The sequence below is a fragment of the Phyllopteryx taeniolatus genome, chromosome 8 (assembly GCF_024500385.1).
Source record: "Phyllopteryx taeniolatus isolate TA_2022b chromosome 8, UOR_Ptae_1.2, whole genome shotgun sequence".
Taxonomy (NCBI): Eukaryota; Metazoa; Chordata; class Actinopteri; order Syngnathiformes; family Syngnathidae; genus Phyllopteryx; species Phyllopteryx taeniolatus.
Window position 1 is genome coordinate 10,479,188 of NC_084509.1, and position 144,179 is coordinate 10,623,366.

The 144,179-nt window shown below is 41.9% G+C and overlaps 3 protein-coding genes across 6 annotated transcripts; 2 read left to right on the top strand and 1 right to left on the bottom strand.

Moving 5' to 3' along the window:
* The first annotated feature begins 21,192 nt into the window (after window positions 1–21,192).
* Window positions 21,193–49,153, top strand: LOC133482505 (probable G-protein coupled receptor 149). The gene is made up of 5 exons (XM_061782696.1): window positions 21,193–22,273; window positions 26,848–27,029; window positions 29,371–29,810; window positions 41,570–41,713; window positions 43,526–49,153. The coding sequence occupies exons 1-5, from the start codon at window positions 21,342–21,344 to the stop codon at window positions 44,024–44,026; spliced, it is 2,199 nt and encodes a 732-aa protein (XP_061638680.1). The 5' UTR covers window positions 21,193–21,341; the 3' UTR covers window positions 44,027–49,153.
* A 1,874-nt stretch (window positions 49,154–51,027) lies between these two features.
* Window positions 51,028–96,829, top strand: dhx36 (DEAH (Asp-Glu-Ala-His) box polypeptide 36). Of its 3 annotated transcripts, none has more exons than XM_061783292.1 (27): window positions 51,028–51,545; window positions 51,708–51,868; window positions 52,630–52,713; window positions 54,351–54,579; window positions 54,656–54,694; window positions 54,772–54,942; window positions 55,020–55,099; window positions 58,384–58,458; window positions 59,163–59,329; window positions 59,428–59,509; window positions 59,588–59,728; window positions 60,604–60,709; window positions 61,199–61,286; window positions 62,951–63,006; window positions 63,120–63,184; window positions 63,528–63,671; window positions 63,970–64,087; window positions 66,186–66,284; window positions 66,989–67,162; window positions 67,261–67,347; window positions 67,433–67,516; window positions 67,982–68,081; window positions 68,164–68,254; window positions 70,650–70,770; window positions 72,881–73,033; window positions 73,954–74,231; window positions 96,692–96,829. In XM_061783292.1, the coding sequence occupies exons 1-26, from the start codon at window positions 51,315–51,317 to the stop codon at window positions 74,197–74,199; spliced, it is 3,192 nt and encodes a 1,063-aa protein (XP_061639276.1). In that variant the 5' UTR covers window positions 51,028–51,314; the 3' UTR covers window positions 74,200–74,231; window positions 96,692–96,829. The 3 variants fall into 3 exon arrangements, with proteins under 3 accessions (XP_061639276.1, XP_061639275.1, XP_061639274.1); XM_061783291.1 differs by lacking the exon at window positions 96,692–96,829 and adding an exon at window positions 76,333–77,338; XM_061783290.1 differs by lacking the exon at window positions 96,692–96,829 and having other exon boundaries at window positions 73,954–74,487.
* LOC133482776 (rho guanine nucleotide exchange factor 26-like) lies at window positions 74,782–113,058 on the bottom strand. 2 transcript variants are annotated; one of them, XM_061783293.1, is made up of 15 exons: window positions 112,854–113,057; window positions 110,877–112,260; window positions 110,495–110,546; window positions 110,243–110,385; window positions 107,582–107,638; window positions 106,701–106,861; window positions 99,342–99,494; window positions 99,076–99,205; window positions 98,622–98,696; window positions 96,949–97,038; window positions 96,701–96,855; window positions 89,437–89,646; window positions 78,081–78,151; window positions 77,855–77,959; window positions 74,782–76,448 (listed from the first exon to the last, which is right to left on the bottom strand). In XM_061783293.1, the coding sequence occupies exons 2-15, from the start codon at window positions 112,170–112,172 to the stop codon at window positions 76,306–76,308; spliced, it is 2,841 nt and encodes a 946-aa protein (XP_061639277.1). In that variant the 5' UTR covers window positions 112,173–112,260; window positions 112,854–113,057; the 3' UTR covers window positions 74,782–76,305. The 2 variants fall into 2 exon arrangements, with proteins under 2 accessions (XP_061639277.1, XP_061639278.1); XM_061783294.1 differs by lacking the exon at window positions 107,582–107,638 and having other exon boundaries at window positions 112,854–113,058.
* Window positions 113,059–144,179: the final 31,121 nt, after the last annotated feature.

Sequence of the window (144,179 nt, forward strand, 5' to 3'; positions counted from 1 at the left end):
ATGTAAAGTCATGATCATTCGTCCCAAAAATAAAAAGCCCTACATCTGTGCAGGGTACGAGTGTGGCTATCGTGGAAAGATTAAACTTACTTTGGCAGTGACATTCATTCTTCTGGTGATTGTGCTCATGAGACAGTAACGTCTGGTGTGACATTTAAAAAAACTTCTCAAAACAGCGACAAATGTTTTAGAAGGGGACAAGTGAGTGTCAGGTGTTTGAACTTCACACCCCAATTCTGGCTTCCTGCTATTTCCCCGTCTCGCCTGTTAGGTCTTTGCTACAACCTTTGAAGTCAGAAACTGGCCTCGTTGCCTTCATCCCCAATTCCATGTCGGTGCCTTCCAAACAGAAAAGTGACACAGGACAACTCGGTCTTGTGGCAGTGTGACAGGGTATACATCATCGGGTACAGTGTGATGACTGTGTCAAACAGGCGGCTTCTCGTGAAGACACAAATTTGGCGGCGGGGAGGTGAAGGCGTCAACCCGTGTGTCAGCCTGGCCAGTCACAGGCAGACGATCCACTGTTGTTCAGGCTTTTGAGTGATGCGAGACATCCAAGGAAAAGGGTTCAAGTCTTTAGAGTTTTGGTGCTCCTGCTGTTGCATTATGCATGCAATTGCTCATTTACCAGTTACCAAGTGTGGACTCCTTTAACGGGTGAGCTGGAACCTATGCCAGATGACTTTGGGCAAGAGGCGAGGTGCACCCTGGACTAGCTGCAGGGAATATACTGTATGGAGAAACCACCATTCACACTTACATTTCTTCAATAAGCCTAACATGCATTTTTGCGGGAATGTGGGGAAACACGGAAAAACGTGGAAAAATTACTTCTAAATGTATTTCCGCATCCTGTTGACTCATTTTGTAAATCATCCAAATCATGACCTTGTTACATTCTGGAGACAAGAGGGCACATGCTTGATCAGCAGTTCATTTTATCGCCAACAGGTAATGTCGATGTCGTTGTCTACAACAACCGCTGTGACTGGTTCACCATTAAAGGTGTCGACAGTTGTGTGTCAAGCAGGTCAATGTGATTACTACAAGGTTAGCTCAGTGTGATGATGTTGCCAAGGCTAATAAAAATGTCACTATTCCAGTTCATGCAGAGTGCAACTAATGACTTGCTATTGTACCAAATGCCAAGGCTAACTTCACGCTGGTATTTATGAGAGCTTCTCCCAGTGCATGCCAAGGTCACAAAAGCGTCTTTGTCACATGATCCTTGGCGGTTCAACAGTACACAGTGTCAACACTCAAGAATTCCTACACATTCTGCTCTGATAAGAGACCACCAGATGTCCTGGCAGACTTGCGGGATGTGTAATAACTTTCATAGTATTGGTCTGTATTGTGCACCTCAACTCTCTTCTGCTTCTCCTCCCAAAAGACATCATCAATCCCTGCAGGGTCTCACTGTATGTTTGCAAGTCTTTGATCCACTACCAATTCCAATGGAACTGCCTGACTATCTCTCTCTCACACAAAAATGTTTGATTTTCAACACGCTATTATGTATTCTGTGAATACCCCTCGGGATCAATAATGCATCCAACTATCTAGCTACCGTAATGGAACAAATAATGTCCGGGGGTGTATATTTACTCAACTGCAGATAGGTCCCCTTTTAGCGAGTAAACCTTTATTATTGGTAAAGCATATTGCAATTTATGTCAAGTGAATCAGGAGTTTAACAAATGTTATCCACATGCAGCGATCCGGCAAGAACCGAGGCAGAATGGGTGAAAATAATAAATCACGTGGCTCACCAGTGCATGAACATGGCCGTGCATATTGTCTACTGGAGCATTAATCATCTTCACATAATAATGTTAATTTTAATTAATAATATTTTTAATTCTGTGCCAGGAACTCAGTGTGACTCCACACTTTAATTTATTTGAAAGTTTATGTAAAGTTCGGGCTTGGGAGCAGGGCAAAAAACAAACAAAACAAACAAACAAAAACCATTCATCAAGTAATAGACAGAGATAGGGGCTTTCACTAAGTTCAGTACTCTTCAGTAAGTCCTGTAATTGTTGTTGTGTGATTCAGTTCAGTTCAGTTCAGTTTATTTTTGAAAGGGGACAATGCAATTTCATAAAACACATGAAGTACACATGGTTAAAAAAGCCAGAATTAGCCAGAAGGCTAGTTTTCATCTGTAGTCCCCTGGCCATGATGTAAAAAAGCAGTAAAAAAATGAGTGATGAGCGCGCCGCACGACTTTTTTTTTTTTTTTTTTTTTTTTTTAGCATTTCCTGCCGACACACTGGTTACACAGAAGAAAAGCGGACGTGGCTGAGGACAGGGGAAGGGTGCGTCAGGGCGGACGCTAAAGCCATGCCCCCAGTAGGGATATAGCACCGGGGTGTTTTTATTGTTTTTTTACCGCTTGACTGACAGGGAGCATTTCCGGAGTGTGCATTGTGCAAAACAACATCGGTTTGGCTAAGGACCCCCGAAAATGTCACCTACGATGAGACACGCTTACGAAGCACAGTTTAAACTGCAAGCTATCAGTTACGCGGAGGAACATGGGAATTGAGCAGCCGCGAGAGAATTCAAGATCAACGAATTCATGGTTCGCAAGTAGAGGAAGCAGGAAAAGGAGCTTCGCCAAGTCAAGAAGAAGAAGCCGAGTTTCCACGGGGAAAAAAAGAAAAACAAAACGCGGAAACAAGGCGAGGTGGCTCGAGTTGGAAGATCAACTCGAGCAATGGATTAATGAGCAAAGAACAGCCGGGAGAAGCGTCTCTACAGTCACCATTCGACTGAGTGCAATAACTCGGAGCTGGACATCGGTGTAAACAGGGCGTTCAAAATGAAGTTCACAAGTTACGCCACAATTTGTGAATGGATTGTGGATGCTTGGGCTAACGTGTCTGCTTGGTAAAAGCCGGCATCATTTCTGAGGAGCCGCACGGCAACGAGACTGACTCCGACGAGTACGAGAGGGAACCTAGCGTGTTTGATTGAGAACTTGCCCAGCTGTTCATTTCGGATACAGAACATGAGGAGTTTGATGGATTTGTGGTTGAGGATTGATCAAAAAATAACGTGAGTACATTGTTAAATACTTCAATAAAGTACAACCGAACTCCGTATTGCTCCCACTGCCTTTTTAAAAACATTGTTTTAGCGTGCATGCATGCTACCGTATGTTTTAAGCTAGCGTATGTTTTAGCATGCCTGCGCCCAATAATGTATGTGTTAAATACAGAAATAGACCCCGTAACGGAGACTGCGCCTTTTAATACGGTGTGCCCTGTGGTCGTGAAAATATGGAACTTATTTTCGTGTTACACCCATTGGAAATTGTTAACAATTACAATTAACACGCCATGTGTGGCAATTAAGCGATGAGTCAGTTTGAGTATTTTTGCGAATTAAGGCGCTCATTGTCACTTAGCTTTAGCAACATTAGCACAATAGTGAAACAACAACAAAACAAGATTATAACACACTGTTGCATGGTTGCATACTCTTGACTTCACTAACGTACAAAAATTTTGATTCCAATTGATTAACTTTAACATGCCAAGATGAGTTCGTATTCAATCGATATAAGACCAAATATTATTGATTTGTAGCCTGTTCATAAGGCCACAAAACTCTCAATACACTAAACATGTTTCAATAATTAACCAATTACAAACATTTTTTAAATACAATGTTTGTTCTCCTTTGCCCATTTCTCCATGGCAGTGGACCATTTCTAGCATTGTGCAGAGATTGATGACAGCCACTTTGTCATTGTACCGTTTCTTTGCCATTGCATCTATAGTTTGTTTATTTATTCTCTGTCAACATTTTAGCACTAACTTAGAACATCTAACTAGATTGTAAAATTTACAAAACAGCTGATATTAACGTATTACAGTAATACAGGGAAAACAAACTTGAAGCGGTGTCCTTTTAAAATTCAAGCTTTGGTAACTTTAAGATCTCAACCTCCAAAATGGTGGGCAAGCAAATACTGATCACAATTGGAAACTATCTACAGAATAATAATAAATATGTTGAATTAATACCTTTACAGCGGCACGGTTGCCGACTGGTTAGCACATCTGTCTCACAGTTATGAGGAGCCGAGTTGAAATCTTGCCTCGCCTGTGTGGTGTTCGCATGTTCTCCCCGTGCCTGCCTGGGTTTTATCCTGGTACTCCAGTTTCCTCCTACATCCCAAAAACATGCATGGAAGGTTAGGTGTGAATGTGAGTGCGAATGGTTGATTGCCCTGCGATTGGCTGGGCACCAGTTTAGGTTGTACCCCGCCTCTCGCCCAAAGATAGCTGGGATGGACTCCAGCACGCCAGAACGGTGGGTGACTGGTGAGTACATCACAGTTCTGGGGACTGGGGTTCAATCCTCGGCCCCGCCTGTGTGGAGTTTGCATGTTGTACCCGTGCCTGGGTGGGTTTTCTCCAGGCACTCCAGTTTCCTCCCACATCCCAAAAACATCCGTGGTAGGTTCATTGAAGACTCTAAAATTGCCCGTAGGTGTGAATGTGAGTGCGAATGGTTGTTTGTTTGTATGTGCCCTGCGATTGGCTGGCGACCGGTTCAGGGTGTACTCCGCCTCCCGCCCGAAGATAGCTGGGATAGGCTCCAGCAGCCCGCGACCCTAGTGAGGATAAGCGGTAAAGAAAATAGATGGATGGATGGGGTCCAGCACGTCCACAACCCTAGTGAGTGGATGAATGAACAATACTTTTACGACAGCAGATGTTGGACTTTTCCTTGCTTTGGAATAACAATCCAGCTTCCAACAACACTCCAAAAATGTATATGGTTAAATTGTCCAGAGGTTTGAATAATATAAAGAAGTGAATATGGTTGAATTTTGCTAATTCATGTCATTGCAACTTTTTGCGAACAGGATTTGGTGGTTGAACTCGAAGAATGTGAAAGCGGAAAAATGGGATTTCTGTCATGGTCTAGTTGCTATTAACATTAAGGTAATTGTCCACATTGTTCTTTATTTCTCACTGAATAATGACAAAATTCAGACATGCGGGAGATGGATATCTAGGCACACAATTCGGCCTCGCTTTCAACATTACACAGAATGGGAGTGTGTGATGTTGAGTAGTAGAAGCTCAGCGACATTTACTCTTTGCTTTATAACCCCCAGTGGCGAAGCATCCTTGCTATTTATAGTGAAGTTCAAAAGGAGGAAATAGTCTTTTCTTTTTAAAGGCAGCCAAACTGCTCGTTTCCGTTTCAGCTGGATAGGGACGAATCAAAATACACGAGATGAGGTTTTAAGAGGAGATGCTGCACGTCAGATGCTGCAGTTGGCAGTGTGTGTGTGTGTGTGTGTGTGTGTGTGTGTGCGCGCACACATGCGTGTGTGCGTGTGTTTGTGGGTAAGGGATCCAAGCTGGTGCACAGATTGCTGCCAAGAAACTGATCAGTCTGACATGTATTTTGAAGATGCAAAAAAACAAGTCTGCAAAATGCATATGTCACATGACACAATATTGCCTGTCTTCTAACAAACGTGACAATTTACGCCCACTAAATGGAGCCACCATTAAAAGGACCAATTTCTATAAATCTCAACATGCTTAATCCATCAGAGGCACATTTAAATGAGCCCAGTAGGAGTGCTAATGCGGCCTTAATGAAAACCTTCAGCCTGCTCATTAAAGTACACACATATACACGCATGGAGAAGGAACTATACATACAATTCATGCACACGCAAATGTGTTTGTTACATGACCTGTGTTATGCTCTCCTTTCATCACCTCCACTTTAGCACATCTTGTCACAGGCTAGCAAGTAGCCAAATGCAGTTGCCATGGCAACATGTTAAAAAGCATCCATGGCTGCGAGCAACTTTAATGTGGATAGGGTTCAGAATCAGGGTCATTTGTTGTGCTATTTTTGGAACAGACTCTCTACCTGTTTGCATTTCATAGACTGGGTGTTAGAATAAAAAAGAAATAAAAGCTAAGTTGTAACTAGTGCATTAACTTACACATTCACTGTCCACTTCATAGGGTACATCTGCACAACTTAATGGCATTTAGTGTATCTTTAATATAAATACAATTAGAATGCAGATTTTCTTTTGCAATGTTTTTAGAGTAAAATGTCACATGGTCAAAATTTTTTAATCCTGTTGTGACCTAACAATATATTTATGATTGTGATTGTCATTTGCAGTGATGTAGAACTGCACTGAACTGTTTCTAATATATGACTTTCTCACATCACTTAAATATGTTACCAAAATATCAGAAAAAAGGGATGGGACAAAGTATCAGTATTACCAAGTCTTGAGGATAAGCGGAACGGAAGATGAATGAATGATATAATTAGCTCACGGTACAGTATAGATACAGAAACTTGAGATTGTCTGTCATCAGGCTGTCAGTATCTGACAACTACGAAACAAAGTAAATACAGTAGTGTCTTGACTTTTTTGAGTTTAAGCAATTCTGTGACCACGCTTGTAACTTCCCTTCCCTACGGACTCTGAGGCGAAGAAGAGATCCTGCCACAAGTGGAGGAGTCCAAGTATCTCTGGGTCTGAAAGGTTAAGCTCTCAATTTACCAGTCGATTCCTACCCTCACCTATGGTCACGAGCTGTGGGTCATGGCCAAAAGAACAAGATGGTGGATACAAGCGGCCGAAATGAGTTTCCTCCGCAGGGCTCTCCCTTAGAAATAAGTGAGAAGCTTGGTCATTCGGGAGGCGCTCATAGTGGAGCCGCTGCTCCTCCAAGTACAAGAGGAGCCAGATGAGGTGGCTCGGGCATCTGCTTAGTATGCCCCCCGGACACCTCCCTGGCCGGGAGGTGGCCCCGTGGACAACCCAGGACACGCTGGAGAGACTACGTCTCCCGGCTGGCCTGGGAACGCCTCGGAATCCTAGAGGAAGAGATGAACAAAGTGGAGAGGGAAGTCTGGGCTTTCCTGCTGCTGCCCCTGTGACCTGACCTTGCTTAAGCGGAAGAAGATGGATGGATGGATGGATGGATGGATGGATCCCTGAAAAAGATGTTGCTTAGATGGCTGCATATTTTACTCCATTAACTGTATATACCTTATATATGGTGCCTCCTTAGACGTGCAAGTTACCCATTGGCAATAACACACCCCCATACCATCACAGATGCTGGCTTTTGACCTCTGTGCTGATTCCAATCCGGATTTTCCTTTTCCTCTTTGGCCCAGAGGACACAACGTTAATGATTTCCAAAAACAATTTGAAATGACTCGTCATACTACAGCAAACTTTTCTCAGATAAGCTGAGGCCACGAGAAGCCGGTGGCGTTTCTGGGTGTTGTTGATGTATGGCCTTCAATTTGCATGGTTCAGTTTTAACTTGCATTTGTAGATTTAGCGATGAACTGTGTTAACTGACAATGTTTTTCTGAGGTGTTCCTGAGTCCACGTGGCAATATCCTTTACACAATGAGGATTCTAATGCAGTGCCACCTCGGGGATCAATGGTCACCGGCAGTCAATGTCTGGTTCAGCCTTGCTGCTTACATGCAGAATTTTTTCCTGATTCTCTGAATCTTTTGATGATATTAGGGACAGTAGATGATGGAATCCCTCAATTGTTTGCAATTGTCCATTGATAAACATTGTTCTTAAACTGTTGGACTATTTGCTCACGTAGTTGTTCACAAAGCAGTGAACTGAGCCTTTCAGGAATGCTCAATTTATACCCAATCATGACACTGACCTGTTTCCATTAACATGTTCACCTGCGGAATTTTCCAAACAGTTGTTTTTTTGGTTGTTTTTTTTAAGCATTCTTCAACTTTCGCAGTCTTTTGTCGCCTCTGTCCGAGCTTTTTGGAACATGTTGCAGGAGGGGCGGAGGGGCAGGGCGCACGGACCGGGAAACAGCACAGACTTGCTGAAACCCGGTCCGACACCCACACCCTCCCGACCCCATACCAGTCCCCCAGGAACCCTTTGTTATGTATATGTGTCCAGATGTGATTAGTATATTATATTATATATTGTATTACGTATATACAGTATGTTGTCTTTGTAGTGTACTCAAATGTATTTAGGTTTAAATGGTTTTGCAAATCCTTGTATTCTGTTTTTATTTATGCGTTACACAACATCCCAACTTCATTGTAATTGGAGTTTGTAAAAAAAAAATTTAAAAAAAATGAAAATGACTTTACAGGCACTTTAAGAAAAAAAGCAAAAGCAACTACACTTAATTGACTTTTAATGAAGAATAAACCATTTGTTATTGTTCCCATGCTACACGATAGACAGATGCTGCTTGTTTTTCTTCCCACACTGAGCGTTTGTCATAATTTTCCCGCATAAATATATACTACCAGACTTCATAGTTTTATGTTGACGAGCCTTCTGGTTGGCGGCCTCCTTTCTTCCCCTGCGTAATTCATTCCATTATGGCGGGCGAGCCGAAGGAATTCATCGTGATGATTAGTGTGACGCAGGTTGTGGGGATGGAGGGTCACAGTTCACAGATGGAGGTGAACCCCTTCTCTGAAAAACCTGATCTAATTTGCCACATTTCTTCACATCTTCTTGATTGTTCCTCACACAGAAGTGCAGCTGTGACTCAGCTGGAGGGCTTCATCTCGTCCGTCCTTACCGAACAGTTTCTGGCAAATAAATACCAGTCGTTGAAAGCAGAAACTTGGATTGTTCGATTAACATAAGCTAAAATTGTGTGGAGGCAACCTTGAAGTTCACTTGCAATATTCTCACAGTGCAACAGAACCATCTGGTGGTCACTAAGGATTTGTTTTAAAGCTTGTTCAACTTTCACATAAATTATATTGGAGCTATAGACCACAGTAAAATCGACATTTATCACCGACACTATCAAATAATAATAATAATAAGTAACCATAATGCTCAGTTTATACACTCCTTGATACTTTCATATTGAAAGGGGGGTTTATTACTATTATTTACTATTATTTTTCGAAAGTTGTAAATAGGCAGGAAATAGTCCAAATTTCACACGATATACACTAAAACTGTTGAATATTCCCTAATTTAATGATTCCAAAAGAAATTATTTAGTTTTGCTTTGTTTACATAGTAAAATGATATTTTTGTAAGGAAAAGCTGAGGGCCAGCTATATTTTGAATCACAGGTATTTATTGTGTCTACACATTTGTATGACTTTTAGCTTGGCTAGAATAGGTGACACGTTTCACCATATTTTTGGGTACCCTGAACATTTGTTCTTAAGTTCTTTCAGCTAAAATCTGAATTTATACATGGGCTAATGGGAAGAAAATAGTTAAAATTTAGACTGTCGCTTTTTGATATTGCCTTCTTTGCTACTTGTATAAAAAAAAAAAAAAAAAAAAAAAAAAAAGCACGTGGTTTGAGTTTTTGTGTTTATGCGATAAAATGATATTTTCGTAACTCATGTCATGTTGGCATCTTGGCGGGGTAGTGGTTAGTATTGTCTGCCAGTGCCTTACAGTTGAGGGGTTCTGTGTTCAAATCTCAGTGTAAAAGAGTTTGCATGTTCTCCTTGAACTTACAATGCATGGGTTTTCTCCAGGTACGCCTGCTTCCTCCCACATTCCAAAAGCATGTTATGTTAAATGAATGCTAAATTGTCCATAGGTGTGAGTGTAAATTAATGGTTGTTTGTCTACCTTAATTAGGAAAAGCGGGACAGAAAATTAATGGATGGATGGTTGGTTGTATACAGGTACAGTATAGTATGTGCCTTCTGAGTGTCTGGCAAACAGCCCAGGGTGTACCAAAGCCCCAATTCAAGTGGGATAGGCTTCAGCTCACCTGCAACCCTACTGAGCACTATAGAAAATAGATGAAATGTCAGGTCGGTATATATCTTTATTTCATACTTTCTGCAGCAAATGGTTGATTAGTGTGCTATATCTTTGTTACACCATTGAGTACACTTAGAAGCTCAAAGAGTAAGTGTGAGAGCAGCTCTTTGTGCCTGCTGCAGTGCACCTATGGGAGCACCGAAGATGAATTCACAGCACTGACTGTTCTTCAATGTTTTTTTTTGTTTTTTTGTTTTTTTTTAAATACAGTCTGTGTATTTGATGTGTGTGTTGAAGGAATCCTAATTAATAATTGATGCAACTAACCGTAATGAGTGAATTGTTTCAAGTGTGGCTGCTGTGCGTTTTGTCATGATTGGCCTTAGGCCAGTGAATGTACCACCACGCAGAAGGTAGTTTGAAACAGTTTGCACAGGTTTCATTCAACCACAAACTCTTAACATGAATCTAGCAGACAACAAACAATGACAAATACTGTCGTTGCGGAAAAACTAACTCTAAACTAAAAAACAAAATTGCACCTGACTGCAGGAGTAATCTAAAGTTAAACGGAAAACAATGGCGGCAAAAGCGCCAATGTGAGAGTACAGAATCCGAGACTAATAAAAAATCCGACCAACTGGTGGAGGGAGCCACAGCTGGAGGAAGGTACTAACCAGCGGAAAAACAAAAATCTATCCAGGAATGTCGTTTGATGTGCGTCTCGCATCTGAGAGGCACAAAAATGAGCAGGGACACACTGAGGAAGCTCAATCTGTGTCTGACGACGCAATGCTATGGATTAATATTCCGGCATGGTGTGTCACGTACGTGGTTAGGGCGAAGGCGAGGAACGCAAGGCAAGAACACGGTGGAGCCAATTGCAGGGAAGCAGTGAGGCAAGGCAGGAGTGTGGGAATCTCAAAATAATAATATTTAATCTTCTAAAAAGGAAAACAAGGATATTGGATATTATTATTTTGAGATTCGCCCACTCCTGCCTTGCCTCCCTGCTTCCCTGCAATTGGGTCCACCATGTTCTTGCCTTGCGTTCCTCGCCTTCGCCCTAACCACGTACGTGACAGAATGAACCGACCAGAACAGGACCCAGCGGGAAGAACATGGCGTCACCCTGGACACCACCAAACTGCCTCCCACCGTCCTCAGCCTGCCATCCATACCTACCCTCCTCCAGTAAGCCCTATCGTTCAGTCTTTTCTGTTCTTTTCATCGGGTCCCCCCACTTGTCCTAGTTATTCACCATGCCCTACTATTTTACATCCACATGTTTCTTTAGATTCTGATTTTTTTGATTGTGAAGATGGCCCCGATTTAGTTAACCTCCTGTCTGATTCTGAATCTGAGACAGATTTAGATTTTTCTGGTTCCTTCCCTAGTTTATCCCGTCCTCGTCAGTTTTTGTAACGTCTCCCCGTTTCCAACCCCAGTGAGTCCAAATCCTTTCCCTCGGACCTTTTCTTGGGTACCCGTTTGGCCATCTACCCGGGACCGCCGCGTGGTGGCCAGCGGAGGCGCCCAAGTAAAGGTCAAATTTTGCCCCCTCGTTGTTTTTCCCCTGTTCACAAGTCACTTAATTTTTCACCTGTTCCCACACGTTGTTCCACGGCTCCAATTAAGTCACGTCAAGTCAAACCTGCCCCCAAGCCACCATGTTCAGTACCAGCCATTTTTCCTAATTCACCTTCCCGAGACCTTGTGCACTCTTCCACTCCCGTACCCTCTACTCCCAAACCTCAAAGAAAGCGACTGCAGGCCCCGTTCCTGCTCCTCGGCAGCTGCGGCAGGCTCCCGTTCCTGCTCCTCGGCAGCTGCGCCAGGCTCCCGTTCCTGCTCCTCGCCAGCTGCGCCAGGCTCCCGTTCCGGCTCCTCGGCAGCTGCGCCAGGCTCCCGCTCCAGCGGCGCTCGTCCAGCGGCCGCCACCCATCCTTGCTCCGGCGGCGCTCGTCCAGCGCCCGCCACCCGTCCTTGCTCCGGCGGGGCTCGTCCAGCGGCCGCCACCTGACCCCGCTCCGGCGGCGTTCGTCCAGCGGCCGCCACCCGACCCTATTGCCTGGCCCCTGCATTACCATTGGGTTCGGCACCGTGGCCGTCCACCTGAATGGCCCTGTAAAGACCCTGATGCTTGGCGTTTCACACACACCTGCTCCTGTGAGCATCTTCACCACCTGTGCCTCGTTCAACCTAATTACCCCTTGTATTTAACCTCGTGTCTCATTCCCTCTCGTTGCCAGTTCGTTGTACCTTGTCGTCGCGTTCCAGCATTCCTTGTTTCCACGTCACAGATTCACAGTAAGACTTGACCCTGTTCCGATTATCGACCTTGCCTCATGTTTTTGGATACTGTTGCCTTTCTTGGATTGCCTGCCTGTGTACCGACCTATGCCCGTCTATTAAACCTCTCTTTTTGGAAGCTGTCTATTTGTTTTGGAGTCGTACATTTTTGGGTCCTATCCTCTGTTCCGTTCATGACATGGTGCTGGAAATCTGGCATATGATTTATTTTTTTTGACAACACAGAGCTCTAGAGTGTGACTAATTTGTTCGCAAATGTGCTGTAATTTCTGAATAGTGTGGCAGAAAAAAAGAGAGGGACCTCCTGTACGTGCAGCCAATTGATGAAAAAAAAAAATCCGCGACTTGAAAGCAGGCACAAGAAACCCATTTGGTCTCTAAACCAATCAGAGATAGTGAAGGGCAGGGCGGGACCCACAGGACCCTCCCTCCAATTGGCTGTGTGCGTGCCTGTGCGTGTGTGTGTGTGCGTGTGTGTGTGTGCGTGTGCGTGTGCGCGCGGGTGTGTGTGTGCATGTATGCGTGCATGCTTTTAAATGCGGGCACTAGCGTTCTCAAAGTTAAGTTTTCTGACAGCGAGCCGGTAGCTGCACAGTTACAGAAAGTTGAGTAGCATAAATGAAATGAGTTCCCAAGCCTAACGCCACCGCGAAGATGTGAGAACATTTTGGATTCAAGCCAAATGAACGCAGGCATCCAGCTAACAACAACGAGCTGCTATGTCGAATTTGTGTAAAGTCGCAACAAAGACAGCACAACTTAAAACCTCAAAGTTACAAAATCCATTTTAAACACAATCACCCAATTTCTTCAGCTGGGAATAAAATACACAGTGGAACAGCTTCCATTTCCCGTCAGCTTGCAAGTATGTAACCCTTTCCCAACAATGCAAATACAAACGTGACAGCGTATATGGCGTATGTATGCTCACATTATATACAGTATAGCTTTACTCAATATTGTAAGAGATTTAGCCAAGCAGCAATTAAAGAGAGCCTGCAGACCTTTGAAAAGCAGTACAAATCTTGAATCAGAACAGGTTGCTTTGATCTATTTGTGCGGTTATTAATGTTGCTATACTTTGCACTTTTTCTTAATCAACGGGAAACTTGATTGGCAGTATATTGCATGTTAAGGCATTAATATGTGTAATCTGTTCATCTGTGCCCAAGGTTTATTTACAATTTTTGGGAACAGAGCCTCAATGTTTTATTTATATTTTTTATTTATCTAAGATGTTTTGTTTATTGTTCTTCATTACAATGCGAATGTTCAATATATTTTTCTAGTTAATTGTTCTTATAAAAAGGATGTACTTGCATTATTATGCTGTAATATCACTATACCAGTGGCATAGAAAACATCAACAATACTATCGTTTGTTTAGACTTGGTAGCTAAGAGACTTGACTTGACTTGGACTTGAACTACATGACTTGACAATTCATCTTGTTTAGAGTTGGAAATCTGCATTTCAATTGAGACAGTTTTTTTTTTCAATAAAGAAATGTATTTTTTTGGGGGGGGGGGGGTGTTTAGAGCACAGACCACATATAGACAAACAACCATTAGCACGAACATTCACACTTAAGGACACTTCATCTGCAGTGAAAGCACGAACCTAGCATGGATTCTTCGTAATGTGGGAGGAAACCTGAGAACTCGGGTAGCACTTGTAAGCTCTGAACTGAGATTCAAACCCAGAAGCTCTTGGCTGTGAAGCAGATGTGCTAATCACTACCACACCGTAAATAAAAAAAATCTTTTTTTTACTTGCTATCCTCTCCTTGGGTTCAGTTTCACTTTTAAGCCAGTGTTATTTTTGTAAGATTTATGGGCTGTGTCGAGACAGGATGTCGGTAGCTGTGAGATCAATAGTCTTCATTCATTAGTTTTAAGTTTTTTATTGGATTTGACTTCAGTTAATGTTTATTAAAGTAGACAGTGCAGTGAAAGGAGATACTCCCAAGTAATGAAGATGTCAGATTTGAGCCTTTGATCTGATTTTATGTGGCATTTAAAAAAGCGCCTGCAATGTGAAAGGTAAGAAAATAGTTTGGCATAAATTGAACAATTCTAGAGGCTATTTAAGAACATCTAGAGATTGAAATCTGGATGTAGTTCAAGCTGCAAAGTGACAATTGCATTTTATTGATTTAACTTTATTTAAGGGATTCATTTCACTGCATTTGCAGATTAGACTGTATTTGCATCACATTTGGAAGGGAAATGAAATCATTAGCAATTAGGTAATGTGTCTGTTTTGCATCTTGTCCAATAGAATATTAATTTATTTGTTTTAAGGTGTGATTATTTCCTCTGATATTAGTTTATTTTATTTATTTATTGAAGTGGAAGGCGTAGTGTAACTAGGAAAAGGTAGATTGCATTCACATAATTTATTGATATAGAGTTTAATGCATTGAATCTGCAAGAGCAAGATGGACTGTATTGAATTGTACAGTATTTACTTACATATTAATTTTTAATTTTTGTTCATTGACTGTAATGCACTGTCTGTGAGTGTAAGATATATTTATGTATTAAATTTTATTTATTTATTTATATTACATTTAGTGCATTGTAACTGAGAAAGTTAGGTATATTTTTGTACTGTATTTCAATTTATTAATTTAAACACCCATATTCTTGTTTTCCTTTTGGTTTGTCCTGTTAGGGGTCACCACAGCGTGTTATCCTTTTCCCTGTAGGCCTATCTCCTGCATCCTCCTCTCAAACACCAACTGCCCTCATGTCTTCCCTCACGACATCCATCAACCTTCTCGTTAGTCTTCCTCGAGCTCTCTTGCCTGGCAACTCCATCCTCATCATCCCTCTCCCAATATACTCACTCTCTCTCCTCTGGATGTGTCCAAACCATCAAAGTCTGCTCTCTCTAACTTTGTCTCCAAAACATCGAACCTTGGCCGTCCCTCTGGTGAGCTCACTTCTAATCCTATCCAACCTGGTCACCCCGAGGGAGGACCTCAACATCTTCATTTCCGCCACCTCCAGCTCTGCTTCCTGTTGTCTCTTCAGTGCCACTGTCTCTAATCCGTACATCATGGCTGGCCTCACCACAGTCTTATAAACTTTGCCCTTCAGCCTTGCAGAGACTCTTCTGTCACACAACACACCTGATACCTTCCTCCACCCGTTCCAACCTGCTTGGACCCGTTTCTTTACTTCCTTACCACACTCACCATTGCTATGGACTGTTGACTCCAAGTATTTAAAGTCCTCTACCCTATTTCTTCTCCCTATAGCCTCACTCTTCCCCCGCCACCCCTCTCGTTCATGCACATATATTCTGTCTTTCGGGTAATGTTCATTCCTCGTCTTTCCAGTGCATGCCTCCACCTTTGTAACTGTTCTCCCAGTGCTCCCTGCTTTCACTGCAGATCACAATGTCATCAGCAAACATCATGGTCCATGGGGATTCCAGTCTAATCTCATCTGTCAGCCTATCCATCACCACTGCAAACAGGAAGGGCCTTAGGACTGATCCCTGATGCAGTCCCACCTCCACCTTAAACTCCTCTGTTACACCGACAGCACACCTCACCACTGTTCTGCTGCCCTCGTACATGTCCTGTATTATTCTAACATACTTCTCTGCCACTGCAGACTTCCGCATACAGTACCACAGTTCCTCTCTGGGTACTCTGCCATAGGCTTTCTCTAGATCGACAAAGACACAATGTAGCTCTTTCTGACCTTCTCTGTACTTTTCCATGAACACCGTCAAGGCAAATAATGCATCAGTGATACTCTTTCTCAGCATTAAACCTTTCTGTTGCTTGCAAATACTCACTTCTGTCCTGAGTCTAGCCTCCACTACCCTTTCCCATAACGTCATTGTGTGGCTCATCAACCTTATTCCTCTATAGTTCCCACACCTCTGCACGTCAACCTTGGTCTTAAAAAAAAAAATGGGCACCAGAACACTTTTCCTCCATTCCTCAGGCATCTTCTCACCCAATAGAATTCTGTTGAACAAGCTGGTCAAAAACTCCACAGCCACCTCTCCTAGATGCTTCCATACCTCCACAGGTATGTCATCAGGACCAACTGTATTTCTATGTTTCATCCTCTTCACTGCCTTTCTAACTCCCCCCTTACTAATCATTGCTACTTCCTGGCCCACCACACTTGCCTCTTCTGCTCTCCCTTCTCTCTCATTTTCCTCATTCTTCAACTCCTCAAACTAGTCTTTCCATCTATCCAGCATACTACTGGCACCAGTCAACACATTTCCATCTCTATCCTTAATCACCCTAACCTGCTGCGCATCTTTTCCATCTCTATCTCTCTGTCTGGCCAACCTGTATAGATCCTTTTCTCCTTCTTTAGTGTCCAACCTGGCATACATGTCATCATATGCCTCTTGTTTGGCCTTTGCCACCTCTACCTTTGCCCTACGTCCCATCTCAATGTATTCCTTTCTCCTCTCCTCAGTCGTCTCAGTGTCCCACGTCTTCTTAGCTAACCTCTTTCCTTGTATGATTTCCCGTACTCTGAGGTTCCACCACCAAGTCTCCTTCTCCCCTTTTACCAGAAGATACACCAAGTACTCTCGTGCCTGTCTCTCTGATCACCTTGGCTGTAGTGGTACAGTCTCCTGGAAGCTCCTCCTGCCCACCGAGAGCTTGTCTCACCTCTTCTCGAAAAGCCGCACAACACTCTTTCTTTCTCAGCTTCCACCACATGGTTCTCTGCTCTGCCTTCGTCTTCTTAATCTTCCTCCCCACCACCAGAGTCATTTTACATAACACCATCCTATGCTGTCTAGCCACACTCTCCCCCTAGCACTACCTTACAGTCAGTAACCTCCTTCAGATTACATTCTGCAAATTATGTATTCCACCTGTGTGCTTCTACCTCAGCTCTTGTAGGTCACCCTAGGTTCTGGCCTCTTCTGGAAGAAAGTGTTCACGACAGCCATTTCCATCCTTGTTGCAAAGTCTACCACCATCTGCCCCTCCAAGTTCCTTTCCTGGATGCTGTACTTACCCATCACTTCTTCGTCATTATTATTTTTTATTGAATCATGGCATGGTGGACGACTGGTTAGCACATCTACCTCACAGTTCTGGGGACCAGGGTTCAAATCCCGGCCCCGCCTGTGGGGAGTTTGCATGTTCTATCCGTGCCTGTGTGGGTTTTCTCCGGGCACTCTGGTTTCCTCCCACATCCCAAAAATATGCACGGTAGGTTGATTGAAGACTCTAAATTGCCCATAGGTGTGAATGTGATTGCAAATGGTTGTTTGTTTATATGTGCCCTGCAATTGGCTGGTGAAAAGTTCAGGGTGTACCACGTCTCTCGCCCGAAGATAGCTGGGATAGGCTCCAGCATGCCCGCGACCCTTGTGAGGATAAACGGTACAGAGAATGGATGGATGGATGACTCATGGCCTGACAGAGTAAGATTCTTGTTTTTAATGTATTTAATTCCATTTATAATCTTATTACTTCACTAAGTTTAACGTATTGCGCCTGCAAGAACTTGGACCTCAATTGCAAAATGTTTGCATGGTACAATACCTGTATAATGTTGCTATATATTCCCTTGTATACATTTTCTTATTAAAAATCATACACTGTGAAACTGGTTGCACATCATCCTGCATACTCTTACCTTTAAAAAAAAGTATATATTTAACTATTTTTCATTCTTCAATCAGTCTCTCAATCTGCCATATTATGTCATTCAACTTCATTGATAATTATGGGATGACTTTTTAAAAAGCTTTATGTCATGAGCCATCCGGCAGTTCTACTGCTGAAGCCTGGGTGGCGCCTTGCGCTCTCTCGCTCTCTCCCCTCCCCTCTCTCTCTTTGCAGCACCTTCCTCAGCAGCACCTGTTACCAATCAGCCCTTGTTAGTACTTGCTTTTAAACCTGCCTGAACCCAGAAAACCTTGCCAGAGTATTGAAGCCTCTATAGTGGTACCACGGCTCCTCAGTCTCCACGTAAGCCTACTCAATTCTTCGTGTCCTTTCTGACCTTCGTGTCTCTCCTTGTCCTCATGTTCCCTCTTTGTTCCTTGCACCCACGCTGCCAAGCCAGCCGCCTGACCCCGTCACCGCCTGCCACGCATTCCCTGCCTCCACAACCCGCCAAGCGCACCTCAAGGACCATCTACATTTCCCGCCTGCTCTTGGGTCCAGTCTCCATCAGTTTGTGACACTCTAGTTACATAGCAACTAATTGCATATTCTTTACACACAAAGTAGGTCACCTTGCTGAGCCCAGCCAGCTGGTAAGTGTGTTTGCGTGTGTACACCCATGAGAGTTGCATTTTGTCCTCTAATGTTCCGCGCTGCGTCCCCGTGGCACCGGAGAGAGCGGAGTCATTAGGCGGCCTCTAAGTCCACCGGAGAGAGCGGAGTCATTAGGCGGCCTCTAAGTCACTCAGCCCAAACACAAACTCAATTAGCCGACCACAAGTCAGAGATGTTTACGCTCATGCTTACATCCCCATTCGCGATGTTTTCCGCACTGTAGCGGCCACTATACAATGACAACGTTCAGTAGGCGAGAGAGAGGAGTGGTGGCCTTTATAAATGTGGCCTGTCAGTGTGTGGATGTGCAAAACAAGTAGGCTATGATAAACAAGTGGAAAATGTACTTCATATCAGAGAAGGTGAACACCCATGAACCTTGTGAACAAACATGGTGGTCCTTCATGGCTGAAAATCCTTGAAAAGCTTGTGGAATGACAAGGCAAGGACACACCAGGGTGGGATTGGCACACGCACAGACACATGCACTTAGCCTAGTCACAGTGTAAACACCTGCTCTCAAAGTTGAAAAATCTAATTTCAAAACCATTTTTCCAAGACGAAAGCGGATTAATTTGTTGAAGGATCAAACTGTCGTCATCATTAATCCTTGATTATCTGGACTGACTGTGCTTTATGTGCATTTTTTAACTGTCAAGTATAAACAATAGATAATAAAACTACAATAACATAAAACTACTCTCCATTTGAAAAAGCCTGCCAGACAACATAATGGAGGGTAATTACAAAACAGCTGTTGGTCAGCTTTTCTGGTCATTTCCATGCCACTATGCTTTTGTAAACATGCTAATTAGGTTCGCTTACCGATATGTCACCATAAGTTCCATTTCTGGTTGTATGGTTAGCAACAGACTTTACCTTTTTCCTCACTGCGACGACTGGTTAGCACATCTGCCTCACAGTTCTGAGGACCGGGGTTCAAATTCTGGCCCCGCCTGTGTGGAGTTTGCATGTTCTACCCATGTCTGCGTGGGTTTTCTCCGGGTACTCCGGTTTCCTCCCACATCCCAAAAACATGCATGCTAGGTTAATTGAAGACTCTAAATTCCTCGTAGGTGTGAATGTGAGTGTGAATGGTTGTTTGTTTATATGTGCCCTGTGATTGGCTGGCGACCAGTTCAGGGTGTACCCCGCCTCTCGCCCGAGGATAGCTGGGATAGACTACAGCATGCCCGCGACCCTAGTGATGATCATCGGTACAGAAAAAGGATGGATGGATGGAATTCTACTTATTCAGTCCAGTTAAAAAAAACAATTGTTCCAATCTTGCATGTGTGTGTGTGTGTGTGTGTGTGTGTCTGCGTGTATGTATGTTGGTGTGGGGTCAGGGGAGGGGGTGGGGCTCTCACACAGAGTGCCATTCAAGCTAGGACTGCCACTGGTTGAACTCTAAATTGTGCAACATTTGGAGTGTTTGAGTTTGGAGATCTAGTTTATTGAAGTGTGACATTGAGATACGAAAGTCATAAACCACGTCTAAACTAAAAGCACAAATGCATAGAATCGATGCATTTTTAGGGCCCTCACACCAGGATGGTGTGAAGCCCATCGGCGTGTTAATTATAATTCATCTAATGAATGAAGCGCCTTTTTGGGGGCACTTCGTCGTGCCCCCGGGGAAGTTAAAAAAAGAAAAAAGTTGCCCCTGATACTAATTTGCCCAATCGAGACAAAACCGGGTGTACCTCAAAAAATGTCTTAAATGTCCCATATTTTGTTTATTTAGACCTCCATAGAGTGACTCTCTAACATGGACTTAGTATAAAAGTGTCAATTTCATTTTTAAAAAAAAAACACCTCGGTTTTGTCATACGAGTTTCCAGAAAAGGCCCCTCTGACAGCTACTGTACTTCCGTTTGACCCAGTTTTGTATTTGCTTGTCCATATTTGGCTCAAACCGCCCCCTTTGCTCTGATTGGTTGTCTCAGAGTAGAAGACCCACTTGTGTTTGTTATGTTGACAGTGCTGGCTTGGAACTCGGAAGTAGGCGGAGATCTTCGCTAGTGACGAAGATAAGCTCGAGAAATTTGAATGACCTGATTTAAGGCCTCTCGGCAGAAAAACGGAGAGGGAGAACTCCCCAGTCAAGTGTGGGTGAGGGAGGGAACTGTTCCAGCACAAAAGGCATACAGATCCACCATTCTGCATGGCCATGCAGCTGAACAGAAAAAAAAAAAAAAATGGGGGTATCACTCAATGGTAATTAAATTTGGCTTCATCAACCACAAAGACTTCATACGTAAAACAACATGCAAGACACACTACGGTGTGCAAATTCTGCAGTTTTCATCGCACTGAAACAGAGGGGACAACGTCAAACTTAGGCTGGCATGTCGAAAGAAAACAAACACAGGCAAGTCTATACTGTAATTAACACCAGGCAAATGTAATTTTGTCTTTGATTTTATTATAGTGTTCTTAAATGCAACCAAGCTCTTTAAATCTTCATTTTTAAATACATACAAGGATATTTTAGCAAGAATGTAGTTGTAGTTACTAAATGCAATTTATTAGCCTATCCCACATAATTGGGTTTTGCTTATAAATGGACTGTTCAGAGTATCATTTTGCAAAACAGAATAGTCTTTTTGCTATTTGGTATTCAGGTGGAACACGTGTAATAAATGATTTTTGAGGAGCCTTGTTTTTTGCACCTCCCACAGCCAACGTGCATGCGTGGAAGCACTTTCACTCATTGACCTGTAGTAGTTTGTATGTTGAGCCCATCGTGACAGGGAAGAGGCGGTGGGTGCACCCCCCCCTCCCCCCCCCCCCACCCCCACCACCTACTGTGGCGCGCGTCAAGCGGCCAACTCCGCTCCACACATCTCCCCGAAAAATTGAACAATCGTCACGATACCCGTCTACTGTGCTTTTGGTGCAAACTTTCGCCTCACGCGTCTCGTTTGTTAGTAGGCAGACAACTTGATCGTCGGGAAAATGTCCGCGCCGCACCTGCACTCCCCGCCGCCCAACCACAGGCACCTCTCGGCGACCACAAGCGGCCGGACGGACCCCTCGGAGGTGGCGGCGGAGGGGCGCATCCGCCTGCTGCTCTTCGCCTTGTGCGTAACCATCGCCGCCGCCACCTTCTTCGGCGGCGTGTACTCGCTCCTGTCGCTGCTCCGGATGAGGAGGAAGACGTCCCTGAGTCTCATCGTGGCGTCCATGTCCGTGGACGACCTGCTCAGCGTGGTGCCGCTGTCCCTCTTCATCCTCCTGCAGTGGGAGCGGGACGGAGGCTCGGCCAGCTTGTGCACCCTCGCCGGCCTCCTCTACGTCTTCCAGGGAGTTTCGAGCAACATGAAGGCCTGCCTGATCGCTGGCTACACTTTTTACGTGACCAAGAGGTTCGGGGTGTTGCGCTCGGTCCGGCGGCCCCTCCCGGTGTTGTGGGCCATCGCCGGCGTGTGGGCGCTCAGCATGGCCGTCAGCGTGCTGCCTTTGTGCGGCTGGGGCAGCTTCGCGCGAGCTCCCCTGGGCTGCTTCCCGGAGAGTGACAGCTTCTACACGTTGCTGCTCTTCCTTTTGTATTCGCTGTGCTTCTGCGGCTTGCTCTCCTTCTTCCTGCCGCTCACCTACCGGCTGCTGTGCTCCGGGGAGCCGCAGAGGAGCGTGCAGTGCGCGGGATCCCCGGGCGACGTCCGCTCGCACTCCCGGGACAGCTCGGACAGAAGTTTCGGCGCCTACAACGAGCTGAGCCCGAGTTCGTGCGGGACGACGCGCGACCTGAAGGAGGCGGGCGCGGGGTTCCCGAGGTCCGACCGCGGCCATAGGTCGCCAACTGTGGTGGACACTCCCGTGGTGTTTGCGCAGAAGCGCTTCTCCATGATCCTGGCGGTTGTCAGGGTTACTTTGTGGATGCCAATGATGATGAGTAACAACACACAACGCACCACAACGCTTAAACGTGTGTTTCAGTATGTGGAATGTACAAGTATGTATAGTTCCTTTGGAAAAGTGCTTGTTTTAAATTGAGCCAGCACGGTGGACGAGTGGGAATCTCTGCTCAGGCCTTCCTGTGTGGAGTTCTGGGGCAGAGATTTGACTTTCCAAAAAAGCTTCCGTTTTGGCAACAGCCTCCCTCCACAGGAAATCTGGCTTGTAAATATGCATTTTGCCACATTCCAGTCTCTGTTATTTTCCAATTTCAGTGATCATCGTCGGTTTTTCTTTTTTTTATGCAAGGCTACCAACAATTTTTTCGGAAATAACTTGCAAAAGAGCTATTGAATTGTACTGTACCTTTACAGACCCTGAGCCTTAAATTCACTAAATCAAGATCCGGAGACACAATTATTGAGACGTTTCTGGAAGGTGCACGGTGACCGACTGGTTAGCACATCTACCTCACAGTTCTGAGCACCTGGGTTCAAATCTGTCGAGTTTGCATGTTCTCCCCGTGCCTCTTGGGTTTTCTCCGGAAAAATCTGCAACTTCCCGCAAGGTGTTTTCTCAAGTTAGAAGTGGGGTGACATATCCACATTTGGGCAGTCACAATTTAAGAGCTGCATGATAAAGCTGTTGTTTTTTGGAGTCTATAAAATAAACACTTGTGCGTCTGTCCCCCCCCCCCCCCCCCCCCCGCCCCCATGAGTAATTTTGATTGGCTCGTGAAGGCTACATGGTGGTCATGTGACTGCCTTGTGTCGTCTGATTGGTGAATTGGAGTCAAATCACATTAGTGATCCCGTTTGATGGAGTTTCTTGTAAGGGAATCAGGTCAAATTAAATATAAAGATTTTCCTAAAGTACTTGCATTGCTTTGTAATAAAACAAAGGGGAAAACAGCAAGGTATTGTTATTTATATTATTTCAGCTGTTATTTTACTGCTTCTGCCAGTTTTCTCCACGAAAAGAGATGTTTGATTGCTGTTACAATTATGAGGGGAGTCCATGGAAACATTTCTCCACTTTAAGGACAAAGGACTGGCTGGACAAAGTTTGAGAATCCCTGTTCTAAACAGTCAAATCGTAATGGCTAGAAACGGAGCACTGTGAGGTTTCCATGAGGAAAAGCTTTTAGGAATAGTGTTAATAAAACATAGAGAGCTAAATAAGTGAACAAACCTGCTCTTTTTCACACATCATGAGGCTTGGAAATAGCGTCCAGTAGTTGACGTCGTTCGTTCTCCTCTTCTGTCCAACAAAGTTTCTCCCTGTACTCTGCTATTGTTCTTTCAAAAGCTACAAACATTTCTTCGACAGCCGCACTTGGTTGTGCGTTCAGCAACACTCTCTGCATTTCTACTGTACACAATTTAATAATAATAATAATAAGATGGACATCATCATTTTAAGTCTCAGTCAAATCTTAGTTGGTAAATGGGCTTTCATTGTATTGCACTATTTGACTTTCAAGGTACTCAACACATTTTAACACTGTCTCCTCATTCTCATCCTGATGGCTCAGTATCAGGAGCAACTTGGGGTTCAGTATCTTGCTCAAGGACACGTCGACATGGTCACAAGGGCTGAGGGTCAAACCAGCAACTTTTGGGTTGGGAGATGACCATTGACCCACCTGAGCCATGATGCGCCACACGATAATCACGTTCACAACACTTTACACGCACACTTGATTTGTGCCGAGTGATGTGTTGATCACAAATGCGTCTCTATGTTAGTGGCTAAAGAGCTAAGGCAGACGTGCCCAAAGTCCGGCCCCCGGGCCAAATCCGGCCCGTGTTCATATTTCCACTGGCCCGAAGCCTCTGTCATAAAACCAATAATATGTGGCCCGGCAGTCCAAAATACACGCGCAATTTTATATTTCACCACAGGATGGCAGTAAACTTGTGGCTGAACTCTCGCGGGGCCGTTTTGCGCATGATCTGTTTTTTGCCCATTTCTAAAATGGCAACTGGAAGTAAGAAAAGGAAAGTTGATAGCGAGGGCCGACGTTTCCAGGACAAATGGAAGTCTGAATATTTTTTCACTAAGTTTAGAAACAACTGCGTCTGCCTAATTTGCCAAGAGACTGTGGCTGTGTTCAAGGAGTTCAATATAAAGAGGCACTACCAGACGGAACATGCTAATTACGACAAGCTAACTGGGAACGAACGCAGTGAAAAATTGAAGCAACTGGAAGCTGGTTTAACGGCACAGCAACACTTTTTCACAAGAGCCAGTGAGTCGAATGAAAATACAACAAAGGCAAACTATGAGGTGGCAACGCTGATTGCCAAGCACTGCAAACCTTTTACTGAGGGTGAATTTATTAAAGACTGTGTGATGAAAATGGTGGAGAACATTTGTCCTGAGAAAAAGCAACAGTTCCCTAATGTTTTCCTGGCTCGTAGCACTGTGTCACGAAGGATCGAATAAGTTTCTTCTGATATTAAGAGACAGTTGGACGCAAAAGGAGTGGAGTTTGAATTTTTTTCGTTAGCCTGTGACGAAAGCACGGATGCATCCGACAGCGCTCAGTTGGACAGTGAAATGAACGTGCGTGAAGAGCTACTTGACCTCCAGAGCCTTAAGGACCAAACAAGAGGGAAAGATTTATTTGCTTCTGTTTGTTCCGCCGTACATGACATAAAATTAAAGTGGAATAAAATCACGGGGATTATTACGGATGGCGCACCTGCCATGGTTGGCGAGCACAGCGGATTATCAACCCTGGTGTGTAACAAAGTAAGCGAAGAAGGAGGTAAAGCTATAAAACTCCATTGTATTATTCACCAACAAGTTCTATGTGCCAACCCTTTTCCGTGGATCTCAGTGACGTTCCAGCCCACCTGCAGTTGGAGCTCATTGAGTTGCAGTGTGACACAGAGTGTCGCAGCCGGTACCAACAACTCCCTCTTGTCAACTTTTACCAGCAGCTGGATAAAGACAGGTTCCAAGAGATTCGTACCTTTGCTAAGAAAATGTTGAGCTTGTTTGGGTCGACATACTTGTGTGAGAAGACATTCTCAGTCATGAACATGAATAAGAACCGCGTGAGGACAAGACTTAAGTGACTCCCACCTGCGTGACATCTTGCGCATTAAAACCACCGCTTTTGAGCCAGACCTGCCCCATTTACTGCAGTCGAGATCTCAGTATCACCCTTCACATTAATGCAAACATGTTGTTTGTTGATTCTGATGAATCAAGTTTGAGTTTGAGTCAAATTTAATAAAAATACTTTATTTTGCATTTCATTAATTTTTATTTTAACCTTCATTTATCCAGGTCAGGCAGTTATAAGATCTACCTAGCAGCAGACAGCATAGTAAAACAAAGTAAAATAAAAATACAAAAAAGCATTCCACTCGTCGGTAGCATGTAAAATTAATGCTGGCCCGCATGACAATTTTTTTACGGCAATGTGGCCCCTGAGCCAAAAAGTTTGGGCACCCCTGGTCTAAATGATTGTGTCTCCGGATCTTGATTCATTGAATTTAAAGTTCAGAATCAGACTCATCTTTATTTGCCAAGTATGTCCAAAAAAACACACAAGGAATTTGTCTCTGGTAGTTGGAGCCGCTCTAGTGCGACAACAGACAGTCAATTGATAGAGAACACTTTTGTGACATCAAGACATTGACCAAAAAACAAAAACAAAAAAAAAAGTCACTGAGCAATAGAGGGTTGCTAGTTGTCTGGTAATGCCGGTACATTTTTTTTTTTTTTTGACAATTGTGCAAAAGATGACAATTGTGCAGGGTCCGTAAAGGTACAGCACAATTCAATAGGTCTTTTGAAAGTTATTTACGAAAAAATTGTTGGTGCCCTTGCATAAAAAAAAAAAAAAGAAAAAATGATGATGATCACTGAAATTGGACGAAAACAGAGACTGGAATCTGCCAAAAATGTATATTTACAAGCCACAGTTCCTGTGGAGGAAGGCTGATAGGACAGATGAGCCAAAACTGAAGCTTTTTTGGAAAGTCATATCAGCTCTAAGTTTACAGAGCTGCTTTGCTACATCCGCCACAGGTTATCTTGAATCTGTGTTGGGCACAACGAAATGTCAAAACCATTGAAGTAAGGCAGCTTGGTCTCAGTCGTAGGTCAAGGGTCCTTCGACAGGATAACGACCCAAAACACACAGCTGCGTAAAAACACTCAAGAATGGCTAAGAACAAAAAAGAACCCTGATCTTAATCCTATTAAACATCTGTGGAAGAAGCTGAAACATTTGATGTCACTGTCTTATAGTTTGCCCTCCTCGTGTAATTGAATATAGTAACTAATATAATAATAACAGCTCAGTATGATGCATGTACGAGTTATTTTTGTGGATGTTTTTGAACGTATTTTAAGTTCACAAAGATCTTTTCAATATCATCACAATATAATGACATCAAAACCCAAAATACTGTAGTCTAAAAAGCAGCCCTGACAAAGAACGTGAGTTATTCCCTCCACGTTCCTCTACATCTTCATTTCTCATGCAAGTTGTATCGGCGTCGCCTTGGCTTCAATCACATTCATTTCCTCCTCACTTTCATTCACAGACTCTGATGATGGTGCGCCATGCCGCAAATGCACGCAACTCGTCCCTCGAGACGCTCGGCTTCTTCCTCACGTTGCTCGCGCCTGCGGTCACGCCGCTCTTCGTGCTGTCCAAGCGCTGGATCCACATGCCGTGCGGCTGCTTCATTAACTGCAACCGTGAGCCTACACCAGACTCCTCAGGTAGCCGGGAATTAAATACAGCACTGATAAATGACCAGAGGAGGGTAGAGTAGCCAAATATTGTACTCAATAAGAGTACTGTTACTTTAAAATAATATGACTCAAGTAAAAGTAAAAAGTAGTCATCCAAATATTTACTTGAGTAAGAGTAAGAAAATACTCAATGAAAAAAAATACTCAAGTAAAGAGTAACGTGTGAGTAACTTCATTTATTTTATTTTTTTTTTTAATCAGAGCATGAACATCAAATAAAATTAAAAAATAATAATATATGGGAGTGGACACACACCTGTCACCATTTCAATTTTTAACTGCCCAAAAACCAACAACACATGCATTGGGCCCTACAGAAACATTATTTGCTTTATTCATGTAAATGACTTGATGAAGAAGCTGTTTGCTGAACAGACTTAGTGATTGTGTGTGCGAGCGTGCATGCGACACCATAGGGATAGTGCTAATTTTGCCATCTCCACTGCCAAAACAATAATAGAACCATCTGCAACTTACCGCAAGGAGTTTTCTCAATTTAGAAGTGGGGTGAAATATCCAAGTTTGGGCAGTCACAATTTAAGAGCTGCATGATAAAGCTGTTGTTTTTTGGAGTCTGTAAAATAAACACACTCGCACGGCTGTTTTATTTCCCCCAAAATGAGTCATTTTGATTGGCTCGCGAAGGCTACGTGGTGGTCATGTGACTGCCTTGTGTCTTATTTGTGAAAAATTAGTCATTTTGATCGGCTCACGAAGGCTACGTGCGCGGTCATGTGACTGCCTTGTGTCGTCTGATTGGTGAATCGGAGTCAAATGACATTAGTGATCCAGTTTGATTGGCGCAACGGGCACCCTATGCGAAAGTCGTAGATGGAGTCTAAAAAATAGATGCACACATGCAAGAATGAATAAATAAAAGTAAAAGTAAAAAGTACGGTGCATTTAAAGTACTCTGACAAGTACACTTTATGGAAAATGTTACTTGAGTAAATGTAGCGTGTTACTACCCACCTCTGTAAATGACCCAAATAAAACAAGTATCAATATTAGGGATGTACAGATGCCACTGTTCTCAGACCGCAAACGAGTTAAAGTCCAGTACTTAGATTTGAGTACACTCCATTTTGTGTTTGAAAATGTGTGGTATCAGGTCTCATCATATTCAAGCGTTTTCACAAGTACAAATGCAGATGTACACTATACATTGGTGCATCCGTAATATATACTTAAGTAACGTCCATCCATCCATCCATTTTCTGAACCGCTTCTCCTCACTAGGGTCTCGGGAGTGCTGGAGCCTATCCCAGCTATCTTCGGGCATGAGGCGAGGAACACCCAGACCTGGTTGCCAGCCAATCGCAGGGCACACATAAACAAATAACCATTCGCACTCACATTCACACCTACGGGCAATTTAGAGTCTTCAATTAACCTACCACGCATGTTTTTGGGATGTGGGAGGAAACCAGAGTGCCCGGAGAAAACCCACGCAGGCATGGGGGAACATGTGGGCCCCGCCCACACAGGCGGGGCCGGGGATTGAACCCCGGTCCTCAGAACTGTGAGGCAGACGCTTTAACCAGTCGACCACCGTGCCGCCACTTAAGTAAAGTGTTTCATGAAATAGTGGATTCTGACATCATGCCACAAGTTGAACAAATGAGTGTCACACATCAGAGAGAGACTACCTTTTAGTCCATAAATAAAAAATACAAGCGGTAGCACTAGCTAGCTGATACCACCATATGTCAGGCATTGAACACAATCCCCGGTGTCCGCAGAGCAGATGTGGAATCCCTCAAGTTCATGTTGGAGTTTTTCACTGTTGTACATAACAGTGGAGCAAAAGCTGCTAAATATTTCAATGTTGACTCAAAAAAAAAGGAAAAAGTATTCACTTTTCAAATATAATTCCCACGTTTACTCATATGTGGGAAGTACCGTATTTCCTAAAATAGTGGCCTTTGCTCTAATTGACATCATGCCCCAAATAGTTAAACAAATAAGCAACACAAGTCAAAAGTGATACTTCCCTTTTTCCCCCTCAGTACATAAATCAGGTGGTGCGCCTGGGTAGCTGTAATTACATTTACTAAGACTGATATCATCATGTGTTTTGTTTTTTACCGCAACCCAACATCTCTGCAGAGTAGACGTGGCGTCTGTAAAGCTAAAGTTTACAGTACATTTGAGATTTGTAGATTTGTTAGGATAAGCCACATATTCTGTAATTTTACTATTATCACTGAATTGATACAATTGTTGTTTAAAATACATATACGAACATAGTAGCACTAGACTAGACTTCTGTGTGGACAGAAATGATTGTCAAATCTTCTATTCACAGCAATGAAAAGAAGATTTGAGTTCAACCTTTCCCTCCATAAAGGTTGTGGAGTGTTCAAGCTTTCCCATGGTCCCATGTCTCACGGCAACACGTCTGCTGAGAAGCGAGCCTACCATAGCCTCTTCAACAGTGACTTCCCGAACAACCGTCTGGATGCGCTTGAGAGTGGTGGGCTCTGTGGCTTGTTAGAAGATGTTGGCAGTTGCGGAAAGGCGCTGGCTGACTGTCCTCCTCTGCCCCGCGAGAACCATGGAGGTGAGGAGGGCTTCCACGACGTTCCCTCCACGCCACTTAATCACCAGGAGAAGGAGCAACATCTCACAGACACCTCGTCTGTGTTCGAGGGCTCAGAGAGAAGGCTATCGCATGAAGAGTGCCGGAAAATTGAGCTGACAGATTGGGAGTGGTGCAGGAGCAAATCAGAGAGAACACCCAGACAGGTACGACAGTGCCCACACGCTCTGTTTGTAATTATGACACTGAACCACTTCATGAAGCAATTTGTAGCTGTCGTTTTGCAGTTTATGGCTGGTGTGTATTGATTTTTCCCCAACACTCACTCACACATTGCCTTTGTATCTTAGTCAAACAATTAATACATTAGCATGCTGTATATCCTGACCATAAAGATAACTGACTAGCAGGGATTAGCGACTCAGAAGTGTAAAATGGTTGATTTTTACTCTCCCCACATTTCGTCCGAAGGGAAATTATTTCTGTGCACATTTGCTCGGTTGTGGTAAGCTACAGGCAGAAATACCGTACTGGCTTTCATGAGCACAAATGGACATATTTGTAGTGGAACTCCTGTATTTCATTATTGGTATATTCCAAATGAGTCACTACTTAACATAGTGAATTAATTTGTTCCAGGCACAAATGATCACATGATAAAACCTTTATACATTTTCCAGACAATGTTTTTAAAATAATGGCTAACTCGAGGTGAATCAAAATATCGATATTGTGATGTATTTATCTTTTTGTTCATCTGATACAGGATCGATACTCTGGCATCAAACATCAATATTTTCTGAATGTGCTTCTACAACCAATCCTGCCAAGTTCTGCCAACACTGCATAGCTTAACAAAAATGTTTTATTAGAGGCCTCTTCTATGGATACTGAGTCAATTTTTCATGTTTTTTTTAATGATAAAACTTTTTAAAGACAAATCAAAATTTGTAGTCAGATATTTCATTTATTAAATTTTTTTTTTGTATTATAATTCTGCATAAGACTTCTTTCCTCGGAAGCATGTATTGTAGATGGTATCCTTCCAAGATATGCACTACTGCTCGCTTGCCGTGTCATGACATTATTGCTGTTCAAATTTTGTGATAGCTTATCATGAACTACTCGATTACACGAGTCCCACTCCTACCTTTACCATTCTTAACTGACATACAAGAGTAAAGTGAAGTTCAACTCTCAAAAAAAAAAAAAAAAAAAAAAGTCACACAACTCACCGTTAAAGAGACCTGGTGTAGTGGAGAGGGAACTGGAAGAGATACTGTCACCTAGTGGCGTTTTAAAGGTATAGTACGGGGGACAGGGACCAGGCCGGATGTGAAGAGCAAAAATCTGCGGATAATTCACGCTGGTTATAGTCGCATTGAAAAAAATAATCATTCTTAAATAAGCAGCGATAGACTGCCAATAATGTTTTTTTGGGCTGCCCCCCCCCCCTCCCCAAAAAAAGAATTAAATAAAAAAAAGTAAATAAAAAAAATTAAAAATAAATCAGAAAAAAATCCACAAATAGGTGAATCCACTGGTATTTTGGAGGTCCACTATTGCTGTGTTTGTATTACACAAAACACTTCTTTGCATGTGCGCTGAGCTGCAGTGTCATGAGTTTTGCTCAAAACACTTCTAACGGTTCAAGGTTGGCGGCACGGTGGCCGACTGGTTAGAGCGTCAGCCTCACAGTTCTGAGGTGCGGGGTTCAATCCCCGTCCCCGCCTGTGTGGAGTTTGCATGTTCTCCCCGTGCCTGCGTGGGTTTTCTCCGGGCACTCCGGTTTCCTCCCACATCCCAAAAACATGCATGAATTGGAGACTCTAAATTGCCCGTAGGCATGACTGTGAGTGCGAATGGTTGTTTGTTCCTATGTGCCCTGCGATTGGCTGGCAACCAGTTCAGGGTGTACCCCGCCTCCTGCCCGATGACAGCTGGGATAGGCTCCAGCACCCCCGCGACCCTAGTGAGGAGAAGCGGCTCAGAAAATGGATGGATGGACGGTTCAAGGTTTTAAGGCATATTTTCCAGAAAATGTTGGTTGAAGTCCACATTGCTCCATTTTTGGTTGTGTTCAACTTTAAGTGGGGAACTAAGGGATCTAGAAGCATATTTGTCTGCTTTAGTCAGCTAAATGATTGTGTTTGGTTAGGCTGCCTCGAGAACGCTATCAAAAAGAGCGGCTAGAAACGGAAAAGTTGTTTGGAAAAGTGATTGGATGAAAGGCCAATCTAATCAATAAATACTATGTCCTTTAATCATCTAAAGGACATAGTACTAGCTTGATAAGCACAAAATGTCTGTTGAAGAGAAGAGTAAAAAAACATCCTTTTGATCAAGGAAGACTTTTCTTTATTTCATGAAGACATGCAGTATGGGCCAGTTCTTGTAAAACTCTGCTCCTTTGTCTAAATCCATGCTAATCAGAATACTTGCAAGATAACAATTGTTTTCTCAACAACACAGCTGCCTGGCAAGGTCTGTTTGTGGGCTCAGCCTTGGGTGTTTCTGCTCGTTATGGTTCGAACTGTCTCATGTCTACATCTTTTGATCTGGAATAAACCTCAAATGGATTGTGACCAGTCTGGCAATCGAGCGAGATGCTATGAGCCATCCTTTAGGCAGAAACTGTCAGCCTGTCAGTCAAAAGCAAATATTCATTGCATGCTGCTCCACAGAGTTGAGCTCTCAGTTGGGCTCGGATCTATTTATTGACTTCTTAGGGGCGGGGCGTTGGAGCCTGAGATGTGTACTCGTGTGTGTATATTCATTGGATTTATCCATTCGAGGCTAACATGTTTATGTAATTGTGGTTTGGTCTGTACACAATACAAGAACATCACCATGACCATCATCATCAAACCCAATTGAAATGAGATTAAATAGTAAAAATGATCAAACGATTGAAGGGAGTCTGGAGTGAAATACTTGTGGAGTTTTATGCATGAAATAAGGCATGTAGTCACGGTGAGTTTTCAGCGCTAAGAGTGTGATGCGGACGCACGCACACACTTTACAGACACACCCACACACACACATGCGCACACACTGTATCTCTGCTCAATATAAGTCTGAAGCGGTTTAGCTTGAAAATCACCAGAGGGTATACACAGTCTGGCTTTAGCTCACTCTCACTTTGCATCATGTTTAAGTCAAAGATGTTCACTGCCGGCTTGTGTAAATGTGACTGGGGCGTCCTACTTTTTGGCTGTAATGAACTCTGCCTATTACTGTGTATGCTCCCAACAGGTGTCTGCAGATGCATGTAAAAATAAGTGTATTCAGACACTGCATGTTTTTATTTGGTATCATTTTCTTCAAATAGTGGCCTCTTTTCTGATACAAAGGCCCTCGCCTAACTGACGCCCGGTTCTCTCTGAAGCTGAGTAAATAAATGCCCCGGCAACTATATGAAGAAATACATTGAGGCTGAAAAATGACCAAATGAAAGACCCTCCCACTCCCCATGGTGCATGAAAAGCAGTTTATTTATCGTAGCGTACAAGCTGTAGAAACCCACAAAGCCATACATCACCTACAAAGTTTGTGATTCATGGCGCGCCTGGCTATTTTGCTGCTCATTAGCAGGCTAGATGTCATTATCCATTCTCTCTGTTGTTTACTGTCAGCCCCTCTGGCCTCCAGCCTCTACAGAGAGAGGCGGAATTAAAGCTGAAAGACATCTTTAGCCTCCCTGTGACTTCAGACTCTGTCCGCAAGCACGTTTGCCACGCTGCCCTCCGGGGGCTCTTTTTTGTGCGTTCACGTGGCACAAACTTCAACCATATTAGCCTTCTGTGAGCACATCCATTTATGGAAATGGATGTTGTTATATGGCTACAAGGTGCACAATGAAACAGCAGTTCGTATTGAATGTGGCGAGATACTACAAAAAACTCTATTAATTAATTAATCTCGTAGGAAAGGGGAGACTTGGTGGTGGAACCTCAAAGTACAGGAAATCATACAAGGAAAGAGGTTAGCTAAGAAGAAGTGGGACACTGAGAGGACTGAGGAGAGGAGAAAGTAATACATATTAAGTTTTGCTGACCGCATAAAACCGCAGATAAAAGCACGAGGTGAGGCAGATAGTATTGTACAAGGACAGAATTACCACTAACCAAACACAGGAAATTGCCTCGGGCCCTGAGACTTCTAGGGGCCACAAACTCTCTCTTAAAGACTAATTACTAAAGTTTTTTATTTGATTTAAAGCAATTTTTTTGTTGTTGTTTTAATTTACGGTCTTAAAAACACATCCAAATGCTTAATCTATCATTATCGCTTTAACTTTCATTTAATGGTAAATGTCTGGCTATTTGGCTTATACTGTAAATTTGAAAATCTGAATTTAATGTCAGTGCCTCACCACCCATGAACACTAGAGCACATCACTGAAAAAGCACTACCGTATATAGGTCCCTGATTTGTCGTCGTTCTAGTTCACGTAACAATCCCGGTGGGCTCATTTATCAAGCGTGAGTACACACAGAAGTGCACGTAAGCGTGCGTACGAACATTCCCCTGCAAACTATGTCATTTACAGTATCAACCCGGACTTGTGCGTGGGGACGTGCGTAAATTTACGCAACTCTCAGACCATGCATACACACAAAACCTTGTGGTAGAACAGCGATACTACAAATACCGTAGAACGCACTTAGAGGGCCACAGAGTTAAACAATCTCAATCCGCACGTTCCGTTTCCTCTAATTTTGTCCCAAATGCACGACTCCAATTCAAATGGACAGTTTCAAAAAGAGAAGTTTAACAAACGGGCAGAGGTCGGTGCATGGAAAAGGTGCAGGAGGTTAAATGCATGGGGTAATTAGGGTAAACGATACAGGTGGGGAAGATGCTCTCAGGAGCAGGTGTGTACGAAACGGGGGGAAAACAGCAACCAGAACACACCCCCATGACAAATTTATACAATTTCAAAATTAGTAATTTAGCACACAATTTGAAAGATTGGTGTAACAGGTTATAAAAAGGGCGGCACGGTGAACAACTGGTTAGAGCGTCTGCCTCGCAGTTCTGAGGACCGGGGTTCAATCCCCAGCCCCGCCTGTGTGGAGTTTGCATGTTCTCCCCATGCCTGCGTGGGTTTTCTCCGGGCACTCCGGTTTCCTCCCACATTCCAAAAACATGCACGATAGGTTAATTGACAACTAAATTGCCCGTAGGTGTGAATGGGAGTGCGAATGGTTGTTTGTTTATATGTGCCCTGCGATTGGCTGGCAACCAGTTCAGGGTGTACCTGCCCGAAGATAGCTGGGATAGGCTCCAGCATGCCCGCGACCCTAGTGAGGAGAAGCGGCTCAGAAAATGGATGGATGGATGGATGGAGGTTATAAAAAGGCAGCTGTGACAGAACAACCTGAAAAGAAAACTTCAAATGCATGTGCCATGGCTTATCTTGCAAAAAACTGCACTTTGCAGGGGGTTCATTTTTAAAGAGCGTCCTGATCTGTTCATTCGGAGTACATATAATGGCTTTTCAACAGGTACTGCTTCCCCAAAAATATATTGACGAATTGATTTGTAACCCTGCGGCACGGTGGCCGACTGGTTAGAGCGTCAGCCTCACAGTTCTGAGGTGCGGGGTTCAATCCCCGTCCCCGCCTGTGTGGAGTTTGCATGTTCTCCCCGTGCCTGCGTGGGTTTTCTCCGGCCGGGCACTCCGGTTTCCTCCCACATCCCAAAAACATGCATTAATTGGAGACTCTAAATTGCCCGTAGGCATGACTGTGAGTGCGAATGGTTGTTTGTTCCTATGTGCCCTGCGATTGGCTGGCAACCAGTTCAGGGTGTACCCCGCCTCCTGCCCGATGACAGCTGGGATAGGCTCCAGCACGCCCGCGACCCTAGTGAGGAGAAGCGGCTCAGAAAATGGATGGATGGATGGATTTGGAACCCATGTTGAAGCGGAAGACTAAACGCACCAAAGCTATCCCAGTGAACATTTCCAACTTCTGTGCACATTAGGCGGGACTGGCTTGAGTTTCGAAGTTATTGAAAGAACAATACATTTTTGTAATGTTTATTTGATTTCCCACAAAGTGAACTGTCTAAGTAAATGTTTTTCAAACACCACAGCTGAGCTTTTTATTTTACTAGCAGTGTGACTGGGTGATGGTACTGGTCTAAAATGCTTAACGTAAAAAAGCTTAACATTGCTTAATGTCCGAAAACTGCGCTCAATTGGCACTAACATTTATGTGAACGTCTCTACTTAAGCCCACTTCAACCTCTGAAAATATCAGAACGATCGGCCCAATATTTTCTGGACGTTATGAGGGTTTTCCTCTCCATAGGCGCTCACTATAGAGGAAAAGCTTAACAGCAGCGGATGTTTGTTTTTTTGTTTTGTAACACTTTTTTTTGTCAGTAACACTTACATCAATTGTTCCAAACAGTATTTTTTGGTTTGTTCCCATTGTTCCGACAAGTACCTCAGTCTTGATCTCAGAGAAATTCCTTTTCTTCACCCTATTTTTTGGAGAGGGAAGTAGTTCTTTTGTGCATTCCTAAAGGGATTGTTACTACCATATATCCATCCATCCATCCATTTTCAACACCGCTTATCCTGGTTAGGGTCGCGGGGCGCTGGAGCCTATCCCAGTTTACTTCGGGCGAAAGGTGAACTACACCCTGAACTGGTCACCAGTCAGTCGCAGGGCACATATAGACATGGACAACCATTCACACTCACATTCACACCGTCACTGAGTGGGAACTGAACCCTCGCTGCCCGCACCAAAGTCAGGCGAGTGCACCGCTACACCATCAGTGACTACTACCATATACTGTATGGTCAATTGGAGGCGCTTCTCAATGCGAACGACACCAAAAGTGCGCAACCGTGGCAGTTTAGAACAGGTGGGATTTATCAACACACATTACTACGTGTCCTACATTTGATAAATACAGATTTTTTTGTATTTACACACATTTTCACATTCTAAATTTCTGTCCTACGAAGGAACCTTGTCTATGCACGAACTTGGTGGTGTTGAGCAGATCGGAGAGGAAATAAATGACTTAACACACCCTACACTTAAAGGTCAGAGGACAAAGATGTTTATAGGGTCAGGTAAAATTCATATTTGCATTGTTTATGTTCTGTAATACACGCACGTAACTTCCAGCAAGTTGTCAACTGTAGTTTAGCTAAAGATTAGGTTTTTATTACACGTATGGATCGCTCCCCGAGCATACCTGAAGGTCGAGACACCGGGGTGTAGTTATTCTATCCACTGCAAGGGCTACCAGAAGTCACGTTCCAGTTACCAAAACGCAGCGCGCTACACTGTACATGTAATGGCGACCAACATGTTAGAATATGAGGTGGAGGATGATTTAGACGTGCATGATAATCTTTCAGAGATATCTATATATATTTGGGAGGGAACATTCTCAAATTAGCCCAATTGTTGATATGTACCCCACTTTAGCCTCACTGTAAATATTATAACTCACTATATACAGTAGCAGGCGGTGCGGCACAGTGGCGGACTGGTTAGCACATCTGCCTCAAAGTTCTGAGAACCCAGGCTTGCGTGGCTTTTCTCCGGGTACTCTGGTTTCCTCCCACATCCCAAAAACATGCATGGTAGGTTAATTGAAGACTCTAAATTGCCCGTAGGTGTGAATGTGTGTGCGAATGCTTGTTCGTCTTTATGTGCCCTGTGATTGGCTGGCGACCAGTTCAGAGTGTACTGTGCCTCTTGCCCAGAGTTAGCTGGGAGAGGCTCCAGCACGCCCACAACCCTGGTGAGGATAAGTCATACAGAAAATGGATGGATATACAGTAGCAGGCTAAAAATGACAAGTTTTCAGGTATTACTTTAGCAATGTTTATTATTGTGGTGGTAGTTTGCAGGAGGTTTGGTGGTCAACTGCTTCATACCAAGAGGTGTTTCTATTATTTTGGTTACCTTATGTTGCTAAAGAGGGGAAAATTATGTGTCTGCTGGGCTGATACACTGTGATTCCATCAGATGACACTACACTGATTTACATTCATTTATTGGAGACACAGCATAACCTTCATTCAAGGCTGCACCCTCAAACGTAATCACTCATGATTTGATTTTGGCCAGATCATGCCTAAATAGATTTATGCCTCCACAACACTTACTTCCATCTGTGTGCTCATCACGCTGATAGCAAGCATAATTTGATTTACTTGACGTGTTCTCAACATTCAAGTCTCCCTCCATCCCTCTCTCCCCACTCTTCCTCCACTCATCCACACCAATGCAGAAACACTGACAAGATAAAGGAGCCAGGCATTGACATCCTCGTTTGTATGTAATGTGGACCATCTCTACAATCATAACAGTGGAGGCTGCTAATGTAAATCATGTAGAGGCCTTAATGACACCTGCCACAGTCTCCTCCCGCTGCCTCTTTTACAAACAGAGCAGCCAAAGAGCAATTATTTAGAGATATACCCAACATAATGTAGCTGCTGCTGTGGCTGCAATTAAACAATCACATCCTTGGTGTAAAAATAAAGAAGACGGGGAGACCATAACTATCATGTGTCGAATCAGGTTCGGTTTAATATAGGTCTATTGCCAACTGACTGTATAAAATGGTTACTATTGCAGCATTATCACATATATCCCTTTGTATTTTTTTTTTACTTATATTTAGATTTTGGTAATTAATTTATTTTATTTATTAATATAAGTTCATTTGTCAGGACAAGTTTTTTTAAATGGCCTCCATATTTAAAATCCCGTCCCTTGGACTAACAAGATGACTGCGAGTAGAGACAAGCTTGTTTCCAAAAGCACAGTCAGTGTGGCCAACTTAGCGATTCAGTCGCTATATCTAGTGACTTTTCCAACCTATCTAACGTGGAAAAAAGCAAATAGCGGGTTTGGTTTCATCTTAGAAACGGACAATGTGTGGAATCATTTTTACATTGTTTTCTGTAATATAAAGGAGTACGGTGGAAGGCAATTATTGAGTCAATCGTGCGGAACATTCCCGAAGGCATGGTGCGCATTAATACGTTGCCAAATAAGTGATTGATCAGCATGGTGGAAACTTCGGACCTGAGGAATTTGCTCCCAAGTCGCAAATATTTTGCAGTTGGCCTTCCGTCACCTGAACAACTCTACCTGATAAAAAAAAAACATGCAAGAGCTGGAGGGGCTGCGAGGTAACTCTTTGACAACAAACATACCTGTATGTACCAGGCAAGCCATGTAGTTTGATTCTAAATGATTATGTTCTGTATTGAATTATAGAACATTTAAAATGTTTATTTATTAAGGATCATGTATGTAAAGAGGGCCGTCTTCCAGGAGGAAGCACTTCATTTCACATCATTTATAAAGAAAATATTATTTATTGATATGATTTCTGTCTCGAACAGAGGTTTTTGAGGGCAAGGAAGGCAAGGCAAAACATGAAGGACCCAAGTGCAGGGAAGCAGGGAGGCAAGGCAGCAGTACAGTAATATCAAAAAATGTTTTAATTTCCCAAAAAGGCAAACAAGGATCAAGGAGGTTACGCTAAATCAACAAAAGTCCAAACATCTAAATAAAAAGTCACAAAGAAACATGACGGGATAAGGAAAAATGGGCTATGACAATAGCTGACATAGGACATATGACATACGATAATGACAATGAACCGACGATAAATGGAAGAAACCAGGGAACTAAATACACACAAATTGATGAGACAATGAGGAACACCTGGACAAGAAACGAGTGGCTGGAGGGAGCTGATTGGTCGACACAAGGTAGAAGGTTGACGAGAACAGGTGGACACAACAACTAAATGAACACACAAGACATGAAAAACCTGGAACAAAAACAAAACCAAACACAATCCAAACCAAAACACAGACCATGACATTTCTATGGAAGGTGATGCAAATTAATGTTCGTAAAAAAAAAAAAAATTGCTCAAGAAAAAAATGTTCCTACATGCAAATCAGTCGCCTTTTGGGGAAATTTGCCGTTTACGTGAATCATACAGATCCGATTACTTTTTCCTGGGGGGGGTCCCTGTCGCTATTGTCATCATAGGCTGTTTCGTACTCCTTGAAGGTTGGCAGCTAGAGCCATTCCACACATCCACCATCCACACACAGGTGTGATTTCTGAATATTACTCCGCGGCGGACTAATATGTGAAAGCGCATTGGCCTGAGTTTCCGCCTGTGCGCTCGCAACCTGCTTTGGAGTCACAGGAGTTGACGACACCAGAAAAAACATTTCCGCCGCTTCAGCTGTTAAGAAGTGACGGAACTTTTACTCCATTTCGATTATCTAAATGTCGCTCACTACTTTTATTTATCAATTATTGCTTATTTATCAGTTATTTCGTGCGCGAGACTTCAACTTCCACATTGGGAGCTGTTTGCGCCAATCCAGTTTCAGCGCTAGTGACGTTTAAGTCTAGTTCCCCAATCAAATGACGCAAGAAAGTCACATGACCTCACACGTCTTCTATTGTGCATAGGTATTAACACTAGATAAGCCAACCCGGCTGAAATTCACAGCCCTACTTTTAGTTAGTAAATGAGAAAACACAGCTGTGCTCATATGTTTGATTACCCAGGCAGAATTTGCAAGATGGGTACAATTCTTTAAAGAAAAGATGAAGGACCAGGCAAAACACATTTAATTTTATTTTAATGGGATTCACTGCGATTGGCTGGCGACCGCTTCAGGGTGTACCCCGCCTCCCGCCCCGAAGATAGCTGTGATAGACTCCAGCAGCCCGTGACCCTAGTGAGGATAAGCGGTAAAGACAATGGATGGATGGATTAATGGGATTCAAATGAAACGGTCAAGCATTTCAGAAAAGCATTATCATTAAGCAAAACATAACCATAAAGAAATGAATGATGGTTGTTGTTCATTCATCAGTTATATTAAAAAAACAACAACTATATTTCACAAAAAATAACTTATGAGCATAACTGTACATATACGCAGTCATACGGTGCGTATGACTGCGTATATGTACAGTCATACGTACCCCCTGTTATATTGGAATGAAAGCGTAGGCTACACCTTTTTTCTAACCACTAGGTGGCGGTGGCATTTTGGAATGAAAGTGTTCCGCTTTTTCATAACCACTAGATGGCGGCATACATTTATAAAATGTGAAAGTTTTTTCCATTTGCCCCTATACCTATGTATAATGCGCACTATTGACTTTTTTTAAAAAAATCATTTTTTGGGGGGGGGTGCGCATTATACACGAGAAATTACGGTATATGCCCTAGAAGTGACATAGGTAGGCTGTTCCAACATTTTAAGTTATCCCAATTTTTTTCCAGTAGAGGTACATGATTTAATTAGGGCTTTATCTTTTATCTCTGCCACCGTTCTGAAAAAATTGTGCTTCTAGTATAGACCAGAAATGTTTATTAAACTTGGAAAACTCTGAAAATCGTCATTGCCTGAAGTTCTACCTGTTGACATATCGTTTAAAGGCCTTGTGCAATTGTGCAAACGTTAATGGGGCATCTAAAGACTCTAAAGACTTAATTGAGGGATGTTTAGGTTATTGCTAAAAGTTTCAATGTCGTTTTTATTTTGCTTTTTGGGAGATAATATAAGATACTGTAGTATATATCATTTATTTCCTGTGGTGATTGAGTAAATTTGCCATTTGAATCATGTATGGTTGTAATTAGTGTTTTTTTTTTTCTTTGTTACATTGAAGTTGGTTTGTGAGAAACGTTATTATTGTGCTGAAAATTAGTGTATCTTAGCTATTGTAGTAGGAACTCTGTTCTTTTTCATAATATGCTATCAGGTTGTTGTTTGCATTCTAAAATATAAACACGAATAAGTTGTGCAACGCTTATATTAATAGATATAGTATATAGCTAAGTTAAGTATTATTACATTATTATGTAACATTGAGTAGTAGTTCATGTAAAATGGAATAATTTTTGATGGTCTCTTTTCTCAATGTAGAGGTCATCGGCTGGTCTGTCCATTCCGCTTTGCGCCTTCCAGGGAACTGTGTCCCTGCAAGCCCCCACTGGGAAGACCCTCTCTCTGTCCACCTACGAGGTCAGCAGCGATGGACTGAAAATCTCCCCCAACAATACCAAAAGGGTATGCAGAGTTCTCCTATTTCATTTTTTTTTTCCATTTCCTATAGTGCTTGTCCTCATTAGGGTGGCGGGTGGGGCTGGAGCCTATCCCATCTGATTTAGGAGTACACTCTGGACTGGTTGCCAGCCAATCGCAGGGCACAAATAGACAAACAACCATTCACTCTCACATTAACACCAACAATTTAGAGTATTTAATTAACCTAACATGCATGCAATTGTGATGTGGGAGGAAGCCAGAGTACCTATAGAAAACACACGGAAGAACAGGGAGAATTGACAAACTCCACACAGCAAGGCTGGAGCTGAGATTCAGACCCATAACCTCTGAACTCTGAGGCAGATTGGTCCACCGTGCTTACTTGACTGCTTCTTATTTAATTGTATTTTGTTTTCTAGTGATATATCAGATTATTTATTTAAATCACATTTTGTAATGCTAATTAAATGAATGTATTTATTTTGTGTCACTGATGGTGCAGTGGTTCACTCATTCAAATTGTCGCCACTTTTAACAAGAATCTGCTTTGTGCGGTACTTTCAAGCAGTATGTTTTTGATTGACACTGACAAAGTTAATCATTTTACACTTATGCTTATTATTGCATTTGCTCTTGGTGACATAGACATGCACTGCATCATCACATTAGACTAATTTATGCTCGTTGCACATTTGAACCAGCAGAGATTTATTTATTCATTGATGTCACTGATTAGATAATTTTCTGATTATCAATGTATATTATCACCAAATTAAAGTTGAAAAATCTTAAGTATCCTTATCTCTTGTAACCACAAAATTAATAATTCAAATTAACCGCTGACAATTATGACTCACATGTTTGTGATTTTAAAAGTGTAGGAAACCTGACAATTACGAATTTCCTTGCGGCCTTAGGAATCAAAGATTAACGGAAGATAAAAAGGAAGTACTTTGAAATACTGTAGAGCAAGAGAACTCAATTAACCTTGTAATAAATGAAAATTGGATGTAATGGCACTTAATTAAACAAAGCATTCATGAGGTATGTAATGTAATTGCTCCGTTGATCTATGAAGAAAATATATGTATGAGCTTATTGTTTTAATGAGGGCAAGCATGGTGTCCTAGTTGTTAGCATGTCAGTTTCACAGTTTTGAGGTTCAGGGTTCGAATCATGGCTCAGACCATCCTGTGTGTAGCTTGCATGTTCTCCCTGTGCTTGCACAGGGTTTCTCTTCCTCCCACACTCCCAAAAATTAATTTCATTGCAGACTCTATGTTGTCCATAGGTGTGAATGTTTTTTTGTCTATATGTGCACTGCAATTGGCTCACGACCAGTCCAGGATGTGCCCCCCAAAATCAGCTGGGATCGGATCCAGCTCAACCTCAATGAGGGCAAGCATATATAAAATAGATGGATGGATGTCGGAGGGCACGGTGGCTGACTGGTTAGAGCGTAAGCCTCACAGTTCTGAGGACCCGGCCGGGTTCAATCCCCGGCCCCGCCTGTGTGGAGTTTGCATGTTCTCCCCGTGCCTGCGTGGGTTTTCTCCGGGCACTCCGGTTTCCTCCCACATCCCAAAAACATGCATTAATTGGAGACTCTAAATTGCCCGTAGGCATTGTGAGTGCGAATGGTTGTTTGTTTGTTTGTATGTGCCCTGCGATTGGCTGGCAACCAGTTCAGGGTGTACCCCGCCTCCTGCCCGATGACAGCTGGGATAGGTTCCAGCACGCCCGCGACCCTAGTGAGGAGAAGCGGCTCAGAAAATGGATGGATGGATGTTAATGAGGCATATTCCTCTATGCTAATCTCCTGTTGGCCTACAGGTAGAGGTGTACCGCTCCAAATCGGTGGGCCATGAGCCCAGTGCAGATGACAAAGCATCAGGAGGCCAGACAGGCGATATGAACATCAATGGTGTCAGTATGGGACTGGACATTGGAATGGACATTGGAGCCGGTGACACTAATGTCAAAATCCACCTGGAGGTCCTGGAGATATGCGACAATGAGGAGGCCATGGACAGTGTCTCCATCGTGTCTAATATCAGCCAGTCGTCGACCCACGCTCGCTCGCCGTCACTGCGTTACTCGCGCAGAGAAAACCGCTTCGTTTCCTGCGACTTGGGCGAGACGGCCTCCTACTCCCTGCTAATCCCCACCACTGGCAACCCCGAGACAGAGGCCATCAACATCACGATACCTGACACGGTGGAGGCCCATCGGCGGAACAGTCGGCGACAGACGCAGGGCAGCTCAGGATATCAAGAAGAAATACAGTTGCTCAATGAGGCCTACAGAAAACAAGCTGGAGAGGTGGAAGACTGAATTTCTCCAATAACCCAAGATAAGAAACGACCTCTGCCAAGTCCACACTGCCATCAAAAGTTACTTGTTTTTGTTTGTTTGTCTTTTCTTTTGTTAATTAGTTGCAACTTCCTGTTCCATAGAAAATAACACAACACATAATAAATGAATGGCCACTGGTAGTGCAGTAGTTCACACAGCTATTTTGACTTTCACACGTTCAATATCCGGTCATTGGCCCATTCACAATTACCCTGTTATTAGAGAGAGATCACACAAAATTGGGGCGTCAAAATATGTCATTTATTCGCCTGTGCCTTTTAAACAGACCAGTGAAGCAGCATAATGGGTGCGATCAGCCGAGAAAAATGCCAGCTAATAATTGACTGACGAGTAGTCAAGAGTGTAGTCAGGTGGGATGGATTCCATTTCCCCTACTGACCTGACCAGGATAGACAGTCCTCGCTTTATGATGCCATTCCGTTGCTGTGGCAGCGTTGTAGCCTGATTTGTACATAAATCACTAATTTACGCTAATGCAGTAGTAAAGTCATAATTACAGTAAATATTTGTATGAAAAACACTGTATATTGTAAATTCGTATGTCAGGACCATCGTAAGCTGAGGGCCCCTCTGTACAAATTAAGGGCTATTGGTAGCAAATCGCTTGTCTATCCCCTCACTTATACTCTCGTCCTGTAGACCTTTTATAATTCACATAATTAATGCCACCACACTTCAGTTGTACAGTCGGGTTCATGACCCTTGTCCTGCATGCTTCGTCTCCTGTCCTTGTCCTGTTCTATCTTGTCCTGTCCTTCCCTCACAGGGTGTATGTAGCACTACAGCCCCATGCAACACTCATATTTATTGTTTCATTGTTGTAGATAATGTAATGATTTACTTCTCTCATCCTGTTTACAATTAGTGTTTTGTCTTTTGTCTGTTTCTCTCTCCCTTCTAGAAACTTTGTTCTGTTCGACTGATCAAGTCTGATTCTCAATAAACCTCAATTCATACCACAGCGGAAGCTTAAAAACTCTACTGTGACACAGTAAAACTGTTCTGGCATGAAAGGGATACAGATTTTCCATTCTGCTTGACCTAACTGTCGAACAGGACAAAAAAAATAAAAATAACCCTTAACAGTCAAGGAGGCTGTGCTGTTGTTGGAGGCAGTATTATTGAGTTTATTTGGAAAGGACAAAAGGACGGGGGAGAAACTCTGTAAGTGGGAGACAGGTGATGTCGTAAGCTGCCTCCTCTGTTAAGCGATGTTTTTTTCCAGCTTTGCATAGATGGTCTCTCTCACTCCTCTTTCAAAACATCTGTCTTCCCTGTGCAGAATATCCACATTTTTGTCCTCAAAAGAGTGCTGTTTCTCTTGGAAGTGCAGGTAATCAGCTGAGTCATTGACTTAAGGAGTTTCCCCGTCTGTGTTGTGCCATGCGTCTGCTCAGTGGTTGCTTGGTTTCTTCTCGCTATTGAGTCTTTCTACCGGCGACACCAAGAAGACGTGAACCACTGCTGGTCACTCGTTGATTGAGCAGATTTGCCACTGCTGCGTTGTGGCGATTTGATGAGGTTGGAAAAATAAACACATATTATCATTAACACATTAATGCCACCTCACCCATTACTGTGTCTGAGCTATGGTTGCTGCTGTATTAGACACCACAGTCTCTACATTGCTGCAGCAGTCCTTAGTTCCCTTTTTAGTCCTTTTGGTCACAAGGTCTGTGACTGTAGGTGAGAATGGGGATGTAAAATAACTGGTAATCTGAGAGCTTTGCCTTTTGACTCAACCACATCAATTAATTTGTCAGTCTTGTCTTTCCTGTTTAGGGTCACAGATGAGCTGGAGTCTATCCCAGCTAACTGTAGGCTGAAAACAGGCTACATCCAGGGCTGGTTGCCAGTAAATCACAGGGCACATACTGAGTACCTATTTTCCAGTGCATGTTATTGACACTTTTTGACAGGCAAATCCAGGTACATAAACCGTTCCTCGTCACGCATTGGTTGAGGAGATTTTTGATCCCAGTATGGTTCTCCATCTCCTTCAAGTAAATGCAAGAATCCGTCATTCTCTTCCATTTTTGTTGTTTGTGAGTATGTCTCGTGCTGACTGATACCGTTTTTTTTTATTTCCTGTTATACTATTTTGAAGTGGAAAACTGATTGCACCAAAGTCTGTGATCCCGGTCAATATTATGCTGCGGACAACAAAACAGGCATACAACCATTCACACTCACATTCACATCTACACTCACTGAACCACCATACTATAAGTCACTGGGCAAGAACCTAAGATGCTTAAACTTCTCCACCTGAAACAGACCTTCTCACCCAGAGTGACCCTGAAGAAGGAGTTGGTTCTTCCTTTGGGCACCCCTCCATAAAGTCCATTGCTCATCGCTTTAATTGTTTTTGCTTAATCCTGCTTCCTGATTTACAAGCAAACGAAAAGCAATCAATAATAAAAACCTCCTGCCTGTGTTTTGTGCTTGGCGGAGGTAAAGACAAAGGAGGTTTGACAAAGGACTAGATGTAGGCAGAGATAAATGGAGTTGGACATGTTTTAAGGGTGACAATGTGGTCACATGTCTCAAGTCACTGATGACCAGGCCGTAAGGGGTGGGGTCAACTGACCCATGTGTCTGACTCATCTCTGTTTTTTTTTTTTTTGTGTGTGTGCGTGTGTGTTACATGACAAAAAAGTCACCTCGCCCACACGAGTGCAGACCTGATGCTATTAATGTGTTTTGATGCGGCTGCCACAAATGTCCATACTATATTTTTACATTGCTCACTGCCCTGACTCATTTTAATTATGCTGTGTTTCTCCTTGCGCCTCCTCCACATCCATTACGTATCACATGGTCAGTGTTTTTGCTATCAAATGAAGTGACTGCAAAGCTAAATGGCGAGAGGTGCCAAGAAGAGGGTAGAACTTGTGGAAGACTTTGGGATCATTCGAGGCGAAGATGAGAGGACTTGTATGCCTTTGTGTTGCACAGTGTGTGAGTGATTTTTTGTTTTCCTGCACACAAGAATGTACAGTACCCCCAATCAGAGGACCAATTCAGGGCTTAATCCCTATCAAATCAGTGAGCCACCCAAGGGGCCTGCATGCATAGACACATAAATTCACAATTGGGATTCCAAGACATGTATTTCATATTTTTCATATATCCAAAGTCATCTTTTAACACCAATTTGAATTCTTGTTGTTGGTGAATCTCTATCAGAACCAAATTTGCCTTCGCTTTCCCAGATAATGAAGTAACTTTACGTGTTTGTGGGTGTGTGTTTGCGCGTGTGTGTGTATGTACATGTCTGTCTGCGTGTGTCTGTGTGTGCTCGTACGTGTGTGTGTGTGTGTGTGTGTGTCTGAGATCAAACTAGGTATTCCAGACCAATTTGAAAATATCTGTTTATCTGATATGTTTTTGATTGTGTGTAGCTGCTCTTGGATACATCATCTTGAAGGCGGTCACTTACATTCTTCTCAATCATGCTATGACGAGTCCACCTCATCAGCTGCAACATGTTAATTCCACCCTGAATAATGTTGTCGTTAAAGATTCAATATGAGGAAACTGCCTCCAACTAGTTTTGCAGAAAATTTCTATTTCCAGCAGTGCCAGGCAAGACATGAAAATTGAACCACTGCAGTTGTAATGAATGTAAAAGTTGAATTCCACCATTTCAGCTCTTAATGGTGCCAAAGGTTCTGAGTGGAGCATCCAGGCGCAATACTGCAACAATTCAATTATCCGCTCACGCTTCACTTTTAATGAATCTTTACGTCAAATTGATTAATAAATGTTTTGCTTTCTTGTCCGTGGGAATTCAGGGTTTTCACATCAGCCACACAATGTTTATTCAATGTGTCTACATGAGGCGGCACGGTGGCCAACTGGTTAGAGCGTCAGCCTCACAGTTCTGAGGACCCGGGTTCAATCCCCGGCCCCGCCTGTGTGGAGTTTGCATGTTCTCTCCGTGCCTGCGTGGGTTTTCTCCGGGTACTCTGGTTTCCTCCCACATCCCAAAAACATGCATTAATTGGAGACTCTAAATTGCCCGTAGGCATGACTGTGAGTGCGAATGGTTGTTGGTTTGTATGTGCCCTGCGATTGGCTGGCAACCAGTTCAGGGTGTACCCCGCCTCCTGCCAAATGACAGCTGGGATAGGCTCCAGCATGCCCGCGACCCTAGTGAGGAGAAGCGGCTCAGAAAATGGATGAATGGATGGATGGTGTCTACATGAGTACACAACACACAATTGGGATTCCACATAAGAAGAAAAAAAACCATGAAGCGGAGAAAATCATCTACTTAAGCTTTCATTTGTTGTTGTGCTGTGATTATTCCACAACAGCTTTATAATGTCTTTTATTGCTTAAAGGGGATATATATAATGGATTTTGTTTTACTATTTAAAACAGTTCCCAAGTGTTTTAATAAAGGGTTTCTGACATTCTTTGGTGAAAATACACAAAAGATAAAGATTTACGCCACACTTAAGAAAATTATAAGATGCTGCACCCACTTAAAATTACACTGCTCACACATTGGGCGCTGGGGCCAGTGGGAAATCTACCATGTGGTAGTCTACCAGTCTGACTCTGGCTGTGAAAAGGTGCTCTAGCTTCCAGGTCATGGCAGCATTGTGCAACTTTGTCCCACTGTTACGTCACAGTGGAGGACAATTCAGCTTTGCTTGTTTTTTTTTTTGGTCTTTTAAAAAGTGAGGACTGTGGTTCTAGACATGATCCATGTGTAAAGTGCCCTAAGACAACTTCTGTTGTGATTTGACACAAAATAGATCAAATTGAATTGAATTGCTTACAGACACATTTTCGGAAATAGGCAGCTAACAAAAGATTTACTGGATGCTTTTTATTTATTTATTTAAATTTAATACGTGATTTTTGGGCAGGCAATTTGGCAGACCCAATTAGTTATATTAAAGTTGCCTTAAAAAAAAAAAAAATCATATCTCCCCTTGGCAACTATATTTCTAAATGTGTGATTGTGATGATGTAGTGCAAGTAGATCTATACAATGAAAAATGTAAAAAGCGCAAATGTGGCACTGAGAACTATGTTGAAAACGATGAAATAAAAAGCTCTGTTCTCTTTCGTCTTTGTCTCATCCAAGGACTTTCGCATCCCACTCACAACCTCACAGCATAATCAGAAAGAAGCTTGCATATAATGCCCTAGTTAGCTGTCTATAGTTCAAATGCTTTATTTGAAATATATTGATAGATATTAATGTCATAAAGAGATCTCTTTCACCAGAGGTCTTTTATTATTTACTGGGCTTGGGAATCATTTGTATGCGCCACTGGTTGCTCCGAGTCTACCGAAACAAGGTGTGCAGAGGAATCATCAGCAGTGAGCGAGGGAAAATCTCCCCTGCCTCATCCCTCATGGTCCTCACAATTCAAAAAGCTCTCTCTTGTTAGTTCTCTCCCACTTCCTGCCGCGCTCTCTTCTCTGATTAAGATGCAGTTCTTCCCATTTTCTCCTGCAGAGTCAGGAGCTCCAACTAATACCACAGATACGTTTACTGGCTCTTGGCAAAAACAAATCAAGTTTGTTTTTCCCTAGTACATAGAAATCTAATGAATGTTCTCAAATAGATGCTTCTACTATAATAGATGCCGTGCTTCCTGTCAATCACCGGACCCGTGTGTTATCTAAAAGTAAATAAATAGACACCTCCTTATTTATTAGGGTTCCACTTGGTGGCTGGAATTACTTTTATTCTCTGTCTGATACCACAATCTGCCGCTGTCGAGGTCTTTACCGTAGCACAGATGGGCAGTAGAGCAGACGTGGCATCTGTAAAGCTGATGTTTACGGTAGGACTGTTATGTTGCTGTGACATTGCATTGTGTTCACTGTGAAAGACACTGGTTCTCATGTGTCAATTTTGCACAAATTCAGTATTTAAGATGTTGCTGAGCAGAGGTGGCATCGTCACTACTGATTCTGTCCTATCCCCATAGAGTGTAGCACTGTCTTCGCAGTCCACATATAAATGAATTCCAGCTCCCGTCAAACATTGTTGTCATGCAGTACTGTTGTTATACAGTTATTGTTCGTTGCTGTTTTTGCTCTGTTCTCTTTTCTCTGAAACTCATTCTGTCCGACTGCATTTCCGATAAATACCCATCTCTATATAGAGATGTATCTACAGTATTTAGACAAATAACAACAGAGAAATTATATCACACTCCCCAGTTGCACAGCAAAACTGTCATTAAAGGGCAAACAGATCAACCGTTCTGAATGACTAAGCAACCTGACAGGACGGGTTAAAAAGAAAAAGAAAACAAAAGACATCAGGGAACTGTTTGAAATTGTGAAAAAAAGGCATACTATGTATCCATTAATTGAGAACAAAACAAGTCACATTAACGTGGATTAACAGCACTTTGATAAAACTCTGTTATGCCATTATTAATCTTATTATTGCTTGAAAGGTGACGATTTATTTCAATTTCAGAGGCTACTCTCTGGTGGCCGAGTGTATACCACTGGATTATATTAAGAGGTGACGCCTGGTTTAATAGAGTGTGCGGTATAGGGCATTAAGCTAGACCTTTTTCATTTGGCCGCGACCTTTAAAGCCAAGACAAAAGGTCATTCCCGATGCCTCAGCGAGCCGTGAGTCCGCTTTACACTGGCAACACAGTCTGGCTGCTGGTTATAACTAAGCAATAATAAGTAGATGGAGGTCAAAATATATATTTTTAAAAGTCGATCGATCGATCGATCTATCTATCTATCTATCTATCTATCTATCTATCTATCTATCTATCTATCTATCTATCTATCTATCTATCTATCTATCTATCTATCTATCTATCTATCTATCTATCTATCTATCTATCTATCTATCTATCTATCTATCTATCTATCTATCTATCTATCTATCTATCTAATCATCCTCGTCTTCCCACCCCTTTTTTTTTTACCCGCTGAGTCCAATCACAGCCCTTGACGTAATTTTCAAGCCGCAATGACTGGTAACGTCACAAATGTGCGACTCGCCGGATGGAAACAAGCGCATGAATAGCTTATGACGGCTCATTTATTGTATTATTTTCAAACGACATATTAGAAATAATTCTTACATGTTTAGCTAACATCAATGCTAGTGAGTTAACGTCTTAACGTTAAGTCTCCGCTCCCGCGTTGAATCTCTTAGCCCCAAGCTAGTGCTGTTTGCTAACGGGTGCGACAACTTGTCTCATTTCGTGCCAACGTCGTTTGTTTCTCTTGCGTCGGGATGAGTAAAAAGTACGGAGGTGGGGGCGGTGGACGAGACAGAAGAGGAGGTAGTAGTAGAGGCTTTCGTGATGGCAGCAGAGAAAGAGCCGAACGGGGAAGTGGTTTTAGTGGCAGCTTCGACCAGGACAACGACGGTGGTCGCCATCCATCACACTTGAAGGGCCGTGAGATTGGCTTGTGGTACGCAAAGTACGGGGCCGTGAGGAAGAAACAGGCTGACCGGAGATCGGTATGTTTACACATTCATTCTCTCAAGTAACTGTGAGTATGGGCTGCTTCTCCGGATTTGCTAGAACCACACTGTGCTCTGATAACGTGTAGAACTTATGGATCTGCTCTCTTTAGCATTTACTTGATTAATTCACGTTTTTTTTTACCTCCTTGTGTGCAGCGGGCAGTGGTCCAGATGGATGAGTCCAGAGAGCAGCACATTATTAAGCTGCTCGACTCCGTCCAGAATGACCAGTCAGGTCCGGAGAGACCGAGTGGAAATGCGAGAGGCTTTGCGTCGGCGGACAACTGGCGTGCACGTTCCAATAAAAGTGGCCACTGGTGAGACCTTTTGACGTGATTGCTTTTAGATAGCGATAGATACTTTATTCATCCACAAGGGAAATTCATTGTCCCTGAAATCTCCGCAATGAAAACAAAAGGCAGAGCAGTCATGCTGAATTGCTAACAATGGTACAGATCCTAAACATATTATACATCAAAAAGAGTGTCCAAACATTTTAACAATATAAATAAATATTATTTTATGTATACAGAAATAAGTCTGGTGCAGTCTAAAGGTCTGGAATAAGGTACATGGTGATCAGTGTGCAAAATATTGACAGTACAGTAAAAAGGTGAGGGAACACGTTTTCCTCTCAGGGCTGAATTAAAAAGCCGCATGACTTGAAGGATGTAGGACTTCCTTAGTCAGCAGCCTGTCACTGAAGCTGCTGCTCTGCCTGGAGATGTTGCTGTGCAGTGGAAGCTGTTGATTGTCCATGTTGGACATAGGCTTGTTCAGCATCCTACTTTCTGCCACAGATGTCAGGCTGTCCAATTATGTGCCCATGACAGAGCTTCCTCCTCAGTTTGTCTTCGTGAGAAGTGTCATTTATCTTGTCGCTGCCCCTCCAGTGCGTATATGAGGGTTCTCGCCACCACAGACTGGTAGAACATCTGCAGCATGTTTATGCAGATGTTAAAGAAAGCCAGTCGCCTGAGGAACTTTAGACTATAAGGAAGACAGAACACAGGGTATTGATGTCTATTTTAAGTTGTTGCTGAGTCTGGCAGGACTGTGACCAATGTTCTTTGTGCAGCTATTTTGATGGAGACATGACCGAAGAGGAAAAACGGAAGATCAAATTTGAGAGGGAAGACATTGACACAACACACAAGAAACGGTAACCACTGCATTTCCTCAGACATTGTGTAGGGCAGCAATGTCAGACTTGCCATCATCCGGGGCCACATCGTGGTCATGGTTGTCTTCAGGGGGCCAATAATACTGATGAAAGTGAAAACAATTAAAAAAATTAATCTAGATGTAATTGCACAGGGTTTAACATACAACAATACAACAAAAAGCACGGTTCTGTACTTACCTTGGGTTTAAGTTTAGGCAGTAACACTTCTTGTCTCCTACTTAATATGTTCTGTATAATAATCACTAAGGCTGGAACGATTCTGTATTGAAACCGAAAATCGCAGTCTTCAAGTAAACAAACGTCTGTGTCGTCTTTGAAATTGCAGAACTGTGACATGCCCCTCCAACTGCATTCCTACATTCTACATACAGCCACATGAGCTCACACTGCCACCAAACTTATTATTATGTTTTAAGTTAATTTAATAACACCTAAACCAAGATTTAAGATACATTTCTTCATCAAGCCTCCTCCAACTGCTTATCATGGGACAACTTTCTCTGGTTTGCTCATGTTGCCTATACGTGGTTTACTTTGATTTTTCACTACTTACACGTCTATAGAACAGCGAAGTGTCCGGCCAAGAAGGCGACACAGTCCGTGTGCATCTGCACGGGTCCAAGAGTATGGAAACTGCGCTGGTTCTGCTGCCCAAATTATGGATTAACGTAGCAGTTAGGCGTGCATCGTTAGCCTCGGCTAGTCTGATCTGGTCACTAAGGAGGGAGAGGAACAAGGGCAGCTAGCGGCGCAAATTCAGTGAAAGTCAATCTTCGTCCCTAATGTTGTGTCCAATAACGTGAGTACAACGACTGTGTGCCGACAGTACTTTATTCCAACTTGATACGATACGATTGTGCGCATTCCATAACAGGCCTTTTGCCACACCGCCAGATTTTTTTTTTTTTTTTTTTTGCCAAAGTAAGAGAAGCCTTTTTGTTCTTTTTGGTCAGCAGTGGTTTTTGCCTTGGAACTCTGCCATGGATGCCATTTTTGTTCAGTCTCTTCCTTATTGTTGTGTCATGTAAACTGATCTTAACTGAGGAAAGGGAGACCTGCAGTTCTTCAGAAGTTGTCCTGAGTTTCTTTGTGGCCTCCTGGATTAGTCACTGCTGTTCTTTTGGGGTAATCCAAGATGGCCGCATCCTGATCCTTTGTGATACACCTCAGTCTGCTTTTCTAAATAATTGGGCTCTTCTAAGAGTTTTTGGTGCCTTATCTCTAAGTTGCAGCTACTTTTTGATTGGCATAGTATACAGTGGGTACGGAAAGTATTCAGACCCCTTAAATTTTTCACTCTTTGTTATATTGCAGCCTTTTGTTAAAATCATTGAAGTTCATTTTTCCTTCATTAATGTACACACAGCACCCCATATTGACAAAAAAATAACAGAATAGATGTTTTGTTTAAAATGAAAAGAAAAAAAATGCACAGCGTCTTCCTTGGCGGAAGCATAATTGAAGCAGGGTGTCTTAGAGCAGAGACCACTATTTACGGATATGACATTGATGAGAACCAGATAGCAACGGACTTCACTTCCTAATTACAAATGATCAATAGCGTTTCAAGCAAACTTATTTTATTTTCCCCTTTTTTTTTTTTTTTTAATTAGTTCTAGCTCACAGGCAGTTGTTAAAGATGAGATTCCTGACAGATGGGATGATGATGATGTGGTGGAGCTGCAGCAACTGGAGGAGGAAGAAGATAGGGAGAAACTGAGGAGGAATGAGAAAGATCTAGAATTCTTACTCCAGGAAATAGCTAGAGATGTTTTGCTGGACGAATCGCTGAAGAGAGATCTGCAGAGTAAGAAATCACACCCAAAGTACAAGGAAATGCTGGTGAGTGTTAATGAAGGTTTGTTTCTCAATGCTATTCAATGCTTACTAATTACTTACTATTTGCTCTTTTCCTTAGCGGTTCAGAGAAAAGTTGCCATCCTATGGGAAGAAAGAGGTTCATTCTTGATTTTGAAAAGAAACAGTCGTACCTTGCTTTCCTTTCTCCTCCATCTGATCACATTGTGCCATCAGGAGCTAGTGCGGCTGATCAACTCCAACCAAGTGCTGGTGGTGAGCGGTGAAACAGGCTGCGGAAAAACCACGCAGGTGACCCAGTTCATCCTGGACGACCACATCAACCGCGGCATGGGCTCTATGTGCCGTGTGGTTTGCACGCAGCCTCGGCGCATTAGCGCCATCTCGGTACGGCACTTCCACGTGTAGCTCATGTCGTTGCTCGGCATGGTTTCCTGCCTAATTTAGGTTTACACCTCACGCAGGTAGCAGAGCGCGTGGCTGCCGAGAGGGCAGAAAAGGTTGGCAGTGGAAATTCGTGTGGTTATCAAATTCGCTTGCAGAGGTAAGTCCATGGCTCCAAAGCCAGTTATACACATACTGCTTTTTAACATCTTTAGTTCTTTAACTTTGTTCAATGTGAGAGACCTCAGAAAAACTCTGCATGTGAAATGGGAGTCAGCACACACCTGGCACCATGTAAAGCACCTCCTATGAACCCCTAATAAAGTTCAGATGTTCTAGTAGGCTTTTTGTAATTTGCAATCTTAAATATTGAGTATTGTTTAATATTTACAATTGTCTGCCCTCCTTGCACACCCCACACCACAGGTTAATCGCTCAGGATTGTCCATTGCAGATTTAGTTTGGCGGGAATATGGTCAAATTAGGCCGTATTATCAGTATACAGGTATGTGTACTTACAGTGGGTACGAAAAGTATTCAGACCCCCATAAATTTTTTACTCTTTGTTATATTGCAGCCATTTGCTAAAATCATTTAAGTTCACCTTTTTCCTCATTAATGTACATACAGCACCCCATATTGACAGAAAAACACGGAATTGTTGAAATTTTTGCAGAAGAAATGGACAGCACCCGAGTTAGATATGAGTGCCACAGCAAAGGGTCTGAATACTTATGGCTGTGTGATATTTAAGTTTTTGTTTTTTAATAAATCTGCAAAAATTTCAGCAATTCCGTTTTTTTTCTGTCAATATGGGGTGCTGTGTGTACATTGAGGGGAAAAAATTGACTTAAATGAATTTAGCATATTGCTGCAGTATAACAAAGAGTTAAAAATTTAAGGAGGTGTAAATACTTTCCATACCCACTGTATTTTAAGATGGAAGAATAGCGTGTGAACCAAGTGCCACTGTCCATCCATCCATCCATTTTCTCAGCCGCTTCTCCTCACTAGGGTCGCGGGCGTGCTGGAGCCTATCCCAGCTGTCATCGGGCAGGAGGCGGGGTACACCCTGAACTGGTTGCCAGCCAATCGCAGGGCACATAGGAACAAACAACCATTCGCACTCACAGTCATGCCTACGGGCAATTTAGAGTCTCCAATTCATGCATGTTTTTGGGATGTGGGAGGAAACCGGAGTACCCGGAGAAAACCCACGCAGGCACGGGGAGAACATGCAAACTCCACACAGGCGGGGCCGGGGATTGAACCCGGGTCCTCAGAACTGTGAGGCTGACGCTCTAACCAGTCGGCCACCGTGCCGCCCAAGTGCCACTGTCTTATACACAATATACACCCACTGGCCACAACTTTAAGGAAACCTTTTGATGAGATTACGAGAGAGCTTCATTAATATTGTCTTTTTACAGAGATTAATTTGATGTGTTGATAATATTGTGGTTTAATTGCACAGATACAATGGGTACGGAAAGTATTCCGACCCCCTTAAATTTTTCACTTTGTTATATTGCAGCCGTTTGCTAAAATCATTTAAGTTCATTTAAAAAAACCAAAACGGAATTGTTGAAATTTTTGCAGATTTATTACAAAAATAACTGAAATATCACACAGCCATAAGTATTCAGACCCTTTGCTGTGACACTCAGATATTTAACTTGGGTGCTGTTCATTTCTTCTGAACATCCTTGAAATGGTTCTAAATCTTCATTTGAGTCCAGCTGTGTTTGATTATACTGATTGGACTTGATTGGGAAAGCCACACCCGTGTCTGTATAAGACCTTACAGCTACAGTACACGTCAGAGCAAATGAGAATCATGAGGTCAAAGGAACGGCATGAAAGCTCAGAGATCTGTGCAAGGTTACAAAAACGTTTCTGCTGTACTTAAGGTTCCTAAGAGCACAGTGGCCTCCATAATCCTTAAATGGAAGACATTTGGGACGACCAGAACCCTTCCTAGAGCTGGCCGTCCAGCCAAACTGAGCAATCGGGGGAGAAGAGCCTTGGTGAGAGACGTAAAGAAGAACCCAAAGATCACTGTGGCTGAGCTCCAGAGATGCACTTGGGAGATGGGAGAAAGTTCTAGAAAGTCAACCATCACTGCAGCCCTCCACCAGTCGGGCTTTATGGCAGAGTGGCCCAACGGAAGCCTCTCCTCAGTGCAAGACACGTGAAAGCCTGCATGGTAAAAAAAAAAACACCTGAAGGACTCCAAGATGGTGAGAAATAAGATTCTCTGGTCTGATGAGACCAAGATAGAACTTTTTGGCCTTAATTGTAAGCAGTATGTGGGCGAAAACCAGGCACCGTTCATCCCCTGTCAAATACAGTCCCAACAGTGAAGCATGGTGGTGGCAGCATCATGCTGTGGGGGTGTTTTTCAGCTGCAGGGACAGGACGACTAGTTGCAATCGAAGGAAAGATGAATGCCGCCAAGTACTGGGATATCCGGGACGAAAACCTTCTCCAGAGTGCTCAGGACCTCAGACTGGGCCGAAGGCTCACCTTCCAACAAGACAATAACCCTAAGACACAGCTAAAATAACGAAGGAGTGGCTTCCGAACAACTCCGTGACTGTTCTTGAATGGCCCAGTCAGAGCCCTGACTTAAACCCAATTGAGCATCTCTTGGAGAGACCTGAAAATAGCTGTCCACCAATGTTGACCAGCCAACCTGACAGAACTGGAGAGGATCTGCAAGGAGGAATGGTACAGGATCCCCCAATCCAGGTGTGAAAAATTTAAGGGGTCTGAATACTTTCCGTACCCACTGTATGTATCCCTGTTTACTCTATTCTGTTATGTTCTAGTTCATGTTTAGACAATTTCTGGAAAATTATTGTTGTATTTTTCCTTTTTTTTAATTTATTTTTTTTATATACCTTAGGTAGACCTCACTCTTTGTCCTTTTCTACTTTTGTCCATGATTGTTTTTTCTTCTTTAAGTTAGTTTCGTAGATTTTGTTTAACTGTATTCACAAAGCGTGACTCCAGTATAACAATGTACCAGAATTGCTCTGGACCTGTACAAATCGCAATGAATAAAATTATTCGAAACACGTCTGTGTGTTTTGGATTTCATTAGTTTGTGCCGCTGTCACTAATGCAGTGACTGAATATTGTAATTATATACATTAAGTGAACAAAATGAAAGCTCGTTAAGTTGGAGACAGAGAGTATGTTATATAGAAGGGATAATGATAGAGGAGATGAAAGTTACACAGACGGTAATGGATAATGAACACCGACTGTCAGAAAATAGAAAAAATAATGGCCTCCTGTCTGACACATTTGTATCCTTTTCGGCACGTTCAAAGAACAAAGTAGTTTCTGCGAAATGCCAAACTTTCTCATTTTTGAATAAGCCATCTGTAAAGAACCTAATTTGGAAAATGCATTTTATTCCCTTCTTTCTTTCCCTAGCCAGTTACCACGGAGACAAGGTTCAGTCCTGTACTGTACCACGGGCATTATCCTTCAGTGGCTCCGCTCAGACTCGTGAGTGTCCCTCCTCCCAGCATTTCTTTTTCGGCTACTTCAGCTGGCCCTCCTTCCCTCTGTGTCACTTGGCTTCATTGATTCGTGCTTGCTGTCAGTGCCAGACATTAGTATGCACCTCCCATCCTCTTAGGCAGAGAAAACACACACAAACACAGTTGAGTCATCCCCGCCTGCTCTTCCTTGGATCACGAGTATCCTCGGTCGGAAGCGAGGGTGCCCGCTCTTGTTGTCTCATTTGTGCTCATCCCGAATTTGGCACGACTTGAACCGTGTGAGTCATTTTAGGACTACGGGCAGTCTGACAAAATGCTGCAACTATTTTACCTCATGTTTACACAGCAGTGGGCCCAGAGGTTGGTACAGTGCGTTTATACTTGGACTAAATGATGACTCATAAATCTTTTCAGTCTAGAGAATTCAATTACTTTAATCATAGATGAGTGCTTATAGGACCAAACACAGACGGCATCGGTTTATATCCCAAATGTAATCATTATGATTCCTAGGGCTAAATTTGTCCAAGATTTTAGCTGCAAAGAGTTAAATAACAAGGGGTGCAAATTTGAAATCCTGACCCTAATTAGCATGCAAGCCAAGGCTTGTAAACATATGAAGGAATGTAGTGTTATCACACCATAGCCGTCACAGCAATAAGAAGAAATAAAAGAAACATTTGAAACTTGTCTTGTTGTCCTTGTCAGTCGGCTATCAAGTGTCAGCCATTTGGTTCTGGATGAGATCCACGAGAGAAGCCTGCACTCCGACGTGTTGCTCACCATCGTCAAGGACCTACTCGAAGTGCGATATGACCTCAAGGTCATCCTGATGAGTGCCACGCTCAACGCAGAGAAATTCTCGAAGTACTTCGGTATTTAAATAAACATTTTATTTACTTCTTAAATAAAAAGCCTCAGCTTTCAGCACTTATGTTAAAGAATGGGTCTCCTTCTGTGTCACGCCCTTTAGAGAACTGCCCCATGATCCACATCCCAGGCTTGACATTCCCAGTGGAGGAATTCCTTGTAGAGGACGTTGTGGAGATGACAAGGTAGAACGTTAAGCTTACACGTAACTTTTCCAGTTAAGCTGGAATCCCGTTTTTTTGTTTGTTTGTTTTTTTAACCAGGTATCATCCCAAGAACCAGGACCGCCGGCCTGCATGGAAAAGAGGCTTCTGGCAGGGACGCCACTCCAGACCTGAAAAGGAGGAGAAGGAGGCCGAATACAAAGAGAGCTGGCCTTGTTTTGCTCGCACACTCCAAGCCAGGTGGGTGGAAGAGCACCGTTAGGTAGCTAAGTTAGGAGGAGTAGCTGTTCACCCATTCTTTGTTGATTTGGAGATGAAGTGAAGTGTGAACTGTGAACCCCCACATATTCACAAATTCACCTATTCATGGTTTGCATTGTTGCATGGTTTGTGTGATACCAAACCCTGATGATCGGTTGCCTTTTTGGAGTTGTCACCCTATCCATCCATACAGTTTCTATTCCCCTTGTACTCATATGGTTCATTGTTGAGCTGGAGACTATCACAGCTGACTTAGAGCGAGTGGCGGGGTATACCTTGAACCAGTCGACAGCCAATCGCAGGGTGCCTATTGACAAAGAACCATTTCTGATGACATTCACATCCATCCATCCATTTTCTGAGCCGCTTCTCCTCACTAGGGTCGCGGGCGTGCTGGAGCCTATCCCAGCTATCATCGGGCAGTAGGTGGGGTACACTCTGAACTGGTTGCCAGCCAATTGCAGGGCACATACAAACAAACAACCATTCGCACTCACAGTCACACCTACGGGCAATTTAGAGTCTCCAATTAATGCATGTTTTTGGGATGCGGGAAGAAACCGGAGTGCCCAGAGAAAACCCACGCAGGCACGGGGAGAACATGCAAACTCCACACAGGCGGGGCCGGGGATTGAACCCGGGTCCTCAGAACTGTGAGGCTGACGCTCTAAACAGTCGTCCACCATTCCGCCATGATATTCACACTTATGGACAATTTAAAGTTTTAATTTAACCTGAAAGGCATGTTTCTGAAATGTGAAAGTAAGCTGGAGAAAGCCCATGAACCTCATCATGCTGCCTTTTTCACACCAGTTTATAGTATTATAACATGTATGTCACTTGTTTTCCCCCAGATACTCTGAGAGCACCATAGCTGCTCTCGAGATGCTGGATGGCGATGACAAGATTGACTTGGAGCTCATCGTGGCACTCATCCGCCATATTGTGCTCAACGATGAGGTGAGTTTGCTGTAATATACTTAATTGAGTAAACACACAATACAATCAGGTCCAGTCCAATAATTCCAACTCTATAACATTGAAAATCCAAACTGAGTGTCATTATGCTTGCTGAATATATTTGTGAAGGTAGAGCAGATGGGAAGAACAGCAGGGTTAGCATCCAAGCACACAGTGACATAAGATCAGAGGAAATGACACGGCTCCTGGGCAGCAGCTCAGTGCTAATGAGCGATTGCAAAGATGCTCTCCCGCTGCATGTTCATTCCATACAATTTTTTTCTATCTCTAGCGGTGCTTTGATATGATGAAAAGTCATATCAAAATCATATCAAAAGTTGACTTGTGTGATAACAAATTGTACTCGATAAGGAGCTGGAATTTAATGTGTGTTTGACAAAGACAAAGCCTAAATAGAAAATGCGAGTTTCTTCACTTTATCTTAGTTTGACGACTCCTAAGTGGCGCTCCCATCTTTTTGTACAACAGGAAGGAGCCATCTTGGTCTTCTTGCCCGGCTGGGACAACATCAGCAGCCTCAATGACTTGCTAATGGGACAGCAGATGTTCAGATCAGGTAGACAGACGCACGCGCGCACACAGTTTCCCATGATTTCCATGTGACTTTATCATTATCGTAAGTTTGAACAACCTCAAAAAGTTTGTAAAAGAATCTGCTTATCATCATTGCCACGGCGGCCAGGACACTCTCAGGTGCCTCTTATAGCGCTAGCATTGGTGCTAAAGTCCATGTTGTACATCAAAATTGTATAAGCAATTAAAATAATACACTTCACCGCAAAGGGAGCCCTTCAGCAGAAAAGCAATTCTTCATTATTTCTTTTTTAATCATGAAGATATCTAGCAAATGTGTATATTTGGCTTTGACACTCCCCCTCAGCCTCTGGCAAACAAATTTAGTGAATGATGTGACTGTTAGAGTTAACAAACAACATTTACTGGTTACAGTTTAAGCATAAAAATTTAAACCAATAGAATCCGAATCGGTCTATGTAGCGTGGCTATTTTAACATCGAATAGCTTTTCGGTAGTTAAGCTACTTGTCACATCGATAGCAAAATAGCATTCACAGACGCTACATTTCCCCGACCGTTGTAAACATTGAATACAACGTCACGTTATGTAACTTGTCTCAAGTTTGCCTTCGTAATCGGGGCCGGCGGAGAAATGTGCGCTGCAGATTGTAAACATGCAGCCAATATGGCAATTACCATGGGCTATTTACGTCAGCAAACTAATGCTTCTTCTCGAGCCCATTCAGTCCACTTATACATTCCAGTGTTGATACTTTGCGACCCCAAAAAGAAACTCCCGAGAGGCCACACAGCCAGGTATGTCCCGAAGCCAATCCCCGGTCGGCTAAGCTAATCATCACGACTTAAAGTTCAAAAAGTCAGTCAGTGCTCAGCAAGCAGTGCGATAGTTTAAAACAAAACAAAACAAAATAATGTGCGTGTATATGGTGGCGTTCGAATTGGCACCGTGTGCTTGACCCCCCTTGGCTCTTAACTAATGTTTTTTTGTGCAAATAATTTTCTCTACAAATTGTTGTCGTCTATTTAAATAATTACTTTATTTTAAAATATAGATATATATTTTGTTGTTTATTTTTTAAAGTGCCATAAAGCAACAATTCTCCGACAAGTGGTCATGTACATGTTTGAAAAAAAGGTTATACAAATGTTATTTTATATTATTGGGTTAAGTCAAGTCAATCGAGACTTAAAGCTAGAAGTCCACCAATGGTTAATCACGTTTTTGGTATCCTATCGGCCAATTCACAAAGGATTTTCATCTTGCCCGTCTGCTGCAGTCGCCGGACTATAACACTTGTGGAGCAGCAAAATGTCTGGGCAACACACCACAGTCTTCATACATCTCTGCGGTTCAGAGAGTACAAAAATAAGATGGTTGTGGATTAGAATAGCAGTTAGCCTCATTAGTTTCAGCTATTTCCAATCATCGCTAGTCTTAGAATATTCTAGCAGCAGGAAGTGTACTATAAGTGCATGGAAATATTTTACTGAAAATGAATTCTTCTTCTTAAATTCAAGCTTCAAGTCTACACTTCAATCAAGTCTTGTTTTATTAAAAATCCATTGTACATACTATGTAAAAAGTTGATGCCTATGTTGTAGTATGTAGCAGCAGCTCGACACAGCAGGTACAACTTGTATTCTGGCCTTACCAGCGCTGCCTTGTTTGTGCTTCCTGTTACAGATCGTTTTGTTATCATCCCACTGCACTCACTCATGCCGACGGTTAATCAGACGCAGGTCAGTATTTGCCGCCTCCGTCTCTCTCAACCCCTCGGACAAACATCCAGCTTTATTGCCCCCCCTCAATTTTGCCGGAATCCAATCTCAATGTCATCCTCCGCCCCTCCCAGGTATTCAAACGGCCTCCATCTGGTGTGCGAAAGATTGTGATTGCTACCAATATAGCTGAGACAAGGTAAGTGTAAAGTGTCTCGCTCAGACTTTTTGTTCGAGGCTTTCAACATTTTCACTTGTGTGAGTGCAAAGCAGTGGCTAATGATTAAGGACTATGATATTGGCTTGAATGAGGCTGACTAACTGGAGATTTAGTCATGCACTCAAGCACAAATTAAAGAAGTGGCCCGTGCTCACCATTACTTCTATAAAAATAGCTGCTAAATTTCCCCTAGGGCTCAATTTTATTTTCTACTCTAGTCAAAACCAAACATTTTCGAACAGCTTGCTTTGAAGTGATTTTCTGTCTGACTTCATTCCATTCCCATTTTCATCGCACACTTGCTCTACCCCACATCTCTCAGCATCACCATAGATGATGTTGTTTTTGTAATCGATGGAGGCAAGATCAAAGAAACCAACTTCGACACCAACAACAACATCAGCACCATGACGGCCGAGTGGGTGAGCCTGGCCAATGCCAAGCAAAGGAAAGGGCGCGCTGGCAGGTGCGTATGTATTTGCCTTTGTTTACTCACCGGGGCCATTTTATAGACGTTAGGGCCACTGTGATTACATCCGATGCCAATCTTACTTTTATCATCCCCATTTGTTTCCCAAAAGTCACTAAATGAGAATGTTTCCAGCTTCTGTTGGCTCTTTCCAACATCAAAGTGGAGCTGGGCCCAATTAGCGCAAGCTGCTTGCTGAGTGCAGTTTCGTGCCATTGATTCTCAATTAAGCTTTTTCTCTTCCCTGACTTTTTTTTTTTCGCTTCTCCTCTCTGTTCTGCATGCATATGCATAGAGTGTGTCCAGGAAAGTGCTATCATCTGTATAATGGTCTCCGAGCCAGCCTTCTGGATGCCTACCAATTACCAGAAATCATGAGGACTCCGTTGGAGGAGCTGTGCCTGCAGATCAAGGTCTGTAACGTGTGCTCCAATCACAGGCAGACACCTCAGAGCACAAATCTTGAAGGATGTGCTGAGTTGTTTGAAAGCCTTATTTTTCAGCAGCGTGACACATTGAGGCCATGTCCATATTAACACATTTGAAATTCAATATTTTTTCCTGATGTGTTTTGGTTCTTATGTTCACAAGTAAACTGCATTTTAAGTCTTTAGCCTGTTACATTACCTTTTGAAGTGAGAGTTTTCATCAATCCATCCATTTTCTGAGCCGCTTCTCCTCACTAGGGTCGCGGGCGTGCTGGAGCCTATCCCAGCTGTCATCGGGCAGGAGGCGGGGTACACCCTGAACTGGTTGCCAGCCAATCGCAGGGCACATACAAATAAACAACCATTTGCACTCACAGTTACACCTACGGGTGATTTAGAGTCTCCAATTAATGCATGTTTTTGGGATGTGGGAGGAAACCGGAGTGCCCGGCCGGAGAAAACCCACGCAGGCACGGGGAGAACATGCAAACTCCACACAGGCGGGGCCGGGATTGAACCCGGGTCCTCAGAACTGTGAGGCTGACGCTCTAACCAGTCATCCACCGTGCCGCCTCAGAGTTTTGAGTTTTGTATAAATGGTATGGACACGGAAAGCTGTGTGGCCTAGTTGTTCCACTTGCGCAAGTACTGTAGTTTACGAAGCCCCTTTCACGCTGCCTGCAAAAGCTACAATTGTGTTGGCTATTTCTTGTGTTGCTGTCCTGTATAAATGGAACTAACACGTACAGAATGAGGTAACGAAGTCGGCCCGGCAGTTTCCTGGCTTCAGAGGTAGTGTCAGAGTTGTAATAGACCTGAATTGTCACCTGTGTGATATGTGAATGCCAGGGTGGCGGCACAGGGGTGTGAATACTTGACACACGTCCTGCCATTTTGTGTTGAAAACCGAGATTTGACTGTTCTTTGTTCTGTATAAATGGCACAAATATGGAATGGAGGGAAAATGTCATTCCACAAATATTCTACCTTCGAATGTAGCATCAGAAGGCCCTTTCACACTCTCTGGTCAAGCTGCGATGGTTTGATGGTCGCTGTTCTCCGTTAACAGCACAGACACAGAAAGGGGGCTACTAAGTTGTTTCTTAAATTATTCACCTTCAGAGGTAGGTTTACACTACCCCTTCAGGCCAAGATTTATATGCTTTTTTTCAGGGTTTTGTATATACGGCAGCAACATGAAATGGGGATTTTAAGTTCATTCATTAATTTATCGCCTTTGGAGCTTGTATCAGCCCCTTTTACACTGTTTGTTAAATTCTGAATTTTCAGATGTTTTTCTTTAGCAACTGTTCTGTAAATGACACTAACACAGAATGGGGGGATAAAGATACTCACTTTTCCTGCCCTGTTGTATATTTAGCTGCCTTTTTCTCTTGGTGGCTGAGCTGTATAAATGGCACAGACACGGAATGTTTTTTCCACTAAGATTCAACCTTTGGAGGTAGTTTCAGAAGCTCCTTTCATACTGCCTGTGAAATCTGCCATTTTTCTCGCTTTTTACCCATGTCATTGTATAAACGGCACCAAGGCGTAATGGGATGATAAAGTTGACCCAATAGCATTGTTGTCTTTGCGCCTTTTCAAGAAAGAACTGTATTCAGGCATCGGATTGGCTGAAATGGCCTTGCAGATTTTGGAGAGCATGTGAATGTTTTCCTTTTTATCTCAGAATAGGTGAAAAAAATTGCACTTAGCATAAAGGACTCAGTGCTCACGCTGGAGGAGGCGAGGTCGTCGCCTCTTCAGCGATGGCTTGCCATTTATTTCTACCATCCTCTTCGCAAAGCCTCACTGCCTCAGCGCATGCTAATGGAACATGAAGGCAAAGATCACTCCAATCGAGTGTTTGCGCTGGTGGCTTTATTGAGTGTTTTTAATGTTGTACTTCAGGTTCAGCTTCGAGGCTTATGAGTACGTTTTTACAGTGAAGCCAGCAGGTGAGAGGCGGACTTAATGTGTCCGCTTGCACGCAGGAGTAATACAAGAAATGTGATCTTAGTGTTTTATTTGTATCAGTCAGACAGTATATTGGTGTGTGACAGGTTTTGTACTCTCTGTTCAGATATTGAAACTTGGGGGCATTGCTCACTTCCTGCAGAAAGCTCTGGACCCTCCCACTGAAAAGGCTGTGAATCTGGCCATAAAGAACCTCAAAGACCTGGTAAGAAAGCAAAGAGCGAAAGAAGGGAACATCTTTAAAATACAAGGAGAAACAGTTATTCAAGGTTGGAGTCGACAAACAACAATTTGTCTGTCTTTTGAGCAGGAAATGTTGCAACTGAATTGATGCTCTCAAGAGGAGAGGTCATAAAAGCTGAGGATTAAGTTGAAGATAAAAAAACAAATTTTGGTTAAACATATTCAAAAACCCCTGCAATCTATTTCCAATTTCAGTGTGCCCTCCGGGGTTTAGTAGTATGCAAAACATTCTTATTAAGACCTTTTAAATGTATTAAATTGAATTTTACAAGGCCATAAATTATCCCCCCCTATTTTTATTTGACCCTTTGTGGGAGTTAATTTAAAGTTATGGTGATCATTCTCTATCTGGTCAACATAAGCCAAAGTCGTTACTACTTAAATTTGGTTATATTGTAAAATCAGTTCTATCAGTGGAGGGAAAAAGTTTAAAACTCAATGTCGGGTTGATTTAAAACAACATCAACAACAAAACTAGTGAAAAGATAATATAAAGTACAATATTATAGATTTTATTAAAAGACGTTACAAAAAAAATTGTAAAGTGTTTTAAGTTACGACATGATCATGGAACTTTTATTGCAAGCCACCGCTGCATACAAGCAGTTAATAAAATCTATTAACACCCAGCTGAGTTCAACATTTGCGTCTTTTCCTTGGTGTCAGAACGCCTTGGATCATTCGGAGAACCTAACGGCGCTGGGTTTCCACCTGGCTCGCCTGCCCGTGGAGCCTCACATTGGAAAGCTCATCCTGTTCGGAGCGCTGCTAGGCTGCCTCGACCCCGTGCTCACCATTGCCGCCTCCCTCAGCTTCAAAGACCCTTTCTTCATACCCCTGGTAGGTCGCCACTTCTCACACATGATAGCAGCAGGAACAGTACACGTGCCACATGGTTACATGATGATCACACTATCCCGTGACTTCCTGCCTCTCAGGGCAAAGAGGAGATGGCAGACAAGAGGAGGAAAACACTGTCCAACAACTCCAAAAGTGATCACCTCACTGTGGTCAACGCTTTCCAGGTAGTAGAGCAGATCATGGCTCTGTTTGCTGTATATCAAACAAACAAATCAAGCCGTTTTCACTTGTCGTCCATCGATTGGTCAGGGCTGGCAGGAAGCTAAACAGCGTGGCGGCCGGTGCGAGCGGGAGTTCTGCTGGGACAACTTCCTGTCTGGCAACACACTCCAGGTGATCTCAGTAAAATGTTTTTATTTTTTATCTAATTTTATTGTTATTATTTGTATTCTTTAAGAATTTCTTAATTGTATTTTATTTAATTAATTTGTATTTTAAATATTGGTATTCTATTAATATTTTTGGGGCATTTTGGATTGTCTTATTTTTATTGCATGATAGCATCATAGCAATTCAATATTTAGACTTATTGTGTTGATTTTTAGCCTTTTTGCAGACTGGATTTCCTTGTCAAATATTTTTCCAAAAATAGACTTAAAAATGTTTTTGTGTGTGTAATTAATTATGGCCTTTTTGTTGGAAATGACTTTCTTCTTGTCCAACGTGCCTTCTGTTGCTTTGACCTGTGCTTAACGGTGTCCAAAATGCAATATTTTCAAAATGTAGTGCTTGTGTGTGCACGTCGTAAACTCATGTCTACCTATTACGTGCGTCCTTGGTCCTCTCTTTGTCATTTAGATGTTGCACAACATGAAGGGCCAGTTTGCTGAACATCTCATGCACGCAGGCTTCGTCAGCAGCAAGGACCCTAAAGACCCCAACTCTAATGTCAACTCAGGTGGATAGACAGGAGGAGCCGTCTTAATATTTATTTAAATGATGGTGTGTTCAGTTTTAAGTAAAAAGGACCTCTCCCTTAGACAACGAGAAATTGATCAAAGCGGTGATCGTAGCTGGCCTGTATCCTAAAGTAGCCATGATCCGACCATCACACAGCAAAAAGAGACCTGGGTGAGCAAAATTATTATTGTTCATCTCCATTGAAAGTTTATTGATGTTGTTATCATCGCTTCCAAAGTTCTGACGCTCTAACACTTTCACTTATGTTTTATGCAGTCTTTATTTCACAACCAAACCAGACAGTCGAGCTAAGAGCAGATTGTTCCCTGCTGTCAATACGAGGATTTCGTCTGGCTCACACTGCGCCGTTTGGAATGTGGCCGTCTGAATTGCTCTCCTGACAGTTGTGCTTCCCTCTTAGTCACACTGGCAGGAGCTAAAAGCTTAAAAAACAAAAAACAAACAAAAAAAAATAGACAAATGATCCAGCAGCATTCTAATGAAATCCAAAGTTAGTTTGCATTTACAAATAGTCTAACTAGAATAATACTCCATCTGACTTTTCACAGTTCAACTTAAGCCCTGTATGAACAGTGCTATCTGGTGGTGCTGATTAGTCACTACACCACGTTTCTCCAATGCAAGTGTACTGTAACAGGACAAAAAGACATTTAAATAAAAGATAAATACAAGATAAGACTATCCTTTTTCTAAAATTATTTGTTTATTTGTTTGGAGTCACATTTTATTCAGTACCTTTTATTAAAAAATTGGTATCTTTATGTTAATATTTTCAGCCTTTTGGATTTTCTTATTTCTAGGGTTGGGCATCGTTTGAATTTGACCGATTCTTGTTCTGATTCCGGTTCCTTATTTCGACTACGGTTCCAAACGATTCTCGATTCCGATTGTTTTAATGGGCTGGGTCGAAAAAGTTTGCATGGTTTAAATAAAGGGTGTCTAAATTATGAACATCCATTTTCTTAGCAGCCCGCAGCATAGACTAAAATGAACATTTGACTCAGGGCTTCTTTATAACCAGTATCAATATCAAACGTATGAACTATCAGGCAATGTTTGTGGACTGTGGAACTAACCCAATTGACTTATTTTTTAGTAATGAATGTTTCAGCTAAAAGTTAAATATAGCATCGTTAAACTCGTTATTTGGGACTGTTTTATCACGTCAAATGGTTCATATGTGCACGTTTTAACTTGATTTCCTGTTTTAAGCTTGTAGCCTTTTATTTTGAACGGTATGCACTGGAACTCACCATTTTGGCACGGAAAGTAACTTCACACGGCACTGGTGATTTAAAAAAAAAAAGATTTAATGGATGGAGCCAAATGCGATAAAACGTTGATTCCTTACCCACCCCGGTGAGGCACAAGGTTGGGGTTTGTGATACTGTGAGACGTTTATGGGAATTATGTCCCAATTCGTCGTGATGTAAATTGCTAATAAGGTGAAGTTTTAGCTCAATGTTAAGCTTTTTTCTTTCTGTCAACTGCTCTTACGTTGGTTTGAAGACCTAAATAAATGCTAAAAACCAATCAGTGCAAAAGTGCAACCAACCGTTTACCTTGTTAGCTGCCTTAATGTTGGCATGGATGTATTTTTATTGTTTCACTCACCCAATTGACTGAGAGTTGACTTCATTTAAGCGCTGCACAGTGTAGACTGAGGCTCAGAGCAGGAGGGAGCACGACAGACTTCTACACATTGTGAAAGCCTCCTTTGCACAATATCATTTTATTCCAAGTCTTGCACTGACAAAGTTATGACACACTTTTGTTCGCCGTCTTCATGTGCGTTCTTCTTCATTGGTTTACGCCACTTCTTCTTCGGGCTGGCGGACTAGGCATCGAACCGAAATTTTTTAATTTGAACGATTCTGGGAGAACATTCCGGTTCCAGTTGGTTCTCGATTCTCAGTGCCTAACCCTACTTATTTCTAAGGCGTAAGAATATTTTAAATGAATAAATTTTTTTTTTTCATATTTGTAAAGTTTGTTTGCTGTCACATTGCACACCAATATCTATAAAGTTGTGTTCATAAGTTTACACACCCTGGCAGAATTTGTCAAATATTGCCAATTCTTTTGACAGAACAGGGACCAGCTCACTTTTTTCTTCATTGTTACAAAACACTGTGTAATGATCATTTTAAAATAGTGTTTTGCCTGATTATTTAAAGAATTGTACACATCTTACAAATTCTGCTTGCGTATGGAAACTTCTAGGCACAACTGTACATTATTTTTGGATTATTTTGATTACATATGTTATCTCCAGAGCCTCAGAAAATATTTATCGCACATCCCAAAATTTTAGTCGTTTTTTTTCAGTGTTTAAAGAAAAAAAACAAATCATAATAGTTAGAAATCTGAAATATATAATTTTCTTTAATAATTTATCAATATGTTTCTTTGCTAGTTGGCTGGGAAAAATTACACTTTTTATAGCGTGGCTTTTGTGTCCATTTTCACTCAATAAGGACACATTTTTATTTGTATTGTTATATTTTTGAATAACGACACACACACACTGCGTTATCTCGTGCAGGGTGAAAGTGTACACTCAGCATGACGGGAAGGTGTGTATCCACCCCAAGTCCGTCAACTACGAGGAGACCAACTTTAACTACACGTGGCTCATCTATCACCTCAAAATGAGAACCAGCAGCGTAAGTAACACTATTATCTGCCTTTGCTTTTTATATAGAACCCAGGGAAGGTGGGATTTTGCCACAACTGACAGGGATACAGCATCCACCTTTATGGTGGAAAAAGTTTAGAATTTTTTTTTTATATCACAAAACCTGGCACTTGAGCAGGGTTGTGTAGACTGTTCATATCCACTGTAATTCCACGTGTGACGTGGTGTGTTAATAAAACAGTTGTTGTATCGTGACAATTGCTTTCACTGCGACGGGGTGGGAGATTTCAGGTGTTAATCTTCGCACCATTGTCCCGGCATTGTGGGTTTCCTTTACACAGACTCCTTTTTTATGGGTCAGAAGCCTCTTTTACACAGATCCTGCCAAACTGGCCCATCAAAATAATAATAAAAAAAAAGAAATAAATGAAAAAGACCGGCATTCGTTCTGCTTTTGCCTTTTATACAAAATGCATCCGGGGGAAACATTGCAGAATACCTTTACACACAAGTGTCGTCCCACAGAAGGCAGAAAATTGCCGTTTTGTACAGGGACAAGGACAGGGAAAACGCCATGATGTGACCTATACAATACTCGTCAGGTGGTTTCAACACACCAGGTTGGGTGAAAAAGATTAACACGCCTGTCCCAATACTGCAGAAAACGACAGTGGACTTTGTCACCATGTCCTGTTTATAAAAAAATAAAAAGGTGGGAAATGCCAGCTGTTCCAGGCAGTGTAAAATGCTGAAGTGTCTGTGGTCTTTGAAGCACTAGTGTGTTTGAGAGGCAGTTGAAAGGCGGCGTTTTAATCAAATATTCATTCGGACGAAAGGCCGACCTTTAACCACTCGCTCTTCTGAGACGGAGCCAAAAGCAGTGGGGACACACACACACACACACACACACACACACACACGCTTAAGAGGTGGGTGAGAGCGTGTGTGTGTTTGTCATCAATTGTACTTTCATGTGATCTTTTGATCTTGCTCCCCTCTTCTCGTGTATTTTAAGCACTGAAAAGTGTGAGGCTGTCAAGGTCACACACACCCACAGAGAGGCAGAGAAGGGTGACGATGACGTTACGGTGTGCTGATGCGTTAGTCCCCTGCGGGCTGTCACGTTCCTACCTCACGGGGCCGATGTGGCCGTCTCCACTTTTTTATTGTGCTTTATTTGTCACTCAGCTTCCAGGATGAAATGTGCTTCCCTTGAATGCAGACTGCCTCTCAAGCAACCTTTTGGAGTTTTATTTATTACTTGTGCCAAGCACTACATCTGCAACATCCTCTCCTTTTTGTGATCAAAAGCACTGTGAATTTGACAACTCACCTTTGGTTGAGAATCGGTACATTAATAAACTCTAATCATAAATCAAACCCCAGCAACTAAGCCCTAAACCCCAACCCTGAGCCCTAACGACTAGCCGCTATCTAAACATCCAGACACCATCCTCGCCATAATACTGACTCTACCCTTAAACCCTAGCCCCAAATCTAACCTTAATCTCAAATCCTAACCCCAAATTAGGTTTTGGCGATGATAATAGAAATTTTATTTTAATTCGATTTTGGCTTCTCGCGATCATAAAAACGTTATAATCGAAGAAAAATGATTAATGGGCCGCGGCGTGGTTTGTGTATGCAAGTTCCTGCGTTGTAAACGCACCCTGTTTTGCTTGTAGCAAATGTGTGACGTATGTTATTCTACCATCCCTGAGCGTGCTTTAAGCTTCTTATTGACACCCCAATTGGAGTTTACTGTAAAACTAAATGCACAACAAAAAAAATTACACACATTGTATATTTAAATACAAGACACATTGTTTTCGAATAGCCAGCGTAATGCTTAACCCTATTGACAGGCTAGCTAACATTAGTATTAGATCATGAGAGGGGTTTACTTTCAAATAACGAATATTCACACACAAGCGCTGTAGTGACACATGCAGACATTCTTCCTAATCTGTGAAAAATGAGTTTAATGAAATTTTATTGCGACTTTCTTCTACTCTTGTTTTAGCTTACTGTAATATGCAACTCCGTGCATGCATTGCACTACACTGCCCCCAAGAGGCCAAGGCACATACAGCAGGCCCAGTCAGGCTGCGTGTGTCACACTTTCTGTGCCTCCTCAGATCTTCCTGTACGACTGCACCGAAGTCTCCCCCTTCTCTCTCCTCTTCTTTGGTGGCGACATCACCATCCAAAAGGACGATGACCAGGAGACCATCGCCGTGGACAAGTGGATCGTCTTTAGGTCGCCGGCGCGCACTGCTCATCTCGTCAAAGTAAGTACATTCTAATTTAGGACCAGTCAGTTACATTTATTGAATTACAGTTTATTCAAATAGTTTCATTAAAATGAATGTATTCATTTTTATTCATTCGGTTTTTTACCTTTAGTATTTGTAGGGACCTAGCCCTGTCTCGGATAACGAATATCTGTTGGTAATTGATGCCTTATCCCAAAAGGTGTATAGTTGTTTATAGATGCCACAAGATGGCGGCAACGCACAAAAGGAATCTCCTCAACTCATGTCAACATAGTTCCTTGCCACCAAGATGCCACAACATAATGCCACAGGAATAGTTTGTATATTAGACATGGCTTTGGCCTGGGCACAAAAGTGTGATTTATAGCAAATAATAGGAGGATTGGTTCTCCATCCCCCCAAAAATGGTAATCTGTGAAACCACAAATCCCGAATAAGCAGGGAACATGGAATTGTAAATCATAAAATAAAATTGAATTTAGCTGTAAATCATTTGAGCACAAATGGTAGAAACACATGCAGACAGAGCATACAACAGTACTCACAGACATATATTCGCTATCTTTGAAAAATGGCTAGTATTACTGCAGCTTAGTCACAGTGGTCTTCCTCGTGTTACATTATCAAATCTAAGTGTAATGTAAGTGTAATCAGTCTGTCTTTTACTGGCCCCTGCTGGCCAAAGGCTGCACACCAGCGGCGTGTTTATGGAACGAATTAAACTTGCAAGTCAAGGCACCACTGTATAACTTTTATCTAAGAGATTGACCTGGCCCTTCTCTTTGTTAAAATGTGACTCCTGAGCAAAATAGTTTGTCTAAAACCATCTAATGTGTACACTGTGTCCAAGTTTGGTAATCATTTGGAGGATTCGCCATGAAAAAGGCGGCGCTCATTGCTGCTTGCAGTTTTAATTCTCATCATCCTTCCTCCAGAGTCTAAAACAAGAGCTGCATTCTCTGCTGGCGGACAAGATCCGCAGGCCGGCCCCCGTGGACTGGAAGAACCGCCAATCCAAAGACTGTGCCGTCATCACAGCCATCATCGACCTCATCACTACGCAGGAGACGACGGCTACGACGGCGGGGGCTCAGGGCGCCGGCAGAGGCCACGGCAGGACGTGGACCCCCAGAGGACAACACATTTACTTCAATGACGACGACAGTGACGATGACAATTAGCTTGGGACGACACCTGAGAGGAGGAATCACAGGTCAGTCGGCCTATTTATTGACAAACCACCCAACGTTTGGTAATTTCTTGCCAGTTGAACTGTAAGGAGTGAAAGCAGGAATTTTTTTTGCATTCAATTTGAATGATCACCTGCATCGCACAGTTTGTAAAGCACATCATGTAACAGCCTGCATCTCCCCAGTATTCACCTCAAACATTGCATTTACAATTTGCAAAACCTTTCATTCAATGTGTCAATGTTATGACAATATGAAATAAAGTTGTCTTCATCAGTGTTTGCCAGACATTTTTAAGCTCAATACCCTACTTTTTCAGGTCCTTACATAGTCCGTTGCCATAACATCCTCATATACTGTACGCAAACCAGGGCTGTGCGATATAATGTAATTTTCTTAATAGTGAATGAGGCCCATCGTCTTTTCTCATGTAGAGTTGTACAGGTGAGGCAACGCGACCTCTGTGGAATATTTGCCGCTTGGAAGCACATACCTCAGGTCAAAAGTTGTTCCGCTGTACAACAAAGCTGAGAAGTTGCGTGTCTGCTTGGTGATCAATAAGTCATATCCTCAATAGGTCAACAATTGAGCTTTTATTATTTATGCTTGATGTGACATAGAATCACTGGACACTTCATTAGGTACACCTGTACAGTCTAAAACACCAAATCCAAAGAACGGTATAAAAAATTCTGCCAATATTTCTTTTGGGGAATTTACACTAGAAGTCCAAAGAGCTCATGCTATTGAATGAGAAAATGTTTCCAAAATTTGGACGCCGAATAAGCAAGTTTCTACATTGTATCGTATTTAGAAAACATACAAATTTGAGACGACATATTTACATATAGTACACAACTGAATTAACTGAGTTAATGAAGTTCATGCTCAGAAGTAGAAATCTTGGGGGTTTGAGTGCCAAGGATTTCACCTTAGCCAGACCCTCACGGTCACGACAGATGTCCTCGTTTGTTGTGAGAGCAGCATCACACAAGTTCATGCGTCACCCGGAGGGTGTGAGTCTGTCAATGTGTGGGGGTGTGTGTATGCATTTGGTGACAGGATGTGTCTTATTTTAAAAAGTGCCTTCAGCTTTTAACAAATAGCATTTTCCCCTTCATAATTACCTCCTTACAACATGACCTACAGACAAAAGTATTGAAACACACCTCATAATCAATTATTGACTTAATTGATCCTATGACGCAATATTAGTGGTACACAGTGAGCTATATTTGTGCTTGGGCATTCGCAAATTCAGCTATTTGCGGATTTTATTTATTTTTTGGGCTTTGGGGGACCTATCCTCCATTATACCAAAAACTCAACTACTCGCTGATTTTGTTCATCTTGCTGCCAAGGAACTATATTGAAGTGAATTGTGGAGCTTCATTTAGATAAAAGTAGTGCTTTGCCGCCATCTTGGTGCCGAGGAACTACTACTAGTCAGTTCAAAAGCTTTATTTAGACAAAAGTAGAGCTTTGCCACAATCTTGTGGCATCTACCGGCAATTCTAAACATTTTTAAAGGAGAGGAGGCATTGCAGACTTTTCCCATTTGCACGAGGACTCGGTCACTATCGCTGCATAACAATATAATGTATGAGTATTTATGGAGAAATGCAGCAAAATGGCAGGGGGAGGAACTTGTAGATTACATAGCTCAACATGGACGCACACAACATTGTGGAGCTACCATATAACCCACTGATCATCTTTACTACAGTGCGGGGAACTCATTTCCAACACATGGTCAGACTCCACACATCTGTTTACATGACTCAGTCAGTGCTGCTGTTTTGCCTAGCAACAGAGTTCAAGCATTAACAGCTAACTCGTTGTCTGTTTCTATGAACTGAGGTAATTTCAGTAATTACCTGGAGGTTCATATTTGAGGGAGGCTGTAATGCCCTGGTGTCCCAATACTTTTTGCGCTGATAGTGTATGTGTATTTTAAGTTCTGTTTTTTCAGGAGACCTTGAAGGCATCGAGTTGATGACACCTTTGCAAAGATCTAAGAGTTATTCATGAGATATCAGCCATCCTATGTCCTCTTGGTTATTTACGGGCACCAAGGACTAATGTCATGAGTTCACGTCACACGTTGGTCTCCAAACCCTGCAGGCGGTCCATCCTCTGCATGTTGCGCTCGATGGTGGCCTGACACGTGATCGGCTCGGCGCACTCTGCCAGGAACCAGCCGCGCTCACCGTCACGCAGACGCTCGCCCTCGTGCCAACCTGGCAGAACGACAGAGGGAGACCTCAGTTCAGTGAGCGTCAAAGGATCAACATCTGTGCCTTTTGCTTTTCAAAAGCATTTTTGCAACACTTACTCCAAAAGTCCTCATCAACCTACCTACCTAGTGAATCAACATACCATGCTAAGTTACTAACCTACCTACCTAAAAAAAATATACACCCTGAATGAATCAACGCTATGATCTGCTCTCCCTACTTCCCCATCTAAACTACCCGCTACCCTACCTAATTAATTACGTTTATTTTATTAATCTGCCTACCTACCAACCTAATCAATTTACCCACATACCTCATGAATCAACATACTTACATACCTACCTAATGTACTCACCTATCTACCAAATTACTCTATCCACCTACGTAATCTACCTACCTAATTTCCCTACCCACCTAATGAATCTACTTACTTAACTGTATCTGTAAACATTTATCTACCTACCTAGAATTTACCGAACTAATTAACCTACTTGCCTACCTAATGAATCAACCTACCTACATACGTACTTAACAATTTACCTACCTAACTAATCAACCTGTCTACCTACCTACTTACCCAATTAATCAACCTACCTAATCTGCTTGCTTCCCTAGTTAATCTACCTGCCTACCTACCTAATCAATTCACCTAGCTACCTCATCTATTTCCATACAGTACATATTTACCATTTAACCTAGTAACCTAATCTACATGAATCAATCTACCAGATGAAACTATACGCTACCAACCTACTTACTTTCTTATTTACCGAACTAATAACCTACTTTACCTCCCAATTAATAACCTTCCTACCTAATCTGCCTACTTTATGTATGTTCGTACCAATTTACATACCAAACTAATCTACCAAATAAAACCTGCCTATTACCGACCTACTTGCCTCCCTATTTTCCTAATTAACCTACCTACACCTACCTAATTTACCCGCACCTGCAGTACCTACCTAATAGTACATTCATCTACCAAATGAACCAACCTAATAAATTAATCTACCTACCTACTTATTTGTCTACCTACCAACCTACCTACCCACCTAATGAGCCAACGTACCAATTACTTAATGGCACAACCTACCTACCAATCAACCAGCCAAATTATTCAAATATTGCCTGTACAGTTAAAGGTTTTATGATGGCCAGTTTGACCCTGGAAAAGTTCATTTCAGATTATTTCATTTGTTTCCAATGGGAGAAACAGTTTTTGAATCCTAACAAGTTGGAGGTTCTACTGTATTTGTGTCTCTTTAATAATCAACACATCTTGTTCTGTGAACATGAAAGTCTCATTGCCGTGGATCCCAATTGGGGGGGGGGGGGGGCATTGTTTAGGATGACAATTGTATCAGACACACAAATACAAATATTATTACTATAGTGTAGTTTCTTACCATCCTCTACAGTCTGTGAGACGAGCACAACGTCAGCAACCTGCAGTGACAACTCATCCGGCTGCTTGGCTGTGTACGTTCTGATAACCTCCACCTGCATGGCGTCTTCAACGACAGCAACGACAACAACACCACCACACACTTTATTCATAAAGACCCCTTTTGGACACAACATGTAAACACGTGCGTTTTGGCCAACGGCCACACGGGGGCGCAATTGTCTTACTGGTCCTGTCCTGACTCTTGTCTTTGTTGACGTTGTGGCCCAAGGCGCTGATCCACCGAGCACGTTCGTTCCTAAAAACACACAAAAAAGCAATTTTTGTGTCAACTTTGAAACAATTAGTCAACTGGACACAACAATAGATCAAGTTCATCATTTTTGACCCACTTCAACCGTCCTGCTACGTTTGTTTCACGGGTCAATGTGACCTACTTTAATGTAAAATAAAATAAAAAGAAAAATGCAAATTCAAAAGAAAAGGTAAAAATATATGAATAAAAAAATAAACCAACAAAAATCAGCCATGCATTAAAAGTTTTGTGATTTAAAAACAAAAAAAAAAAAAAAAAAAGCGGTATATTATATATAATATATATATTATATATATAAATGTATATATATATATGTATATATATATATATATAATATATATGTATATTATATATATTATATATATGTATATTATATATATATATATATAATATATATTACATATATATATTATATATATGTATATTATATATATATATATATATTACATATATAATATATATATATTATCTATATAATATATATATATTTTTTTTTTGTTTTGTTTTGTTTTTGCATTCGTCACAATTTTATCTTGTGTTGATTGTTTTGTTTTCTGTGTATGTTCAATAAACACAATGAAAAAATATATATATACAGTGGTGCAAAAAAAAGTATTTAGTCAGCCACCAATTGTGCAATTTCTCCCACTTAAAAAGATGAGAGAGGCCTGTAATTTTCATCATAGGTATACCTCACCTATGAGAGACAAAATGAGAAAAAAAATCCAGAAAATCACTGTCTGATTTGTAATGAATTAATTGGCAAATTATAGTGGAAAATAAGTATCTGGTCACCTACAAACAAGCAAGATTTGTGGCTCTCACAGACCTGTAACTTCTTCTTTAAGAGGCTCCTCTGTCCTCCACTCGTCACCTGTATTAATGGCACCTGTTTGAACTCATTATCAGTATAAAAGACACCTGTCCACAACCTCAACCAGTCACACTCCAAACTCCACTATGGCCTAGATCCAGACACCAGAAACCAAATTGTAGCCCTGCACCTGGCTGGGAAGACTGAATCTGCAATAGGTAAGAACCTTGGTATGAAGAAATCAACTGTGGGAGCAATTATTAGAAACTGGAAGACCTACAAAATCATTGCTAATCTCCCTCGATCTAAATACTTTTTTGCCCCACTGTGTATATATATGTATAGTATATATGTACATGATACTGTGACTGCATTAATAAAAAATACATTAAAAGTAAGTAACAATTGCACAAATTTCATAAAACTGATTTAAAATCGGTGGACGAGTGGTTAGCACAATGGCCTCACAGTTCTCAGGACCGGGGTTCAGATCCCGGCCCCGCCTGTGTGGCGTTTGCATGTTCTCCCCGTGCCTGCGTGGGTTTTCTCCGGGCATTCCGGTTTCCTCCCACATCTCAAAAACATGTATGGTAGGTTAATTAAAGACTCTAAATTACCCTTAGGTGTGAATGTGTGCGCGAATGGTTGTTTGTTTACATGTGCCCTGCGATTGGCTGGCGACCAGTTCAGCGTGTACCCGCCTCTTGCCCGAAGATAGCTGGGATAGGCTCCAGCACGCCCGCGACCATTGTGAGGCTAGAGCGGTACAGATAATGGATGGATGGATGATTTAAAATCTTGTTCAAATATTTATTCATTTTTGACAAGCTAGCCACAACCCACCTCTTGAGAAACGCAGTACAAACGGAACAAAGCTTCTTATTCTATTTTGTCATGCGTCATACTTCTGGGTGTATCTAATATTTTGGAGACCTATTTTAGCTTCCTGCAGATGAAGCATATTAGAACCACACAACGACAATAACACCTGTTATTAAAAAATGGGCATTATATCTTTAATAACAGATTATATTCCAGTATTAGATGGTACAGGTATACCTAATAAAGTGTCCAGTGAGAGCGTGTGGGGAGCATTGAGAGGTACAGCCGAATGGGCCTCATTGAGTGGATTTGAGCGGCTCAGCAGGTTTTGAGATAATGGGAGGTGTGTTGTCAGGCCGACAAGTTGAACAGAAGTAGCACAAAGGCAAAGTCTCAGGAGGCCACAGAGCACACACGCTCTCGTCTGATCCGTGGGAAGAAAAAACACACACACACACACACGATGGGCGGAGTCACGCAGGTCAGTGTCCACGTAACTTTATCTCTCCTTTTCACCTGTTCCCACTTCCCACTGAGGGGTTAGGATCTCATGAGTGAGAGGATTTTAAGGGATAAATGAGCATGACTGTTTTCTGGAACATGCTGATTGAAGTAATGCTTGCTCTCTCACACATGCAAATCCTCCGAGTCAGCCTGCATTGTTGTTTTCCAATTGTACACTTTGCCTTTTGATCCTATCTAGAAAAACTCAAGTGTTGTGACTGAATTTGAATATTGGTTCCTTCCTAGAACCCAAACTAAATCAAATACAACCTCTGAGTTTAAACACTATTGATTTGTTCCTATTCAGATCCCTATTTATTTATTTTTTTTTCCATAGGAAATAATCTGTTCAAGGCTAAACCTGTCACCATCATAAAACCTGTAACTGTACGGGCAATTTTTACATTCCTTGTCATATAAGCGTAAAAAATATCACTCCTTCATCACACGCGGCGTTTGGTGAATTTCTGACCTTGTGGAGTTGAGTTAAAATTTTTATGGGGAGCCATCAAACTTGAAACCCATGCTCCGCCCACAAGCACAAAATAAAAACTCAAATGTTTCACAATTTAGCCATGTTGAACCTACCTTGTATACATGGCTCAGATTTGGGAGCAATTGGACAAAATCTGTAGGTCTCTGTTAAGGACCCCTTGAAATGGCCAAAATGACTCCAAAATGGACACTTCAAACCAAAATGCCACACTTCCTGTCTCTTTTCAGATGTAGGCACTTGAGACTGTTTTTGCGAATCTGCTCATGCCTACCAAATTTCAAGTTGCTAAGTGACATACAAGTACAGAGCGGGATCGTGATAAATGATGCTGTAGGTTAGGTGACCCACCACTTGTGTATCTTAGGTGGACTAGTGGACTACTAGTGTGACTCAAATCAACACATGCTTTAAACTTTAGCAATGTCACTCGCTGCTTCAAGTACTTATCACGAGATGGCGGCTTTGTGACTCATTACCCATCAGCTTCAGGGAGGCTACGACCTAAGAAACGGGACGTCCTAGAAGAATCAACAAATGCGTCGTAAATGTAACTTGATGTCCATAAACAGTCGGCAAAGGCAGTTGCTAGTCAGTGAAGTGATAGCGACACATGCTCACATATGCCATTGGGACGCAGCTGAACAATTTTTTTTGGGGAGGGGCGGGGGGGGGGCAGTGAATGCATCATCGTGGAGTATGGATGGAGAGCATGTGTTTGACAGGCACTTTAATGGTTATCTGTGGAACGTACATACCATAGAGTGTGTGTGTGTGTGTGTGTTTACATGCAAACAGGTGCAAGGCTGGTTAGGTGAATGGTTAAAGGGCGAGAGAATTTGGAACGTCATAAATCAATTGTCAGTGGATCTTACACTCCTGTTTGTGCTCTGCGCAGCCTCTTTCCCGGTCAGATAAAGAGCGATGACAGTCTTCTATCCTTCCTTCCTCCTCTCTGTTCCCTACTATCAGCGTGTTTGCCTAACCCTCACAACAGTTCGACAACCCAAAGCAAGGGTCAAAATGCATTTTCCAACACTTGACAAAAACATGATGTCTCTCGGCGTGAAGGGAAACTCCCATGCACGGAGCGCCGGTGATGATTCTCATCAGCGAGCCTTCTTTTTTGGGATTTGAACCAGAGCAGAGCGCCAAGTTGACCAAAATCCAAAATGTGCGCAGACCTCCACCAATGCTGAATAATTCTGAACGCAGTTGCGTTCTGAATAATAGTAGGGTGTAGAATATATCAGGTGTGCGCCAGCGAATTATCCAAATCCACTTAATTAGTCTGAAAATTGTATATATATTTTTTACAACTAATGTATCTTTGTACATCTATTTGTGACAGAACAATTCCACTACCACCACAGATCATCAGTATTTCAGCATATACTGTATTAGTGGTTGAATGACTGCAGAGTTTTCACAATTGACGCTGAGGTGATGATGGTCAAATGGATGTCAATTAATCGATGATGTCATTGATATTTATTTTTTCCAGTTGTCACCGTGCTGTGCGGGTCTTTCGCCTCCAAACACAAGCTCGCTCACTCGCATTTCCCACTGTCCTTGGATGCACTGGCTCCACCTCCCTACTGGTCCATCCAATCACTCACGTTGAGGAGACACGGAAATGGACAGAGTGACTTAAAAATGGTCACTTTAAACCAAAATGGCATGCTACTTGTTTCTTTTCAGGCATAGGTTCTTGAGGCTTTGTTTTTTTGCACGTCTTCTCATGATAGACATGGCTACCAAAATTCATGTTGTGAAGTGAAACCAGGTTCAGGGGCTGACTTTTCAAACTGGTCTAGTTTTGAATGGGACATCATAAATGCTCCAGATGTTGTCGGTGACCCAGAACTTAAAAGAGCTTGTGTTAGGGTGGCTTGCAAAAATGGTCGCCTTATATCTGTATTAACAAATGGCTTTTGTGCATCTACTGTCCTTCACTAGAAGAATCACGCAGTTCTTGTTTAGAACTGTTCATTGAAATAGAAGTACAGATTTATTTATAGTGTCTAACTAAACCATAACTCATTGGAACCACATGTGCTTTTACCCAGATGCATACCGAAATTGAACAGGTTCTTCCTTGATCCGTGCTCACTCCCTCCAAGTGGAAAAATCACAAACGTAACAGACAGTAAGTGGAATCATATGGCGGTGAAAAACCAAGATGGTTGCAACAGTAGCGAACGACGCCTTCCCCTGATGCAGCCTGTTGCATAACCGCTACTGTTGTGTATTGGAGCTTGGACGTCTGACTAACAACTGGGGCTATTTTGCTACATGCTTGTGTGTGACAGTGTCTCTGTTTCAGCCTGGGGACGGAGTTATGCACTGACCAGAGAATGGGGGTTACACTAACGTGTGCACGACACCAAAACAAAAGAGCACAGAGGCTAGACAACAATGGCAGATCTAATAAACCATACTCGCACTATTGTCACTCAGTCTGTGTAGAGTAGAAGTCCATAACATTTTTTGCGCCATGAATCGGTTTCACTTAACAGCAATATTTTTATGGAATGGCATTGAAACAAATCAAAACAAATTGCTACACTTGTTTGTTACTGACACTTATCCATTTGTACGTCTTGCATTTTTAGCGATATTGCGATTTTGTTACTGCAGACACACACGGCAATAAGGACGAGCCAGCAGGAATGTGGAAAAGATGGAGACTTTCCAAAGTTTGGAATCATTTCACACTTAAAAATAGAAAGTGCAATGTGTCTACTGCAAAAGCAAAACTGGCTTACACAACAGCACATCTACCGTAAAGTAAACATCGTTGGCTAATTTAACATTACCTACCTCCGCTAGAGGGAACAAATTGTAATCACTCCATAGGTGGTCAAGGGTAGACACAGGCACCACTTTCAATCGCTTTATTGAACAATCGGTAACAAAATAAACGCGTAACAAGAGGTTTCATACACTAGATGCATGGCCACAACTGAGGGCACACCCATGTCACTCACCAGGCCAGATCCTGCCTTTTTAAAGCCACACACATTCAAAGTCACAGATACGACAGTGTAGACCGTGAGGATGGTGACAACAAAAATATTACCTGTGCCTCACATGCATGTTTTGTATTGGTATTATGCATGAAGCTTTACAATATAAAAAGGGTATATAAGTAATAAAATTCATATATGGTTACTGCTTGGCAGATTTTGTATCGCGACCTATGTGATAAATGAGGGGCTACTATACTTTTGTCCAAACAACTACGCTTCACAAAGATAGGGTATTGGAAATGGTAGCACGATATTCTGAGCATTTTTGGCAGTTTTGAATGTGTCATTTTCGCCACATATTACGCAGTGTAGGCTTGGTGTGTGAGAATCACCAGGTGTGACAAACATGACAATTAGGACTGCTGATATGGTCTCTTGAATGCAACTTTCTTTTACTTTGAAGTTGTATGCTCTTCTTCTGTCTCGTTAGTTGACCTTTTCCAAAAATGTTCTCCAAAGATGTTTTTTACTAATTTTTGCTAGCTTGTAGGCTTACTTTTTACCATATCAAGTGACCAAGATGAGCGGTTTGACATTTGTACAGAGGCACAGGTGGATGTACCTGACTTTCAAAATCAAACTTCTTTCAGGCTCTGATGATTTAAAAAAAAAAAAAAAAAAAAAAAAAAAAATCTTTTCAGTCTCTATATGGCAAATTCCCCATGGAGCGAGTGGTTGGGGAACGCTGTGTTAGAGAATATGCCCACTGTGAGTCACTGTCCTCGAAGAGTCAGGTCAGGTTGTCAGGTGAGAAGAGAAGCCAACAACAAAAAAAGCTCATTTTCACACTCTCAAACAGACATTTGCTTAGAATGTGTGAAATGTCACATTGGCCTTTGCTCCACTTTGGAGGTGCGTTGTTTAAGCTGTTTCAAATGTTCAATTATTTACTTTATTCTCTCTGTCAGAGAGGTATTCATTTAACAAGGTGCATTGTTGTGGTGTAAGTTTCTCAAAAGTACCAACAACAACGCGTTGTCTCCTTCCTTGTTGGATGGCTCTTTTCTTGCTCACAGTTGTTGTGGCCGAGCGGTCCTAGCTTTTTTGGAACGTGTTGCAGCCATAAAATTCTAAATTAATGATTATTTCCTAAAAACAATCAAGTTTATCAGTTTGAACATTAAATATCTTGTCTTTGTAGTGTATTCAATTAAATATAGGTTGAACATGAATTGCAAATCATTGTATTCTGTTTTTATTTATGTTTAACACAACGTCCCAACTTCATTGGAGTTGGGGTTGTAGTAAGAAAGCGGGACATACAGTATGTCTCTGTCCTGGCTGCTCAGTACATATCACCCCTCTGAATGTTCGGAACTCTGTCAAGTTTTATCATAACTTCTTATTTTTTCAATACTTGTACTGTATGACAGTTAAGCTTGATGCGATATGACTTCACATTCCATGTACTGTCCAGTACAGTTGAATGTTTTGTGACGGCAGCTGTTCCATTTGCATTTGTTATTATGAGACAATCACTTTGTAATTAACACACAATAATAACCAATTAATGCTTTATGGTAAAGCTACTATTAATTACAGGTGAACAATTCCCTGAGGGGAAATTCTGATGACACTGTTCATAATTATTATGCAACATGCAATCGAGGTCACACACAACCATTTGCACAAGTGCTCAAATGAGTCCCTTATCGACAGTGGATATGAAAGGTCGACACACCCTTGTTCAAATACCAGGTTTTTGTGATATAGAAACAAAAATGAGACCAAGATAAAGCATTTAAAAACTTTTTTCATCAATAATCTAGCCTATAACCTGTACAACCATCCATCCACCCAAGCAGCCCACTAGGGTCGCGGGCTGCTTGCTTGCTCGATGAAGCCTCGTGCAAACACTGACTTATATTTGGAACTGTTCATAATTCCTTCCACCTTGACTAAGGCCCCACTTCCAGCTGAAGGAAAAAAAGCCTCAAAGCATGAAGCTGCCATCACCATGCGTAACTGCAGGCATGGTGTTTTTCCGAGCAGTGTTGTGTTTGCGCCAAACAAACCTTTTGGAATTACGGCCAAAAAATTTACCATAATTTCATCAGATCATAACAAAGTCTCCCAAACATACGTGGGGAAAATGAGTTCTTATGAAATAATTTAGCTTGGTCTCATTTTTTAACATTACAAAAACCAGGCATTTCAACAGGAGTGTGTACACTTTTCCCGCCCACTGTATGTATCTATTTATCCAGCCATCCAACCACCCACAGATCCATCTATAAATCTCTCTACTGAGCTACACACTGTACCTACCTACCCACCTATCCAGGTTTATTTATTGATTTGTGTAAGTCAGTCATAAAACACATCTTCAAAAGATAGAAATCAACTTTAAGGTCTACATATCTCGATGATCTTTAAAAGTTCATTGCAGTCTAATTAGACTGACTAATAGGTGACCACTTTCATGTGTCACGTGGGATTGAGTCACTAATTAGGGAAGAATGGACTTCGGAAGTGGAAGCTATTTTCTGACTAAAAAACAAAAAGATGGCCCAGACACGAGATGATCAAGACCGGTTTGGGGGGAGTAAACCAGCGCGCATGTGTGTGTGTGCGTGCGTGCGTGGGTGGGGGTGGCGGTGGCGATCGTGGGAAATAGCTCATTAAACAATGGGACGCTGCTATGCAACCACTGTAAGAATGGACACTTGCCAGAGTACTACAGTGCACACACACTGTGGTATCCCAGCCAAGGCCCCCAAACGCCAAGCTATCAAAGGATAAGGGGGTTTACCATCACAACGCACAGTGCACAGAGGGGGCAGTAACCCCTCATGTAGACATGGCCAACACTTGTCATGCTCATCACAATACCCCCCTCCTCTGTGGGCCCCACACACTTACGAGTACCTCTTCAGTTACTTTGTCAAAAAGCTAAAAGCTAACATCAGCAGTCTCAGCTGCTCTATAGGGAAAAAAAATACACTTTTTTTTTTTTTTTTTTTTTTAAAGATAGCAACTAGGGCCAGCTTCTGTACTAGGAAGTTTTAAAACTGAGTAAGAAGTAGTAGTTGAACATTTATGTATTCTTTATGTGACGAGACTCTCTTCCCAGGCACGAAAGGTGTCTATCACTTTTTACATTTTACTATTGACATTACTTAAAACATTTCCTCTATAGTTAAAAAATGATTGGAGACTATGAATTTCTATTATTTCAATGAGCAAAATTGTTTATCATTTCAGGTGGACGAGAGACAAATTCCTTGTGTATTTTTGACATACTTGGCAAATAGAGAGGATTTATTTTCATAACATTCATCAAAAATAAAAACTAATCACTTTTAGTAGGAAATCCTACAATATTCTCATGAGAAATAAGTTGCCAAGCGTGTACAACCAAGTGCAACTGTTCATTCTCAAATGCGGGCTGGAACAAAAAAAAACCCCGTTCGAAGCCAAATATATGACAGATCCCCTTTGTTTATGTGTGCGTTACGTAATACGTCCAAACAATCCCGCTTCACTCTTACTGTACAAAAGGGAGATGGAACTGGTGGTTCGGGCAAAGTGTTTCCTCACAGAAATAAAACTGTAATCCAAATAAAATAACTTCTTAGTCAGATGTATACAGTAATGTAATGATTTAAGCATCCCATGTAGCATATTTAAACCACTGGGTTGTAAGGCCGTCAACTAAACAATTAACTGGGGCAGCCGGTTCGCCTCATAGTACGAGCGAAGACAAAATGACTGAGCAACCTAATAAACTTCATTTCCGAGGTCCCATTAGCAAGAGGTAGTAAAAGGTGAATGTCGTGCCGCGACAATGGAGGTGTAACAAAATATCCCTGCGAACCCAAAATGGGCCAAAAGAGAGTTGTTCGTTATATTAGTTTCTACAGAAATACGCTTTCAGACTGATTGAAAAATGCTGTTTGTTGAATGTTGGCTGTGAATGAAGCAAAATTGATTGCTCCATGTAAACACAGTATACCCACAGAGGTTGAACACTAAACTATTTTTCCCCATTGAAATCATGGAAAATGTTTTTGTTTTTTTCCCCCCAATCTCCTCCAGAGTCAAATTGTTGCCATCATAAAGTCCATATTAATTGTACAGGCATATTTTATATTTCGATTATCTATTCTATTATCAAGTGTAAAATTAGTAAGGCTGCAGCTAGCAAAGATTTTTAAAATAGATTATTCTACCGAGTATCCCATCAAGTAATCGGATACAAATTTATTTTGCATTATTAAACAATCAAATGTGCAAGTGCGGTGCGGGTATGTTTGTTGTCCCTTTGGGGTGACCATCCTCACGTTCCACACTATATTATGTGACTTTGAGTGTGTGTGTGGCTTTAAAAGGTGTGGCCTGGCCTAGTCAGTGATGTGGGAGTCAGCGAATGAGAGTGTAGAGTTGGCTTTTACGCGCTCATGTTAGCCGCTAGCTTTAAATTGACTAACTGTTAGTTAGCCAGTTTTTACGTGTATATTTTGTGACCGTTTGTTCAATAAAGCGAATTGAAAGTGCACCGGCGGCTGTGTCTATCCTTGACCACTTGCGGGGGGCTTACAATGCGTTCTAACTAGCGGTGGTAGGCTATATTACTTGAGCTAACATCGATACTTTGTTTTGGTGGCAATCGTACATGTGCTGCTGTGGTATGTTAGTCAGACACATGTATGTTAGAAACATTGTACTGTTTTCTTCTTTTTAAAATGTGAAGTGATCCCAAACTTTAGACATTCTCTGTAACGCACTCTTTCATCCTGGCTCGCTGCGAACTTATTTTGACATGGCGCGGTGCTTGTGTCTGCAGTAACATTAGTCAGTGTGGAAAAATAATCGCTTCGAGGCAGAGATTTCACCTCAGATTTTTCTTGTAACTTTCTGAGTTATTCGATTAGTTGTTGCAGCGCTAAAAATTAGTTAACCATATTACCATACCATATTAATCCCTCAGTATGAACGTGTGTGTGCGTGTGTGTGTGTGACCTCGAGCATCTGCTTTTTAACTGTCATACAAATATAACCTCTGTAAAACATAGACAGTAGCACTCAACACTAACTTTGATAACAAGTGACGATGTGGAAGGTAACGTAATTTCTTTCTATCTTCTTCATCTCTTCTTACGTCGGTCTTCTCTGAACAGCCCTAATTGAGGTTGCGCCTTTTGGCAAAAAAGTGTCACACAAAAAAAAAACGCCATAGAAAAAGTAAAATGTGCAAAGGTTCATCCTTTGATGCTTGCTGAAATGATGTGAGGTTGTTTGAAACTGTGTTTTTGCAACTTTAAGGGTTTTTGGTCAATGAGTTTCCATTGTATGTATAGGTGCATCTCAATAAATAAGAATATGGTAGAAAGATCCAAGGCCCATTCCGATTTAATTTGTACATTGGAAAAAAATTTCAGTTTGTTGTGCAAAATTCAAATTTCTTGAGATAGTGAATTTTGTAATCATCATTATAAAACATCAAATTAGGAACTATTTCACTCTGTAGTGAATCAATGAGTTTCTTTCTTTTTTTTTTTTGATTCTGACTTTTAACAGAAATGAACATTTCCATGACATTCTAATTTATCAACAAGCATCTGTATACGCAACCAGTAGTTATTGTGTAATATGTACTCACAGTAACTCCGTCCCCAAGATCATGGGCACCTTTTCGCCGGAGTGGTTGCTAAGGAAACGCAGTCGGAAGAGGTGGTTGGCACCGGCTTGCCGTGAGCTCAGCATGCCGGCGGTGGCGCGGACGGGCGACAGGTTGACCTCCTCGGGCTGGCAGGAGCCCACCCAGATCTCATCCCTCAGGGCGTAGTCGATCACAGAGTAGCTCTCCTCACTGGGGACAGGAAGAAGACGAAATTAATAACACGTCATGCGCAAAAGTGTGAATTAGTGACGTATACTTCGACACAGTTCCCTGACTTCAATGTACTGCTTTCCTACTGGACAGGGCTTTCAGATAGAGAACAAAAAAAAAAACACAAATAGATGAATTTGTCAATTGAGGACCGGAACTATGCAAGAATTACTGTATAAAATACTTGTCAGACAGTGAAAACTGGGCAAGAGAAGTGATTGCCAGGTGTTAAACTTCACACCCCTGTTCCATCATAATTCCATACTGAGTCAACATTCTTTCCCCGTTATGTGCAGAATTAGCTTAAACGCAGTCGTCGTCCGGCCTCTGTTACGGCTTTGATACGACCTCCGAAGGCAGAAAGTTGCTGTGTCCAATTTTTCCGTGTCGCTGCCCAGAATAGCGACATAGAAAAAGGCGGAAATTCCAGATGGTTATTTTATTCAATCCCCTCTCACCCAAACATTAAATTAAGCTCAGGTTTCTTAGTCCTGTAACATTTAAAATCCCTCTGAGGCTAAAGACCGTGAAGTTAATAATGGTCACCTAGACGGGCTCATAAATCAGCAGCTACATTATATGTCCCACTTTACAGCCGTTAAAATAAAAATTAGCCTATTTCTTTAGCCTGTATTTCCCACAAGTCCCTGTCCCCTGAGTGTAAGCTTTTGTCGGCGAGCGCACACGCTCGGTGGGAAACATCTGGAGCCAATTGTGCAACCTTACATGCGAAGCATGTTTACGTAGTGCGCTGGAGAACAGGAGCTTAAGGCAAGCCCATGTGGGTTTTATCAACTCGAGACTGGATCGGCGGCCGAGCTGGCGGGGCTGCTGGACGGGGAAGAGGCGTCACGTGAGCTGGCGAGTCCATTAAGGGAGCACGCACGAGCCTGATGATAGGTCGCTCCAAAACAAACAGGAGGGCGTGTAAATGCTTCTGTTTTCAAACGCTTACTTAAAAACATCAACTGTCGGACTGTGGAGGGGGTCGCGACCGGTCGAGGAATCCAGTCACGGTCTGGAGGGTCTCAACAAGCTTTGAGTGTTGCTCACCAACACCACCTGTTGTAGACCACCACCACACTTCTAACTCACCCATTGTTCACAAATCAACTGCGCCAAACAATTAGGACTTCTCCAAAGGGGAGGCAGAATGGAGAGGAAACTGATTAGCATACTGCAAATAGCAACATGCCTAAGGTAACACCATCCCTGACCTGAACAGCAGCGTGATTAAAAAACTGTTTGTTCGTTCGTATTGGCATCCGTTTTTGAAAAATGGGACCGTAAACAGGTTAAAGAAAGTAGACATAAAGGTTGTTTTTTTTTTTTGCTTGGTGTGAAGTTTAATTTATTTGTACGCTGTTGTGAAAAGGGAAAAATTGTCAAATTAACAGTCGATCCCTATTCTTGACATGTATATAAAAAAATCTGTCAATAATTGACGCCCCCTTATAGAGTGGACCCCCGTATAGTCACTGTTTGGCATTCTCAAATTCCCTTATTCTCCATGAATAGGTGAATTTTTGGGGGAACCTATCGCCCAAGCATCTGTATACGCAACCAGTAGTTATTGTGTAATATGTACTCACAGTAACTCCGTCCCCAAGATCATGGGCACCTTTTCTTAGTCAGATGTATACAGTAATGTAATGATTTAAGCATCCCATGTAGCATATTTAAACCACTGGGTTGTAAGGCCGTCAACTAAACAATTAACTGGGGCAGCCAGTTAATTGAGCTGCAGCCAGTTAAGGCACAGTTAAGGCACAATCACCCGCTTATTCGCACCGCTTTTTTTCATTTTTTTTTCCATGGCAATTATAAGGAGCGTCAGTTATTTGCAGCTTTTTGCAATTTACGATTGCGCTCGGGCCCCTGCCCACGCAAATAGCGTGGTTCCACTGTAATTGCAATGAAAAAAAATTATAATCTGAAAACAAAACAAATTATTTTTTTTTGGCAATTTCATGAAGAAAGTCTTTAATATTGTGAGGGGAAAAAGTCTTTTTTCAAGGAAAAATAGCATAAAGTCATGGGAAAAACTCAGCATTTTACAAGAGTAAAGTTGTAATACTACAGGGGAAAAAGTGATGAGTTACAAGAACAAAGTTGTACTACTACTGTACCAAAAGGAAACATGGAAAACTGACTAAAGTTATGAGGAAAAATACAACTTTTCTGATCATAAAATTACAATTGTAAGATTACTACTTTTTCCTTGTAATTTTATCACTTTTGAAGATGCGTAACCTATTGGATTAGGACGACGATGACTTGGTTCACTCTGCAGGTTTGTGTTTCCTTCTTTAATTCACTTGGTAGCAATGGTCAGTTACAAAAAAGTAGGGGGAAGAAACTAAAAAAGCTCATTAATGTACAAGTTAAACACTAACACACTTCATCTGTCTTTAAATACTCTTTGCTTTATCATTTTAGTGTGGAGCAAAGTTTGTTCAAGCACTGCACACAACCCTGAACTGTCCAGGCTAGTCCACTTAAGTATTATCTCACATCGTCGCTTCGATTAATGACAAGCGGCCGCGCGTGCCGAAGAGAAGCATTTCCGCTATGTCTTGCTCAGCCCTAAATATTCTTACACACAACTGCAGTATTTCTTTCTTGTCACAGTTTACAGGATTGATAGCCCTGCAGGTAACATGTCTGGAATGCTATTCGCATGGCGGGGGTGGGCAGTGGCTGGAGGGGATTTGAACATGAGCACAACCTGCGTAGTTATGTGGTGAGTTTTCCCGTGTGAGTGGGTGAATAAAAATGGGTTGAAACGATTTCAGTGGCCTAATCTAATACAGTAGAGCCTCCGAGGCTAAAGATAATCCCTGCTGGAATCAAGGGTGCTGGGGCAGGCCCCCCCCAACACTTTGCTTGGCCCCCCTGTGGCCTACCCCTATCAATCCCCACCATTGACAAAATGGATAGGATGTGACCGGACTCGTCAGTCCAAATTTTTGATCTGCATCATGACATTGACTGACTTACAGTATGAATTTATATTGTTGTTTAATGGCATTTTTGTTTTTTTAATGGAATTTCTAATGTATTTTTTTTATCTAATGCTAAAATATGTGAAGATTAAATTATTTCAGGTGATATTTAACAATTGAATTAATGCATTGACAAGAACACGGCAGTATTTCCAGTTGGGTTTTTTTTATGACTGAAATTGATGCAGTTTAATCTCTTATTGTAATCTGGAATAAAATCATATGACAAATAAACAATTCAGGTTACAAAAGAAATCATGTAATCAATCTATAAACCAAAATGTATTTTAAACTTTTGACTCAACGTATCCACCGTAGGCAGCTACAACAGCTTAACCTATTCGTGGCATTCTTTTTACAATGGCAAATCGTTTTCGGCAAATAGTGTGTTGAGACTACAACATGGTCAAACAAACAGAGGGAGAGAATAACCAGGGCACAGCATTGTGATTATTATGGGCTAACCCACAAGGTTGCATCCCCGAGGATGGAAAAGACATGAAGAACGCGCCATAACAATAGTGACTGTTTAAAAGATGCCAGATTGAAGAAAAAAAAAAAACAGTTGGGGGAAGTGGAGATGAGAGAGAAGCCAGCTGCTGTGGATCCTTTGCCGTTACGTAAGTGTTCCCGCACAGTCCAGCAATTCAACGCTTTCCTGCTGCGTGACAGCCAAATCTGACACAGGGTCTGCTTTCCACTAAATATTCCCACTTAGGATCCAGGAATCTGTTCACTTCAACAAATATTCAAACTGAGCCGTTATTTGGCCTTGTTGGGTGAGCAATCGATCGATGAATTCTCAGATGGAACAATGACCCCAAAAAGTTGTTTTAAAATTAATAACCACTAGTCCACCGTACTTCCCATGTGATACATATTTTCCCCATTTTATTTAAAACAATTCCGGGGGAGTTTAATAAAAAAGTGCTTCTCTCCCAAAGCTTGAAGGACCAACAATTAAAGTACTCTTTTTACCCTCTTTTTAGGACCTCATTGAAATCAGCCTGTTTTGGGGATCTATTTTCGTATATTGGGCACAAATGCCAGCGGATTTTGTTTTGGTGCAAGCCCAAGGCTCTCTGCACGTGTTTGTCAATTTGGCAGACTAGTCTGTGCCAAGGTGGGGATTCCGATACAGCGAGGGTGTGTCCTTGGAGATGCGCACGGCGGAGTGACCATTTGGTGGCAGAAAGTCCATCTAAACTTACGCCTGTTCAGACCACGTCTAAATCTTGGTGCAATGAAGACCGCTGGTCTAACACCATTTTGGTGAATTTAATCGAGGCACTGGCAGACCGATACAGAGGTCCGCAGACATATTTAAGTCACCAGGGGTTATCACCAGCTCATTCTGTATTTAATAAGGGTATGTGCTAACCTTGTTTGCTGCCACACCAGCCAAGAGCAGTGACAATGCTCCACTCACGCACGGATCGCTAGGATTGTGCATCGTCCTCTTCCACACAGAGATGTCTCCGTCAAGACTGTCATTGCACCACATTTAAAGGGAATGAGAGGACCCATTTTGATTGGCTGCGAATGAAGTCTGCTGTAAACAAAATTCCCAAGACCGGTCTAACCAGACCCTGGCTCACAGTTGCGCCGCACTGTATTTACACCGGTCACGAAAATACGGCCCCAAGTCTCAGCCTCACCCTACCTCCTACTGCAGGGTATGCCAGTGTAAGAACGGTTGGCTACCTAGATTGTATCCATTGCATTTTCACTTGCGCAGGCAGCACTTCATCACCAAGCCGCCGAATTACACTTGTCAATTGCAACGGATCCGTGTATGTGCCGCATGCAGAAGACACATTGCCAAACAATGAAATGTGAATTTGAGGAAACCTGGTTGAGAATTGTATCCACTGTGGACATGGCAGCAGTCCATTCACTTGACTCAGACTCCCAAAATTACCCGCACTTACTTAGTAACAATTTGAAACTAAAAAACATGTTTACCTGCAAAAAGCTATGATATCATACTGTAGTTGTTTGCAACCCAGCAGAACTTCGGCTGTGTTTTTGTTTTGATCGACTGCACATGGCCAAGTAGCGTGACACTGCAGAACGAACCAATATTGCAACAGCTTCTCTGATTCACGGGCCCATTTCCCTTGTCTTCTTCCAAACACAAGCTGGACTGCACACGGCAAAGCCGTCTGCCTCTTCGAGGTCCCATTCCCAGAAAAACATCACATGGAATGTTTCTTTTTTTCCCCCACCCGTCTCTGTGATTCTTAGGAATTTTGAGTGGGCCAGTTGGGGACAATCGATTCCAGGGAGCCAGCCAGTGAGAGTGATTTTTAGGGGAACAAAAATACACACATTTCCAGGTAGTATTTAGCCTCACAATAGAGTTGCTGTTATAGTTTTGATGACTCAACAACAAGAAATGTTGACAACATTGAGAACAAACATCTTATTAGCAAGTAGAGACACTATAGGTTCAGACACCTGAAGCTTTACAGGGGAACTGACTCATGGGTGATTTGGGGTTCGAGACTTGGCAGCAGCCTTTCTGTGTGGAGTTTCCGTGTTTGCCCCGTTATTTTTCCGGTTACTCTGGCTTCCTCCCACATTCTAAAAACATGTACATAAGTTTACACTATGTTCTCAGCAGCCCCTTTTGTCGATGCGTAGTGCGCTGTGGGATTTTGGCCATCTTTTCCACGATATTGAAGTCTTTCTAACTTTTCATGGTCTCCGTGACGGGCCGCGGGAGGAGGGCCAGGGGCTGCTGCATCCCGACAGGTCAAAGGCACACTACGGTTCGGTCTGCTTTTACCACAGATGCCAATACGTTCCCTTCCAGCCCATCGCGTTCTGATAGGATCTCTCACATTTCTCAAGTTCTGTCAAGGCTTTCCGCAGATTATACGTGGACGCAAGGTATCTTTGGAGCAGGTTTGTGTCCCCGGCAGAGCCAGTTCAGGCTCCAGAATCGGCGTCAGCGCAGTCGGGACACATACTGCCAAACGTGACACAACTTAAGGACCGTGAGATGGGAGGAAAATATACGCTTCTTGTCCTACTGCGTCATCCAAGTTTTGATACGCCCAATTACGTACAAGTGTCAGGTTTAATTGCCTTCATCCTATTCCGGCCGACTAGGTTTCTCATCCTCGCCGTAACTGCCGTGGCAACATTTTTTACCAATAAAACTCACACCGGGCATCCACGGCAAACACAGCATGTAACATTTGCTTGTCCCATCCCTGCGTTGTCTCACAACCATGCCATTTTGGCTTCAGTGGCCTTAAACGGGGCTGCCGCGGCTGCTTGGAAAAAAAAATTTAAACGTAGCTTCAGGGTTGGGCAAAGTATGGCCACATACAGCTTACTTCATTCTTCAATCCCGCCCTCCGAGCATTTACATTATCAAGAATCCTAAAAAAAATGAAATGAGCATTTCTTTCTAAAATCGGTTAATTAAAAAACATTTATTTTTTAAAATGAATTTATCTAATTGAAAAATGGGTTAATTGATTTATTGTAGATTATAAAATATAAGTGAAATAATTGTACAAATACATTGTTTTTTGTTTTATTAAATTATTTGTTACTTACAATGTTTAGAATTACTTTAATATAATTATATATTTCAAAAACCATTTTAAATAGTTTTATACACTTTTTAACTTACTTTTAAAAATCACGTGTGATGCTTAAGCACAAAGGTTTGCCCACCCTTTCCCGAAATTGTCCTTCGGTGTGAATGGTTGTTCGTCTATACAGTATGTGCCCCGCGATTGGCTGCCGACCAATCCAGGTTGTACCCCGCTTCTTGCCCAAAGTCAGCATGGATAGGATCCAGCTCATCCGTGACCCTAATGAGGACAAGCGCTATAGAAAATAGACGGATGGACTTCTTCTAAAGGTGTCCAAATCCTTGTGTCCACGTAGTATTAGTTGACAAGGTGGTGTGAAGCAAATGGTTGAAATTTTCCGCCCTCAAAGTGTCGCAGAAAGTGAGTTATGTTCAACACCACCTCACACCACGCTGAATTCCGCAGGGTGTTCACCTCTTCTTCCGGGTGACGATGAGGACGTCGTTGAAGAGGAAGAAGTAGACCTGTTGCCGCGACGTCCGCTTGAGGAAGATGCCGTTGTCCTCCACGAAGGCGGTCAGCTCGCCTCGCTTCACCATCCACCGGGACGACGAGACCAACGGGAAAGGCTGCAGGGAGAGACAGGACTTTGAATTAGTCAAAGAACATCTATGTGATAAATATTTAATAATACGTGATGAGAAATAATGCTACCGTGCTACCTTGATCTTAAAGTCCAGCTGGGAGTTGATGGTGTACATCATCTCAGTTCTCTCCATGGTGCGTGCGCCCTCGTTACATTTCCTTACCACCTTAACGTAAAGACACAGATGTTAATAAAATATGATATTAGCCACGATCATCGTCATAGTTTGTCTCTTTGTTTGAAGCCTCAAAAAGTACAAAAAAAATATCAACTCAGATTTATGTAGAGGCGTAGCATATTTGAGTATGTAAAAAAGTGCACTGCTACAATTTTTTTTTATTAGTAGGCATTATGCCATTAGGTATTAGACTAATTTTCCATTATAGCATTAATCAATGTTTAAAATTGTTTTAAAATTTGTGTTTGTGGAGGAGTTGAATGTTCTGAAAACAAAATGCCTGTGTTGTACTAAGGAAAATATGAATGCCTTACAGATGAGGTATATGTATAGTTTCTTTTAGCAATCTATTTTAATTACTGGATAATTATGCTAATCCCTATTTATTCTCATTTAAAAAAAATATCAATCCAGTTTTTTTTCTTTAAATAATCTTTTATTGGATTGAGGAATTTATTTTTGTATGTTCTGAACTCCTGTTTTCATGCCAGTGTTGTACTAAGCTAAATAATGCTGCCCAGAGGATTTTTCATAGCTTTTTTCATTTTTACAATAAATGCAATCAAGTAAATGACAGTGTTCCCTCACTATATTGTGGTTGACCTATTGCGGATTCAGTGCATTGCAGATTTCTTTTCATATTCATATAGCGCATAATCCGCTATATGAATATGCTGTAATTTTTTTGTGGTAAAATAAAAGCTTCCTAGCCAAAAACATTAAAACTACAAAAACAAAATAAAAATAATTAAATCATATATTACAAGGGATAAAATGTACAAAGTGTGCAGTACTATTCTGCATTACGTTATTTTTAGGAGTTTAAAAGGTGTTTAAGAGGATAGAAAATGTTTATAAGAGTATGGTAGAGGTCAATGGGAGTGTGGTTATAAAAGTCTACTAAAGTTCATACAGCTTTAAAATATGGTTTAAAAAACAAACAAAAATATATGGTCGCTACTTTGCAGATTTCGCTTATTGCGGGGTGGTCTGGGACCCAACCCTTGCGAAAAAGAAGGGATTACTGTAATCGATTAGTATGCCCATTCCTCTGTATTATCATTATTTCAGTTTTGTAAATAAACAAATAATAGTTTTTTTCAAATAATATTTTCAATAGGATTGATTTATTTCTCTGTACATGTTCTGAACTGCTGTTACTATGCCAGTGTTGTAGGCAGAGTAATGCTGAATAAATCAAATAAATGTAATAACTCGATTTATAAATGTATTATGAATCTCATGATTATAATAATGTTGATGATTATGATAATGATTATGATGATGATAATCATTATTATTGCTATTCTTATTATTATTATTATTAGTAGTATTTAATTATATTTTTTTTATATATAAATGTTCTCAGTGAATAATGTATAAATCTCTAGTAAATGTTTCAATTCAGGCATTTATATACTGTATATATATGGAGGTGGGTATTTGCTGTACAATTTGTTACTGATCAATGAAAAACTGTTTCGCCTTGGTGGAGGTCTCCGATCTTGTGCTTTTAACTGAGTGAGTGTGAGAGATATGACAAACGTGAATGTTGTCCCCTGTCCACTCACCTTGCTGACGGCATGTAAAGCCTTCTTACACTCCTCATACTGCGCCGAGTCCTTAGGAGTCTTCTGGCAAATAGTCTGCAGGAGGCAGGGCACGCACATGCAAAAACAAAACAAAAAAACATCATCAGTTCATTGCGCCTACCAAAGCACACAGCGCCTTATCAATGGTTGATAGCCTGTCGAAACTCAAGAGCAGCTGTGGGAAGAAACTGAAGTGAAACTAAACTTTCTCAGGATCTGGAGGCCTCTGTGTGGACTAAACCTCAAAGGTTCTTGGGAAACACTAACAACATAAAGGGGCTGAAAGTGGCGCACAAGAAAAAGATAAGGCATGACGGCATAAAGTCACCTGAACTGAAAGTTTGTGGTTAGCGACTCGAAGCAAATCCCCAAATGCTAACAACTGTTACATAAGGGCTAAAGTCTGGTAATTCCAAAGTTTAGACGCACTCACGTCCATGAGCAAGGGCAAGCGTGTGACCCTCTGCATGGGCAGGATGAGGAAGGAGATCATGGGGAGGTTCCTGCAGTCGGGGTGGCCCTCTATCCTGGTCAACACCTCCTTAAAAACAGGATTCTTGGATCTGCACCATGAGGAGGAGGAGGAAAAAGTAGCTTTAGTAAACTGCCAAGGTCAAAGTGTGAGAGTAGTACATTCTGAATGAAAGCCACAGGAGATAAGATAAAAGGTGTGTGTGGGTGCGCCGTGCGGTCACTCACAACAGCCTCTGCAGGGTTCTCTGCTGGTAGACCTCGTTGGAGCAGTACGTCACGTAAGGATCAAAGTTGGATTCGGCGTGCTTACAAACGATGTCGCTGATGCTGTCGATCACGGCGTTCTGCTGGTGTTTCTCTTCCAGTTGCTTAAAGAACCTAAAAACAGGCCGCAGTCACAGGGTCAGGGCTTAGGTTGCCCTTAGCTTCTTTTACAATGCGTTTTAAAGTTGCCTCAATCATTGTTGTGTCGTAATGGTAAGGACAGGAATGTGGGGGTGAATCTTTGAGGGTATAAATTAGGCCACATTCAAATGGAAATGTGTTTCAGTGTATCCACTGTTTTGAACAACATCAACTCCATCCTCAAAAAGGCCCAGCAGGGGATGTACCTCCTGCGGCTTCTGAGGAAGCACGGCCTGCCACAGGAGTTGTTGAGGCAGTTCTACACAGCAGTCGTCGAATCAGTCCTGTGTTCATCCATCGTGTTCTGGTTTGGTGCTGCCACAAAAATGGACAAACTCCGACTGCAACGGCCAATCAGGAATGCCGGAAAAATCATTGGTAGGCCACGAACCACCCTTGAGGACTCGCACGCTGCCAGAACGAAGACAAGAGAATGCAAACTCCTCTTGGACCCTCCACATCCTGGTCACTACCTCCTCCAGCTCCTTCCCTCAGGTAGGCGCTATCAAACAATGCAAACTAAAACCAGCAGACATTCCAACAGCTTCTTCCCTCTTCCCATTAAATTGCTAGATTGACTCTGCATCAGGCGGCACGGTGGGCGACTGGTTAGAGCGTCAGCCTCACAGTTCTGAGGACCCGTGTTCAATCCCCGGCCTCGCCTGTGTGGAGTTTGCATGTTCTCCCCGTGCCTGCGTGGGTTTTCTCCGGGCACTCCAGTTTCCTCCCACATCCCAAAAACATGCATTAATTGGAGACTCTAAATTGCCCGTAGGCATGACTGTGAGTGCGAATGGTTGTTTGTTTCTATGTGCCCTGCGATTGGCTGGCAACCAGTTCAGGGTGTACCCCGCCTCCTGCCCGATGACAGCTGGGATAGGCTCCAGCACGCCCGCGACCCTAGTGAGGACAAGCGGCTCAGAAAATGGATGGATGGATGGATGGACTCTGCATCAGCCGACACGGTGGACGACTTGGTAGCACATCTGTCTGACAGTTCTGGGGACTGGGGTTCGAATGCCAGCCCCGCCGGTGTGGAGTTTGCATGTTCTCCCGGTGCCTGGGTGGGTTTTCTCCGGGCACTCCGGTTTCCTCCCACATCCCAAAAACATGCGTGGTAGGTTGATTGAAGATTGCCCGTAGGTGTGTTTGTTTCTACGCGCCCTGCGATTGGCTGGCGACCGGTTCAGGGTGTACCCCCCTTCCCGCCTGAAGATAGCTGGGATAGGCTCCAGCAGCCCGCGAACCTAGTGAGGCTAAGCGCTATAGAAAATGGATGGGTGGACTCTGCATCATTTGCACAACTGTAATTGTATCAGTATTACCACATTACCGGTATCCTTTTATTGCTAAGTGACTCACCGTAGTGTTTTTTTTTTTTTTTTTTTATGTCTCAAAAGTATTTATTCTTAAAATGGCTGTCTATTGTCGTACTAGAGCGGCTCCAACTACATAAACAAGAAATCGTTTCAAGAAATGTGTATATTCACACAAAAACGCTGAAACGCTGTCACAGGAAGTTACCAAAATCTGATAATAAGAAGCCTATGCAATGTAAAACTACGCACAACAACGGCTGGGAATGTGAAGCCGATGCCCTTCTTTTTGTTATCCATGGTGGATTCAAGAACATGTGGAATATACTGTTCCCCATCTCTACTTGTTGCTGACAGATGTAGTAGAGAATCAGAAGATTTTGCTTTAAAAGCTACTCAAGCACGTATGTAACACAGCCACTATTGTTAATGTTGGCGGTGTTAGGACACTTCCAGAATCTGCATATGTGTTGTAAACACAGAAACCCAAGGGCAGCCTAAGATTTATTCACTTTGGGACCCAGTTTAAAAAATGATCGTATTAAGGCCCCCAAAGCACCGGTTCCATGACGGGTACTAACGCTTAAAAAAAAAAAAAAAAAAACTTGCAGACACAAACTCGTTTCCGTGTGGACATGGACTCAGACAAGTATTTTATACTTCACAACAGATGATGATCTTGTCTAATAATCTGACTGCAGGATGCCATGTTGTGAGAAAGCGCAGAGGGTTGTGGCAAATATCCTAATTGGCTGAGTTCTGCATAAAAGGTAAAGGCGGCTAAATGTTGGGTCTTCTGTTACGGAAATTCTCCTTTGCCCTTCAAGACAGTATCAAAATGCCACTTTCCACTGCTCAATACCAGTTAGCTGCCCTGAACTGCAAAATTTCTGTGACACCCACGCTGCATTTAAAATTCGACAAGTGAACAAAATCAATAATACAGGAAAACAAGGCTTTCCTGTATCTACCTGTTAGTCTCTAGGAGACACATTTGATTCTGGAGGAGACTGAGGCACAGAAGCACAGTGGTACAGAAACACAGTTCTGAGTTTTGAAGTCTCGGCTTCTTGTGTGGCGTTTACATGTTTACAGGTTTTCTCTGGCTAAGCTCAAGTCTCTTTCTTTCTTCCATATTCCAAAAGTATGCATGTTAGTTGTGAATGTGAGTATGGTTGTTTGTCAACGTGCCCTGTGATTTGCTGCTGACTAGTCCAGGGTGCACCCCGACTCTCGCCCAAAGTCAGCTGAGATAGGTTCCTGTACACTTGGGACCCTAATGAGGGACTATAGAATTTAGATTAGATGGACAGAGGAGACTTGAGCGAAGCACTGCAGCGAAATGAAGACCGTGGTGTATAATACTGCAGCATTCAAAATGAAGGCACAGCAACAGCAGTGATGACCAGAATTTGTTTACCCAAATGGTATTGGATCAGCTTAGTTGGGACCCTGGTTTTGCCAGTGGAAAATACACGAGTCAGGACTACGCAGTGGAAGAGGTGCATAAGTTAAAGGCGTCAGAGGAACATGCAGGACACGACAGATGCAGGAGTCAGGAAGGCAGGAAACATTCCCAACACCTTTCTTCTATAAGATCACAGGAGAGGAACTCCACCCCTCTTAAAATAGAGACACGATCCGACATTAAACACAACAACAGAAGCTTTTCCTCTTCCTGAGGACAAGCAGATGGTCCGTTTAACAGCATGCCACAAAAAAAGGGCTTCAGCATGTCATGTGAAGGTGACAAACAGGAACACCACAAACACTGACCTTGACCGGCTGCGCACTTTTACAAAAAAGCCTCCCGCACCACTGCCCGTGCCGGTCCACACACAAACACACACAGTATGTCTATCTATAAGAGACAATGCTTTTTAGAATCCCCTCTTTCCTAATGAGGACAAGTCCACACAGGATCAAAGGCCGCGTGAGTTATCCTAATTATCTATTCTAGGCTCTAACAGGTCAAGTATGTGGGCTCCCACCGAGGACAAAACTCACTGACCTGAACTCTGTGGCATCATGTTGTTGTCTTGAGGGAATGTTGAGCGTGACACAACTCAGACGGAACGCATTTGGATTTGGAATAGGTATGCAGTTCAAACGGTATAACATGATAACAATAAATAACGTACTTCCTCAAACAGTGGCCATCCCTTTTAAGGCTGGATTTATGTTGCACGTCCAAGTGACGAATTCCGATTTCTTAATTAATTAATTTTTTAAATCATGTATATTTCAAGTGACACATATCCAATTTTGTAGTGTATATATTCACTGAACACAGGAAACAACCTACAAACACAGATGCCAAAATGAATAAAGAAAATAACTCCACAAGCGTTAACATCAGGAAGTGACAACCGGGAGGTAAACCGTAATACGTAAAGAATACAAATATTAAACATTATGTAGTATTTAGTTTGCCTGGGCTGACACTTGATTGATTGGCACACCCCTACGGTTTTGCACTAACATGTTAACTTGTTATCCCTGAAAAACACCTTATTCGTAATGACTTTTTATTGTAACACTAAATGTTATCGGTTTGAAGTTTTATTTTTTGCAAGCCCACAGGGGTGTGCCCGCGATGAGTGTGCCTGCGAGTGCCTTTTGTTTCTGATTGGTTGTTTTTCCTCAAGCACTGTGGCAAAAGATGGGGTAAGAGATGGCAGACTTTTTTTTTCTTCATATTTATCACATACTACTCTCAAGTGATAATCATAATCATGGATGAAGGATATAATAAAGGATATAATCATATATCCTTTAACATATATGATGAAAACTGATTTTGGGAGGAAATTTGCAAAATCTCCCTTTAACTTTCCGAGCCCGTTTCAACTCTACTACTTGCTAACCAAAACAGCAGAATCTACCGGAGCACGTAAACAGTCTCTCAGATAGATGAGTTCCCTGCACAGTGTTAAAGATCTTTTGTTATGTGGAGATGGTATATTTTCTACCCATTAGCATTATAGTAGACTAACATGGTCGCTCCACAATGTTGTCTGCATCCATGTTTACGCAACATATTAGACCTGTACAGTCTGTCTGGGTTATTGCGGTTACTCTGCTTTTCTACATAATGTTCCTTTTTATTCTGTTTAAAACTCCAGTTTCACTTGAGACAATATACTGGTAAGGCCAGCCCCTATTGTATGAGTCATCTCATATCATGAGTCAGCCATCTGCATTTCCACTATTTGCAGAAACACGTTAAATTGTGAAACACTCTGTGAAATGCAATCAGTAACACACTTGCGCGTAAAACACTCAAAGCCTTCCCACAAACTATCACATCGCGCACTGTCAATGTCACAGGACACCTGCCGGCTTGATGGACGTTTACGCAGCTTTCTTTCACATGGTAAAACAAATTCCAACTTCTCGGTCTCTTTCTTGTTTGACGGGTGCTACGGGCCATTTGTTTAGCTTAGCTGCCCACCGTGTGTAAGTGTGGAGGGTATTTTTGTGGTTGAAGTGAAATGTGCAAGAGGTCACAACAAGTCTCAACAGAGGGAAATAATTTGCGCATGAATTTGCAGACAGGGAAGTTGGGGGGTATGGCATAATGTACATCAAAAGCCATGGTCAAAAGTAAATTTCAAATAAATGTATGACTAATTGATAGAATGTAAAATTAGGATAAAGGTGCTCTCCTAGCAAATGTCAGGTCATGGAATCTGAACAAATACCAGGAACAGTTGTTGATGCTGTTTGAACCGTGCATGCAAGCATGCACTCATCTGAACAAGGGCAACCATAACAAACTGACTACAAATGGTCTTTAAAGGGATCCTATTCTCACACTTACGATAATACGTCCCACATGGGCAAATAATAAAACACTACCAAAGGCTAAACCAAGCTTAGTTGAGAAAACCCGGGTTAAAGGGTAGAAATCCACCAATCTGATACAGTACTTGGAGTAACTCGAAAATCACACTGAAAATAAGATACAATAAATTATACATGGATTACACCTGGAATGAATGGTATTTTGCAGAACATTTTAACATCAATATTTGGAGAAATGAATGTGAGTATACTGGATTATATATTGTGGTTGAATTGTGTCTGTTAAGGGAACTCGAATGTTGTTGCATAATTTTGGTTTCTTTGGTAAATACTTTGGCTCTTCTATATTTAAGATCAGCTAGTAAAAATGATATTAGCCAGTAAAACTACAGTGGCAGCAGTTTTATTATTATGCTGAAGATGAATGAATAATATACTACAGATTTTAAGGAAGCTGAAACGGAGAATGTTGGGGTCTTGGTATGCAGTTTTTGAACTGCTCGCAAGATTTTGAATGTAGCCTCATTTCACTCCCCGCCCCCTCGTGTCTCTGCCCAAAGAAACGCCCCCAACTCACTACGTTACCGTGCACGGCAGCTACATTAGTAGCACGGCTTATTCATGATTGAGTATTGCCAAACATAAAATGTTCCTGGTTTGATGTTGGATTTTTAGGGGGAATCTATAGTCAGTTAAATCAATCAACTTACCTGACGACCCGGTAAGAACAGTGACGTGACATACGTGGTGGTTTTCCACGCCCACCTATGCAGCCGTCCATGTTTACTGTGTGTCCCCACAAGGCTGTGTGTGTGGCGGTGCACATGAGCAAATGATTGACACACTATTCGGTCGTACCTCCTGTCTCTACAGTTTCTGATTAGCTATTCTTGTCACGCCGTGACCACTTGTAAAATAATAACTAAAATTTGAGGCATAAAATGGCACCAAAGAGGGATGACTTTTCAAAAGGTCATTTGAATAATGTTCTACTGTCAGACCATACAGACAGTTTGAAATATGAGTAAAAGCATTGTTTGTTTGTTTTTTAACTGCAAACTTTACCGTTATGATTGAAGTACAATTCACAAATTAATTAAAGTAAAACATTTTAAATGTTAAATGTTCGTTAGTTTACAAGCATGTCTGTTTATGATGAAAGACAATCTTTATAACTGTTATTATGTTTTCCATTTAATTCCCATGAAAACCTTTCCCAGCTCCCCTCTATACTTCCCATGAAAAGCTTCCAGAAATGTTCCACCTCTCTGCAGCCCTTACACCCACACAAATATGTTTTATATCAATGTCATTTGGGACAAACAGCATCAGTACATTCCCATGTTTGTTGTATAATTGTCAGGAAAGGGTGTGAGGAATCGCTGGTAACAGTGTAGCAATATTTAAATGACATTCCAAAGGGTAAACACATTTTGGCGCCAGGAATCTGAATGGACGTGGTGCTCACTCTTCTATCAGTTGCAAGTGTAAATGTTACAATACTTTCAGCGAGCATGGAGAAGGCTTTTTTCAACAGTGTTTCCAGATTTGTTGTTTATAGGATTCTTAGAGACCTCAAATGCCATTCAACGTCTCATGCCTGCACTCTCTAAATCCTGATGGACAGATGCAGTCAGAGGGTTCATTAGAACAACTGCCAACCAAAATAACAATAAAAATACACTTTTAACTTAATTTGCCATCTCGTCTTAATTTGTACTTGGAATCTGTTTTGTGTCCGTCAGAAGAGATCACAATCAAGCTGCATGCTGCAAACAAGGCAGGTTGCAAGTGAAGAGAAAAAATGTAAACGTTGCGGTGTTTACAGTCACACCTCACATGGAAGTGAGTGCGCGCTCACAAGTGTTGAAGTGCTGTTAAGTGCGGAATTATCCAGCTCATTGGCCAAAAACAAAATACCACAAGCGTTTTATGAGGCACACAGGAACAGCCTCAAAACACCACTTTTGTTATTATAATCTCATTTTAGTCAACTAGCAAAACAGAGCATCAACACAACTTACTGTATTGTAAAGCGGGTGGTTGTATCTCTTACTTTTTGCTGGCCTCGCAGACGTCGGTGATGTTGGAGAAGAGGTGGTGGTGTTCCGTCTTGGTCATGGCCTCGCTTAGCTCCGGTGAGTTCTTGAACATACGGATCAGGATCTCCAGACTGTGGAGGTAGGAGTGCTCAGAGGAGATCACCTCGAAGATGGCCTGGAGAGGAGTTCTACTTTATTACGCATGACAGTTTTTCATATGTACTGTCCGGACACAAGTATTGGAACACCTGACTGTTAAACCGGGTAAACACATACCTAGAGTATAATACGGCCAGGTCAGATCATACATTCTTACTCCCCTATGATCAAAATCAGTGAATGCCTGATGAGAGAATGTTATCCTGTGGTGTGCTGGGTTAAGAGTGACAATGAAAGGAACTATGAAGCTGTATGGGTAGATTTAAGTGTGTTTGGAGGAATCTTTGAAGTTCATCCCAAAGGTATTTGTTGGGGTTGAGGCCTGCAGGTTCTTCCAGACTGAACTCATCCACCCATGCCTTGATGGACTTTGCTTTGTGCACTCGAAACATAAAGGGGGACTTCCCCAAACTGAGAGAGCTGACCAAAATTAAGAATCTAACATCATCTTAATTCAAGACTAAAGGTGTGTCCCAAGACTTTTGGCCTACAATCACAGCAATGTTTCACAACATGAAACTGATATAAATGTGTATCCAAGGCAATCATTTGTACTAAAGATAGGACCACCAATGAACCAGTAGCCTTTCATTAGATTTTTCCTTTGTTTTAGCAGAGTTTGAAGAGACCCAATTGACTACTATGTAACTCAGCATGAAAGAGACCTGAAAAGGTTGATAGTGACGAGTGGCATAACACAAGGGACCTAAATAAGAGAGATATATATAATCAATACCTCTTGTCTTTTGCGTTCTTCCTGACTCATTCGATCAAACAGACCGCTTTTCTTGACCTTGGAGGAGAAAACGTTTCAGTCAGTAAAACCATTTTGGTGTAAAGAGTCACATTTTCAACTTGCTTTGCAGGGGTTCCCCGCAGCATTTATAGCACAAGTGTATGCTGCGATTGCATCTGTTGTCCGTGCGCAGAATGAAAGAAGCGCTTAACGTAAAATACTGCACTCTGCTGTAAGGGAGCGGGGGGGGCAACAATGTTGCTGTGGAAAGCGGCACAAGAGATCTTCATTGCATGAGAACGCCCATGGCGACGGATGACACGCTGACGTAAAAGTGACAAATGGCTGGCCGTTGTGCTCATTGAGTATCATTTGGCTGTAAGCATGTAGATCGAAACCAAAGCGATCTTTTGGAATGGACTGGGTGTGAACAGTGAAGTGAGACTAACTGATTCTGCCTTTGTCGGGAAGACGGTAAGCCTGCATTAAAAGCACGCCTCAGACTTGAGTTACACATTATTACACCAATAAGGCCTACGGGCACCTTGCACTTCAAATTAAGCATGCAGGAAAACACCCTTAATGGCCAAGCTCCAAGACTACTCTTCATGCTGGAAAGACACCAGGAAGTGATACTGCTTCATCTCTGGTATCTGGCCTGAAGCCCAACTGGGAACAAACCAACCAACATCAAACCAGCAAATACCTCTTGCGGCTTCACCACACAATCTTATTGGCCTTATGCAAAACGTTCTTGTTTAATGCTGTACAAATTAAGCCCATTTTCAAATAAACTAATTGTTGCCTACACAGGAGCTGATTCTGCCCTGATTTTGTAGGAACGCACGCAAATTAGTGGAACATTTCTAACCTACTTAAACATTATTTTACCTATAAATGTTTTGAAGGTATTTTGATAGATCCTTAAACCCATAATTGTCATCATAATAATCGACATTTTTGGAGTATGGTATTAGGGATGGGCATAATAACCGATGAATGGATCGTTAAAAATATGGTTGACTGCGTGGAATTGAGTGTTGATTATTCGAGTCTTGCACTACCCAGATATAATCAGCAGAGTGGCTGTCCATTCAAACAAGTTTGCTTTCTAAAGACGTCCAACATGAAGCTGGCTATGGGAAGTTAAGCTACATTCAGGAAGAACTCCAGTTTCTAGACAATGGCATCAAAACAAGTGGTTATCTCAAACAACAATTAATAAAGTAAGGAAATGTAGTCAAACATCCAACTCAGCTCTGTTCAAGCAAAATAACACTTAACTTTCTGTGTAGTTTATTTGAAACATCGTCAAATGTGCTGCAGGAAGGAGTCACTGGAAAGTTTGCTTCTCGGTTTCTATAGTTTCTTATTGTTAATACAGGACAGTCACAGTGATGTACCTGCTCATCCTTAGAAATTACAAATGAACGTCAAATCCCGAAGGCAAACTATTTTGCAGACTGGCAGACACGCCTAGTCGTATTCAAAAGACGACGAAGATGACGATGTATGGTACAGAATTTCACTTCAGTACAGGATGTTATTGTTGTCCTTTCATCTCCTCTTGACCGAGGACTGTATGCATGTCACTTTCAATCTATCTCTTCATGTTTTATCACGTCTCACCAATCCAAAAAGGATGCCCGGGAATAAACAAACTCGCTCGTCCCTTCCTAGAGTACATTCCCTGCATTCTGATCCCTAACTGCATTATGCAACTTTGGACGACCGCACGTCCCTCTAAAGGCAACATTTTATGCATAGCTTCAGTCTGGCAAAATATGAGGAGCTTGCCAACGCACTGGCATGAGGCTGTGCAGTGCTCCCAAAAGACATCTGCCTAACTGGCTGCCTCCCTGCTCTTGAAGAAGTGCGCCTGCACTCTTGGCTGAGCAGTCAGCGACACTCACCGAACTGGGTATGACGGCATTCTTGAGAGCGCGCACATTCCAAGTACTGTATAGTGTAACCAGCTAAATAGGACGAGAATGGCGGGAGGGAAAAAACAATGAAGTATTGTTAAGAATTCATTGTGGGTGAATGTTGAAAAGTTCAACTTTAGGGTTAGACAAGTACTAGGTAATGTTAAAATATCAGTTGGAGGTGTTTTGATTAAAATTCAGTATTTTTTTCGTGTATATATATTATATCTGAGTAATGCTTTGTTGTGGTCCTATTTTTTGTATAATTTCTATAACTGCTTCAAACAACAAAAAATATGTATGAAAAAAGAAGAAAGGATTGTATTATTGTTATTGTTTTTTTGTTTGTGACAGTGGGCCTTGCGAAAGAAATTTCTGCCCTTTGTATGTTCTACACATATTGAGGATTGACAATAAAGCAAATCATACCATACCATACTCTGCTCGCCAAGCTTTGTATTCAAATGTTAAAGGATGAGATGAGATTTTTGTTTAGTATTTACAACAGAATTTTGTCTGGTTTAATCATTTACATGACTATAATTAAAGTCTGAGTTTGTTGTGGTGTTGCAGGATTGGCAACAAATGCTGCAAACATGACGTCCACAACTGCAGAAACCTATAAAATTTGAGGTTATTGAAGTTCTGGTTGTGACCAAACCTCTAAAACTGGCTGTATGTAATGTTTGCAAAAATGTCTAACGCCAACATGTGTTTGTAATATCGAATGTCTAACCACAGAAAGCTGGCTCCAGGACGTCCGGATAGGTCTGTACTGCAACACGATGCTGTTATCGCCTTGAGGTTCTCTGGAATCGGCATCCTCATCTGAATCGTTATGTAACGCCTTTTCCTGATAGTTCTGGTACAGTTCCTCCTCTGAAAGACATTTTTTCGAGAAGAAGGGATTAGCGTCTGAGAGAAGGGTTGAAAATGACAAGACGGGCTGGGTTAAGAGTGAAATGCAATACTGGAGGCCTGCTGTCACCTTCACTGTCAAAGGTGCGTTGAGGGGTCAGAATGTTTTTCTTGTCAGGAATCTGGAAATAAGATACAACACATGTGGGATTGTACAAACACATAAACTCTGTCACCTGTCCCTGAACAGTCTGTTGAACTCTGTCATTGTCTAATAACAGAGCTCCTGTGTACGTGTGACGGTACATCATGCCTTCCAACTGCCACATAACAGATGTCCTTGTAAGGCTTTGTCCTGATTTCTGTCGTCAGTACAAGAACTTTTTCCACCTTGATACTTTATGTCTACTTTGAGTAACACACAAGAGCCTGTTAGTGTGCTTGATTTGTGTTGTTGACTGCCTATCTTGATGATACCGTTATCTTTATAGGACTTGTCCAACATTGCTTACCTTGCTTTTTCCTGTTCCGGTTGGAGTTGTAGGACTGTCAGCCTTCGGTGCCCCCCGGCTGATGGGCTTTACAATGCCTGGGTTTGCTGGGGGAGTTTTATTATCGCTATCTAATCCCTTCATGGCGGCCTGGGAAAGTGCCTGGGCCTCCAGATCGACTCCGGTGACAACAGCCCTCCGGTAGGATGTACTCCTCAGCCCCCTCCTTAGTGTGCCCGGGCTTTCGTTTTCCCCGTCTGTCCCCTCGCTGTGCCCCCCTCCCGTGGAAAAGTAAGCCCCTGTCTCTACCATGCTGTGTGTTTTTAAAGTCCGCTTAGAAGCATCTAAGCCCAGCAGCCCTGCTAATCCTTGGCCTTGTGGCCCGGAAGCGGTGGTCTTGTTCTGTCGACTACCTGAAGCTAAGCCCTTGGGGATGAGCTGCTGGGTGCCCATCTTCAGGGCAGCAGGGCTGTGGGTGCTGAGGACAATCGAGGGAGCGGGTGAGATACATGGGGAAAGGGATGGGGAGGGGGAAGAAGAAGACGCATGCCTGGCGTCTTGGGAGGGGACGGGCGAGGGCGACGACTGTCTGAGCAGCGGCGGCCGGCTGTCGGCCGGCGAAGGGGAGCGCGGTGTTGGGGGGTCCGAGGAGGTGAGGGAGGAGAGGGAGGGAATGCTCGAGGTGGAGCTGTGGGTAGGAGTCCGTCTAGCGGGAGGATACGGGCTTGATGGAGACGAGAAGGATAGTTCAAGGTTGTTATTATTATTATTAGGGGGGTGTGGAACCATTTCAGGTAAGGGTAGGTTATGATATGATGGGGTCTTCTCCTTAGGCAAGTTCAGACTGAACACACTGGAAATGAGGGCTTGAGGAGAGCGGACACACTTGTCAGGCCAAACTGTCCGTCCATTGCTGTGATTTGCTGTGTTGTACTCTCCATTACTCACTCTGTTGTCCAGCGAAGATGATCTGCTGCCATCGGACTTGAATTTAGAGAACGAGAAGCGCCCACTGGAGATGTTCCCAATGCTAATACTCCGAACAACTCTGGACTTTTTGGAAGGTTTGTGTAAAACGTGCTTCAGCACCGCCGTGTTCTTGCCCACACCCTGAGATGTAACCAACAACAATTTCTCAGCCGGCTGGCTCAAGGTCTTGTCTTCCGCAGGGAAGTCCGTCGTCATGACCCCGTTGGTGTGGTAGCTCCGTGGCCGCGGCTTCCTTGTGTTTGGCGGGCTTCTGCGGTTGTCCGTACGGCGCTTCCACAAGGGCGTGATGTTGTTGTTGGACAGGTCTATGTCGTTCCCGAGATCCATGGTCCTCGGGTGTCCTCTTCCCTATCTGCGTCACAGCCAGAAGGCCGTAGCGCAAACACCACCGCCCCGCCGAGAGCCGAACTCAACCCTGAGGGCAAACAAAGAATAGCAGTTCAATCGGCCACGTCCAGATTCCTATAGTTTACTCATTAACAGATTAAACTGGTGACTAAAACCAATAACATTTAGAACGGAGCGGTGTTTTGAATTCAGCAACAACATTCGTTGAAATTTATATTTGACTAATCGGTCCAATGAAAGAAATAGAAACTGAGTTTGCAGTCATATTCATTTCGGGGTAGAGTCTCCTGTCAGTGGGGTAGTTTTTCAACCTCACTATATGACTTTAAGGTTGAGAAATGTGTTCATTGAATGTATGCCAAACAACAAAACAAGGCCTTTGTACAATATGCAAAGTTTAATGGCTTAAAGCAAAGTGCTCATGAAGAAAATATGGCAACAGAGTGTAACCTTCTTGAAACAGGTACATGGAGTCTACTGATAAGCAGTATGGTACCAGTACAATAGTGCACAATTGCTAGACTGTAACTCAGACAAAACCCTTACTTCTCAAACAAATGAGAACAAGATTAGTCTTTTAACACCTCAGAGGTAAACCCTGGCAAAATGAAAATGCAGCTCTACGCGATGCAGTCATTTATTTAAAAGTTTCATATTCACCTGAAGCAGAAACGTGCAGTCAGTTGACGGGCAGGTCGATCATGTTCCCGCAATCCCTTTTTAAAATCCAAGGACTTCATCCAACATGGTGTGGAAACCCACACAAACAAACAAAAAAGTGCGTGAAAGCCGACTTGGAGTCGAACCTGCGTGGACTGAGCACAGTGCGCGGCAGAACGCGTCTGAAGCGGGGCGGTTTGGACGGGACAGGGGTAGGTCTCTCTGGGCCAGGGGGGGTGGGGACAGGAGAAGCAGGGAGACACCGCTCGTCCGGTTCTCATGTTAAGCGGCCAGTATCGACACACTCGGGAGTCTAAAACACCACAAACCGACCATTACACATTTAGTGTTTTGTTTTGTTTTTCAAGACTTTTGAAACATTTTTACCATCTAAATATCTGGGGGAAATACATTTCTTTCATAATTAAATTAATTAGTAAGTTATATAGCAATTTAAGCAACCGGTATGTTTAAACGTGTGAATTTATTATATTAAAAACAAAAACAAAAAAAGCGCTGTGGCTCAGATTTGTGGCTGCAGTGCCCCACCGTGTGACGATTGGCGGAGTTGCAGCATGCAATAGGTACGCTTCAAAATGCTGTACTGTACATATTGTATGGTCTATTTTAAAAATAGAAACGCCTTATAGTATTTCTGATTGATTTACAGCTAATTTAAAAACTGCAAAGAAATGGAAATTCCATCATACGTAATCTAAAAAATATAAACTATGTCTTATTTCAATTTAAGATGTGATGATTTAAGAACTGTTAAGTAATGTGGATGCTGCATGTGTTCATAAATCATGTGCATTAAAAAATAGATTATATTTCGATTACGTGTACAGTTCAATCTCAATAAATTCAAATATTGAGTAAAAATTACAACTATTTCAGTAGTTCTTTTAAAAACCAGGAGCTCATATATTATTCATTACACAAAATGTGAAATATTTTATGATTTTATTATTTTTCTGTATGATTTTGATGATTGTAGTTTACAGCAAACGAACACCCAAAATTCACCAGATCAATAAAATTACATTTAAAAAAAAACTATCAAATTGATTTTCACGATATAAATTATGTAGTTCTTGGCCCTCTTAAAGTATTTTTGTATTTGTCATTCATTAATTTCTGTAATATATCGGTTTCACTTTTTGAATGCAATTACTGAAATAAATGAACTTTTGTGTGATATTTTTAATTTATTGCGATGCTCCCGTGTCCAGTATATTTAAACATTAGAAATGACTTGCTGTATTTTTTATGCACTTATTTCTTTAATATTTGGATACAGCTTTCGATCAAATTAAATTACATCACTCATTATGTATGTATGTCATTTTTACTTTATTTCAAGTTATTGATTGTGTTTGAGAAATTTACAGGTTATCTGAACAATCAAAAAGGTAAAATGGAGGCGCGGGGGGGAATACCCTCAACTGCAATACATAGGGTTAAATTTAACAATTCCTTGGAAGTGTCAATCAAAATTGATAGTATTATTATTTTGTAGCAGTGATTCCCAGCCACTCTGTGCACATTTTGTGCCATGAGAGATCATCAGGTGTGCCACATGAAATTATCCAATTTCACTTAATTGGTCCTAAAGAAATGCTTTTCCATTAGATGGAAGAAAGTACAATTAATCTGGGCAAAACCGTAAAAAAAAATAGTCTGGATAACCTTTGAACTCAACGCAGTCCTCCGCATTGGTTAAATCCAAGTCACATGGTTTACGGACGCCATTTTGTCTATATTCCCGTCATTACCTTGCATTAGCCTCGGCAGTTTTGGGCCTTTTTAGGTGATTTTTGGCTAAAAACTGGTTGTGTGGCTGTAGCGGTTTCTAAACAGACCCGGAATGCACACTGAGTAAGTAAATTTGTGAGTGAATTGAGACGAAATTATATTATTATTTCGAAATATTTACTTTTTGTGACATTTTTGTTTGGTGGTGTGCCGTAAGATTGGGAAACACTGGTCTAGAGCAAAAGAAGTGGAGGAAATTCCATGACTCGGGGCGCCATTTTCCACACCCTTTGCAAATAAATAGTCTACATAAAAAAAAAACATCAATTTATCCAATTTTTATAGTTCTCTTCTGCATTAGCTGAAACACATTCCAGTTTGGAAACACCCTGGACTGGTCATTAGCCAATCACAAGGTACAGCTAGACAACAACCATTCACGCTCACATTCACATCTATGGACAATTTAATGTTAATGTTTCAATGAAACTAAACATGCACTTTTGGATTGTGGGAAACTACACAGGAAGGCCGCAGACTCTCAGTACTGTGAGGGAGATCTGCTAACCGCTAGCTCACCGTGCTGCCATCTTAAAAAAACAACAACAACAAAAAACAGGGCCCCTATTTGAGGAAGTAGCGCAACACTGTATACTGTTCACGATTTGGATATATTAAAGCTGTCCCATGGCGAGTCACTGAAAAGACATCATTATATTGTGCATCGGTCTATCCTGGTGCATTGTTTAACACAATGAAATATTTCCTCATTTTGTCAGTGCTTCCTCTGACATCAGCCACTTCCCATTGCACAACTGCAATTAAATTAAACTATCCCTTTCCCCACACTTTGTATGGGGGCTGGCCAATATAACCTAATGGCTCAGTGAAGTACAAAAAGCTTCTAATTCAAGCAGCCATCACGTTTCATCTTGTTTGGAGCATTTCAAAATGAAAGAAACAGCGTAAATCTTACTCCGAAGAGCTGGGTTGAAGTATTGTGGGCTAGTTTTAAAAATATATGCATCATTTAAAAGTAATTTTTACAGATTACAACATGAACCAATTTGTCAGTTTGTTAACAAAACCTAACATTTTAGTTAAACGAAGGCCAATTAGAAGAAAATCAGACACCTGGGCATTCAGCAAAATGGTATTAATTTTCCACCTCACGATTGGCTGGCGACCAGTTCAGGGTGTACCCTGCCTCTCGCCCGAAGATGGCTGGAATAGGCTCCAGCACGCCTGCGACCCTTGTGAGGATAAGTGGTACAGTATTTTTAGGGCTGCTTAAGGAGGCCAACTGAGAAACTCCCGTTCTCCCTAACTTCGTGTTTACGCGATTAAACTAACCTTCATGAGCAAAGTTATTTTTTTTTGGAGATGATTTGGAGAACAAAACTAGCTTGGGAAAAAAAGTACCCATCGCAGTTCATTATGGGAATCTGTAATCTGCATGCCACAAAATATCGTGGTGTCTAAATTTACAAGTTTAATTTGTTTCTGACCACGCCCATAACTAAAAACACTCGCTTCTCAAACCATCTTTCCCCATTGAAATGAATGGAAATGCTATTAATCCGTTTCACCCCATAAAGCAACAACAATAAAAATTTTAATAAGAAAAAATAGCACTGTACAGTCAGTATTACATTTAAAGTAATAATATAATTAAATAAGAATGTAAAAAATTAGGTAGTTTGTTCATTTTCTTTTCATGCTTTAATACATACATAAATTATAAACACAAAGAAGACAGCCACAACTGCTCAGTAAGATGTAGTAATAGTCATCATTTTTTGCCCGCAACCCGTGTGAGGATAAACCGTACAGAAGATGGATGGATACAGTGAACAGTACACAAGTATATACAATAAATGAACAAGTCATGTAAATAGACACATTGCTCCATCTTGTGATCGGATCGGTTTTCGGGTATCGTTTTTTTTTTTAAACTTGTTGATCGGTGATTGGCCACAAAAATCCTGATCGTGTAAAGCCTAGTTATAATACTCCAACATCGATGCTGGGTTTGTTAACCTGGCCATGGTGTTTTGCACTGCATGTTAGCACTAAGATAGTGGACATTCGTTTGGTTAAATACACAATGTGTAATTGTCTTTGTTTTGTGGTTAATTTTACAATAAACTTCATTTGGGAGTGTCAGCAAACAACTTGAAGCAAGCAACAGCCAAGTGTCGGGTCACTCACGACTCGAGGTACCTCACCCATTGCAGTGTATTCTGGGTGGACTTGTAAGTAAGTGATACCTGGCGCAAAATACGATCTACACTGTATGCACTGTACATTTAATTATTTTAAAGGTCAAAAGACCAGAAACCAATAATCATATGCAGAATCATTCTTATGTATTAGTAATATAATAAAATAAGTATATTCGTAATTTTAGAGTTGCTAAGGTGAAATATGGGGATCAACCCAAATGGGGAGCTTGAGGAACTGGCAAGTGTTTACATGATCAACATACCTGAGAGATGATTATAATGAGCTCAATGAGTCACCCCAGCTGATTACTGCAGGTGCACAAATGTTGCAACCTCACACGGAAACAAAGTCCAGTCCACTAGAATTCATCTTAAAAGTAAACTAAAGACAGATTAGATGTTCACTTCGTGCTCCACTTTACCTTCATCAGATGCCAGACCAGTTCTCACATTCCAAACTGTGGAAGTATTGCTTTATGTACACAGGAATTAATCTTTGGTGGGGATCACTGCCTTAGCCTTCATGCTTTTGTCTCTGAGCCGCTTAGTTTTGTTCGGGTTTAACCTCGAGAGTTGTGGACACCAAGCGACCTCAGACACAACGACACCTCTGAGGTTTTCTGATCAAGTTGATAAGTCCTGTTAGAATTGTGTGTGTGTGTAATTATCATAAAAATGTCATTATGAAACCCTGCTTATTTGCAATATGAATAGAATTGGTTGGTAGAGTGCCATTTTCCACAAATCACATTACACACCTCACATTAGATATGCCATCCATCCATTTTCTATAGAACTTGTCAGTTAAGCCGTTGAAGCGGGATGCTTGGGTGTATGTCTTCACTTCGCAACCTGTAAATGATCAGTTACAGTGGTTCGTTGAGGTATGACTTTGTTTTCCTGACAATACCCGTAACGTTATACAATAGTATCTCAAATCACCTTTCCCCATTGAAATGAATGGAAATGTCATTCTGTTACAGTCTGCCCCTAAAAAACAAACATTTTGCAGTTTTTTTAAATTTTAAGTTCGATGGTAGTCTATAATATTGTACTTCACAAAAAAAAGACAATGTAATGATGTAATTAAAAAGAATGTAAATCATAAACTGTTTTTGCCACGTTTTGCTTCAATTAAATGGACAATGTGCTGCTCCTTCTGGTATGTGTGTGTGCCTTGGCCACCCACGTATGGGCAGTGTAATACAAAAATGCGGATATACATGGAGTCCAAAGTAAGTATTATTTGTCGTGCTTTGCAGAGGACAAAGAATATATGGGTGTGACTATTGTTATCTGTCAACACTGTTTGTGTTATAATATCTGTTGCGTAAAGGGTTATAAGACCGTTATGGTTATAACACCAATGCTATTCATCAGTCAGTCTGTCTATGGCATTTGCATTGTTTGTTAGCGTTGAGCTAAACGGGCTTATCTAAGGCAAAGTTAGATTTTAAACACATCCATCCATCCATTTTCTGAGCCGCTTATCCTCACAATGGTCACGGGAGTGCTGGAGCCTATCCCAGCTATCTTCGGGCAGGAGGCGGGGTACACCCTGAACTGGTTGCCAGCCAATCACAGGGCACATATAAACAAACAACCATTCGCACTCACATTCACACCTACGGGTAATGTAGATGGAATAGCAAAGCTTGCAGTCATTGTCGCCAAAATGTACGCGTGCGATTTACGTCGTGCACTGGGAACATAGTGAATAGGAGCGAGCTGAGCTTCTCAATAAATCCCCACTCTCCTTTTATTTTCACCCACGTCTTCTCTCTGTAGCAACCCGCTTCTCCCTTGACTTGTCTTTTTGTCATTTATTAATAAAAGTGAGACAGTACAGTATACTGTATGGAGCCTCAAAACCCGATACAGGCTGACAGTTTAACGCCACTGGGCTCCCATAGACCAATTTGCTCAATGTGCGGGTGTGAGACGCGAACTGTCATTTTTTGCAATTTTTATAGCAATGGTCCAGTCCAATTTGGGTTCGACTGCGTCACGCGGTGTGCCATGGGCTTAACGCATGAACACAATATGCCTTTGCTTTCTTGATCTTGTGGAATTCATTAAAGCCCCACCGCACTCTGACCTGCTCTATTGCTTTGACTCACTGCCACTCGAGCTTTCCGCATGTTGGGTGTCCTCTCTTCTATCGCCACCCACGTGTCTCCCGGCCCTCCGTCAGTGGAGAGCCGACGACGGCCCGCTTCCATCTCATTATATATGCATGAGCCATATGTTGCACAACAACAGCTAATGGCTGTAAATGTGTCGGCGGTGTGACTGCTGATGAACTCACTCCTCCTCTCGATGTACATAAGTGCATATGGAACAACAGGGGGAGGTGGTGCGAGGGCGTCCGTTGCGCACACTGTTGGCACGCAGGCTTGTTGTCATGGTTACGGGGCATCTCGCTGGTACTGATTAGATGACCTGTGATTGACTCTCCCTACCCCTGTGGGTTCTCTGTGCTGTCTTGACCATGCAGGACAATGATGTCATCATATGTGGTGCCTTGCAGCACTGGTGGGCGTGGCTGCAGAGAAGAACCGGATCACACCTGGAGGTGAGATGGATGTCGAAACGCTTTACAGATTGAGACAGGCTTGATATGGGATTGTAGCGCTTCATCAACATGCCACTAGAGGGCCATATCAGAACAAGTACAAGGTACATCACAGCAGTTGTTAAATTGACCTGTTAAAAAGGTTTGATGTATATAATGATTTTTTTTCTACTTTGCTTCATTATATGTAATCATTTTACAATTTGCAGTCATCCCTAATCCTCCTCTTATGTTGCAAAATAAATTGATCAATTGGAAAAGCAAATGTATAACTTTTTCTGGTGGCCTCAGTTTTGACATATTTATTTTCCCGTGTGTGTGTGTGTGTGTGTGTGTATGTGTGTGTGTGTATATATATAAAACATATTTGCTTTTTTCTTATTATACATTAGAATAATTATAAACATTATTTTATATATATATATATAAAAGATACAAAATAACCCTCTCCTAACAATCCTCTTAGACCCATGTAAAAGTATTGAAACATTTGGGATAAAACACAGACACAATAGAGCTTTCTATATTTTCTATTTCGATTTTTTTGTGGACAAGACACTTGCCATATGGTATATGACGACAAACTGCACATCTTTCATACTGTCCATATCTTTCCATTTTGTGTCTTCAAAGGGTGTGCAGTTTAAAAAAATGTTTTCTCCTCTCTAACACCAACTGCCCTCATGGCTTTCCTCAGTACATCTTTCAACCTTCTCTCTTCCTCTAGTTCTCTTGCCTGGCAGCTCCATCCTCATCACCCTTTTACCAATATACTCACTAGCTCTCCACTGGATGTGTCCAGACCATCAAAGTCTGTCCCTCTAACTTTGTCTCCAAAATATATAACCTCGGCCATCCCTCTGATGAGCTCATTTTTAATCCTATCCAACCTGGACACTCGTAGAGAGAACCACATCTTAATTTCCGCCACCTCCCGCTCTGCTTCCTGTCGTCTCTTCAGTGCCACTGTCTCTAATCCGTACATCATGGCTGGCCACATCGCTGTTTTCTAAACTTTGTCCTTCATCCAAGCAGAGACTCTTCTGTCACATAATACACCTAACACCTTCCGCCACCTGTTCCAACCTGCTTGGACCCATTTCTTCACTTTCTTACCACACTCACTCTGCTCTGGACTGTTGACCCCAAGTACCGTAATTTCTCGCGTATAATACGCACCCATGTATAATACGCACCCGCAAAGTTGACCTCAAAAGTCTGGAAAACCCTTCTCCCTATGTATAATGATTTTTTTTTACAATGCATGATTTTGCTTCTACCCATATGATCAAAACATGAAGTATTATCTTTTTTTTTTTTTTTTTTCAAATAATATTCCGAAGTGAAACACTTTATTTGAAAACGTAATACTTTCTTTTTACTTGCTCTTATTTTGAAAGTTCACAACCCTACTTTTATTTCGTAAATGAGAAAACACACAGTTGTGGTCATATGTTTTATTACCCAAGCAGAAGTTGTACAATTATTTAAAGAAAATATGAAGGGCCAGGCGAAACATTTAATTTTATTTTAATGGGGTTCAAATGAAACGGTCAAGCATTTCAGAAAAGCATTATCATTAAACAAAACATAACCATAAAGAAATTAATGATGGTTGTTGTTCAGTCATAAAAAAAAAAAAAACAATTCACAAATTCTGCCAGGGTATGTAAACCTATGAGCACAACTGTATATATATGCAGTCATATGTACCCCTGTCATACTGGAATGACATTTAAGCTACGCCTTTTTCCTAACCACTAGGTGGCGGTGGCATATGAGAATTAAATTGTACACCTTTCTCATAACCTCTAGGGGGCGGTGGCATTTTGGAATGAAAGTGTACACCTTTTTCATATCCTCTAGATGGCGGTATACATTTATAAAATGGGAAAGTTTTTTTCCATTTTCCCCAATACCTATGTACAATGCGCACCATTGACTTTTGAGAATTTTTTTTGGGGGGGGGGAATGCGCATTATACACGAGACATTACGTTATTTAAAGTCCTCCACCCTCGCTATCTCTTTTCCCTGGAGCTTCACTCTCCCCCCTCCACCCCTCTCATTCATGCACATATTCTGTTTTACTTTGGCTAATCTTCATTCCTCTCCTTTCCAGTGCGTTCCTCCACCTGCTCTCTGCTTTCAATGCAGATCACAGTCATCTGCGAACATCATGGTCGACGGGGATTCCAGTCTAATCTCATCTGTCAGCCTATCCAACACCACTGCAAACAGGAAGGGGCTCAGGACTGATCCCTGAACAGTCCCAACTCCACCCTAAACTCCTCTGTCACACCTACCGCACACCTCACCACTGTTCTGCTGCCCTCACACATGTCCTGTACTATTCTAACATACTTCTCTGCCATCCAGACATCAGCATGTAGTACCACAGTTCTTCTCGGGGTACTCTACCATAGGCTTTCTCTAGATCTACAGAGACACAATGTCGCTCCTTCTGACCTTCTCTGTACTTTTCCATCAACACCCTCAAGGCAAATAATGCATCTGTGGTACTCTTTCTTGGCCTGAAACCATACTGTTGCTCGCAAATACTCACTTCTGTCCTGAGTCTAGCCTCCACAACTCTTTCCCATAATTTCATTGTGTGGCTCATCAACTTTATTCCTCTATAGTTCCCACAGCTCTGCACATCACCTTTTGTTTTTAAAAATGGGCACCAGCACACTATTCTTCCATTCCTGAGGCATTTTCTCACCTGCTAGAATTCTGTGGTACAACCTGATCAAAAACTCCAAAACCACCTCTCCTAGATGCTTCCATACCTCCACAGGAATGTCATCAGGACCAACTGCCCTTCCATTTTTCATCCTCTTCAGTGCCATTCTAACTTCCCCCTTACTAATCATTGCTACTTCCTGGTCCACCACACTGGCCTCTTCTACTCTCTCTTGTTTTCCTCATTCATCAACTACTCAAAGTATTCTTTCCATCTATCCAGCACACTACTGGCACCAGTCAACACATTTCTATCTCTATCCTTAATCTCCCTAACCTGCTGCACATCCTTCCCATCGCTAGCCCTCTGTCTGTATGCCAGTACAGTCTGTATGTATGTATGCCAGTTATGATGTGAAAATGTTACTCTAATTGCCTGTTGATTTACAGTAAAGGTTTTATCATAGCAAATTTGCATACAATACAAAATCAATGGAAGTCGACCAGCAAGAGTTATAAGTGAAAGACTATTTCATGTCTCTGTCAGTGAGAAAACTATACTATATATGAACACACACAAAAAATGGCATCCCTTCCTCTCAGGAGTCTGTGCTCACTTTTCACAAAAAAACTAACAAAAAAATAACACATCTTCATCAGAACTGCAAAATTGATCATCTCAGTGTTATTAATTAGAGACCCAGTACCCCACCGACCCCGGTAGAGTTCTTCCCCACAGCAGTTTGTCTGTGTAGTATAACTAACTGCTTTAACTGCCTCATTTGCGACACGCTGAATGTCATTAGGAGTAATTACTTACCTCTGGGATGATCTCAGGCTTAGATGCAAGTCCCCAGGTCCACGCCTGGGAAGAAGACACATGCACACACGCACGCACACACACACACACACACACACACACACAGCAAACTTAGCCTGCAGGACTTGTCTGACTCATCTGCAAGTGGAAAGTCTGATTCACAGAACAACACAAAAGGACATTACATTAGGGACACCCGCACAATCTAATGAGCTGTGAGTCAAAATAACCATAAGGTGCCCCCCCCCCCACACACACACAGCAAACAAGTCTAGATATCCCATTTAACTTCGTGTTCATCGCATGAAGTAGATTTTATGCTGTAACAAATGCATCTTGTTCAAGCTCCCACACTTTTGTTTCACATTTCTGAATGGTTTTTTTTTTTAATATCAATTACTATTTCACTATGACAGAGTGGACATGTTCAGCTTGACAACATCCAGGTGTACACATAGTATGATGAAAATTATGAAACACAAATTTCAATATTTATTTTGCTGATATCCGCTGTTTCAGTCTCTAAGAAAGACAAAATACTGGTCGTAATGTCACTAAATTCTTTTTTTTTTTTTTTTTAAAGGGGCAGTTACCCCATAATGACAGGGTGGACACCAATTTGAGGGGCACATGCAAGATGTGCAATATGATTATGAAAATCTAATATACATGACCAAAATGAGTTGTTTTATCAAATAACATTTACAGATGGTGTAAAGATAACATCTGTAAAAAATATTTATACAACAAATGTCCTGAAGACCGGAGGCAGGAATGTTGTTACATTGTTTGAGAAGGTGTCGGTGTGTGTGTATGTGTGTGTGCGTGTGTGTGTGTGTGTGTGTGTGTGTGTGTGTGTGTGTGTGCGCGCACGCGCAAATGCCTATTTAGCCACGCTGGGTGTACACGAGAGAAACACATCTGTTTGGTTTTCTTACACATGCACTCGGAACCAGCTGACGGCAGCATCTGAGAATAAACTGTAATGGGACTCATTTTCTCCACAACTGCGCAGCTGGCATAATCAGCGTATTGGCGAAAAACATGGATGGACACAGACCTTTATATGGACACACATCTCCAGCAGTTGGACTGCACGTTGCTGTTGTCCTTTCTGTCACTCTTACTTGCAGCCAAGGTTGTGAATCTATTGATTGTTCATTGGAGATTCAAAATTTATGACTGAGTGTGAATGGTTTGGTGGCACGGTGGATGACTGGTTAGAGCGTCAGCCTCACAGTTCTGAGGACCCGGGTTCAATCCCCGTGCCTGCGTGGGTTTTCTCCGGGCACTACGGTTTCCTCCCACAGCCCAAAAACATGCATTAATTGGAGACTCTAAATTGCCCGTAGGTGTGACTGTGAGTGCAAATGGTTGTTTGTTTGTATGTGCCCTGCGATTGGCTGGCAACCAGTTCAGGGTGTACCCCGCCTCCTGCCCGATGACAGCTGGGATAGGCTCCAGCACGCCCGTGAACCTAGTGAGGAGAAGCGGCTCAGAAAATGGATGGATGGATGTGAATGGTTTGTCTATATGTGCTCTGTGATCGGCTGGCAACCTGTCCAGGGCAGCTTCTCGCCCAAGTCAGCTGGAATATACTCCAGGGGCCTCATGTACAAAAGGTGACACAAAAACGTGGCATACGTTCTTTTTCACGGCAAAGTTCAGATGTATCAAGAGTGAAATGACTGTGGAAATGTGGGTTGCCTCACGCCAACTTCATGGCTGGCGTATGCACGTTTCTGCAGCTGTTGGTGCTTTGGCGACACTGAGAGGTGATGCTGGGAAACTGTTATCATAAATCTGCACATGTAATAGAGGCAAGGACTCAGAATTCATTTGTTAACCAGTGTATTTAATGAATCACTGATATTTGTGAGGACACCTATTAATTGATCAAGGTGATCATTTATGCCGCCTATTGCCCTCACAATCGCTACTTGTGACTCCAGCACATGCACTGAAAAAAAAAAAGTCCTTTTGAATTTACTTAATTTGAACATGTACATTGGTTGCACATGATTAAAATGTGTTACAATGACTTTTTTTTAGAAGAAGAAGAAGAGGGGTAACACACTTGAATCACGTGCAACTGATGTATATGTTCAAATTAAGTAAATTCAAAGGACTCTTTTTATCTGTCTGCACGGGTGCAGCAGCAGCCGGTTGTTGGAGCGTCTGAGTCGGTGGGGATGCCGGAGGAGACTCCAGGAACAGTTGATGAATCCCCTGAACATGTAGCCCGTGGCTGTGACTGCAGTGATAAAAAGAGTCCTTTGGATTTACTTAATTTGAACATGTACATCGGTTGCACATGATTAAAATGTGTTACAATGAATTATTTTTTTTTTTTTAGAAGAGGGGTAAATTGTCATTTTAACACATTTGAATCACGTGCAACCGATGTATGTTCAAATTAACTACCCCCCCCAACCCCCCAGTGTGCGCGTCCTCTCCTGTCTATTAAAATAATAAATGAACAAGAACTGAGAAAGAGGCTGCAGTAAAGGCCTGGAAAAGAATTTCAAATGAAGAATGCAACAGTCTGGTGAAGCCAATGGGTCACAGGCTTGATGCAGTTACTGCAAGTAAGGTTTATGTCATTCACTTTAAGTTAATTTGATCATGTCTGTTACAATACTTTTGCTCACTTGAAAAGTGGGTGGCATTAAACAAAAGGTGCTCTGTCCCGAGTTGTTTATCACATTTAGATGTAAATACCATGAAATGAAAGCTGGAATTCTGAACTTTCATCTCATACAGTATTCATCTTTTCATCTGAAATCCAAATGTCTTCAGTATATAACAAAAACAAAGGAATTGACCTTGCCGTTCCAATACCTTTGGAAGGGCGTGTGTGTGTGTGTGTGTGTGTTGTCGATGCATCCAGGCTGATAAGCCTGCAGCAGTGTTGGAAAAGTTTTTCTACACAAGCTAGTTCAAAGTTCAGTTCACTGTTCCCAAAATTAACTATTTCATAGTTCTTTCTTCAATACTGTATGTTGCTCACCCTCAAAATACCGGCATTTAATTTCTCCACTGTTGCCACCCATTCAGTCCACACTAGTAGCCAGCTGTAGCTTTCACCCTGCAATCTCAAAAATATGAGGAAAACGAACTTTCATTCGAAAAATGTTCTTTGACGCCAGAATGAGCGTGTTTGCTATAACGTTCATCAGGCAGACATGAGCTAAGATCACTTCATGGTCGCCCAAAATATGAACTAGTTCATAAACTTTCTTACATTGAACTCGTTCAGGTACAGCACTAGCCTGCAGTGCTCCCCGCCGAGTCCTGTTCAAAAGCGAGGTGAAAATGCATGTCACGCATCTCACTGTCCTGTCATGGCGTCATGCTCCGAATAGATCACTCCTCTGTGTTGCCTCTCACTTTCCACCCACAACGCTCAGCTTGTGGATGCAGCGATCCCGCCTGAGTGGCCCACACTGTCATTAAATGACAGTTTTGTCTTCGGATGACACATGACAACCCTCCTGTTTTTTGTCTTTGATCTGTATATTCTCTCTTGTCTTTCATGCCTGCAAAGCATCATGTATCTTTTCGTACAACACAATCCTGCGCGTGCATGACACACAATGGCTGTAGCACAGCACAAGTCGTAGTTTCTGGGAATGTGTGGACACACACTACGAAGTCACAATAAATCATTTAGCATGCCTTGATGCCATGAAAATTATGACATCATCAGGATGGTATCTGGGCAAATGTACACTTTCCTCTGCAGTGACTAATGCCCTAATTGACATTTTAAACTCTGTTGCTAAGGTAACACGGAATATGGTTTATTAATTTACCACATTTATATATCCTTATATCCATTCTAATACGCTTATGTTAAACGGTGAATCGAATAGTGGAAGAGGTGGTACAACAGACTACTAGAATGTCCTTGAAACCTTTGATTGACACTATTAATATAAATCTCGTAAGAATCTGTTGGGGTACCTAATGTTGCAGATATACGGTGATGTTTTTGAAGATGTTAATATTTTAATGCACAAGGTGGCGTAAATAAGGGTGTGTGGTTGCAATAAGTGAACAAAAGGCACCACACTATGAGCTCATCTGTGAATTAGGTGAGCTCATGTCTTCTGCCTGCTGTTAAAGAGAGAGTCCAACAATGGTGGCTTGGCAAGTCCTTGGTCAAAAGTGTGATGTGTCTCAAATCACTTTCAATTGGGCAGATTTAACTGATTTAATAGACTTGCTTTTTTTTTTTTAACCAAATATTGAAGCCATAATTTATAAACTATTATGATTATATAGACTAATGATTATGTTGTGCAATTGAACAGTATCATATTTTTTTTTTTTTTTTTATCCTTTTACAAAATATACTGCAATAACTGTCCTGTGTTTAATTTTCTTGACAAAATTGTGAAAATATGGAAATTCTGGGCGGCACGGTGGCCGACTGGTTAGAGCGTCAGCATCACAGTTCTGAAGACCGGGGTTCAATCCGCCTGTGTGGAGTTTGCATGTTCTCCCCGTGTTTGTGTGGGTTTTCTCCGGGCACTCCGGTTTCCTCCCACATCCCAAAAACATGCATGAATTGGAGACTCTAAATTGCCCAGAGGTGTGAATATGAGTGCAAATGGTTGTTTGTCTGTATGTGCCCTGCGATTGGCTGGCAACCAGTTCAGGGTGTACCCCGCCTCCTGCCCGATGACAGCTGGGATAGGCTCCAGCACGCCCGCGACCCTAGTGAGGAGAAGCGGCTCAGAAAATGGATGGATGGATGGATGGAAATTCTGTCAATTTGGACAAATGTTCCTGGAAGTGAAGTTCTATAGGTTGGCAACTCTGCAAAATACTGGGATTTCATTTCCCCATTGTTGCCACCCATTCAGTCCACACTAGTAGTCAGCTGTAGTTTTTACCCTAAAATCTCAAAAGCATGAGGAACAACCTGTTGCTTGAATGGTGTTTTTATAATAAAAAAAAAAATAATAAAAACATGCAGCACAGTATGACACGAACGAAGGTGAAAGGACATTAATAATTGCATTCCTCGCAGCTCTGTCTGACTGTAGTAACAAAATCATTTATCTACTCTTATATTACAAAACAAAATAAATTCCATATTATCACAGTGGCGGCACGGTGGGCGACTGGTTAGAGCGTCAGCCTCACAGTTCTGAGGACCAGGGTTCAATCCCCGGCCCCGCCTGTTTGGAGTTTGCATGTTCTCCCCATGCCTGCGTGGGTTTTCTCCGGGCACTCCGGTTTCCTCCCACATCCCAAAAACATACATGAATTGGAGACTCTAAATTGCCGTAGGCATGACTGTGAGTGAGAATGGTTGTTTGTTTCTATGTGCCCTGCGATTGGCTGGCAACCAGTTCAGGGTACACCCTGAACTGGTTGCCAGCCTCCTGCCCGATGACAGCTGGGATAGGATCCAGCACGCCCGCAACCCTAGTGAGGAGAAGCGGCTCAGAAAATGGATGGATGGATGGATTATCACAGTGTGATTTGAGTGTTTTAACTAAAGCACTCTGATACAAATAAGAAATTTCCGAGTAATCAATTTTTACAATTATGAACTGTATTACAAAAGAACACATTCACTCCTATTTACGCAGTATCCATGAATGCACCTGCACACTCACGCAGCTGCCACGTGCCTGCCTAGTTTCATTCTGAAGAGCGAAATAGTAAATGTAGCAGGTGTACATTCTTTCTATTAGCCATTTTACAAACAGCTCCATATTCTGGTAACTTTTAATATTACAGTTGATTCATTGTATATTCAAGAACACCAACGTCGCGGTATACCTTGCGATGTGACTATTGCGCACACGTACATCGTGATGAAGATGTTCAAACAAAATATATTGTGAAGCCCTAATATAATATATAACAATGGGTCCAACAGCTGTATCAACAACAGTAATAGTCCATTTCTATAACTCGCTGCATGTGTTTTCATTTTAAATGATCACGTCTGTAACATTCCAAGGAGATCACAGTATCCCATCACTGATTAGTTAATTTTTGAAGAGGCACATGGGCTACTGCTGTGGTCTTTGGGGGCACCATGTTTGCAACCTCTGCTGTAGATGAATATACAGATAAACAGATGGATGAAAAGGATTTATGAGATATGCACGAACAGACAGATAAAGTAGGTGTACAGACCAATGAATGGATGGATGGACGGAATGATGACAGACAGAGATACTGCCGATGAATCGACAGACAGATAGATGAATGGACAGAGAGACATACACGGAAGGGCAGATACTGTAGATAAATGGATGGATTGCCTAATACAGGTGCTCGTCATATATTTAGAATATCATGGAAAAGTTGATTTATTTCAGTAATTCTATTCAAAAAGTGAAACTTGTATAATGTGTACATTAATTTCACACGGACTGATATAGTTCGTGTTTTTATTTAATGTTGATGATTATAACTGACAACAAATGAAAACCCCAAATTGAGTATCTCAGAAAATTACAATATTGTGGAGAGGTGCAATATTGAAGACACCAGGGGCCTCATGTACAAAGACTTGCGTGGATTTCCTACTAAAACATGGCGTACGCTCAAATCAAGAAAACGTCGTCCGCACAAAAATATCCAGATGTATGAAACTCTGCGTACTCATGAATCCAAGCACATTTCCTTCATACATTCCAATCAACGTGGAAATGAGTGCAACATCTGAGATGCCGATCTCTGCATGATCAGAAAAAAAGGAAAATGAGCAAGGTAATTTTTCTGAATGTGAAATTGCTCAATGAAGTGGAAGTGCGCAAGAAAATCCTCTTTGGCACGCTGTCCTCCGGCGTTAACACACGAAAGAGGAGCGAATGGGACAGCGCGTGTGCGGCTGTCAATGGTGTGGAGACAGAACAGCGCGCACATGCTGAACTAAAAAAGAAGTGGTCAGACATTAAGGTGGATGTGAAGCGGAGGACAGCTGCCCACCGCCAAAGTGTGGACAAAAAAAGGCGGGAGAACCGGCGCAGAGGGCCTCACCCCGTTCGAGGAGAGAATCGCTGCGATCATGGGTGACGCTGCTCTCTCAGGGGTGATGGGAGGACATGTAGCTGACTATGATCACCCCACAAGGTTAATATCATGTATTTTTATAACTCATAACAAATGTGTTCATACAGTAACCTACACTCAGCCCTGTGAGATAAAGGTTCATGCGTAAATGTTTGTGTGGTATTTGTAATATATCTTTTGAATTCAAATGGAAGCACATCAGCATATCAAAGAGGATATAAAAAACTTGACTCCTTTTTGATTACTCAATTTATTATTTTAATACACAGGAGTGGACACGCACACTGGAAAAAAAAATCATGTTTTTTTTTTTAGGAGAAGAGGGGTAAATTATGTCAATTTAAACATTTTAATCACGTGCAACCGATGTACATGAAGTAAATTCAAAGGACTTTTTTTTTTTTTTTCAATGCATGTGCTGGAGTCACGAAGCGATTGTGAGGGCAATAGGCGGCATAAATGATCGCCTTGATCAATTAATAGGTGTCCTCACAAATATCAGTGGTTCATTAAATACACTGGTTAACAAATTAATTCTCAGTCCTTGCCTCAATTGCATTGTTGAAATCAAATGTTGCCGGGCATGAATTGTTGATCAGTGCTAATTGTTAATGTCTCTCTGATGTGCAGATTTATGAGAACAGTTTCCCAGCATCACCTCCAAGTGTTGCCAAAGCACCAAAAGCTGCAGAAACGTGCGTACGCCAGCCATGCAGTTGGCGTGAGGCACCACACATTTCTATGGTCATTTCACTCTTGATACATCTGAACTTTGCCGTGAAAAAGAACGGACGGCACGTTTTTGTGCGTACGCACCTTTTGTACATGAGGCCCCTGGTGCCACACTCTAATCATCTGCTTAACTCAAAACATCTGCAAAGGCCTTTAATCTTGGGGAAGACGGCTGACCTGATAGGAGGGCAAGACACAAAATGCCATTGCTAAAGAGGCTGGCTGTTCACAGAGCTCTGTGTCCAAGTACATTAATAAAGAGGTGAAGGGAAGGAAAAGATGTGGTTGAAAAAAGTGTACAAGCAATAGGGATAACGGCACCCTGGAGAGGATTGTGAAACAAAACACATTCAAAAATGTGGGGAAGATTCACAAAGAGTGGACTGAAGCTGGAGTCAGTGCTTCAAGAACCACCACACACAGATGTATGCAAGACATGGATTTCAGCTGTCGCATTCCTTGTGTCAAGCCACTCTTGAACAAGAGACAGCGTCAGAAGCGGCTCGCCAGGGCTATAGACAAAAAGGACTGGACTGCTACTGAGTGGTCCAAATTTATGTTCTCTGATGAAAGTAACTTTTGCATGTCCTCTGGAAATCAAGGTCCCGGAGTCTGGAGGAAGTGAGGAGAGGCACAGAATCCACGTTGCTTGAGGTAGAGTGTAAAGTTTCTACAGTCAGGGATGGTTTGGGGTGCCATGAAATGTGCTGGTGTTGGTCCACTGTGTTTCCTTGGGTCCAAGGTCAACGCAGCCGTCTACCAGGAAGTTTTAGAGCACTTTGTTTTTCCTCCTGCTGACCAACTTTATGGAGATGCAGATTTCATTTTTCAACAGGACTTGGCACCTGCACACAGTGCCAAAGCTACCAGTACGTGGGTTAAGGACCATGGTATTCTGTTCTTGATTGGCCAGCAAACTTACCTGACCTCAACCCCATAGAAAATCTATGGGGTATTGTGAAGAGGAAGATGCAATACGCCAGACCCAACAATGCAGAAGAGCTGAAGGTCACTATCAGAGCAACATGGGCTCTCATAACGCTTGAGCAGTGCCACAGACTGATCGACTCCATGCCACGCCGCATTGCTGCAGTAATTCAGGCAAAAGGAACCCCAACTAAGTATTGAGTGCTGTACATGCTCATACTTTTCAGTTGGCCAACATTTCTAGAATTATTTTTTTTTGTATTGTATAGTAATGTATAGTATATATTTGTATTGTATAGTAATCAAATTTTCTGAGATACTGAATGTGGGATTTTCATTAGTTGTCAGTAAAAACATCAAAATTAAAATTAATAAACATTTGAAATATATCAGTCTGTGTGTAATGAATGAATATAATATACAAGTTTCACTTTTTGACTGGAATTACTGAAATACATTTGAAATCAACTTTTTCATGATATTCAAATTATATGACCAGCACCTGTAGCTGGAAGGACAGATGGATAAATGGACTGATAGGGAGACATAAGTGGATATACAGATACTGCCGCTGAATGGACAGACAGATAGATGAGTGAATAGTCTGACGGATAAAATATTACATCCCTGGCAGTGGTAACTAAATGCACAGCTCTCCAAGATAAATGGACACATGGGCAGAGAGACTCACATATAGATTAACTGATAAACATACAGGTGAAAGGAGAGACGTGGTAGATGGATAGACTTTTGCAATGCAATCTAAAATACAAAATCCTGATAGTTTTACATGTATTTGTCTTGCTCCTACACACTGACTCACCCATCCTCTCTCAGTCATCTTTTCATCTTTTGTGCTGTCTCTCTCTCTCTGCGAATAACACATTGGAAGAGAGCCTCCTCGCCTAGACAGACGAGCTGTGACCCCACACAGACTAATGCAACACTTGGCCATGAGCTGCATCAAACAAATGCATGCGCAACAAAAGCACAGGGTTCATTCAGCCTGCTGATGCTCTGGGAACAAAGCTGGTCATGGACTCGAACGCGAGCCGCTTGCAGTCATCTTTTAAACCAAAATAATGGCAGGCAAAAAAAAAACAAAAAAAAACGGTTGGTCTTGTGAGCATGCCTGTATGTTATGCTGCATTATTTGTGCCTCTGGAAATTCAAACACAGACTGAGCCTCCTTAAAAAAGTAGATACCGGTTGCCTGTGCATGTTCATCACATAACCTGCCAAAATGTGAAAATCGCACGTGCGCCGCTTTAATAATAAAAGACAATACAACACTTGAACGTTTTGCTAGGAAACTGGTCAGTGTTTCTGGGTCTACGACAGGGCCCGTATTGAACACAACACAATGGTGCCAGCGTGTACCGTCACAGTCCCACTGCACTGAATGAGCAACAGTATGGCTCCTCTCTCCTCCCATTTTTTTGGGGGGGTTCTTGGGAAAGAGCCCAGACAGCATGGTGGTCTAGTGGTGAGCACATTCTGGGGTTTAGGGTGCGAGTCTTGGCTTCCTGTGTGGGTTGATTGTAGTTTTCTCCGGGTACTCTGGCTTTTTACATTCTAAAAACATGTATGATAAGTTCATTAAAGACTGTAAATTGTCCATAGATGTGAGGGTGAATGTGCTCTGCGATTGACTGGCAACCAGTCCAGGTGTGCCAGTCCAGGACAAGCAGCATAGAAAATAAATGTATCAATGACACATGTATCAAGCAATACAGCAAGCAAGCAATCATTTCACTCAGGGGACAAATATTTAAAAAAGGTGTGTCAATTTGGAGCCGCGCCATTCAAACTCTTTTTTGTCAACGGCTACAGTGCTACAATTCTATCTTCCTGAGAGCTGTGTTACCCAAACCTATCTCATCATCTGCAGGCTCAGAGTGCATTGGCGTGTGTTGGTGTGTACGCTCCCTTGACGTTGGGGAGAGTGAATTCACTTCACAGGAATGCACAGCTGAGTCTAGTTGTTTTTACATCAAAACATCTTCTGTCATGCTTTCGGTAATGGCTCGCTACCCTCACCCCATGTCGCCACTCGGCTGCTTGCCATGACACCTGCTGTGAGCCGTGCACCAAATTAGTCTTTAAATGTACTTTTTACAAAAAAGAAATTCCTGTCAACTGGGTAATGCAAGAAAAAAACACAATGTTAGAGTAGTACTGCAGGAACTTGCAAAAGTCATTGAACACATCAGGAGGAAAATATGCTAAAAAAATGATTTTATTTGACACTTGACTGATGGCAGCAAGAAAACGGACAGCTTACAACAAAGTGGAGACTGTTGAGTACAATATAGAAGCGTCCAGAGCTAAAGCAGGGTAAGTTAACATTAGCACGTCAAGCCCTGTTGATCCTGTCCAGCGGAAAAGAAGCAAAATGGGTACCAATACAAGACTCGGCAATAATCAATTGACCCAGGGAATTAATAAGTGTCCAAAAGTTTCAGAAACTGAAAAAATGTTTGTATCTCATTCTGAATATTAAATCAACTTGCATAATACAGTACTGCATAAAAACACTCAGTAAAAACATTTGCTCTCCACAAAACCAGCAAACCGCGGAAAATGCGAGCACAAAACAACTATACCTAATATACAGGTATTATCCTTCCTTGTTCTTCTGTGGGATTTATTGGCTGTTTGGCAAACCATCATAAATGTTAAATTATTGCCACGAACTGATCAGAATCAGAATCATCTTTAGTTTGTCAAGTATGTCCAAAAAACACACAAGGAATTTGTCTCCGGTAGTTGGAGCCGCTCTAGTACGACAATAGACAGTCAATAGACAATTGACAGAGAAAACTTTTGAAACATAAAGACATTGAGAAAAACAGTCACTGAGCAATAAAGGGTTGGTGGTTATCTGGTAATGTCGGTACAATGTTTTTTTAATTGTATTTATTTATTTATTTTTTGGGACAATTGTGCAAAAAGATGCAGCATCCACTCGCAATTAGAGCAGTTTGAATGACTAATATAGCAATAGTCCAGTGCAATGATCATTGTGCAAAGGGCGCCGAGACTTCAAGGAGTGTATGCAGTTTAAAGTGACTAGTAGCGCGATAATCTGGGACAATGTTGATTGTGCAAATGTTGCAGATACTCCTCAGTCAGTGTGCAAGTGGAGCAGATGCTACACTGGCATGAGTGGCCAGTATTGGTCAACAACAGATATGCAAATAGTGCAGCTTGGCGAGACTACTACAGTGAGTGCACGAGTAATGTATAATTGGCCCGACAGAAATGTGACAACAAACTCAAGACAAAAAATATATATATATTGTCGTTCCACTGCAACGAAACCAATGTAAATTGGTGGGGGCCGGATGATGTGAAGTTTGCTGCCACAATCTAGCGGTGGGGTTCTGCAGGGCATTCATAGCTCACATTTTTGGTTGCAACTCAAGGCAAAAAATTGGCCAAGTGACAGTTTGTAGTGGTTATATTTGGTATCTCGTGCTTGCATGGGTTTTCTCCAGCTATTCTGGTTTCCTCCCACAGCCCAAAAACATGCATGGTAGGTTAATTGAAGACTCTAAATTGCCCATAGGTGTGAATGTGTGCGAATGGTTGTTTATGGATGGAAGACAACATTTTGTGCAAGTGTACTTAATGTTGTGTCCAGCGAATGCGTCACATCTCCCATCACATCCTCCAAGCTGGAACACTTCGCTTTCAACCGCCTACACTTGTTTCCAGAAATAAGCAAATATTCCAAGTCAAGCATGACGGACACATTGGAGCTGTGCACCTTGACAAGGCGGTAAACTGCTATTTGACAGCCACCGTTTAATCACATCATGTTGCCTGAGAACATGTGACACCAAATGCTTTCTAACTGCATTTTCATTCAGTTAGAATCAGCATTTACATTCACTTTTAGGTGAGTGGATCAGCATCGCTATCACAAATTGTGCCTTCCCAAACATTAATACTCTGTTTTAATGGGCACTGTCAGACGATATACTATATATACAATATGTATATTTATCACTATTACACTTATGTGGCTCATTCAGGAGGAATGCAAAGTACAACCACAATAGTAAACATTGTTAAATATAAATGGAACACTTGTTTTCCCTCATGTTTCATGATCTGAATTAAAATACTCTATCAAAGACCTTTTCCGATGCACACCAAAGGCCTAGTTCTTTTTAATGTCTAAATCTGTTTAAGTGAGCCCTACTCCTTTACTGAGATCATCTATCCAAATAACAGGTGGGGCATATGAAGATGCTGATTAGATAGTATGATTATTGTACAGGTCTTCCTTAGGCTGCCTACAATAAATAATAAATACATTTCTGTACAGAGAAAAAACGTCTTAGATCTTATGATTTCACCTCATGAAATGGGAACAAAAACAAGGGTTGCATTTATATTAGTATAATGTATAACTACTATAATGTAGTAGTATATTACAAATTTCTCAGGGATTAGAAAGAACTGTATAGTACAATTTTAGAATACATAATTTATTATTTCTATAAATTATATATTTTAAAAAGAACATATTGCCCATGTATCTGATAATATAATAAAATACAGTTCTGCCTTAAGTTTTTCGAGATTTTATTGCTTTGCCTGGCAAGCAAAAACGAGCACCGTATGGTGGCAGTGGACTCAAAAATAGAGGCTTCAAGCTGTTTATTGCCACTCTCAGTTGAAGTTTGCTATCTAACTAAACAGAACAGAGAATTAGACTGTGTATTTAAAAGAAAAACCACATTGCTTTTCTGCAAGTCTGCTTAGCTTAATGTTAACAAACAATGCAAAATGCCACTGACGAGCTAACGAATTGCATCGGTGTCGCAGAGTTATAACCCTTTAAGCAACTGTTATTTTATCATAAACGGTGCAGGCTAGTATTACTGCACCTTACTGAATCAATTGTGAAACTTCTTTGTGCGTGTCTCAATGTCTGTATTATACTGCCCTCAAGTGGCAAAGGTGCACGCACCAGAAGAAGCAGCACAATGTTCATTGAATTGAAGGAAAACGCTTGGCAAAAACTGTTTCTTTACATTCTGTCATTACTGGTTGTCCGATTAACAAAACATAAAATAAAACTATGAAAATTCTATGGAAAAAAATCAGGTGTAACAGTGGATGACTGGTCAGCACATCTGCCTCACAGTTCTGAGGACCTGGGTTCAAATCCAGCCTTGCCTTTGTGGAGTTTGCATGTTCTGTGTGCTTTCTCCGGGTACTCCGATTTTCCCAGCTATCATCGGGCAGGAGGCGGGGTACCCCCGAACTGGTTGCCAGCCAATCGCAATATAAAATATTTTTGTTGCTTTTTTTGGGAGGCTGAGTTTTAAGCGTGGTCATGGAATTAAACTTGTATCTCAAAGGCCCCTCAGTACAAAACAAGGGAAATAAGCCAATGTAATTTCCCATAGGGGATAAAAATTGGGGTGGCACTGTGGACAACTGGTTATCACATCCGCCTCACAGTTCTGAGGACCTGGGTTCAAATCTGGCCTAGCCTGCCTTGCATTCTCTCCCCATGCCTGCGTGGGGTACTCTGGTTTCCTCCCACATCCCAAAAACATGCATGGTAGGTTAATTGAAGACTCTAAATTGCTCGTAGGTATGAATTTGAGTGTGTATGGTTGTTTGTTTATGTGTGCCCTGCGATTGGCTGGCAACCAGTTCAGGGTGTACCCCGGCTCCTGCCCGCAGTTAGCTGGGATAGGCTCCACGACCCTAGTGAGGATAAGCGATATATAAGTAATGTAAATAAGTCATTTCTATGTATACTGTGTGTGTGTGTATATATATATATATAAAATTTTGTTTTTTGTTATTTATTACATAAAAAAATCTTCAATGTAGCTGCACAGTGGAGAATGCTTTCATGAACAAACCTAAAAGGACATTAACCATGTTTTTTTTACATAAGGTAGTGTGACATAATAGCCACAGAGGGACCGGATAGACGTGCGGCAATTAAACGGTGGTTTTAAGTGTGGCGTCGTCATAGTGACGGGTCGAGCAGACCATGTCTGAGGTTTAGCTGTCTTTTTGAATGCATTTCCTTTTTCTTCTCTTGCCATTTTGTTACTTTTCATTCATTCATCTTCCGTTCCGCTTATCCTCACCAGGGTCGGGGGCGTGCTGGAGCCTATCCCAGCTATCTTCGGGCAACCTTTTCTTTTCTCTCGACCAGCTGTGCCCTCGTCCGGGTTAGCAGGGCAGACCTTGGCACAAGAGGCAGTGGGGGGAGCAAGATTGGTGCCACAAGGATGAACAATCTATTCCCCCACACTCCTCACACCACCACCCTATTTCTTACAAAAAGGCTATATTTCATTGTTTACCTCAGTACTCAGAGAAGTAAAAGGAGGATGTTTCTCTTTGAATCCAGTGACCTTTCTTTTTTTTTTTTTCAAGTTTCAGTCTGATGCTGCTTGCTACAAGTCTTTGCAGGTCAGACATGCAATGTGAAGCAATTCGTTGGCCCGTGTCAGCGATTTTGCAACTTTCTGCGCCTCTGTTGCATTTTCTGCACTCGACTGGGGGATCGTTTTAGTATTCTGTGGAAAGGATACATTTTTGGTACACTTCTTGTATTGGATTTTATTAGCTGATTCCAAAGTTTTGCTCTCAAATGGCACAGTTCTGTAGTGTATATGCTTAATTGCCAACACTTTGGAATCGCACCCTATCTTCAGATAGGAATCCATTTTTTTTCCAAACGTGGATACAAATCCAATACATAAAGGTATCAAATATGTGCCAATGGGAGTGCTGCGTGAACACACAGATGGGTATATACCCTGTTAATGTGAGTTTGACATCCAAATACAGAGATTGGTGACTGTGCACCATGCAGTCATGGTTACGCTCATCACGGGCACACCCCTGCCTGAACTGTTACCTTATTATCCCAGAAAAGCACCTTACTAGTAAATGAGTGGCACTTGAACTGACCCGTAGTGTACATTGGATCAATAAAGATCTATGATCATCAATGACAGTAAATCCATGTGACTTTGACAATTGCATTAAACCCATATCAGTTTCAGTATGTGATTTGGTAATAACACAAGCAAAGATCTCCGATTGATCCAAATTATTTTACATAACAAGCATAGCATGCTATGGATGTGTAACAAGCATAGAATGCTATGGATGTGTGTGTGTATGTGTTCCCAACATAACACACACACTTTTTTTTTAAACCTGTCCTGTTCAGCTGCATGGCCTTGCAGAATGCTGGAGCTGTATGCCTTTGTGCTGGAACAGTTTTGCTGTGCATCAGGGGAGTTTGAAATACTTCCTCTGCTTATTTTGAAAAACATATTAAAACAGTGTTTCAGGAAAATACAGAAGATCTGGATTTCATCTTGTGTGTTTTGTATGTAGAACCCAATGAAGACGGGAAATGAATTCCAGGATACCCCGGAATACGATTATTAAATGAAGTTATAGTGTGACGAGAATTAAGTTGAAATGTTCTGAATTTCTTCAGAATTTGATGAGGAAACAAATTCGTTGTTTTGAGAGAATAAATTGCTAATGTTACAAGGGGAAAAAAATGGTAATTTTACAATAATAAAATTTTTATTTTATGAGAAAAAAGTCACTCATTTGTGAGAATCCGGTTTCCGACCAGTTCAGGGTCTTCCCCGCCTCTCGCCCAGAGTCAGATTGGATAGGCTCCTGCACGCCCGCGACCCTAGTGAGGGTAAATGGTATGGAAAATGGATGGATTATCTTTATTCATTATAAAATATATATATTAATAGTATTTGTGGGGAAATGCATGAATAGAGATACTGTAGCTAACTCGACTTTGTTGCAAGTCAGTGGAAAAAAATGTCAACCGCAAGAAAAAAGCCTTCCGTTTTTTTTACTTGATCAACAAACCCGTTAGCCTGCGGGGGAGGCGAGTCGACATCTTTGCTGTTGTCATTACTGAGGAAAAGCACAATAACTCAGACAAGTTGTTTGTGAGCCCATATGTGTGTGTACAGATATATATAGTACACAGAGTATGTAGACAAGCACAGGCAGGTAGGCAGACACCACATCATCGGAGTGGGAGGAGGAGGAGGAGGAGGAAGACAGACTGATATGTTAAAACGGAGGTTGTAAGTTGCTGTTACCCAACCGCAGACGTGAAGGTGCAAACATGATAACGTTAGGTGGGCTCGTTATGTGACGTGTGTGTGTGAGTGAGTGTCCTGTGGGGATTTATCTTTGCCCAGCAGACACCATATGGTTCAAAGTGTAGACTTCCTCAAAGCAACACACACAACCAAACACACACACACACACACTCAAATGTGCATGGACAACAAATGTAAAGAGAAGACAGTGAGCAAAATGGAGAACAGAGATAAGAAGTCACTCCTGACAGGAACTTTGACAAAAGATGCCCGATGAACAGCAGGTGCTTTCATAAGGGGGGAGGGGGTCCACTAAGCCCCTCAAGGTCCATATGGCCAGGAGGCATACAACTTCCCCCAACATGACAGGACAAGAAACTGACGACTCTTTGTGAGCAAGCTTCTTGTGTCCCACTCCAGTTGAGATGTGTCCATGTACATACAGTAAGTGTATTTGTTGAAGGGACTAATGTGTCGTGTGACCCGCCAAGTCCACACAAACTCAAAAGCACACTGGTATTTTTTTTAAAACGTTTTTCTAAGCAGTTTGGCCTTTTACTAAAATGCGTTTTAGCTCACTGACCAGAGAAGACTTATTTTTTAAACGCTTTTCGGGATTTGCATGTGTAGCACTAAATTGAAAAAAGATAATACATGATGTGAAAATAAAGTTACAATATTGTGAAGCTATAGTCCAATATGGAAGAGAAAAAAAATCACATATTTACAAGAATAAAAAAGGGTTGGTTTTTTTATGAGAAATGCGTAGCTTTTCACTGTTAAAAAGTCAGAACTTTGAGTATTAAGTTGTACAGGAAAATACATGTCAGAGAATAAAGCTGTAATGTTATGAAAAACAGTCTTAATTCTATGAGAATAAAACGTGTAACTACAATAATAAACTTCTAATACTGTATTAGGGGAAAAGAGATCATTTTACGAGAGGAACATATTCAAAATTCACTTTTCAGGATTTGTATACATAGCAGTGAATTGAAAAATAAATGATGTGAGCATAGTCATAGAATAACCAGAATGTAGTTGAAATATTGTCAAGATATAGTATTAAATGTAAGAGAAGAAAAGTCATACCACACATGTTCACATGCGCATACAAAATACAGATATAAAAATTGTCATCAGGTACCGGTACTCAGCTACAGTGTTGGATTTATCTTACCAGCAAGCGGTTAATGCTACTAATTCAGCAGCTTGTTCAGCCAATTCCTGTCAATCATGCTGCGTGCCTTCATCAAGTAAGGGTATTAGTGTGGCTGGATTTAAGGTTGTGCATCGCTCAACAGTCAAATGTGGTTGTGACAGCAAGATGGCCTGGCAAGATAAATGTCTTGCCGGTGATAAAAACGCCATATTGGTTTGCAATAGGCGAGCAGACACTGTATGTGGGACCTTAAGGGTGAACTGCTCTCTAGTTGAAAAATAAGCTATTGGTCTTAGCTTATCACCGTATTGTTGTGTAAGTACGGAGATCATGCAATAGCTTTTACAATCTACCATTTGAATGAATGTTTTATCATTAAATTTGGAAGGCCTAGCGCAGCACTGGACACCAAATGTTGTTTAATGTCACACAAGGCCTTTTCTGCCTCTGTACTCCATTAAACAGGTGATGTCATTTTAAGGTTGTTTTCATACATTAATTTTGACAATGGTGCAACAATTTCTGCATAGTTTGGAATCCATGCTCTACAATAATTTGTCAGACCTAAAAATGATGATTATATGTTTCTTCGTCTGTGGTTTAGGATTTTTTAAGACTATAGCTTTCCTGTCTTCTAATATAGTCCTTCCTCCTATACTTAAATTATGGCCTAGATATTTAACTTGTCTTTTACATCATTGCAATTTATTTTTTGTTAACTTTATGTCCCTCTTCTGTTAGATGATGCAGTAAAGTCAATGTCTCTCCATCTGTAGATGCCAGAAGACATGCGTGTTGTCATAACTTGTGAATAATTAGTTAGACTTTCATAGTAACCTTGCGGTAATCTCGTAAATGTATATATATATTTTTTTTTCTCAAATGTGAATGCAAACCAAAATTGACTGTTATTTTCTATTGGTACTGAAAAGAATGCATTATTATTTGGTTATTTCAGGTTTTTCAGTGTCCAAACTCAGAATGTCCTGTAAATTGAAATCCACCTCCTCATTCTCTGTAATGTTTACACAAGAGGATTTGCTGAGTTGGGAAGCAGGCTGGCCTAGTCATGCGGTAGTTTGTCCGTATTCTCTTTTCTTTTTCTTTTTTTCTTTTTTTCTTTTTTTAGGGCAGTCACGTGCAATGTGGCCTTTGTTTCCACAGCACCAACAGATGGTATTATCATAATAATTTCGATTTCTACCATATCTTACTCTCCCACGGTCTCTGCCGCGTCCTCTAAAATGATCTCTCTCTCTGCCTTGATAGTATATTTCTGCTTCTTCGTCGAGGAAGACATCTATCTTCTCTTTTTGTTTTTTCTCTAACACTCTTTCTGCGTGGAGGGCATGATTAACATATTCCTCCAGAGGGCCAGTTGCTAGGTTTATCCAATGTTTATCTACCCATCTGTTAATGTGTTCTTTCGAATTCACATGTAAAGCATTTTTTAACTGTTGTTGATAAGGTGTGATGCCGGCTACGGCCTTTTTCACATCCTCATTAGTCCAGGTCCTATAGACCAAAATGTTTTCTTTCTGGTCCTCTTGTATATTTGGATGTGCCACTTCAATTATCGGAAATAAATCCAGGTCTCCCTCGTCTGAGGTTATATTTGTTATTTTGGGAGTGGGAGAAAATGTTTCTCCCATAGTTTTAGACCAATTCATTTGTACCCCTCCCGATTGTAAAATTCGTTGTGTTTGTGCCTCTTGAGTTGGAGGATTTTCATGAGGTGGCAAAACCGGGTGCAAGGGTGCTGATGCTTTTGTTTCCTTATTTTTTTTACAACTTTCTTCAATTATCTTTTTCTCGCTAATTCTTATTATTGGTCCTGTCTCGTCATCTTCCTGTCTTTGAAACAACATATTTTTATGTCTACCTTCCTGCTCTTTTTGTTCATTTGTTAAGTGTTTCTTATTTTCCCCTCCTTTTTCTCTTTTAGACGCCATGTTTAACCAGAAGAGTAAGTCGTCAAATCCATCTTTTTGTATTTGTGATATATCATTTTTGTGTCGACACTTTATTTCGTTTTGAAGTTGAACTATTTTTTGCGAATTTAGCTGGCCAGCGAAACCGTATTTGGTTATCCACGTGTTTAAATGTTCTATTTTGGAATGTTTTTGTAGTTGAACATATTTCCAATCTTTACACGTCAGGTCTATTTTTTGATCCGGTTTACTGTTATTTATTCCCATTTTTGTGAATTTGGAAGTCAGTTCATTTGCACCTAGAGTGACCTAAATACTGACTTTATTCAAAAATGACAGGGTGACAATTAATGTCTGAGTTTTGGCAATTCTCAAGCTTCTACCCCAATTGGGGCGGAGAATTCTTGCCTTTGCTTCCAAACCCAGTTGTCACTTACAATCCCGTCTTATACATTCATACTTTTACACATACACACGATATTAATAACGTTTTTATAAACACACGAAAACACGGAAACACAGAAATACGGAATTTAAGTACGTACAGGACCCCGCAGTCCTCACGGAATTTATCGGACTCCGACGTCCATCTTGACCACTTGCCAGTGATTAGTATTACACAAGGTTTGTTCTGCCGCAGACTTCTTGCAGACTTCTTCGTCGCGCAATTCACTCACTCTTTAATCCTTTTTTCCTAAAAATTTTTTTTTTAAATTTAACTCACCACTCGTCTTCAATCCTGTGGATTGTCGTCAACCTTCAGATCCCAGTTGAGGAGAACGAAGACCAGTCCCGGAAAGGGTCTTACTTGCCGTGGCCACGGTCTCTTAACTGGAAGTCGGCTCCACAACTGGAATCCTCGGGTGTGTTGACATCCGGCTCGAAGGACCAATTTAATGTTGGATTTATCTTACCCAACATTATAAAAAATAGACACAAAAGGAATGAAGACACTGGTTTATTTTTCTCATGAGGAGGACGTATGGGAGATTGTTCAGATCACAGCCTCTCAACACGCTCTAAACAATCCCCCCCCTCGCTCCTGCATTTATTTGAAATAGGAGGGATTTACAAATCATAATGTTCTAAGCAATAAGACACAACACAAAATATTTGATAATAAGAGGGTTTTTCCCAGACATAGTATTCTAAGCAATAAGACACAACACAAAATATTGGACCAACACTTGTCCCGACCCGACCACATCCGATCACGTCCTTGGTCCAGGCGCCCTTCCATCGGATGATGCTGAGTCATCTTTTCGAAGGCGAGACATCTAAAATCGTCCATAATACTAATGCAAGCTAAGCAAATAAATGATAACTTCTA

Excerpts from the sequence above, each read along its gene's own strand:
- LOC133482776 (XM_061783293.1), bottom strand. The coding sequence starts at position 112,172 with ATGGATCTCGGGAACGACATAGACCTGTCCAACAACAACATCACGCCC. Across the intron at positions 107,639-110,242 it reads CCTGGAGCCAGCTTTCTGTG|GTCAAGAAAAGCGGTCTGTT; the intron begins GTTAGACATTCG and ends TTCTCCTCCAAG. Across the intron at positions 78,152-89,436 it reads ATCTTGGGGACGGAGTTACT|GAACGAACGTGCTCGGTGGA; the intron begins GTGAGTACATAT and ends GTGTGTTTTTAG.
- LOC133482505 (XM_061782696.1), top strand. The coding sequence starts at position 21,342 with ATGTCCGCGCCGCACCTGCACTCCCCGCCGCCCAACCACAGGCACCTC. Across the intron at positions 22,274-26,847 it reads ACTTTGTGGATGCCAATGAT|GACTCTGATGATGGTGCGCC; the intron begins GATGAGTAACAA and ends CTTTCATTCACA. Across the intron at positions 27,030-29,370 it reads GCCTACACCAGACTCCTCAG|CAATGAAAAGAAGATTTGAG; the intron begins GTAGCCGGGAAT and ends TTCTATTCACAG.
- dhx36 (XM_061783292.1), top strand. The coding sequence starts at position 51,315 with ATGAGTAAAAAGTACGGAGGTGGGGGCGGTGGACGAGACAGAAGAGGA. Across the intron at positions 58,459-59,162 it reads CAGTGGCTCCGCTCAGACTC|TCGGCTATCAAGTGTCAGCC; the intron begins GTGAGTGTCCCT and ends TGTCCTTGTCAG. Across the intron at positions 68,082-68,163 it reads CAACTCTAATGTCAACTCAG|ACAACGAGAAATTGATCAAA; the intron begins GTGGATAGACAG and ends CCTCTCCCTTAG.